The sequence below is a fragment of the Lissotriton vulgaris genome, chromosome 1_1 (genome assembly GCF_964263255.1).
Source record: "Lissotriton vulgaris chromosome 1_1, aLisVul1.2, whole genome shotgun sequence".
In the NCBI taxonomy this organism is placed as follows: domain Eukaryota; kingdom Metazoa; phylum Chordata; class Amphibia; order Caudata; family Salamandridae; genus Lissotriton; species Lissotriton vulgaris.
Window position 1 is genome coordinate 976,929,814 of NC_141685.1, and position 144,179 is coordinate 977,073,992.

Genomic DNA, 144,179 nt, shown 5'->3' on the forward strand with positions numbered 1-144,179 from the left:
TTTTCTTAATGGTGTCAGTTCTGGCCAGGCAAATGGTGCTTTCTGATAAAGATGGCAGGTGAAAGCTGTAGTGATTATAAATGCCACCATAGGTTGGTTTTTATTTTTGAGTGTAATGAATTGTGTTTATTCTATATAATGTTTCTTGGTCAAAATTGCCCTGTTGAAACTATAGTGCTTTTATGTGTCACTTTTGTGTGTGCTGAATTGTGTTTTATTCCATATTTTACACTTTGTATGTTTTCATGTGTTCTTAAAGTGGCTTTTCTTTTATGGATATTTGATTATCCACATAAAGATGTTTTTGACTGACTGACTGACATTATATTTGTGATGACAAATAATGCCTTCAATCATTCTAAAAGATGCAATGGAGCAGTGTCACTTGAAGGAATTTTGTGGCACCCGGGCAAAAGATATTTTAAGGGCCCCTGTTTGGAACTTTGAATTTTATGATTCATTTTCTAACAATTCAAATCCTGCATAATGCCATTCAAACTTTCAGAAATGTGGCCAATCAAAAACAGTTGAAAAATGACTTGCCAGTGGCTACAAACGTAATTTAGATGACATTGGGTGTAGAGGAAAAGACAGGCAGAAAGGAGGGAGTTGAAATAGACTGAGATACAGAACAAAGGAGGCTAGTTACATTTGAAAGAGGTGGGGCGTACAAGTTGAGTATGCCTTTTATGTAGGGAGTGAAGCAAGCAAGTTTGATTGACAAATATGTGTGTGAAAAAGATTGCCAAATGGTGCATTTTAAAGTAAATGTTAACAAAGAATTTAGGGAGAAAGCAAGAAGATTTATAAAGTAATTGTGAATGTGTAATCTTGAAAAATGTAAACACATTAACAACTGCCCCATATCTTACTGCATTAATATGTTCTGTATGGGACATGGAACAAATCACACACAGGTACCCTGCTTTATGAATATATTCATGAGATAAAATGTATTTTCTGAATACTTGAGCATCTGGAAAAACATAGGCGGAGGCCTAAAGGGGATTGCACACCTTCATATATGTATTGGTGCTCACAAACTATGTATTGTGAACCGCTATCCTCTAAACTATCAAATATAAAGTAGCACATTATAGTAGGGTTATGAGGGGGAAGCATTCCCTTGTATCTGTGTCTGCTCTCCTATTCTCATACCCTCAACTGGCAGAGTAGAAGCAGTCTCTCACAGACAGCTCCAACTAGGGGCGTAGCTTTAGGGAGGTGTTTGGAGTGTTCCACCCCCCCTAATGGAACTTATTTTGTGATAAATAGTCGGGTATAGTTGCTTTCAGTTGGGTATAATGAGGTGTCTGTTGGATTTCACGAAGAATTTTTACACAATTCTCTCTCCCTCTCTGTGTTCGGAAAGACTTAAACAATGATGGTTATTTTGCAAAATAATGTGTTTTTTCTCACTTAGTACTCCTACCCATCTGCATTCCTCTCCCTTTCCAATGCCCCTTATGTCCCTTTTGTGCACCCTCCTTTTCTTATTATGTGGCAGCGTGATTGTTGGGAAGGCTGATGCTCACAAACCCCCATTCTTACTGACCAAGTTAAGCTCCTTCAACTGTATGAATGCTTTCATTTACCTGCTGAAATATATTAGGGGAAACAGCATGAGTAATAATGATCACACAACTCCGTTTTTCCAACGTGTAGGCAAATTCCTGTTTGTACAGCTAGTGGAACTTAAATCTTAGCTTGTAATGCGCCTTTTAGGCTTTTTCCAATTTCCAACAGAATAAGTATAAATATGTATTTTGGAATGTTACTAAACTTACAATAAAACATGTAAAGTGTGAAGAGTTACGTAAAAAGATTGTTGAGTTATAAAATCAAAAACAAGCCATATTATTTCGAGACAAGGGCGTTACATTTCGAGCTCCCCGCCTTTTCCGTACACTGTGGTGTAAGAATACTTTTGTTAAGCATTATCGGGCAGATGGCCGAGACGTAAATCTGGTCCAACGCCAACCAACACAAATGCCACCTGAGGGCTGCCAGCAGAACCCATTCCAATCATCTTCAGGATTTTGGGGTCCGGGAATAAGATATATTTTTGGCCCACTATTCACAACAACTTTGTATATCAGTACACATTTTTTGCTAATTGAATCCCGGATGATGCCAAACTTTCAGAAGCAGGCTTTTGACAAAACAGTCGAAAAATGTCTTTCCAGGCCCACGGAAATCCTTAAGATCCCATTGGGCAAAGAGAAGAGGCTCAGCGATAAAGGTAAGCAGACTTGAGAGAGGCAGAGATATGGAAATAGACAGAGATGAGTTAGAGAGAAAGTTAAGTTTGCTAAGGGCCCCTCGGAAGGTGGGACCCTGGACAATTGCCCACTTTGCCCATGGCTTAAAATATCTTTGCTGGATCTCACTATACATCGCAGTGGTACCTAGTTCAAATTTGCATCAAACCCAGCAAGTAAAACACATGTGAGTGCACCAGTTGCAGTGATCTAGCGATGTGGAAAATACAAAATTTTGTATACCCCTCGTGAAGTCATTTCCTCATAACAGTAACCTTTATTAATTGTGTGGTGTGGAAAATATTAACCAACATAGTATAGAATGCACACACACATATACACGTGGGAATACTAATCTGCTTGCATGAAGAAATATAAGTAACTAATTAATGTTGTTGTCGTGATGTAAAATAATGCAAAGCTTCTAAATAAACAAAAAACAGCATAAATGTGCTTTTTGTGCATGTACTTGTGGCAGAACCCGAAGGATAAGTGAGTATAAATTGCATCTATGTGGCTTGTTTGCTAGGTAATAACTAACAGGGAAACCTTAGTATGGGGGAGGTAAACAGAAGGGTTACACTTCAGGAATTACCATTTATTTGTGTTTGTTTCTATGATAGTTCCCATTCTGGCTCGTAAGGCCTACCTAAAAATGGAGGCTTTCGACTACTGCGACAGTGAGAGAAAACAGCACACGCGCGGCGTAGGCCGAGATAAAATGTGAAGCTGCTGGTGCAGGAACTAAATGAGTGCAAGGACAATGTGCCCTGAAAGACCTGATGACGTTCAAAAGAATGAACGTTTGAGTTATTGAACATGAGATAAGTACATGGAGTTGCCAGTTGAGAATGTGCCTAGGCCAAAGACTTTCTTAAACAAAGGACTCTTTAAATTCGGCTGACACATCGGAAACTGAATGTTAAAAGTGATGAGGCGATGCTCATCCACCCCAAATTTGTCCAATCAGAATCTGAGTTTATATTGACAGTTACTTTTTAGATAGATAAAGTTAGTGAAATAGTGTATAAAAAACCCTGACTTTACTTAAAATTATGCTTTTTTCTTTTGATTTCCTCCTGAGACGCTGTCGGAATGCTGATTTTCCTGAGATGTAAGATTTTCTTGAATAAATGTTTGTTTCTTTGAATGAGAACTGAGCCTTAGATAAGGGTATTAGTTAGGGAAGTTAGGAGAAAATGAATTTTGGGAACTATCTGTCTTTTGCTAAATACTTGCGTTCTGAAACCTAAATAATAATGACTATTTCTGAATTTCTGAAATAAAATTGAACATAACAGTTTTGAAATAAAACTTTTCTCTTTAAAGTTACTTTGAAAAAGAAATTAATAAAGTGAATAAGATGTCAGACATGCTAAAGTTTGCTTTAATAAAAATTAGATAAATGGAGAATCAAGCTGGTCTTGTATTTTCCTACGCCTCATTTTTACTAGCAGATTCCCCGACCATGAAGGTGGTGTGTCTGAATAAAATGTCTTGTTAATGAACCATGGTAAACTCATTTAAACTGCTGGTATAAATAGTATAAATATTTAGTTTTGATTTAGACATTCCGCCATGATACAGCAGCTCTCCTTTGAATTTCACTGATCCATGAAGTAGGAAGTAAGTGTTTTGTGAGAAACTCGCAGTGTTATGGGCCCCACTGATGAGTAGATGTATGATTTGGTACTTCAGGGAAAGGTGATATGGTTTTAGGAAATATTTCCGGAGTAGCGCTGCATCAGTAATAAAACTTAGTAGCAGAGCATTGGTTGCTATAGAATTAGCTAGGATTATGTATAGAGGGCTATATAAGGATTTTATGTACAGAATTATGACTAACATCTGTTGAGTTCGTATTACATTATATGTAGTTCTGAAAAGGCTTCAGAGGATTGTGGAAAGCTGGTTACTCTGTCTGCAGGCAGAGGGAGTGTGGCAAGTGAAGTCACACGTCGCATAATCTGTTTCAAAAGGTAGTATTGTCGTATACTACAGTAGTATTTACGCATATCACAAGTGGTGTTGTCGCACATCACAAGTTTAAGGACCTTAGGTGCGAAAAGAAAAATGTATAGCAAGGGCAGTCTATGAAATAAAGTAGATTTGACACAGACCCCGATAGGTCCGTCAGATCAGGAATTAAGTGATTAGCTTAAAACTTTGAAATTAAAGGAGAATGAACACAAAGTATTAGATGTCGCTGGATTAAAGGTCGATATGGAAGAATTAATTATTGGAACAATTGGAACAGACAGATTAAAAGCCTATCAAGATGATGAACTGATGTTTATGTGTAAAAGTATTACTTGGAAAACAAAATCTATACATGATCAGTTGGAAGGATGTGCCAGTGAATTAAATGTAGATTTCACAAAATGTAAAATATTGCAGAAGACGTATAGAGTAGACTTTTCAGAAAAAGATATTGAAAATATGAATACAGCTGGAAGAATAACTCAAATAAAAGAATTAATTGTGCTGCTAAGAAAATGGGGAGATGTGAATAAGTGGAGAGTGAAATGGGCAAAGAAGACAGAAGAGAGGCCAGTGATAAATTTACATTAGTGTTTCCAGTCAGAGAAAAAGAAACAACAGTAAATGAATTTCCTATGAGAGAAATACCAGGAGGAGGATATGTGCATGTTCCTTGGAGTAGACAGGCCATTCTATCTTTTATGAATGATTTCCCCAGATTGAGAGAGAAACCAGTAGAATGGTAGATTTGTAAACGTTTAAAAATTATTATGGGTTGATCTGGATGGATTATTTGATATAGTTGTGCCAGCAGATTTGTGGACTGAGTGTAAAATATCTGTAGATTGGCCAAGAGAGGAATATCCACGAGACAAAGTAACAGGTGCTCCGTCACCTGAAGTAATGCCCAAGTACGAGCAAGTAATAGTATTTTTGAAGAATAAAATTCCACCAAAAGAAACTGATTGGGTTAAGATAGACAGAACTACACAAGAACTGAAAGAATCTGTACATGCATTTTATGAAAGGCTGTTGTGAGTATTTAAGCAATACAGTGGATATGAGGAACTGAGCGAAAAGGACATGAGTCATTTTGTATATAGATTTGTGTATGGGTTAAGACCAAAAATTGGAGACATGATTAGGAATAGTATGATAGGATGGCAATCGAGTACTGTAGATGATGTTTTTAGAAAAGCCAAATATTACAGTTAAGAGATTGATGCCAAGCAAAAAAAGTTAAAAGAGAAAGTCATGTGGGCACAAGTGAAAGTAGCTGACCACCAAGTAGCACAATTAGAGAAAAAAAATACAGAGAGTCAAGGAAATTTTAAAGGAAATTTCAACAAAACGAAATTGGTAGGGAATATAGAAGAGCGTAAGTAAAAGCTCCCTTGTCATAATTACGGCAGAATAGGGCATTGGAGAAAAGAGTGTAAGTATCCACCAAGAGTTAATCCCAAAAACACGTCATTGAATCCACAGGTGCAGCATCAGGTAATTCAACAGCAACCACAACAGCAGCAGATAGTTACACAGCAGTGTCAGGTGCCACAACCGCCACTTCCATACAGTGTGAATCAACAGAGATACAGTGCAGAGACAGGATTCAGCGGAGGCGAGCAGGTAAATAGATCACCTAGAGTGAATGTGAGTCCCCAGTATTGGTTACAAGAGGAAGGTGGGAGTGAGTCGGATGAAAGTTTCTGACGATGTCCGAGAGAGGGAGAAGAGTGTGTGCTTGGAGCCATTTTTGAGGTAGATCAGTCTGGTCCATTTGTAAACGGAAAGGTGAATGATGTAGAAATAACTTTCCTAGTGGACACTGGTGCTACCCGTTCTACTGTTAGATCAGTGGAAGTTCAAAATCTTACTCTCTCGGGAGAGCACATCCAAGTTGTAGGTGTAGCTAATAGACAGATTAAACCTCCTTAACACAACCAGTTGAAGTAGAAATTGGAAATTTCAAAGACATACATCGATTTGTGGTGTGTGATAGTAGTCCCGTAAATCTATTAGGACGAGACATTTTGTGTAAAATGAACTGTGCCATATACTGTTCAAGAGACGGCATAGAATTGCCAACTCCAGATGAAGATAGTTTGTATAAAATGACCATGCTCATGATTGAGGCAGAACAAAAAAAATTGTTTCCTGTGTTTGATCGAGAAAAGATACCTGATGAATTGAAAAGGGTAGTGAAAGAAAAGGTGTGGGTTTTCACAGAAGATATAGGGTTATTGAAATATGTAGATCCTGTAAAAGTCTCTATAAAAGAAGGTGTGATTTACCCGAACATTCCTCAATACAAAATGACAGCGGAAATAATTGAAGGAATAACTCTGGTGATAAACAAAATCATTGAGCAAGGCATACTGAGAGAGATAGAGAGTAGTCCTTGTAATTCACCGATAATGGGATTGAAAAAGACAAATGGAACATTTAGGATTGTACAGGACCTTAGAAAGGTTAATAAAATTATTGTCCCATGTTGTCCAATTGTTCCAAATCCAGGAGTGATTTTATATCAAAATCCCCATGATGCAGAATGGTACACTGTGACCGATCTGTGTGATGCGTTCTTTACAGTTCCATTGCACCCAGAAAGCCAACCATTTTTTGCATTTCGGTTCAAATATCGTATTCTGGCATGGTGCCAAATTCCTCAAGGGTACACTGAAAGTCCATCTATTTTTAATCAGTTGCTAAATAAATCACTAGAAAGTTTGAGTATGCCAGGAGAATCTGTATTGGTTCAGTACATTGATGATCTCCTAGTAGCATCGAAGACAAAAGATGCATGTGTAACAGATACCATTGCATTGCTGAATCATTTGGCAGAGGAGGGACATAAAGTGTCTCCATCTAAATTACAATTTTGTCAGAAATAAGTGCAATACTTAGGTTATAAGATTGTCAAAGGAATCAGACAAGTCACTGCAGAAAGAATCAAAATGATACAGGGAATGTAGCCACCAAAAACCCAAAGACAAGTAAGAATGTTCCTAGGAATGGTAGGCTACTGTAGACAGTGGATTAGCGGATTTTCACTGATAGCAAAACCATTACAGAGATTAACCAGAGCAGATATCAGAGACCCTATAGTTCTGACCAAACCTGAGATGGAAGCATTTGAACAGCTAAAAACAAGCTTGTGTGAAGCACCAGCTTTAGGGATACCTGACTATGAAAACAAGTTTGAACTGTACTGCAGTGAACGAGAAGCATGTGCACTGTCAGTACTAATTCAGAGACATGGAAAAATGAGAAAGCCAATTGCATATTTCTCAGCTGTTTTGGACCCAGTTGCAAAGGCCTTGCCAGGTTGTCTAAAAGCAGTAGCAGCTACAAGCGTAAGTCTAGAACAAAGTGAAGGAAAAGTGATGGGATTTCATGTGAGGGTGTATGTACCTCATTCTGTAGAGATTCTCCTCACTAGGGCAAAACACAGTCTCTGGCCAACAATAGGATGCCAAAATATGATAAAATAATTCTGGGAGCAGAAAATATAACAATCTCTAGATGTGTAAATGTCAACCATTCTACGCTATTGCCTGATACCATGGAAACTGAAGTAAAAAATGAGGTTGATCATAAATGCCTAGATGTTCTTGAATACTGTACCAAACCGAGACCAGATATCAGAGATGAGCCATTGCCTTAATCAGATTACGTAATGTTTGTTGATGGTTCATGCCTGAGAACAAATGAAGGTGTTCTGAGTGCAGCATATGCAGTTTGCACGGTGGCAGATGTATTGGAAGCACCTTGTCTGAAAGGAATTCGTTCTGCTCAAGTAGCAGGGTTGATTGCTTTGATTCGAGCATGTGAATTGGCAAAGGAGATTAAGGTTACCATAGTGACTGATAGTCAGTATGGATTCGGAGTTGTTCATGATTACGGACAGCTGTGGTCCCAAAGAGGTTATTTGACTTTTGCAGGATCCCCAATACATAATGATGAGTTTGTGGGAATGCTGATAGACGCAATTCAATTGCCTGACAAGATTGCTGTGGTGAAGTGTGCGGCTCACAAAAGGGGGGATGATTATATCACCCGAGGTAACAGGTATGTAGACTCAATTGCAAAATACTGTGCTAAAAATTCTGCATCCATCAATCGGGACAGGGAGAAAGAACATGTTTCGAGTTCTTTAATGCTAACCACAGTAGTTGAGACTTGGCAGGAAGTGAGGCAAATGAAGGAAGAAGCAGATGAGGAAGTGAAAAATGACTGGTTAAAAGCAGGATGCAGAAAAAGAGAGGAAGACGAAATCTGGGTTTACAAAGATGAAAGACCAGTAATGCCCGATAGCATGATTTCAAACATGACCCAAATGTATCATGGTCAAGCTCATGTTGGAAGAGATGCCATGGTTCGTCTATTTAGACAGACGTGGTACAATCCAAAGTTCAGGATGATTGCTGAAAGACTGTTCCAGAGATGCCTGGCATGTCTGCCATTATCCTCCTGGACCTCAACGCCGCCTTCGACACGGTTAACCACCGTGTCCTTCTAGCTCGCCTTGAAAGGATCGGAGTCACGGGCAAGGCCCTTAAGTGGCTCGAGTCTTTTCTCAGCGACAGAGTTTTTAAGGTTTTCTCAGAAACCAGCTGCTCCCTTCCAGTGCCATTACAGTGTGGGGTACCACAGGGTTCATCCCTTAGCCCCACACTGTTCAATGTGTACATGGCGCCTTTAGCAGAGGTAGTAGCCCCCTTTGGAATCCAGTTGGTAAGCTATGCTGATGACACTCAGCTAGTGGTCTCCTTAAATCAGGTGGAACCCCTTCCGAACAATCTTTGCAGCTGCCTGGAGGCGGTTGCGAAGTGGATGGATGCGTCCCATCTGAAGTTGAATGGGGGAAAACTGAGCTGATGCTACTAGGAAAAAAAGCCACTTTTAATAACTCAACCCGGTGGCCCTCCTGCATGGGGCTCGGGCCCACTCCAAAGTCCGAGATAAAAAGCCTCGGCTTCTAGCTTGATACGGAATTGTCTTTTAAAACCCAGGCTAGAAAGACAGTGGCTACCTGTTTTGGCCTACTGAAGACAATTCGTAAAATCCTTCCCCAGTTACCCGAAGCCGCCAAGAAAACCATAGTCCAGTCCCTTATTCTATCAAGGCTGGACTATGGGAATGCGCTCTATCTAGGAGCCCCCACCTCAGTCACTCGACAACTCCAGATTGCCCAGAACTCCGCAGCAAGGTTACTTACTGGAACCAGCCGCCGTGCATCAGCCACACCTTCATTAAGGACCCTGCATTGGCTTTCAATAAAGGAGCGGGTCCACTTCAAGACCCTCTGTTTGGTCCATAAAACTCTCTATGGGAAGGGCCCTCCTATTCTAAATGACATGGTCAGACCATATAAACCATCCAGGGATCTTCGTTCAAACCAGCAAAACCTTCTAATAATCCCCAGGACCAACAGGGCCCGAACAGGGGGCCGTCTCTTTTCGCGAAATGCGGCTAAGTTGTGGAATGCTCTTCCTTTACCACTCCGCCAAGAACCTAACCTGCTCACATTTCGCAAAAAGTTAAAAACAGTACTGTTCCCTAAGATCTAGATAAGTAGGTCCTCTGTACTTTAGGTTTCTGATGTCTTTTTTCCTCTGTTTCATATCAAGCGCTGGGATGCTTCCGAGTAGCCATGCGCTATAGAAAAACCTTTACAATTACAATTACAATGTCAGCAATTTAATCCAAACAGAAAAACAATTGTGAGTCTGGGAACTATAGGACGGGAGGGAGGGCCATTTACACGAATGCAGATGGATTTTATTAAACTTCCACCTTGTAACAGACTCAGATATGTTCTAGTGATCATTTGCTTGTTCTCCCGATGGATGGAGGCTTTCCCCACGAGGAGAAATGAAGGGCTAACTGTTGCAAAATTGCTTTTACGTGAAATAATCCCAAGGTTCAGATTTCCAGTGACGATCGAAACGGATCGTGGAACTCATTTCCAGAATGAACTTATGCAAATGATCTGTGAAGCACTGGACATTCGACAGAAACTGCATTGGGCTTATAGACCGGAGGCTTCAGGGGTAGTTGAACAAGTGAATGGAACAATAAAAAACAGGATTGCAAAAATGTGTTTGGTAACAGGACTGACGTGGCCAGACGCCTTACCACTTGTTCTGATGACATTGAGAAGTATCCCTGACAAAAAGACTGGATTGAGTCCACATGAGATTTTGATGGGCAGAGTGATGAGACAAGCATTTGTACCAGTTGATAAATTGTTGACAATTAATGATGACATCATACTGGATTACTGCAAAAACCTGTCTGACGTGGTGACTTCTGTGTTCCATCAGGTGGGAACTGAATCAAACACAAAAGAGAAAAGTCCAGCTCATGATCTAGTTCCTGGAGATTGGGTTTGGATAAAGGTACATCGCAGAGGAAACTGTTTGGTGCCTCGCTGGCAGAGACCACGACAGGTCATATTGGTCAGCACCACTGCAGTTAAATGTGCCAGAGTAAAAAGATGGGTGCATGCAAGCCATACCATCCGTGTGCATGAACCTGAGAATCCAAACGAAGAAGGTGAAAGTACAACTGATTCTGACTCGGAAGGTGAACTAGAAAGAAGTCCAGATACTGAAGATCGACAATAACGTCGACATCTGGAAGTATCAGATGCTAGCTCTGCGTCTGAAGGAGAAGGAGAAACTGTCGAAATACTGAATTCTGAAGATCAATCTGAAGATCGAGATTTGGTAAAGGCTGACACCAGTAAGGACACTAAGAAAGGTGGAGATAATACTCGTGAAGAAGAAAAAACTAACTGAGGAACAGTCTGAAAGCTCTGGAAACAGGAACGAAAATCCTGACACTGGAAAAGAGGAAATAACTCACGATAAGGATGAGATTCCAAGTACCAGCTATGAGATGTTCCTAACAGAGTGAAAGAACTGTCAGAAGAGAAAACTGATCTTGAAAAAGAAAAAGACATTGTAAAGTTTGTCATAAATAAAACTGTCGAAGAGACTGAAAGTGAAACTGATGACAGTGCAGATGAGACTCCATTGAGAAAAAGTTCAAGAAAAAGGGCTTGGAGAGAGGAACATAACAACACGGAGCCAAAGACAAAAATAATTTGTAAAGGAGATAATTGGCCAAAAGAGACTGATGGACTGAGATTTAAACTGGTTAACAAAGCAAGAAAACTAGAAGATCAAGTAAATGAAATATCCAGTCAATAGAAATTGTTCAAAGGCCAAAAAGGGTGAGAAGACCAAATCAAAAATACAAGTCACCTGAATGGTCTATATTGTTTTACCCCTGATTGAGGAAGTACACAGTAGCCAAGAGAACTTATGTTGCCCAAAGTCAATTGGGAAAAGTGAGTAAAAGAACTGAATCACAAAGAAAAGTGATAATTGATCAAAGGTATAAGGTAAAGACAAGACCTGAAGTTCTGATATAGGGGGAACATTGTAAGTGGAAGGCAAAAGCCTATAGGTGACAAAAGGTAGAAGAAAATTTGTTAGAAAAAAATCGCTGCGTAAAAAAAAAAAAAAAATGTCTAGTAATGATCATAAAACGAAATGTTCTAGTTTTAGAAAATGGTGTAGATCATGTTTGATATGTACAGGATTACTAATATTGTTATGAATAATATTAGCAATTGTCATTCCTTTCCAGAATAACTTAGTGGAATCAAAACATAATGTGAGTTCAAGTGAACAAAATGTGGAGTCAAAATCTAATAAGCAGCATGTATATAGACCAGAAATAAATCAGGATAGGTCCATTAGTGATTTTCTCAAGGTTATTTTTTGAATATGTTAAGACTATGGATGCCAGTGACTGCTATGTCTGTGTAAAATTACCTGCATCTGTTTCAGAAGGGGTGACGTATCACCATCTTCCACTTACATTTGGTGTCACGTGTAGTGTGATTGCAAGCCTGTTTTATCAAACAGGGAAGCTAGAATATCAATATTCAAATTCAGATGAAGTATTTGCTAAGTTACAAATTGATGGTGCTCTGAATAGAATGAAGCCTGGCAAAGTAATGGGAGAATTATTTTTGGAAATAGATGAATTGAGTCATGAGTACGCATTCAAAAATAATTTGACAGGTAAAATGAGAGTTGAGGAGAAAGTATTTCTTGATATTATTGAAGAGAGAAGAATTGCTTATAAACGCAGTGATAAGATAAAACATGAGAAATCCAAATATTGGACATTTGAAGATGAAAACATTGATGATAGAAATGTGAATGTGGCAATAAATATAGATACTCCATTGTTAGGGAAATTTTGTATAAGAAGAGACAATACTGTGTATGACAATTATTTTGTGGGAGCGAGTCAATGTAAAGACACCTATAGAATTTTAGGGGGTTGGGGATTTAAAGGGGGAAAAGATCCAGTTTTCCCTGGTATATATTTTATCTGTGGGAACAAAGCTTACTATAGATTACCAGACCATTGGTATGGGACTTGCTATGTGGGTCTGGTCTTTACAAAAATCTTTCATATAGATAGGGGGAGTAATGGAATACATGAGATAGGTAAACCTTTAAGTCGCAGAAAAAGAGAGAGTGTAATAGAAATAAAAGGTGATATTTTTGGAGCACTGATACCAGCAATGGGAATTTTGTTCAATGCAAACAGAATTCAAAGATTATCAACAATAGTAGATCGTTTGTCAAAAGACAGAGCAGGTGGATTCTTAATGATGAATACTGAAATAGTTGCTATGAGGGCTATGGTAATGCAAAATCGTCTTGCTCTTGATATAATTTTAGCAAAAGAAGGAGGAGTTTGTGGAATTTTAAAGGTACAACATTGTTGCACCTATATTCCAGTTAAAAGTCAAAATATTGAAAAAGTACATTATAAACATTACAGAGTTGCACAGATAAATTGAACCACTGGAGGTTGAGGGTGTTCTTAAACGACTTGGTAAAAGTCTTTCAGCAGTTATAAATTGGTTCCAAGAAATAGGTAGTTCTATTATAGGTAAGATACTAATTCCAGTCACAATAATAGTATTAGTGATCCTGATGACTGCCAAAAGAATGAAGGTTTGAGTTATTGAACGTGAGAAAAGTATATGGAGTTGCCAGTTGAGGATGTGCCTAGGCCAAAGACTTTCTGAAACAAAGGACTCTTTAAATTCGGCTGACACATCGGAAACTGAATGTCAAAGTGATGAGGTGATGCTCATCCACCCCAAATTTGTCCAATCAGATTCTGAGTTTATATTGACAGTTACTTTTTAGATAGATAAAGTTAGTGAAATAGTGTATAAAAAACCCTGACTTTACTTAAAATTATGCTTCTCTTCGATTTCCTCCTGAGATGCTGTCGGAATGCTGATTTTCCTGAGATGTAAGATTTTCTTGAATAAATGTTTCTTTCTTTGAATGAAAACTGAGCCTTAGATAAGGGTATTAGTTAGGGAAGTTAGGAGAAAATGAATTTTGGGAACTATCTGTCTTTTGCTAAATACTTGCGTTATGAAATCTAAATAATAATGTCTATTTCTGACTTTCTGAAATAAAATTAAACATAACAGTTTTGAAATAATACTTTTCTCTTTAAAATTACTTAGAATAAAGAAATTAATAAAGTGAATAAGATGTCAGACATGTTACAGTTTGCTTTCATAAAAATTAGATAAATGGAGAATTAAGCTGGTCTTGTATTTTCCTACGCCTAATTTTTACTAGCTGATTCGTAGACCATGAAGGTGGTGTGTCTGAATAAAATGTCTTGTTACTAAACCATGGTAAACTCATTTAAACTGCAGGTGTAAATAGTATAAATATTTAGTTTTGATTTAGACACTCCGCCATGATACAGCAGCTCTCCTTTGAATATCATTGATCCATGAAGTAGGATGTAAGTGTTTTGTGAGAAACTCGCAGTGTTATGGGCCCCACTGATGAGTAGATGTATGATTTGGTACTTCGGGGAAAGGCGATATGGTTTTAGGCAATATTTCCGGAGTAGCGCTGCATCAGTAGCAAATGCACAAGTTAGATTTTGCGACCTGTATACATCTGTGGCACATCTGAACCAACTCCAGTACCTTGCCAAAAATGGAATCGCCCTCAGTGCCCTGAAAAATATATGGAATCTTCTTCTGATCACAACAGATGGTGAATGAACCCAAATCGCCACTGTGCCTTCGTTGGCTCTGCCCGGGGAGGGAATATCCATTAGATACTAAAATCACTGCGGCACTGCAGCATTCCATCCTTTCGAAGATGTTTATCCAATAATCAGTTTCTAATCAGCCGGTGGTACACCATGAAAAACTATTTAGCTATATCTCTGAAATTATTAGGACAGCCGGAAAAGTGAGCACATACAGGCTGTTGTTGAAGAAACAGCACAGTGATTCCTGCTCAGTAAAGCTACCTGCATGAATGCGATCAAACGACAACAGTGCAAACTAGGAGTGTGTGAATCCACCCACATGCAGTTGCAAGGCGGAGACTGAAAATGCAGCATTTAAATACCATTCTACTAGATGTGATGTGAAGGGGAACCTGGTCGCCATCATGCTTTGGTCAGACCCCTATTTGCTACAATAGGAACCTCGCCTTCTTGGAATGGTTAGAGCACCGATACTTGTCTCCATGATTCCTCAACATCCATCTCCTGGCAGCTACAGGTTCCAAGCTGTCCTTTGTTTTATAAATATCCTATGAATATGCAAAACCCTTGAGATCTGTTCCCAGGTAAGTCCTTATAGATACCGATCATGGCACAGTGCGAGGAAACAAACAGCACACTAACTATGAACAGTGCATGCTACTGAAAACAAAAAAGGCTGGATGAGTACTAAGTTCAGCCCTTAACCTGCCAATATATTAATGTCTACAAATACTGGGAAAATGGAACATTTGGGTCTCTAAACAACTCTGTGACATGATGGTATTCATTTATTTTTTAAGTTTGCCCTCTCGGTTACTTTTTTATTATCAATTTTTTATTTTGGCTATAGTGATAAATGAGAGCAAAATATATATCTAGAAGTAGCAATTAATTCTGATTCCTTTGCCATTAACCTGAATATTTATTTGTGTATATATTTATTTATAAAGCTATCTATATAGCACAGCCCATAAACTTCACCAATTCAGAGCGGTACAAGGCAGCAAACACTCAAGAGAAAATGAATTAACACTAGCCACCTGTGCTCAAGGGAACTTTAGGGGAAAAGGAGGAGACCATGGCAGTAGTTCTGGCCCAAGACACTGCCAGGCCTACACAGGGAAGTTGCCACAGTATGCCACATCTAATGGTTCCACTCTTCTCATGAATCTTTTCATGCACTCCCTGAAAGAATGCCCTGGGAGGAGAGCTTAAATGAGTGAGTTCAGGAAAGGAAGTTGTTTACAATTTATGCCATGTGAAAAGTTGGTGTATCCAGGGAAGAAAAAAACGAACTGAGCCATTCTAAACAAACAGGGCCTACATGTAGAGGCAGGGATTGTTGGACTGAGTAGCCAAAATGCAAGCAAATGTGGACAGAAGACACCTAGGGATCAGGTCATGAGGAGAAATAAACAATGGCTTACAAATAAAGTAGGTGAAAATAATGTGAGGAATAAAACAAATGCAATCCCATCCACCACAAGCAATGTATTTATTTGATACAATGCAGGCAGAACTGCAATAATTCAAAATGTTACTCCAGGAAGTGGAACAATTTTCTTACAAACAAGTGGTGTCACAACAGTTCAGGTCCTAAGTGGAAGATTCACTGGTAAGGATCCCTAGCCCCAAACACGCTACCTAAGGGTATATGCTCCTGGTTTCTGCCTTCAGCTCCAGATGGCCTGTTGCCTCAGATGCTGGCAATATCTATATACCCTATGGTGAATGGATCGAGGTAAAGCCACCTGGGGTCAGTGCCAAAGAAAGGAAAAAAGTACCTGTATATTACCAAATGCTGCCCATAGGAGGGTGATATTCTCAGTAGACAGACACAAGCTGTGTGCACAAGAGCCACAATTAAAAAGAAATGTGTCTTGCCATCCATGAGACTCTACTGCCTGTCTTCTAAAACTGTCAACCATGAGAATCTCCTGTCCCACAGCCTTTGATACCACCATCCATCAGATTTTACTGTCCAGCAGTTGTTAATAACATTAACCTTGAGACTCTACTGTACTGAGGTCTATGATATGGTCAACCATAAGACTGTACTCTCCATGAGAATTTACTATCCCTGCAATTTATGCCATCAACCATGAGCTTTATTGTCCAGAGGCCTTTAATACCATCAACCATGAGACTCTACTGTAAAGCAACCTTTGATGGCATCAAGCATAAGTCTTTATTGTCCAGCAGCCTTCAATAGCACAAGCCATGAAACTCTGCTGCCCACTAGCCTTTGATACCATCATCTTCCTGCAGCTTTTGTTGACGTCAGCCATGAGACTCTACTCCATCAACTATGAGACTCCACTGTCCAGCAGCCTTTGATACCAAGAGTCTACTGTCCTATGGGTTTTGATAATGTCAACCATACAACTCTATTGTTCAAGTGAAACAGTCTAAGGTTGTGCAACATTGTACTGAACTGTAATCACTACTTTCTATCAAGCTGATTTCAGATTGTGTGTCTTCCCCGTGTGCCTGTATTTATCCTAGTCCCAATCCAACAGTCCAAGGGGCCTGGCCCTGCCTCCAGCAATGTTAAAGACACACATCCAACTCATAGCAGAAGTGGGTTTTAAGTTCATGAACAATGCAAATGATACACAGTTCATCCACCTGCTTAAAACCTTCAAGACCTCTATGACTGCATAGTGACTGATAAATTGGGTGAAAAGAAACTTTATCAAGTTCGATTCCACAAGACTGAGATTTTGCTCCTTGCCTGTATTACTTCTAGCAACGAACAACCATCCTATAGGAGGAAACTGTTTCCTTCTCCAGAGACACAAGCTGATGCTGCCCTAATCGGAGTACAGCAAGGCATATGTGCTTGGGATTTCCAGCATAACTATATAAAGTGCTTATTAAGACTGTAAAATGCTGCTGTCAGTACACGACTAGAAGCCCCACTCAAGTCTCACATTGTGTCGGGCCTGGAGCAATGGTATTGATTGCCTGTTGCAAAACTTGTTCAAAATACAAGATGTTACATACTGATGTGGGTGAATAAATGGAAAATTAAAGCTGAGAAATCCCATTGCATGAAAACAGCTCATGGGAAACCAAATTCAAGGAAAAACAATTTTAAGGAAATGCAAAAAAATCAAAGATTAAAAGAAATATCTTAAAGGAACGACAATTTTAAGGAAAATTCTAGATGACGTTAAACTTAGGTGGGGTCTAAGACCACTTTGGAGTTTTTAGGCTCAGGAATGGGTAAAGTTTAGAGTGATGAGGAGCTCCCAGGGGTCAGGAATAGTTGGTGTATGGGCTTAGAAAGGGGTGTTTAGGGTTCAGAGATGGGTGGAGTGTAGGGGAGCGGACCGGTTTTTAGTGTCCACTGATAATTGGTGTTTAGGTATGTTAGGTTTTTTTTAGGTTTCAGGGATGGGTGTAGTAAGGGTGTTGAGGGGATTTAGGGTTCATGCATGGATGGAGTTTAGGGCTGGTGAGAGTTTTCAAGGTTCAAGTATGGGTAGAGACTGGGGTGGTGAAGAGTTTTTAGGGTTCAGGATGGGGTGGAGTTTAGGATGGTGAGAGGTTTTAAGGATACAGGGATGGGTGGAGTTCAGATGTAAAAAGATGTGTTTAGGGTTCAGGGGTGAGTAGTTTATAGGGTGATGAGTTCTTATGGGTCATGAATGGCTGGAATTTAAGGGCATTAGAGGTTTTTAGGGTTCAGGGATAGGTGGAATTTAGGTGTTCAGGGAGGGGTGGAGTTTATGCTTAGAAAGGGGTTTTAGGGGTCAGATATGGATGAAGTTAGGAGCAGTGAATGATTTTATAGTTCAGGGATGGTGGATTTTTAGGGTAGAAAGGGCGTTTAGGCTTCAGGGATGAGTGTAGTATAGGTGTGGGGAGGATTTTGAGGGGCAGGGATTGATGGTGTTTACGGGTTGTGAGGGATCAGCTATGTTTGGTGTTTATGGGTGGTGATGAGGCAGAGAATGAAAAGCATCTGAACTAATTGTCTGACAAGTAAACAATATAAATATGAAATAATGTCTAGTGAATTAAGGCACTGCAATAAATATTTCAAGCAAAACTGTTTCTGAAAGTAAAGCCTGCAACCATTGTATTTGCCCTTAATAAGCATTCAAAAGCCAATTTTGACCAAAAATACGTTCTATGAATTGGCTTGTACAAAAGGGCAAATGCCATCCATTCTGAAACTTTTCTATCGAATATTTTAGATGAAACCGTTTCTCAGTAATGTTATTCCATTCCTGCCACATTAACAAGGCTCCTTTTGAGGGAGGGCATTTGTTGTAATCAGGTGCCCTCGTGTTGCCTCGTTTAATGGTTCATTAAGGCAGCTGCCTTTATTTGCCTTAAAGTACAACCAATACTAATTTTCAGGCATCTCACCTGTGGAGCAATTTACTTTTGAATCTTCGAATATTTTCTGTTGATTGCCATTCTGCTAGCAGTTGAAAACTAGGCTCTTTAAGGCTAAAATGCATAGAAGTCCTTCTGTCTCATAAATCAGGTGGCGCAGAGAGGCCGCATTTGGGTGTTATATCAGTTTATGAAATAAATTAACCTGCCACTTTAGAACCCAGTTAACTGTAATCTTTTTTACAGTTTACAGTTTTCATTGGATGATATGTTTATGCCGTTCAAAAAATCTGTATAAAGTGGATAGACAAACCAATTGGCAATTTCTTCTGGAACAGGCCGGGTGGGCTGATGCAATAGCTGCCAACCATATGTTATCAGTCCCGCTTTACATAAAAAAAAAACAACACACCCCTGCCTAAAAAACAAACTTAATTAAGGCGGTGTTGGAACACCATAATTTATGCACTCTTGCAACAGGACAAGGCGGAAGTGAACAATGAGTGTTAGCTTTGGAACATTTCCAAACAAAGGATTATCTGTGTATTTATTAGTTTATACAACGTGTTGACTTTATCTACTACACCGCCCCACGACCCCATCACCCCACAAGAGAGAACTATTTAAAGAGGAGGAAGAGGTCTGTGGGCAGGAGAAAGCAGACTGACAGCACGCACCCCCAGCAACAGGTAAGCCTATACTCTGGTAAACGACTGGCCACAGAGGAGGGTGTTCTAGTCATGCTTGAGAGGTGGTGTCGTCTTTGGTGCGCAGAGTACTAGAAAATAAAAAGCCTGATATCTCGTAGCTAGTTTGTGTCACCTGCAGCTATCCGAGGCACTGTTACAACACATGGGCACCCATACAATATACCTTTTTCTTGGTTGGTAGCGCTCACCACTTTTTAGGTCGAGCATTCAAGACCTCTTGGTATATACTTTAGCATATACTTATTATATACTTATATGTACTATGCGGGCTCTGGAGATCATCCCTATGACTTGTCTGCTTCCGCTTAGGGACTTTTTTTTCTGTTCAACTGCCTCTTTTTAACTGTTGTGATCCAGCTTTGTGGAACAAACTGGCCCCAGAACTTAGGAAGGAATGCAATTTGCTATCCTTCAGGAAAAAGTTAAAAACTGTACTGTTTAAGCAAGCATGGAGCAGCCTCTAGGCGCACTGCTGGGATCAAGTAAATGCCATACCTCACTACGTAATCTGGACAAACAGCGCTTAGAGACCCCGGTGGTTATAACGCGCTATATAAATTAAATAAATAAATAAATAAATTGAAAATGACCAGAAGAGATCAGTAAAATACCAGAATTACTTTCGGCTGAGAGACTTTCTCTGTTTAATATTTCTGGCAATCTCTTTAGCATTCTCTATATTCCAGCCCATAGAAATTGTCTTCCACGAGCACCCGTAGACAATAATACTTTTTTCAAATATTGTATTTTCAGTGATATGACCACTGAAGGCCCTGATTTTATATTAAAAGCAGAGATTTGGACCATACCATTTCCAGCTGAAAGGCAATATTTCTCTCCATGTTGTCCCATACCTGGCTTATCACACAGTTTGGTGCTTACTTTCCCTCCATGTTAAATAACAGTAGACTGTGCAGCTCATCCACTCCCTACTTACTCTACTCAGTCTGTCTGCCACCATCCAAACAGTGGACTGCACAATCTTGTTCTCTACTTCTAAGCAACTCTGAAATTACTCTTTTCCTATTGTTCACATCATACATACACTGGGGCTTATTTACAAGCCCTTGGCTCCAATGGTGCATCACTTTTGATGTAGGAAAGAGGGACGCGCTGGCGGGTGTAAGGGGCTTGTCAATAAGCCCTACTGTTTCTAAGGCTAATTCTTCGCCCCCTCTTTTCCTCTCCTTCTTGGAGTGCTTTGGTGTCTGTTCTTGCCCCTTTCTCTATCTGCACTTCTTTCCTTTCTGTCATTATCCGATCTTTCAACCTTTGTTACCATCTCAAAGCAGATAATGTTCTGCAGTTTACCTCATTTTCCTCTTTCGCAACTATTCTTCAAAATACAATTTTCTTCCATTTGCAATAAACTTCTGGATGGCCTTTCAAGGCACCATACATTAGCTGCCTAAGACCGAGATACTTTCCTATACCTCCTGTCTCTCCTTTCTCTCTTCTTGAATATTTCCTCTTTGACATTAGTCTCTCCCTGTGCAGAAGACTTAGTAAGTATTTACACTACTTTGTCCTTCTCCTTCAATCAAAATCAATCAGAGTACTTGTAAAGCACACTACTTACCCATGAGGGTCCCAAGGCGCTGAGGGGAGGGGGGATGGGGGGGGGGGTGCTGCTACTGCTCGAAGAGCCAGGTCTTGAGGAGTCTTCTGAAGGCGAGTAGGTCTTGGGTCTGCCGTATGTGGGTAAGGGGGGTGTTCCAGGTCTTGGCGGTGAGGTAGAAGGATCTGCCACTGGATGTCGTTCGTTGGATGCGGGGGACAGCGGCGAGGGCGAGGCTGGCGGAGCGGTTCTGGCGGGTGGGGGTGTGGAAGCTGAGTCTGCTGTTCAGGTAGGCTGGTCCGGTATTGTGGAGTGCTTTGTGTGTGTGATGAGGAGCTTGAAGGTGATCCTCTTGTCAACGGGGAGCCAGTGTAGGTCTCTCAGGTGGGGGGTGATGTGGCTGCGGCGGGGGACGTTGACGATCAGTCGGGCGGAGGCGTTTTGGATGCGTTGTAGTCGTCGTAGGTGTTTGGCTGGGATTCCTGTGTAGAGTGCGTTGCCGTAGTCCAGTCTGCTGCTGACGAGGGCCTGTGTCACCGTTCTTCTTGCTTCGGTCAGGATCTACTTGTAGATCCTGCGGAGCATGCGGAGGGTGTTGTAGCAGGAGGAGGAGATGGCGTTGACCTGCTTAGACATGGAGAGGGAGGAGTCGAGGATGAATCCTAGATTGCGTGCATGGTCGGTGGCTGTTGGTGCTGTTTCCAGTGTGGTCGGCCACCAGGAGTCATCCCAGACTGAGGGAGTGGGTCCGAGGATGAGGACCTCCATCTTGTCCGAGTTCAGCTTCAGACAGCTGTTCCTCATCCAATCGATGACAGCCTTCATTCCCTCGTGGAGGTTGGTTTTGGTGGTGTGCGGGTCCTTGGTGAGGGAGAGGATGAGCTGGGTGTCATCAGCATAGGAGATGATGTTGAGGTCGTGATGGTTGGCCACTTGTGCGAGGGGGGCCATGTAGATGTTGAACAGTGTTGGGCTGAGGGATGAGCCCTGGGGAACGCCACAGATGATGTCGGTGGCTTCGGATCGAAAGGGTGGGAGGCGGACCCTCTTGGTTCTGCCGGAGAGGAAGGAGGTCGTCTAGTCAAGAGCCTTCTCTTGGATTCCGGCTTCTAGGAGGCGTGTCTATAGAGTGCAATGGCAGACCGTGTCGAAGGCGGCTGACAGGTCCAGGAGGATGAGGGCTGATCCTCCATGTATTCCAACTTTTTCCCTCCATATTTTCACCTTCTGAACTTTACATTTTTCTCTGGGTTCATCTGTTGTTGACACTGCAGAGAACGATGCCCCTCATTCTCACTATGATTCTATGGCATCTTGACTATTGTTTTTCTCACTTCACTGCTCTTGAATGTCTGACATAATATCGACAGACAGAATATCGATATGCAAAAATATCGGAGCAAAAATATCGACAGCAAAAATATCGGAATCCTATCTTCATTAAGGTAAGTACAAAAATATCGAATAAATATTATCGAAGTACAAAAATATCAGAATCAAAAATATCGTTTTTTTAAATGTATTAATAATAATGTAAAAATAAATTTAAAATACATATAATTTTACAACTATTAAATAAAAATATTAAAACAAAATTAAAACTAATACATATACATTTAAAAGAAATAAAACACTTAATAATTTAAAGTAATTTTAATTTTTTTCATGTAATTTATTTGATTTAATGTAATTTTTTTTGTTTTTACCCTGTACGCCTGTACCCCAAAAACCCAAAACTGACCCTGAACCCTAAAAATATCCCTGTACCCCAAAAACCCAAAAATGACCCTGCAACCTAAAAATACCCCTTTACCCAAAAAACTGAAAACTGACCCTTATCCCTAAAAATACCCCTTTACCCAAAAACTGAAAACTGACCCTGAACCCCAAAAACACCCCTTTACCCAAAAACTGAAAACTGACCCTAAACCCTAAAAATACCCCTTTACCCAAAAACTGAAAACTGACCCTGAACCCTAAAAATACCCCTTTACCCATGAACTGAAAACTGACCCAGAACACTAAAAATACCCCTTTACCCAAAAACTGAAAACTGACCCAGAACCCTAAAAATACCCCTTTACCCAAAATCTGAAAACTGACCCTGAACCCTAAAAATACCCCTTTACCCAAAAACTGAAAACTGACCCTGAACCCTAAAAATACCCCTTTACCCATAAACTGAAAACTGGCCCTGAACCCTAAAAATACCCCTTTACCCAAAAACTGAAAACTGACCCAGAACCCTAAAAATACCCCTTAACCCAAAAACTGAAAACTGACCCTGAACCCTAAAAATACTCCTTTACCCAAAATTAATTAATATTATTTAATTACCAATTAATTATTAATTAACAATAACAATAAAGTAAATATATTAGCACATTTGCTGTAATTAATTTAATTTAATAATTAATATTATTTTCCCAATTAATTAATTAAGAATAACAATAAATTAAATATAAAAAAATTACTATAATTAATGTAATTAAATAAATAATATTAATTAATTACCAACTAATTAATAATTATAAATATGTGAAAAATTATATTAATTAATCAACTAATTAATAGAAATTAATTACCAATTAATTATTAATTAAAATATGTACAAACATATATCAATTAATTAATTATTATTAAATTACTTCCCACCCTATTCCCCTATAAACCCATAACCCGCTACAGAACATATTTATCAATTAATCAATTAATTAAAAATAATTAAAGATTATGACTCAATTAATTAATTAATAATTCCTACTAATTAATAATTAATTTAACATAATTAAATTACTTCCCACCCTATTCCCCTATAAACCCACAACCCGCTACAGTAGTAAAAGACAATATTTAATTAAATTACATTAAAAATAAATAATAAAACATAATAAATACAATATAATATACACTAAATTTATTTAAAAATTGATATTAGTAACATCAAAGTTATTAATTTCGATATTATTGACATCGATATTTACAACTTCGATATTACTGATATCATACCAATATCGATATTAAGACTGTCGATATTACTTACCTTCGATATTTTGTCCCATCGATATTTAAACTTCGATATTTTTGTATATCGATATTTAAAAATCGATATTTTGTCTGTGTACCACTGCTCTTTCCTTGTGTACACTTTTCGGTGTACTCCTGAATATCGAAACCACAATATCGATGGGACACAATATTGAGAACAGAATATTGAAAATAATATATCAATAGGTAACTAGGGGCTTGATCTAGAATTTGGTGGATGGGTTTACTCTTTCATAGACATGAGAAATGTCCTATCAGCAGTAATACAATTCCATTATATCCTACTTAACTTGTAATACAGTGGACGGGATATCCGTGTGACGGTGTAATCTATCCGCTAAACCCCGGATCAGGCATAAAGTTTAGATTTTCTATTTCTAACTACATATACATGTACCGATAGCGGTACATATATCTTCAAGGTACATAGATATGTCATTAGGAATAGTAAATCTATGCTCACCTTTTGCTATTTTGTCCCTCAATATTCTGTCCTCAATAATCTTGCACCACAATATTGTTGGTGTCGATATTCAGTAGTACAGCCACACACGATACCCCATGGATTTTTCTTTCCTACATTCTGCTTTATGGTTTAGGGTGGTTTTCCCCTTTCTTCCTTGTGCTCCCTCTCACTTGAAATCTTTTGTAGTTTGTGCTCCTAATCTGTGGAACTCCGTCCCTTTGTCTATTTACTACTCTCCCCGTGCATGTTTTTAGGTACTCCTTGACATTTCATCTCCTTCATAATCAAGGCTGGCTTAGTGCTGGGGGTGCCAGGTTCGACAGGCATTTTTGCCCCCGCCCGAACCTGCCTCTCCACGGATTTCCTCACTACCACTGTCCAACAAGGCCCCTCATCTCTCCATAGCTCCTGTCTCACATGCATTTCATTTGATTTATAGTGCTACTTATACCAGTGTAAAGAGTGTCAGAGCACATTAGATCACATACACACACATTATACAGAAATAATGTGAATCAGTGTATGGGAAATGTCACATGAGACAATGGGGATTACATTGAGTAGGAAACACGTCATCTGTCCCAGTAGGCAGTATGTTGTAAGAATATTTGATCTGGAAAAGCACAAATTAAGGATTTGAAATGTACCACAGTGTGGTTCACTTTACTAATAAAAATGCATTTCTACCCAAACAAGCCCTTTTTAGCAACATTAGTATAATAAAAAGGACGTTCTAACCTATACCATGCAGTTTACATGCATCTGAGTTGTTTGATGACATCTCGTAGGTCTCTGTGCTGTACCAGGACCGAAACTTATGAACAGCAGTAACAAAAGGATCTCTCTGACACATGGAGTAACCCACTCAGCAAGCCAAATAAAATACAGTTCTGTGATCTGCAGGGTACCCGTTCTTTTCTGCAGGCATCTTAACCCACAGCGCTACTTTATGGTTAACAAAAGTTGTCACTAGACAAAACCTCGATCTTTCCAGCATCTTTTAGTCTATCTCTTGCTGCCTCCCCTCATTCCACTATCTATCTATCTATCTATCTATCTATCTATCTATCTATCTATCTATCTATCTATCTATCTATCTATCTATCTATCTATCTATCTATCTATCTATCTATCTATCTATCGAATTTGTGAATGGTAAGTGATCTATCTAACTTCTTTATAACGTTAATTTGTACCGCTGTCTGTCACCAGTACAGTGCAGCTTGCTGTGTTATAAACTAATTTCACAACTAATCAGTAGTCCCCACTGCTATTGAAGGACTGGCTCTTATTGTGCTACAGTTAAGGTACAGATGGGTGTTTGTCCCATATTTATAGCACTGACTATTTCTCTACACTGGTGCACTGGGCGCAGGTACAGTACAAACCCCTGTAATACAGCTCCGTTACCCTAGCCTCAAACACTTCCTGCTTGCCCATTCAGTTCTTGAGCTGTTTAAATGCACAGCTCCCTGAACGGTGGTGGAGCCCGTCCTCTTCTACCAATGGTGCTCTGTAGTATACAGGGAATAGTGTGCGGAAGGCATTGCGACATGAAAGGGATAACTAGCTTAGGCAGTGTTGATGAGTGAAAATGCATGCGGAAAGCCCATTGACCAAGCTGACATAGCAGAAAATCCTGTGACACTTATTTTTGCCATTTTCAAGTCGCAACTATCCGCCAAGGTGCTTTGCTTATGGTCCCAGGCTGAGACATTTAGGCTGTGAGAGACATACATTTGAGGTTGCACTGAACTCCAACGTACCTGGGAGTAGCTGAAGGCCCTGGGAGGATGATTGATTGGTACCAATCGCAATTTGCTAATCGCAATTCGAGAATTATTTCAAGGGTGCAGGGGTGTCTCAAGGACACCCTGCTGCACCCCTGAAAATTACATGTGTGTGCATATGGTGCACATACATGCCCAATGGGCATGTATGTGCGTCATATGCCACCCTCACAAATGCACAATTGTGCATATTTATAAGAAATCGCAAATTACCACCAACTACAAGTTGGTGGCAATTTGTGATTTCTAAACCTGAATTCGCAATTTTGAAAAGCTTCATACATAGCATTTAACCCCTTCCATGCTCATGACGAGCTCAGCTCAGCTCGTCATGAGGCACGGTTGAGCTGTGCTTATGACGAGCTGAGCTCGTCATGAATAATGGAGCTTTCAAAAAGTCAGCACCGGAGGGGAAAACCCTTAGCAGCCAAGGTGTTAAGGAATCACAAAATTGCGATTCCTTAAATGCTTTAGTAAAATAAGGAATCGCAATTTTTTGCGATTCCTTATTTTGCTAATTTTTTATACATTTTAAAATCGGAAAAAAAGCCGTTTGCGATTCGCTAAGGACGAAATTCTGCGAATTTTGGCCTTAAAGAATCGCAAAAGGCTTGATACATATGGCCCTGAAACACCACAGGAGCAACAGGTACGGGAAAGGAACATGATGTTGTGTAAACCAACTTTTAATGTATAAAAAGAAGAGGGTCAGATGTCTTAGGGAAGTTCACAGATGGAGACGGAGTTGTGCAAATCTGCCTTCTCTCACAGCTGCTGCTCCCTTTTCATGCCGTTCCCAGGGAGGGAGAGATAGAGATTGGAAAGCGCTCCTTGGCGTTGTGAAAAGTAAAGTCCCGGGGGTGAAGGGCCTGACTCTACTGCTCTATCTTGATTTTCCAGAGTATTACTATTGCACCTTTAATTAACTGCATTGCAAATGTGCAAGACTGTGGGGCCTATTATGATTTCGGTCGGAAAGCCTCTGAGATCGTCGGTTTCAGTTCTGACCGCCTAATTACATCTAGGCGGTTGGAATTGAAGTTGGCTGGTCATTCCAGCTGGATCCAGACAGGCTCAAGCAGCCCATTGGCCAGTCGGAAACCGGCCTGTAATCCCAATGGATAAACACAACCTCCCATTTCCTTATGGGAGCTTGTGCTATGGCTGGTCTGTATTCCCCCAGAACTTTTTGTCTGTTCCCATTGCAGTACCTGTTTTCAAGGCACCACCATAGGAAAGGCCAAACCGTATTATGTGTTGTACTTTTAGAACTCGTACACGGCTGACGGTCCATGCACAGGTTTGCTGCAGCGGAGCTGGCGCAGCTGTGCCAAAGACTTAATCAGGCTCTAAGTGTCCTTATTGATTTGTAGCTGATTGATATTGCTTGAATTGGTTCCTAGCAGCCAATCCAACATAGACCCCCAGATCAGTGACTCATCCCTGTCCAATACTTGGAGCCCCAAACCTGTACTCAATTCCATTCCAGTTCTAGGACCCCCAATTTGAAGCTGCTTCCTTTCAATTACATAGGGCACTGGAAGTAGGCACCTTGCCATTCCTGATCTGGAACCCCAAGATCTGCCCGGACCAATTCCAGAAGTAGGACCTTCAGATCTATACACCACCCCATTCAAAAAAAGAGCCACGCACTCGCCTTGCTCCCATGAGTTTACCTGAAGACATGTCCTGCACCCTGTACCTATTCCTTGCCACAGTGACAGGATACTCATAGCCTCCGTGAACCCTGTCCTGTTTCAGCACTTTTACGATCAGATCTGTACTAAGTCCTAACCCAGCAAGACAGAAGAATTACTCCCTACAGGGTAGTTGTATTTTGTTTCACCAGCAAGTCACACTCACTCTCCAGATAAGTGAGGAGCAGGAACACACCATGGGACCTGAAGAGCTTCCATTTGATCACTCTTTCCTATTCTTCTTTTGCAGAAACAATGAAGTCTGCCATCTTCCTGGGTGTTGTCCTTCTTCTACTGCCTGCCTTCCTCGCTGCCTGTAATGAATGTTGCTCATTCAAAGACCTGGAGAACTTACAGAGCCTTATAAAATCCATGGGTAAGGCAGTGTGAAGCTCAACAAATCAGCGCATTAACTTCATTGAGTGAAGCCCATATTCCCATTCAATGCCCTCATTCAGCCCAACACCTATAAATCATTGTGCAACCCAGTCTTTTTTTAGTTAGATGCAACATTTATATGTTAGCCATTTTACAACACCTTCTTGCAATCAGGACATCCCCCAATGATGGGATTAGTTATATTTTATACCCAACCTTGTTTTCCAAGGAGAATATACTTCCCAGGACTTGTACACAACACCCTGCACTGTCTTCTTGCCCTCAAATTGCCTGCTCCTGACATTAGTAGACACTTTAAGCCCCATTGATTTGCATTTTTAAATTTGACTTTTTAGATGTGCGTGTGTAGGACGGTGTCCCTGCTAGCATTCCAAGTTTAAATAGTTTACTTTATTCCACTGGATAGGTATAGGAAGGGGATTCTTTGAAAAATAATAAGTGAAGGAGACCATGTTTTCCCTTATAAGTCTGCCAGTGTCACTGCTGCATTCTGTGGTTACCCAATGTAAAGTAAGGCTTCTTTTTCATCCCTGTCTTCATTTTAGCTCATGCCTCTTTCTTCCACCACCCTGCCCTACCTGGCTCTTTATCTCATTCTTGCAGGCTCTTTTCCATCCATTCTTACTCCATTTGTGTCCAATTTCCTATTTTCCTCCTTTCTCACTTTCCTTCCATTCTCTCTTTTGCTCTGAGTAAGTCTCAAGAATGAAAAATAGGTCCTGTTCCTCAAAACTAAGCCCCACTGCCCCCAATATGTAGCCACCGACACAAATTCATTTCCGGTTTGGGGGCATCTCTCTATCACTTGCACACCTCAATAGGGCCACACCTGCACAAGAATCCGAGAGGGAAAGTGAAAATTTGAGAGGAAAGAGATGCTTTAGTGGTTTCATGAGCACTTTGGCTTAGGACATATAAAATGCCAATTTAATTCCAGAGCAGTGGTACAGACGTTTCAGCAAAGCACACGAAGACTTTCACAATGAGTTTGTAGGATTTTGGTGCTGGAGGAGGCCGTGGAGGGTTAAATCTATGATTCCAGCCAGTATATGTGTACCAACAACCAGCAATTTTGAGATGTATCCCCAGAATGGGGAATAACCGCACTGACCCAGGAATACCAGCTCCTTGTCTAATGTTTTTTCTTCATTATGTGGAAAGTTTACTGACACTTCCCAGCTGCTCAGAGCAAGTTGAAAAGGTCAAGGGGAAAGGCAGGGGAGTCTAGGGAAGCATAGTCTGCTCATCTCATGCAGGTATTTGATAGGGTGGGGTCTCTATTTACTTCTCTCAAAAGAAAACGTATGTCCTAGAATCCCCAATTCTTGAGACCATTCTACAAATTCTCCCTTCTGAATCAATGGGTTGTCGCTAGTCAGAACACAAGATTCCACAGCCGCAAAGATGGGCAGGGAACACCAGGGAATCAAGAGTACATAAAATAACAAACAGCTCATAACACAAATCAATGTGTGTTTGGTTGGCTCTGCTTTGGACTACAAAGCAAGAAGGTGTCTTTTATCTATCATGTTAAACCAAAGGAACACAGAGCAGAGCATGTCATACACAGTGCTTTCCCATAAATCCATATCTTCAGGTAGGAAGAAAGGCATTTTGCTAAGGTGCACTCCCGTAACGTCTGTGCAGGAGAGAACCCAGGAGGACTTGGGTAGGGCAGTAAGAATAGCACAGTTCAATAAAAGATTGCAGTTGTTATTCCTACGGTAAGAGAAGGATGCAGAAAAGAGCGAACATAGGGGCTCATTTATGCGTCACTTTTTGTGACGCACCAGCAGTGTAAAAATACGGCTTGTTGCGCCATATTTACAAAGTGACGCATCTAGGTGGATGCGTCACTTTGTAAACCCCTCCGCTACATTATACCTGTGGCAGGTATAATGTATGCAGGGGGGTGTTCCCACGCAAGAAAGAGTCGTAGAAGTGACGCAGTGAAATCTACCAGATATCACTGCGCCACTTCTAGAACTCAAATGCGGCAAAATCGTATGCCTGCCTCACAGCAGGCGTAAGACTGATGCAGGCCCTTTCACATGGGGCTTGCCCCATGTGAAAGGACGCATTGCAGGAGTTGTGTCACTTTTGGGACACACTCCAGCAATGCGTCACTTTTGCGCTTACAGATACGTCAGAAATACTGACGTATCTGTAACTCCTTGCGACATGATGTGTCATTGTTAGACGGGGACCCGGAGGGTCGGCCGAGTACAGGGGGAGCGGCCTCAGGTGAGGGCCGTCTCCGGCGATCGTACAGACAAGTAACTTCCCCCCCACAGATGGACACCACACAAGGATGAGTTCAACACACTTTATATAAGAATCTTGAGGCAAGGTGATAAACGATACAGTGGGGGCAGGACACGAGGATCCTCCCAATTCTAGTCTCTGCAGGGGAAAGGGGTAGCGGGACAGTCTTAGTACCGGTCCGGTACAGGTGCAGCAAGAGGGAAGCTCACAATCCTCGAGCTTGGGGGTCCGCAAAGATGGGCCGCGGTAGCGCCAGCAGGCTAGGACGATGGTTCACAGCGAGGAGGGCCGCGGCAGCGCCAGCAGGCTAGGATAATTGTGCACAACGAGGAGGGCCGCGGCAGCGCCAGCAGGCTACGAAGATGGTGCACGACGAGAAAGGCCGCGGCAGCGCCAGCAGGCCAAGACGATGGTTCACGTTGAAGAGGGCCGCGGCAGCGCCAGCAGGCTTCGGAGATGGTTCACAAGAAAGGGCCGCGGCAGCGCCAGCAGGCTTCGGAGATGGTTCACAAGAAAGGGCCGCGCTAGCAGGCCTCCAAGGATGAGTTCCTCACGGGGTCTCTCGACTCCAAGCCTTCCTGCTCTGGAGCTGCCCCAGTTATAGGTCTGGTCTCCTTTGATGTCCGGACCCTCGCACTTGGAGGTCGGGAGGTTCGGGATGAGGGAGTCCAGACACTCAGCAGGGCGGTGGAGCCAGTGCCCGGGGAGGCCGGGGGCGATCGACACCTGGCGGAGGGGAGCCAGTGACACTCCTTCTCCCATTGACCTGCCAAGTGGTCTCTTCACCCCCTGGGCGGATGGTGGTGCCTCGATGTCGGGGCCTGGCCAGGCCCAGGGTTGGGGTCGAGCCGAGGCCACGCGGCCTTGTTATGTAGTGTCCAAAGATGGCCCCAGTCTTTGGAATTCACTCCCGTTTTCATTAAGACAATGTCATAACCACCTCCAATTCAGGAATTTTTTGAAAACTTTTCCGTTTAGTTCATTCTAACCATCACTTGCTGGTTCATAGGAGTTTCACTGTATTTTAATTTGCATTGCTTCCATCATCAGTTCATACCGGTTGTCTTTAGCGCGGAGATACCCCTTCGGGAGTTTATTCATAGCGCTATATAAACCCGCAAATAAATAAATAAATAAATGGCGGCTGGGCCGGGGCAGTGGTGCTGACGGGGGCCCGGGCCAGCCGATACTGGGGTGTTCGGGGGCTGGAGTTCCGTTGTGGACGGGTCGTGGGTTGCCCCAGCGGGTTGCCGGGATGGTTCTTGTCGGGGATACAGGGAGAGCAGGGGTCCGGTCCCCGTCATGCGGGGAGGGAGCGGGCCTTCCCCGAGGCCTGTCCAACATGCGTCCCCCCCAGCTGAAGGCAGGGAGAGTCACCCATCCTCTTGGGTACTCTCCTCGCCGAGGCGGAAGAAGCGTGACAGGCCGTCTGCGTTGGCGTGGTCCTGGCCTGGACGATGCTCCACAGTGAAATCCATCCCCTGCAGGGAGATGGACCATCACAACAGTTTTGGGTTCTCTCCCCGCATCTGCATCAGCCATTGCAGGGGTCGGTGATCTGTTTGCACCCGGAAGTGGGTACCGAAGAGATAGGGCCGGAGCTTCTTGAGGGCCCATACCACGGCGAAGGCCTCGCGCTCGATGGTGCTCCAGCGCTGTTCTCGGGCCAGCAGGCGTCGGCTGATGAAGGCCACTGGCTGATCGACTCCCTCGGTGTTGAGTTGAGAGAAGACGGCCCCAATGCCATGATCTGAGGCGTCCGTCTGCACTATGAACTCTCGGCTGTAGTCGGGGGCCTGGAGCACGGGGGCGGTGCACATGGCGGCCTTCAATTTCTCAAAGGCCGCTTGACAGTCCGGAGTCCAGTTGACTGTTTTGGGGTTTTTTTGGATGTGAGTTCTGTGAGGGGCCCCACAATGCTGCCATAGTCCTTTACAAACCGCCGGTAGTACCCGGTGAGCCCCAGGAAGGCTCAGACCTCGGTTTGGGGGACAGGTGGTTGCCAGCCCTGGATGGCAGCGATCTTGAGCTGGAGGGGGGCCACCAGACCGCTCCCCACTTGGTGTCCCAGGTAGGTCACGGACCCTTGGCCAATCTGGCATTTGCTGGCTTTGATGGTGAGCCCGGCCTGCCGGAGGGCACGCAGGACCTCCCGGAGGTGGTGGAGGTGGTCTGCCCAGTGGCGACTTTATACACCAATGTCGTCCAGATAGGCGGCGCTGAATTCTTCGAGGCCCGCCAGAACCTGGTTCACGAGTTTCTGGAAGGTAGCTGGGGCGTTTTTCATGCCGAATGGCATCACCTTGAAGTGGTAGTGGCCACCCGGGGTAGAGAAGGCGGATCACTCTTGGGCCCCGGGGGTGAGGCCGATCTGCCAGTACCCTGCTGTTAGATCGAAGATGCTCAGGTAGCGGGCGGCCCCTATGCGGTCAATCAGCTCATCCGCCCGGGGGATGGGGTGAGCGTCGGTTCTGGTAACGGCGTTCAGGCCCCGATAGTCCACACAGAACCGGAGCTCGGGGGCAACGCCCGGGGCGGCAGCCTTGGGGACCAGTACGACTGGGCTGGCCCAGGGGCTGTCAGACGGCTCGATCACTCCTAGAGCCAGCATTTTGGAGACTTCGTTCTGGATGCAGGCGCGCACTCGATCCGGCAGTCGGTACGCCCTGTGTCGAATAGGGGGGCTATCCCCGGTGTCCACGTCGTGAAGGCACCAGGGGGTGACCCCGGGGATGAGGGAAAACAGGTCTGCGAATTGTAGCAGGAGATCTCGACAGTCTTGGCGTTGCTCTGGGGATAAGGCATCGGAGACTCTGACCCCTTCCACTGAGCCGTCCTACTCGAGTGTCCTCAGCAGGTCAGGAAGGGGCTCGGAGTCTTCTTCCGTCCCACTATCGGTAGCCATCAGGAGGCTGAGTTCTGAGCGTACGAAGTGGGGTTTGAGTCTGTTGGCGTGGAGGACCCGTAGGGGGTTCCGGGGGGACTCCATGTCGATCAGGTAGGTGACGGGACCCTTGCGCTCTATCACCTTGAAGGGCCCTGTCCATTTGTCCTGTAGGGCGCAGGGTTCAACCAGGGACATCACCCAGACTTGTTGTCCCGGCTCGAACTCGATGGAGGAGGCATGCTGATCATACCATCTCTTCATGTCCTCCTGACTGGCTTCAAGGTTGGCCTTGGCGAGTTCCCTGAATCGCCGGGTCTGGTTGCGGAGGGTCAGGAGATACTTGTATACATCCGGAGGAGTCTTCTGGGGGGCCACCTCCCACCCTTCTTTGACCAGGCTGAGGGGACCCCGGATGGGGTGTCCATACAGGAGTTCGAATGGGCTGAAGCCCAGGGATTTCTGGGGGACTTCTCGGTAGGCTAACAAAAGGCACGGGAGCAGCACATCCCATTGGCGACGTAGGGGTTCTTCTAGGCCCATGATCATCCCCTTGAGGGTGCGGTTAAACCGCTCGACCAGTCCATTTCCTTGCGGGTGATAGGGGGTCGTGAATTTGTAGGTGACCTCTCACTGTTGCCAGAGAGACTTCATGTATTTAGAGATAAAGTTCGTGCCCCTGTCGCTGACGACTTCCCGGGGGAAGCCCACCCGAGAGAAGATCCCCATCAGGGCTCGGCCGACCACGGGCGCCGTCACGGTCCGAAGAGGGATGGCCTCGGGATAGCGGGTGGCGTGGTCCACCAGGACTAGGATGAACCGGTGCCCTTGTGCTGTTCGGGGGTCCAGGGGCCCCACAATGTCTATTCACACCCGTTCAAACGGGGTGGTGACGATGGGGAAAGGCTGCAAGGGTGCTTTGATCTTTCGGCCGCTCTTCCCGCTGGCCTGGCAGGTTGGGCAGGCCCGGTAGTGGTTGGATACATCATTCCGCATTTTGGGCCAGTAGAAGTGGGTCACCAGGCGGCTGTACGTTTTGTCTTGCCCCAGGTGTCCGGCAAGGGGCACATCGTGTGCTAGGTTCAAGAGGAAGTCTCTGAAGCGGAGGGGGACCACCAGCACCCGGCTGGCCCCCAGCTCAGCAATCCTTTGCTCACTGTAGAGCAGGTCATTGTCCCAATAAATCCAGTGGGCCCCTGAGGTGTCTCCTGCGCTCTGGGCGAGGGCTTGCTGCCGGAGTCCCTCGAGGGAAGGACATGTTCTCTGCTCCTGTCGGAATTGTTCCTGGGTGGGGCCACCCTCTTGACACCACTGGGCCAGTTCGGGAAGGTCCCGGAGCCGATCGAGTCCTTCTTCGCTGTGTTCCGGAGAACTGGCTTCCAGGGTGGCTCCCTCTTGGACGATCGGGGGAGGAGGCTCTGGCCATTCGGGTTCTTCGGGACTGGGGTTGGCGCGGGCGGCCATGGACCGGGTCGTTACGCAGACCCATTCAGGGAGGCCCAGCATCCCCAGGTGCTCTCTTCTCTCGACGGCTGACCAGGGAGAACTTTCAAGGTCGTTCCCCAGGAGGCAGTCCACGGGGGCATCATCGCGGACAGTCACTTTCAGCATTCCGGATACTCCTCCCCACTCGAAGGGGACGCAGGCCATCCGACATAGGCTTTCTGAGTTGTCGGCCGACCGTACGGGGCAAAGGATATTTGGCAAGATCTGTCCCGGGGTCACCAGATGGCAGCGGACTGCGGTCACACTGGCCCCGGTGTCGCAGAGGGCTTCAGCCCGGTGCCCATTAATGTTGACCCACTGGCTGTACTTCTGCGTGTTGGCGGGAAGGGGTGCCCGTGGGATCAGGTCTCTTTCCCCTAGGCAGACCAGGGACATGGCGGCTGGTTCCCACTCGGGCTGGTCTGGCTCGTACTCTTCAGTGTCTTCTTGGGTTTGCTCTTCTCCCAGGGCGGCGGCAGCGACCTGGCGGGGCATAGGGCTCTGGTTCTTTGGGCAGTTGGGATCATTGGCGTAGTGGCCGGGTCGCTGGCATCGGTGGCAGGTAACGTTGGCGCGGAAACCTGGTCGCATCGGGAGGCTCCCCCTGCCGGCCGGGGGCGGGGTGTTGCTGGCGGGAGCCACCTGGACGGTGTCTCTGCCCCGACCCTGGCCTCCTCCTCCCCCTCGGGGGCGATGGAGCCCTTGGGCGGCTCTGTTCTCTTTTCTCTGGGCCCGTTTCGGGGAACTCGGGTGCTTTCCCATCGGTCAGCCTCAACGGCGAGTTGCCGAGGTTCAGTCAGTTTACTGTCAAGGAGGTGCTGCCTGAGCTCGACGATTCAGAAAAGGGGGTGGTGATGAACAGAGTGTCTGAATTAAGCAGACCACTCTTACCCAGTCCAAAGATCAGGGCTTGATCCATCACCGTTATTTATCTCACTGCCCCATCCCAGCTCAGAACCTGGCTATATGCAAATTAGTCTGTCCCTGGCCCAGTGCATCATGGGAACAGGGCAGACCAAACTACCAAGCCAATTCTTCACCAGAAAGGAGACAAGCTACCGGGGACCGGTTTCTGGCATTTCAGCCTCTTCGGCCCGGCTTGCTTGAATCCTGATGGAGCAGTGAGAAAGGGACTCATGTCTGAGTATACCCTGCCACACCTATAGTGGCCAAAAACGATTCAGAAAAGGGGGTGGTGATGAACAGAGTGTCTGAATTAAGCAGACCACTCTTACCCAGTCCAAAGATCAGGGCTTGATCCATCACCGTTATTTATCTCACTGCCCCATCCCAGCTCAGAACCTGGCTATATGCAAATTAGTCTGTCCCTGGCCCAGTGCATCATGGGAACAGGGCAGACCAAACTACCAAGCCAATTCTTCACCAGAAAGGAGACAAGCTACCGGGGACCGGTTTCTGGCATTTCAGCCTCTTCGGCCCGGCTTGCTTGAATCCTGATGGAGCAGTGAGAAAGGGACTCATGTCTGAGTATACCCTGCCACACCTATAGTGGCCAAAAACGATTCAGAAAAGGGGGTGGTGATGAACAGAGTGTCTGAATTAAGCAGACCACTCTTACCCAGTCCAAAGATCAGGGCTTGATCCATCACCGTTATTTATCTCACTGCCCCATCCCAGCTCAGAACCTGGCTATATGCAAATTAGTCTGTCCCTGGCCCAGTGCATCATGGGAACAGGGCAGACCAAACTACCAAGCCAATTCTTCACCAGAAAGGAGACAAGCTACCGGGGACCGGTTTCTGGCATTTCAGCCTCTTCGGCCCGGCTTGCTTGAATCCTGATGGAGCAGTGAGAAAGGGACTCATGTCTGAGTATACCCTGCCACACCTATAGTGGCCAAAAACGATTCCGAAAAGGGGGTGGTGATGAACAGAGTGTCTGAATTAAGCAGACCACTCTTACCCAGTCCAAAGATCAGGGCTTGATCCATCACCGTTATTTATCTCACTGCCCCATCCCAGCTCAGAACCTGGCTATATGCAAATTAGTCTGTCCCTGGCCCAGTGCATCATGGGAACAGGGCAGACCAAACTACCAAGCCAATTCTTCACCAGAAAGGAGACAAGCTACCGGGGACCGGTTTCTGGCATTTCAGCCTCTTCGGCCCGGCTTGCTTGAATCCTGATGGAGCAGTGAGAAAGGGACTCATGTCTGAGTATACCCTGCCACACCTATAGTGGCCAAAAACGATTCAGAAAAGGGGGTGGTGATGAACAGAGTGTCTGAATTAAGCAGACCACTCTTACCCAGTCCAAAGATCAGGGCTTGATCCATCACCGTTATTTATCTCACTGCCCCATCCCAGCTCAGAACCTGGCTATATGCAAATTAGTCTGTCCCTGGCCCAGTGCATCATGGGAACAGGGCAGACCAAACTACCAAGCCAATTCTTCACCAGAAAGGAGACAAGCTACCGGGGACCGGTTTCTGGCATTTCAGCCTCTTCGGCCCGGCTTGCTTGAATCCTGATGGAGCAGTGAGAAAGGGACTCATGTCTGAGTATACCCTGCCACACCTATAGTGGCCAAAAACGATTCAGAAAAGGGGGTGGTGATGAACAGAGTGTCTGAATTAAGCAGACCACTCTTACCCAGTCCAAAGATCAGGGCTTGATCCATCACCGTTATTTATCTCACTGCCCCATCCCAGCTCAGAACCTGGCTATATGCAAATTAGTCTGTCCCTGGCCCAGTGCATCATGGGAACAGGGCAGACCAAACTACCAAGCCAATTCTTCACCAGAAAGGAGACAAGCTACCGGGGACCGGTTTCTGGCATTTCAGCCTCTTCGGCCCGGCTTGCTTGAATCCTGATGGAGCAGTGAGAAAGGGACTCATGTCTGAGTATACCCTGCCACACCTATAGTGGCCAAAAACGATTCAGAAAAGGGGGTGGTGATGAACAGAGTGTCTGAATTAAGCAGACCACTCTTACCCAGTCCAAAGATCAGGGCTTGATCCATCACCGTTATTTATCTCACTGCCCCATCCCAGCTCAGAACCTGGCTATATGCAAATTAGTCTGTCCCTGGCCCAGTGCATCATGGGAACAGGGCAGACCAAACTACCAAGCCAATTCTTCACCAGAAAGGAGACAAGCTACCGGGGACCGGTTTCTGGCATTTCAGCCTCTCCGGCCCGGCTTGCTTGAATCCTGATGGAGCAGTGAGAAAGGGACTCATGTCTGAGTATACCCTGCCACACCTATAGTGGCCAAAAACGATTCAGAAAAGGGGGTGGTGATGAACAGAGTGTCTGAATTAAGCAGACCACTCTTACCCAGTCCAAAGATCAGGGCTTGATCCATCACCGTTATTTATCTCACTGCCCCATCCCAGCTCAGAACCTGGCTATATGCAAATTAGTCTGTCCCTGGCCCAGTGCATCATGGGAACAGGGCAGACCAAACTACCAAGCCAATTCTTCACCAGAAAGGAGACAAGCTACCGGGGACCGGTTTCTGGCATTTCAGCCTCTTCGGCCCGGCTTGCTTGAATCCTGATGGAGCAGTGAGAAAGGGACTCATGTCTGAGTATACCCTGCCACACCTATAGTGGCCAAAAACGATTCAGAAAAGGGGGTGGGGATGAACAGAGTGTCTGAATTAAGCAGACCACTCTTACCCAGTCCAAAGATCAGGGCTTGATCCATCACCGTTATTTATCTCACTGCCCCATCCCAGCTCAGAACCTGGCTATATGCAAATTAGTCTGTCCCTGGCCCAGTGCATCATGGGAACAGGGCAGACCAAACTACCAAGCCAATTCTTCACCAGAAAGGAGACAAGCTACCGGGGACCGGTTTCTGGCATTTCAGCCTCTTCGGCCCGGCTTGCTTGAATCCTGATGGAGCAGTGAGAAAGGGACTCATGTCTGAGTATACCCTGCCACACCTATAGTGGCCAAAAACGATTCAGAAAAGGGGGTGGTGATGAACAGAGTGTCTGAATTAAGCAGACCACTCTTACCCAGTCCAAAGATCAGGGCTTGATCCATCACCGTTATTTATCTCACTGCCCCATCCCAGCTCAGAACCTGGCTATATGCAAATTAGTCTGTCCCTGGCCCAGTGCATCATGGGAACAGGGCAGACCAAACTACCAAGCCAATTCTTCACCAGAAAGGAGACAAGCTACCGGGGACCGGTTTCTGGCATTTCAGCCTCTTCGGCCCGGCTTGCTTGAATCCTGATGGAGCAGTGAGAAAGGGACTCATGTCTGAGTATACCCTGCCACACCTATAGTGGCCAAAAACGATTCAGAAAAGGGGGTGGTGATGAACAGAGTGTCTGAATTAAGCAGACCACTCTTACCCAGTCCAAAGATCAGGGCTTGATCCATCACCGTTGTTTATCTCACTGCCCCATCCCAGCTCAGAACCTGGCTATATGCAAATTAGTCTGTCCCTGGCCCAGTGCATCATGGGAACAGGGCAGACCAAACTACCAAGCCAATTCTTCACCAGAAAGGAGACAAGCTACCGGGGACCGGTTTCTGGCATTTCAGCCTCTTCGGCCCGGCTTGCTTGAATCCTGATGGAGCAGTGAGAAAGGGACTCATGTCTGAGTATACCCTGCCACACCTATAGTGGCCAAAAACGATTCAGAAAAGGGGGTGGTGATGAACAGAGTGTCTGAATTAAGCAGACCACTCTTACCCAGTCCAAAGATCAGGGCTTGATCCATCACCGTTATTTATCTCACTGCCCCATCCCAGCTCAGAACCTGGCTATATGCAAATTAGTCTGTCCCTGGCCCAGTGCATCATGGGAACAGGGCAGACCAAACTACCAAGCCAATTCTTCACCAGAAAGGAGACAAGCTACCGGGGACCGGTTTCTGGCATTTCAGCCTCTTCGGCCCGGCTTGCTTGAATCCTGATGGAGCAGTGAGAAAGGGACTCATGTCTGAGTATACCCTGCCACACCTATAGTGGCCAAAAACGATTCAGAAAAGGGGGTGGTGATGAACAGAGTGTCTGAATTAAGCAGACCACTCTTACCCAGTCCAAAGATCAGGGCTTGATCCATCACCGTTATTTATCTCCCTGCCCCCTGAGCTCGACGAAGCAGTTGTTAGAAAGGTGCTCCCATACAATAAGGTCAAAGAGTTGCTCGTAAGTGGTCACCTTGCTACCCTTGATCCACCCCTCGAAGGCTCGGCTAAAGAAGTTCACGTACTCCACCCAAGTCGTACCCGGGATCCGTTTGCAGTCGCGGAACCTCTGGCGGTACATCTCGGGCGTGAGTCCGTATCGAGTGAGGAGGGCGGCTTTCATGTGGTGGTAGGATGTCATCTGATGGTCCGGGAGTTGCGGCAGGGCGTCTCGCCCTTCGTTGACAAACCTCCCCCATAACCCGGCTCCCCAGTCGCTCCGGGGAATCCGGTGGGAGGTCATGGCTACTTCGTAGGCTTTGAACCATTGCTGGATATCATCGTTCCGGTAATATTCTCTGACGAGATCCTTGGGTATGTGGACCTTGGGGTCCATAGTGACAGGGGGGCTCGGGTGCCCGGGGACCCCGAGATCTTTGTTCTGCCTCCGAATCTCTAGTTCCTTCAAGTTGCGCTCATACTCGTAGGCTAGCTTTTTCTCTTCTAACTCTCTCTGCCTTTGTTTCTCTTCTCGCTCCTCTCAGAGCCGTAAGTGTTCCAAAGTTATTTTTTGTTCCGCCAATTTGAGTTCTCCATCTAAGCGAAGTCGAGCCAGTTCCAATTCGTGGAGCCTGCTCTTCTCTCGTTCTCGGGCCTCCTCTGGTGAGAGACCCGGTCTTCTTTCTTCTGTCGGCGCGGTGCTTGTTTCGGTTGTCTCGAGGCTTTGGTTTTGGGGTACGGCCGTACCCGTCTCTGCCCAAGATTCCAGGGCGTGTTTGAAGTCCTCTTTCGTGCTCAGTCCTGTGGTAGCAATGCCCAGTTCTATGCAGAATTGTTTTAGTTCTCTGTGGCTTTATTCTTCTAGTTTTTCCATGTGGAATTTTTCCGTTGTTCCGCTCTCTTTTGTTGTCATGGTGGTTGTGTGTCGTGGGGTGAGTTACTCTCTGTACGATTATGCGTTGGCTCGGATCGCGCCGCTGGCCACCAATGTTAGATGGGGACCCGGAGGGTCGGCCGAGTACAGGGGGAGAACCCTCCGGTGAGGGCCGTCTCCGGCGATCGTACAGACAAGTAACTCCCCCCCCACAGATGGACACCACACAAGGATGAGTTCAACACACTTTATATAAGAATCTTGAGGCAAGGTGATAAACGATACAGTGGGGGCAGGACACGAGGATCCTCCCAATTCTAGTCTCTGCAGGGGAAAGGGGTAGCGGGACAGTCTTAGTACCGGTCCAGTACAGGTGCAGCAAGAGGGAAGCTCACAATCCTCGAGCTTGGGGGTCCGCAAAGATGGGCCACGGTAGCGCCAGCAGGCTAGGACGATGGTTCACAGCGAGGAGGGCCGCGGCAGCGCCAGCAGGCTAGGATGATGGTTCACAACGAGGAGGACCGCGGCAGCGCCAGCAGGCTACGAAGATGGTGCACGACGAGAAAGGCTGCGGCAGCGCCAGCAGGCCAAGACGATGGTTCACGTTGAAGAGGGCCGCGGCAGCGCCAGCAGGCTTCGGAGATGGTTCACAAGAAAGGGCCGCGGCAGCGCCAGCAGTCTTCGGAGATGGTTCACAAGAAAGGGCCGCGGCAGCGCCAGCAGGCCTCCAAGGATGAGTTCCTCACGGTGTCTCTCGACTCCAAGATACAACTGCCTTCCTGCTCTGGAGCTGCCCCAGTTATAGGTCTGGTCTCCTTTGATGTCCGGACCCTCGCACTTGGAGGTCGGGAGGTCCGGGATGAGGGAGTCCAGACACCCAGCAGGGGGGTGGAGCCAGCGCCCGGGGAGGCCGGGGGCGATCGACACCTGGCGGAGGGGAGCCATTGACACTCCTTCTCCCATTGACCTGCCAAGTGGTCTCTTCACCCCCTGGGCGGATGGTGGTGCCTCGATGTCGGGGCCTGGCCAGGCCCAGGGTTGGGGTCGAGCCGAGGCCACGCGGCCTTGTTATGTGGTGTCCAAAGATGGCGACTGGGCCGGGGCAGTGGTGCTGACGGGGGCCCGGGCCAGCCGATACTGGGGTGTTCGGGGGCTGGAGTTCCGTTGTGGACGGGTCGTGGGTTGCCCCAGCGGGTTGCCGGGATGGTTCTTGTCGGGGATACAGGGAGAGCAGGGGTCCGGTCCCCGTCATGCGGGGAGGGAGCGGGCCTTCCCCGAGGCCTGTCCAACAGTCATACTGTAAATATGACGCATCAGGTATGTCGCAAGGAGTGCGCACTGAGAAGTGACGCATCGCTGTTTTCACGCAGCGATGCGTCACTTTTTATAAATGAGGCCCAAAGAGCCTGAGACACCCTGATAGCAGAAAGGCTCTTCTTGCAACAGCAGTCTGCAGAAACACATTCCAGAGGTCATAATAGGGGGAGGGGTGGGCTGCGCCTTCTGCAGCAACAGGACAGAGGGCAAAGTCGGAGACTATTTTCTTCAACACGTACATTATAAAAAAAAAAGTCTAAAACATCATACATGACTATACGTAATGGATCACTGACAGAACATCGACAGACAAAATATCGAGTGGACAAAATATCGAGGTCAAAATATCGACTGCAAAAATATCGACTTCCTATCTTCAAACAGGTAAGTACAAAAATATCGACTCCAAAATATCGAGTGTAAAAAATATAGACTGTCAAAGTATCGAATTCTTTAAATATCTTAAAAATACATTAAAAGTAATATAATAATAAATTAAATGAATTTAAAATATTTAAAATACTTACATAAACGTAAAATTGAGAAATAATTAATGTGACTTAAAAAAATATATATATTTTTAATACATACATATATATATAAATATTATTTACAAAACATGTACAATATTTTTACCGTAGGATAGCGAAAGGGTTACATTTACTGTAACGACTCCAGTGAGTGCAACAGTAGGGAAAGCATTGGATAGCGTAAGGGTAAAAATTACTATTCCCACTCCAGAGAGTGCAACAGTAGGGAAAGCGTTGGAAAGCGTAGGGTTAAAAAATACTATTCCCACCCCAGAGAGTGCAACAGTAGGAGAAGCGTTGGATAGCATAGGGGTAAAATTTACTATTCCCACTCCAGAGAGTGCAACAGTAGGTAAAGTGTTGCATAGCGTAGGTGTAAAAATTACTATTCCCACTCCAGAGAGTGCAACAGTAGGGGAAGCGTTGGATAGCGTAGGGGTTAAAATTACTATTCCAACTCACGTGAGTGCAACAGTAGGGAAAGAGTTGGATAACGTAGGGGTAAAAATTACTATTCCAACTCCAGAGAGTGCAACAGTAGGGAAAGCATTGGATAGCGTAGGGGTAAAAATTACAATTCTCTTTTTTTTAAACCGTTTTTATTAGCTTTTTTCCTCCAAAAACTGAACATTGAAGTCATCTCTACAGTAAAGTGCACATTGTTGTCCCCCCCGCACCCGCCGTCCTCCTCAGCAATTACCCATATTGAAGCATACAGTTCACGTACAAAAGTGACCACAAGATGGGCTGTCCAAAATATCATCAACATTACAATTATCATAAAATCTCTTCGTGTTCCAATATGCATCTCTCGTATTTACCCATTATAGTCCAGCATCCAATCCGTTATAGCTTCTCCATTTCCCCCATACTTTTTGGAACTTCCTAGGGCACCCCTTTGCCTTGTAAGTAACTCTTTCAGCCGCCATATACATATCTAGGCCTCTCCTGCATTCTTCCAGAGTTGGTATCTCCGGTGCCCCCCAATATTTTGCAATGTCCCTCTTGGCCACCTCTAAGGCCAGTACCAAGAAGGTCAGCAGAGGGCGTGGAAGATCCACATCGATTGTCATGCCCAATAGAGCCAACTTGGGGTCCGCCTGTAATTGACTCTCCAGGACAGCCGATAGTTCCGTAAAAACATCTGACCAGTACCCCTGTATTTTAGAGCACGACCATAGGACATGAAAGAAGTCCCCCCCTAGGGTCCTGGCATCGCAGGCATTTAGCATCGTCTATCTTCCCCATTTTCTGGAGCCTCACTCTATCAAAGTAGGTTCTATGTAATACGTTAAATTGGATAAGGCGAAGTCGAGATTTAACTGCCACCTCTCTGGGATGTGTTAAGACCAGTTCCCAATCAATGTCCTCCATGCCTCCCACTTCCGTCTCCCATTGTGTCGAAGCTTGGCCAGGTCCTCCAGCATGTTATTCGTGAGGGTCTTATAAGTTAGAGACACCGCCTTTTGTTGGATATGTTCCTGTAGGAGCCTGCGTTCAAGTGGGGCGGATTCTACCAGGTCTACGGTGTCGATGTTCTGGGCCCCCCATGCATGTTTCAATCTAGTGTATTTGTACCTCTGTGTGGGGTGTAGGCCGAATTCCGTGGTCAAAGCCGCAAACGTTTTCAGTTGCCCTTTGGCAATTACATCTCCTAGCGTAGAGATCCCTATGTCGTCCCACCTCCTATAACCCGTTAATTTGTGGAGCTCCATCAGCCACGTGCAGTGCCAGATTGGTGTTTGTTTTGATGGCTTTCTGTCCCACCCCATGTGTTTCGTGGATGCCCTCCAGGCAAGAAGGGTAATTTCGGTTGCCGGTAGAAGACATTTCCGGCCATGCCCCCCATATAAATAGGAAAGAATGTGTCTGGGTGCTAGGTTGTGGCGCTCTAGTGCATAAGAGGGATGGTCTGCCTGTGCATGTATCCATTCGTTGATCGGGACCAGGTGTTCTGCCCAGTAATATGCCTCCAGATTCGGGAGTGAAATCCCCCCACTATATTGGTGCCTCTGTAGGGTGGTCAGGGCCACCCTAGGTTGTTTACCCAGCCATATAAAGGCACGTAGGTCTGCATGTATCTTGGGGAAGACTTTTGGGGGGAGGGAATAGTACTCATTTTGGAAGGAGTACAAGTACTTGGGGAGAATAATCATCTTGTACATAGCCGCTCGGCCTAGGAGAGTGAGTGGGAGGAGCCTCCAGCATCCATATCAGCATTGGAGTTCACCATGATGTGCTCAATGTTACGTGTGTACGAAACATGTCTATCCAGGGTGAGGTACACCCCTAAATATTGAAAGCCCTCCGTTGTAGTGAGCAGCCTTCCTGGAAGGTCCCACCAAAAAATTACTATTCTCACTCCAGAGAGTGCAACAGTAGGGAAAACGTTGGATAGCGTAGGGGTAAAAATTACTATTCCAACTCCAGTGAGTGCAACAGTAGGGAAAGCGTTGGATAGCGTAGGGGTAAAATTACTATTCCAACTATAGTGAGTGCAATAGTAGGGCAAGTAAATACTTATTATTTAAATATAAATAATATAAATAGTAACACCAATTTCAAATTAATTAAAATATTTTACAATTGTGTAAAATATATTAAATAATCAATTTAAAATACAAATAAAATTATTTAAGAATAAAAAATTACCTACTAATAGTAATTATTTACCTATTAAAAATAAAATAATTAACAATTTAAAAGTATTTTTAAAAATTAACTCAATAAATTTTTTATTCAAAAATGTACTTAATTACAATTAAATTACTTCACAAGCTATTCCCCTAAAAACACACAACCAACTACAGAAATTAATTTAATAAAAGTAACATAATTATCAATTAATAAATTACAATAAATTACAAAATATATTTTAATTATTTACAAATTAATAATTAATTTACGATTAATTCTAAATAAATACCAATAATTAAAATAACATATTTAAATAATTATAATTAAATTACTTCCCACCCTAGTCCCCTATAAACCCACAACCTGCTACAGAAAATAAATTACTAAAATTAACATATTTATCAATCAATCAAATAAATGTAACTACCAATTATATTTTAATTAATTGGCAATCAATAATTAAATAACAATTAATTCTAAATAAATACCCAAAAATAAATTACATATTTAATTAATTATAATAAAATTAATTCCCACCCTATTCCCATATAAACCCACAACCCACTACATTAAAAAAAAATAATAACATTAACATATTTATCAATTAATCAATTAAAATGAATTACCAATTATATTTTAAATAATTGCACATTTTCAATTAATTAACAAATAATTCTAAATAAATACCTATAACTAAAATAAAATATTTAATTTATTATAATTAAATTACTTCCCACCCGATTTCCCTATAAACCCACAACCAGCTACAGAAAACAAATAACAAAAAATAAACTATTAATCAATTAATCAATTAAAATTAATTAGCAAATATATTTTAATTAATTACCAATTAATAATAATTTAACAACTAATTGTAACTAAATACCAATAAATAAAATAACATATTTAATAATTATAATTAAATTACTTCCCACCCTATTCCCCTATAAACCCACAACCCGCTACAGAATTATATTACCAAAAATTAAACATTAATATTAACTTACCTTAAATTCAATATTTTTGTTGTCTATATTCTGTCTAGTCGATATTATGTCCATTCTATATTTTTGATTCGATATTATTGCTATTCTAGTCGATATTCATTTTTTCTAGTCAATATTTTTGTAGTCTATATTATGTCTAGTCGATATTATGTCTATTCTATATTTTTGACTCGATATTATGTCTAGTCGAAATTAAAAACTTGATATTTTGACTAGTTACCATACGTAATACAATGGTGTATAAAATGATCTAAAACAAAGTGAAAACCTTTGCAGCCTACATGGAGAAAAGGGAGAGTGTACCCTGGGGCCGACCAAACATTCAGCGTCCACAACATTGAGCTAGCTACTCCTCCCCGACCCATCCACCCGCCCACCCCCCAACCAAACCCTTCTTCTTTTTCGCAGTGCGAGAAGCAGAAACATAAAAAATTGTATTTATATCATGTTATGTTTCTGCTTCTCGCACAGCGAGAAAGCAGTGGTGCGAAGCTCTTCCACCCACATGGGGGAGCCGCCCCGACAGGAAGCAAAAGAACCATTGTTCATCAAAATATCGCTTTTCACATATATTTCTTTTACCACACCTGTTTTCACTCAGGTACTCTTCCTGCTCTACCCTCAATTCACTCACGTATCCACCTTCATTATACTAACCAGCCCTCCCGATGCACTAACCCATCCACCATCAATACACTCATTAATATACCTTCACTGCACCCACAATTCTCACACTCACAGCACTCACCTATCTGTCCTCACTACACTCACTTATTCATTCACCGCAAATACCCATAGGCACTGGAACTAGTTGTGCTGGAGGGTGCTGCAGCACCCCCAAACATAACTATCTTGGAGCTCAGAAGGCGAATGAGCAAAAAAGATGCCTTTAACCTTTGTGTATATCTTGTCACATTTGCTTCATGTTCAAGGTCAAAGGTCAATTGTCAAGCTATGTCTTCTGGCAAATTGCTGCTTATTCAGAAACTGTTGTTTATTTGTATTCCTCTGACTGTAAAGAGAGAGGCCCTAGGTGACCTTCTTGCTGGGTTACAAGAAGTGAAATGAAAGATTGTAGGAAGGCAGTTCAGTTTTTTTTCAAACACACATCAACATTTAAATACCTGTATATGAACCATCCATCAATCAAATCAATCAAGGATTTGTAAAGCATGGCAAATCACATGTAAGGGTCTTAAGGCGCTGAACTATACATATATTTTAAAATATACCTCAGGAATTAGGTAAAAACAAGTGAAGTTCATTGTTTTATAATATTGGAGTATGATGGTAAAGATTTTGATAGGATCAAAATCAAGACACTTTGGGGTCGATTATGATGGTGGACGGACCTGAGTCCGTCCCCACCATAGAGATGGAGGGAACCTATGCATGGCCTGCGGAGTTCCCTCCTGTGCAATTAGGATGTGACCGCCACCCTGGCAGTCACATCCTCTATTTTTACCATTGCGGCGGGTGCGGCTTCAAGCTGCATCCGCCGCAATGGTAAAAATGCATACATTGCATTTGTATGCAGAAAGCGGCAGGCACCGTGCGGTGCCTGCTGATTTCGGCATACAAATGCAGGGGGTACCATAGTTACCCCACATATGCACCCCCCACCCCCCTTCAACCAGGGGGCCCGCAACGGGCCCCCGCAGTGAAGTTACACATGCTTTTCCACGGCGGAAAACCCGCTGCGGAAAAGCATTTTTCACAGCCAATACTAATATGGCTAACGGTGTCTGAGAGACACCGTCACCATATTAGAGCTTTTCCGCCGCGGTTGTAAGCCAACCGCGGCGGAAAAGCTGCGGACGGAAACCAGGACCCACCAGCCATCCTAATGTGGCGGTGGGTCTTTGGTGGGTCCGCAGAGGATTTTCCGCATCCTCTGGGCCGGCGGTGGCTTCCGCCGGCCGGGAGGATCCGGAAAATCCTCCATCGTAATAGGCCCCTTAATTTGGTGATGCACAAATAAAAAATATTTGCTGACAGACGATTTCCACGCATTATCTTTTGTGCGCTATATAGTTTTGTAAGTGAAACTAGGTCAATGCAAGTTTAGTGGCCTTTTCAATTGAAAATGTGCTGTCTACAAATGTCAGTGCACTACCACACCAGTGTTCTAAAATGCACCACCTAGCGCATACTGCACCCTCACCCCTCTCCTACTTAATGGGCATGGCACATTTGCTACACTTGTTTTTTGTGTGATGATTGGGTTTTTCACAATCTCTAAGACTCTATTGTTATAACATTAATGGCGGGGGCATGGCCAGGCTGCCGACCAAGATGGTCATGCAGCACTGAAGCTCTGCTGGACCTCCCCACAAAATGCTTTCTGTCTCTTGATAAACCGTTGCATAGGAACCCTGAACACGATCCTTACATCCCCTGCGCAACGGATAAGCCACAAAGCCGTGGATGGCCCCCAAGATCGTTGGTATCAGTCGGAAATGAGCAGGCATGGACTGGCCATAGCGGGCACCGGGCAATCCCCCGGTGCGCCGTAAGGGTGGGGGCTGGTTTTGAGCCCCTGTGGGCCGATTTTGTTACAGGGCCGATTTTGCAGAAAATCGGCCGAAAACCGGCCCTAGCACAGCGCTTGGCGGCACCTCCGTCCCCTTCGAGTGGGGAGGGGGGCGACCAAGCACTTTGCCAGGACCGATTTTGGTTCCCAGTCCGGCCCTGGAAATGATCCTTGATCCGGCGGGAGGGTGGAGCTGATGACAGCGATGAAGCGTGGCCTGGAGACCCGCCCGGACATCTCTGTACTGGAGAATGACCCCCTGGGCTGCGTTGGCAGAAGCTGCGGGGCTCCCACTCATAACGCTGGAGAGGTGAGAGCGGCGAAGAGTGAGCCCCCCCATACAGCTGCTGCCGCGCGCTCCCAATCCCCGTTCGGGTTGGAGTGTGCGCGAGATGCCAGTGTCGCTCCTTGAGGTCCTGCGGTGACAGGGACGGTGGGAGAGCCTGGGAGGCAGCCGCACGACTGTGAACACGAGCCTGCGGGGGGGGGGGGACGTGGCACTCTGAAACCTGTCTGCCCCATTTCTGCAAAGCAACACTAAGAGTTGCCAGCATTGCAGACTGTGAGTGAAAGGAGGTGCAATGGACTGACAGTGGGCTCCTGATGGCTTCTAATGGGGTGCGGTGATCTGCCGCCATTTTGTCGATGCCAGTGAGAGTGGCTGTTCCTCTTGCACAACAGAGTTGCCCCATTCTCATTGTTGCTCCACAAGTAACTTTGACAGAACTCCAATTCACATGGCACCACAGGGAAAACGCACAGGATAAGCAATATCTTAGTGTGGCATTGCCTCTGTTTGCTACTCCCCCACCTCTATTACACTGCTACCTTAAAGGAGTGCCTACTTCAAACGTGCTACTGCAGGGCGCACCACTGGTGCAGTCGCTCCGTCTTCAGCACTTAAGAGGGGGAATCGAGGCCCAGCTGTTCCGCCATTTGCGCTGCCATTACTTTCGGCTACTCCCTATTGCGCACATGCATGACGGCATGGGCCGGAAAGACCCTAAGCAAAGAATGTTAACATTTGGGAAACTTGCCGAGAAAGTACTGGAAACCAGCTCCAACATGGCAGAGGGTGGCCATTGGGCCAAGATACAGCTCCCACAGGCGACCCGGCTTTGAACCAGTCTCCCCTATTGTTAGAATTAAGAGCCGGATTCAGGGCCTTAGGATGGCAGGTTTGACGTGCTAGAAAAAAGCCTTGAAACCTTGGGGGTCAAAATCGAAGTCCATGGTAGAAGGTTGGACACTGTGGAAGGGAGGGTTTTTGATCTTGAAGACAAAGCTGCCCAATCCACCAAACGCTTGGAGCGCATGAAAAAAATCCTTAAGGGCGTAGCTATAAAGAACCAAGATTTAGAAGCGCGCAGTAGGCGCAACAATCTCTGCATTCTTGAAGTCCCCGAATCAACCGACACGGGCTGAATTGATCTTTTTGTTGAAACTCTGCCTCTTGACCTTTTTAGGAAAGATGCTTTCACATCAGGCTTTGTTGTAGAGCGGGCACATCGCTCCTTAGGCCTTCGTCCTAACCCTGGCTGACCTCCAAGACCCATTATAGCTCGCATAATGAACTTCTGGGACAGAGACACTACACTCCGCCCGCCAGAGAGTGGGGCAAGATCACCTGGCAGGGATCGTCAGTTGCATTGTACCAGGACTTCACAGCGATGGTGCAGGTGGCACGGCGTAAATACAATGGAGTGAAGACCCACTCTCCGGAACTTAAGCCTCAGATACGGTATGCTGTATCCTGCGCGCCTTCGTGTTGCTATCGAGGGACGATCCCATATTTTTGATAAGCCCACCGCTGTGCAGGAATTCTGTAGATCCTACAAGAACACTGGCAGCCAGCAGGAAGTTGCCGGGTCTGGCTCTTCCTCTCCCCACATCGGTTCTGTCGTCAGTTTTGAACTCTTCTCCTCGGAGTAATACTGCCAAAATGTTCAGCACTGCTGATTTTCAGTTCAGAGGGTTTTCATACATGTTGAGATAGAATAAGTATCACTTTCAAGTTAATGTTATACAATTCTGGGTGCTTTTGGGGCATTGCCTTCCCCTAGTGTGTTTATAACGTTGTCGGCTTTATTGATCGTAATGTATCATACCGTACATTTGCATCTACAACTCGGATGTTTACAGGATACATTTGGTTATTATTTGATGGGGATCGTTCCTTGCGTCTGGGTGCGCGAGGCTGGGTGGGGAGTGGTGGGAGGGGATTGTTTACAAATTTCTTTATCATAACTTGTTTATCAGAACGCTCACAGCTATGCTGAATTATCTTGCTATGAAGCCTATACTGTCTTTGCAGAGCGACTGCTCAAATGACAATGTTAATTAATCTGCCAAACCACTCTAGCCTGTCTTTGATTACCTTTAATGTCAGGGTCCTTAACAGCACCAGGAAAGGGAATCATGTACTACATTATTTGCAAAGACACCAAATAGATGTGCCATTTTTACAGAAAACTCACCTGCCTAAATCAAACGCCACCCATTTCGCATCTAGCTGCAGCCGGCACTGTTATTTTTCAAACTATAGTTCATATGCATGGGGTACAGCAATACTGATCCACAAGCAGCTCCCCTTTCACTTACACAAAGCTTACTGCGATGGAGAAGGCTGCCACACAATAGTGATAGGAAAGCTGATCAGTCATAATGTGACATTGGTATGCCTGTACGCCCCTAACATAGATTGCCCTGAATACTTCCATGACTTAAAATTCTCTAGTTCTACGCCTAGATACAGACTGCACACTCATGGGTAGGGATTTTAATCTGCTGCTCAATCCCATATTAGACTGTTCCTTCGCTTTACCAGACACTACGCCGTGCTCACGCTGTGCATTGATAGAAAAGTGTGACTCACTGAACCTGTTAGACATCTGGAAACAGTACAATCTGACAGCTGCTACTTACACGCACTACTCGGACCAATACGACACATGGACCAGGTTAGATTACTGGCTGAGCTCCCAGGGTCTGAACGCGTGGTACAAGACCACCACAACGCTTCCCAGAACATTCTCAGATCACTCCCCAGTGGTAATGAAAGTTTGTGTCCCCAGACCACAGGGTTACGAACACCAGTGAAGAATCCTATGTGAGGCCCTTAATGACGACGTGTTCCGTACCAAGGTTAGAGAAGCAATAGAAGACTACTTTGAATTTAATACCGGTTCGGTAGAGACTTGGGTGGTGCTTTGGGAGGCCTTTAAGGCCTACATAAGGGGAGTTAGCATTGCCAAACACGCCGGAGTGTTGAAAGACTTCAGAGCATCATTAGCCCACCTCGAGCAGCAATTTGAAGCATTAGACTGAGAAATGCTTTACTACCTGAGGCCAGACGGTTTTAGGAAACGTTTGTCTCTTCTTGCTGAATTTAGGGAGGCAGCAAATAGGGAACTTCATTTCCAGAGTAAATATATAACGGCTCGCCGCTACAGAGAGGGTAAATGACCAGGACGTACCTTATTGCGACTCCTGAGACCCCCTTATGGGAAATCTTATATTACAAAACTCAGATCCACGTCAGGACAACTCTTTACCGACATCACAGAGATCCGTGATGAATTTCTAGAATACTATGCCAAACTTTATGCATCTAAAGTCGCGCACAAATCCGCAGATCAGGAAGTCTACCTGGCGGAAATAGCCTTGGTATACCTGGAAAAGTTCATGCAAGACTTCCTGGTGGAACCCTTTTTGTCGGATGTGGTCATCAGCTCGATTGAGGCGCTGAATGCCTCCACCACACCGGGCCTCGATGGCTTCACTGGTGACTTTTAAAAATCCTTTAACGACCTATTGGCTCCCCGGTTGCTCGAGGTGTATAATGAGGCACTAGAACGGAAAGAGCTACCTCCATCCCTCAGAGAAGCAGTGATTGCTCTACTGCCCAAGCCCGGAGAGGACTCCTTGCTGTGCGGGTCTTACAGAATGCTTCCCTGTTAAACTTAGACTATAAAATCCTGGCAAAGATGATCGCTTTGAGGCTCTCTTCATTACTTGACAGAATAATTTCCCCTGCCCAGTCCGGGTTCGTGCCCCACAGGTCCACCTCCCTAAATTTAGGAACCGTGTTTGTCGTGTTGCACAGAATTAATCTGAATTTCCCCGCTGCAGCCGTCCTCCTGGATACGGAGAAAGCATTTGACTCCCTGGAGTGGTCCTTTTTAGGTCTCGCTGAGTCAGCACATGCTCTGTGAGTCATTTTGTCAGTGGGTTTTGGAAATGCTTCCAAAGGCTGTTGCCGGCCATCAGCTTTCGGTTCCGCGCACAAGCGCGCGTGCCTCACTTTGCCTCTGCAATTAACACTGCTGCACGCGCATCCCTCGCGTGCTGAGCACAGAGCGCATCATCGCAATGACTTTTGCTTTCACCGCGATTACTTTCACTTTCACGGCCTCGCAGCGCTACTTTTACAGCCGCGCGGCCACTGCTTGTTGCTTTTGTAAGGGCTGATTGTCTTCTCTTTGCCTCTGTGTGGTCTCATGCTCTTACTACCACTATTCCTTGTGCTGTGTGCTCCCTTAGTGCTCGTGCGCATCAGTGTTCTTTCTCGTGTGTTTTCCTTCTTTCATGGTTCCAAGTTCCACAGAAGGCAAGCATTGTATTCGCACCATCGTGTGCGGCCCACTAAAGAAACTACTTTCAACAGTTAGCTCTCACCTCGCTGCTTTCAAAACATTTGTATTTGGCAGCTCGGGGGCAGACAGAAATGCCAAGGAAAAATCTAAAACCTACTTTTCTGCAGGTGAGCAACGCAATCCTGCAAGCTCGCTTTCTTGTCTCAAGTGGGAAATGCTGTGAACCACTTTCAATTGAACGAAGTGAACAGTTGTTAAGGTCCAGAAATTGCAAAACTTACAAAAGCATGCACTATACGGCTAGTATTAGCATGCTGTCTGAGCAGCTAAACTCTCCTGGCTCCTTCTCTGTAAATATTTCTAACTGAAGTTTTCTGAAGTTTAAGAAGCATGCGATTACAAACTGCACTTTGCATATTTTCAAACAAATGCTTTGTGTACTACACTGGGGACTTCTGACCGTTTAATTTAAATAAATTGTAAATGCTACAGGTCGTTTTGGCGTGAGTAAAGGAAAGGATTCTAGGATAGGTTTGAACAGCAATTGTTTTTATGTTTGGAAAAAAAACGGTGGAATAATTAACTCTGTTATTTTTTTTTGCCTACCTTTTCCGGTCCAGTCATTCAGACACCTGTGTCATGAGCAGTAGAAGGAATGAAAGGTCGTTTGGTGCACTTAACAATAAATATTGAACTAGGATTTAGTGGAGAGGAATCAAGTCCAAATGCCCCCATTTGTATTGCTGGTGATATTCGACACAGGTCTGAGTGTTAATTAGCTTAAATGGAGAGTACCCAAACGCCTAAGAGTGGGGCGCATGCACATCAAAATTAAGCTACCAAAAAATTCTAACAACTAAATATTTAGGGGCACATGCATCAACCTATTTAGAAAGTGCAAACGGTGCGAATCAGTAAATTCGGCCGTTTGCACTTCCTAAATACGTTTTTGGGATGCATTATGCATTTTTGTGAAAATCACTATTTTAGCGATTTCCAAAAATGCGATTGCTTTTAAGGAATCGCAGTTTTGCGATTCCTTAAAAGCAATGCATCATTGTTTTGAAATTTGCGAATTTCAAAATAGGGAGTGCAAATTACCACGAGGTTGAACCTCGTGGTAGTTTGCGAAAATGTTTTAATATGCACAAAAGTGCATTTTTTAAAGTGTAATGTTACAGACACACATGTCCTCAGGACATGTGTTTGTGAAACATGCACTTAAAAATACATTACAGGGGTTCAGTGGGGGGTCCTTTGGACCCCCCCCTGCACCCATGTAATGCATGAACAAATTGCGACTCTAAAAAAGAAAATCGCAATTTGTTAAAGCCTTCCCATTGATCCCTATGGGCCTTTTGGCCCATAGGAATCAATAGGAATAGCGATTCTGCACTTTGGAAATCGCATAATATTTGCGATTCGGTAAAAATTGCGATTTTTACCGAACCACAAATATTTTGGGAAAATATACATGCATCCCATTTTGCGAATTCCAAATTGCGATTCCCTATTTTTCGCAATTTGGAATTCGCAAAAGGCCGGGATGATGCATGTGCCCCTTTGAGTATGGTTCGTTGCATTGTCAAAGCACGTCTCTTGTCAGTTAATTGTTGTGAACATGTGAATTGCATTTTTAAAAAGATTTTGCTGTTGATGACTTGAATGTATTTTTTACTTGTTCTGTCCAAAAAGTTTTGTTTCACTTTCGATGTTTTAACCCTGTAATAAGTTTAAGAGTGGCATGGCTGTGTATGAGCAACTCTTCCTCCTGAAAGTGAAACATGAGAGATTGGTTTTGCCCAGTTCACCTTATGCGAGTGCTTCATTTGCAGCATCAGACAAACAAGCATTGGCATAGCCAATAGGTCTCGCCTTTGGGACATTATAAGTGTTTATCCATGCAACACTTGATGTTGCTGCACCAAGGATATTGTGCTGGATAACTAAACACTTATAAGGTCCCAAAGGCGAGACCTATTGACTATGCCAATGCTTGTTTCTGTCTGTAATACGCAGGATGGGTATGCCAAGCGCTCCTATACAGCGGCACGACTGCTAGGATACACCTAAATGGCACTTTGTCCCGCTCATTTGCTCTTTTACAGTGCACCAGGCAGGGCTGCCCCCTATCACCGATACTATTTATACTGGCAATGGAAGCACTTGTCAGGCATTTCCAGGAGCGGCACCTGCTGAAAGGGCTCCAGTTTCACACGGGATCCCTCCTAGTATCTTTATACGCTGAAGACGTTATTCTGTATGTCCAGGACCCCCAGGTAAACCATAAACCCCTGATAAGGGAAATTATCCGATTTGTTCTATTCTCTGGCCTGGGGATTAACTGGCACAAGTTAGTGATATTTCCCATTATCATAGGCACTAAGGAATGGGACTGTGAGTTTTCGCCAGAGTGGTGTGAAGATTCAGCTAATTACCTAGGAATACATAGACACTTAGATACAGCACAAATAATTTGATTAAACTACGGCCAGGCTGTACACAAGCTTGAATCGCAGGTGGAAAAATGGCTGCGGCTCCCCTCTCGATTGCAGGTCGTGTGGCTTTGATAAAGATGATAGTTCTCCCCAAATTCTTGTATTTATTTATTAATATCCCTATACCACTTCTGAACAGTTTTTTTTTACATTGCGATCTCATCTCATCAGACTGACCTGGGGGGGCAAGAGGCCTAGGGTCCATTGGGAGGTTATGACCCTACCTTACAGCAGAGGTGGATTTGGTGTTCCAAATCTTCAGTTATATTATTTAGTTGCACAATGTAGCTATGCGCACTCCTAGTTCTACCCAGATGCCAGAATCCCGTACCTGCAGCCAGAAGCGGACTTAGTCCTGCCCGACACTCTCAATACTGTCCTGCCTCGGGGCATCCCCAAAGACCCGAGAGACATACAAACCATTTCTACCACTAGTTGGGCTTGAAAAAAAGTGATTAGAATTACGGGTGCCCCTAAGTTATATTCTCCAGGTCTACCGATCAATAATAACCATTGGATCCCAATCACAGGTAAGACATTAGTGCAGCGAACACTCTCCAAATACGACAAACGTAGAATTGGAGACGTGTTTACTGGAGGGCATGTTTCTCTGTCTCAGAGGAAGAGAAATTTAGTGAGGCATTGTTTATGGATAAATTCATCCTTAATCGTGTGCGTTCGACACTGAGGGAAATAATGCGATTCCCTCTGGAACCTGAACGATTCACCCCTCTCACCATGGTTATCGAGAGCACGGGGGAACACCTTACTTCCAGGCTGTACAGAGCATGTGCGGACATAATTCCCACTGACAATGCCAAAATACGGGAGACCTGGGAGGTCGATCTTGGACATCCTATTCTAGATGACCAATGGACAGAATACTGTATGCAGACAAAAGAAATCTCCCTGAACAGCCGTCATAAATTGATGCACTTCAAATTTCTGCGGAGAATCTACATAACCCCTGAGAAAACACATAAGATTGACCCGGATAAAGGGCGGGCCGTCTGTGGCAGGGCTGGGCCCCCCCCTGTCATCGCACCATGGGTAAGCGTAAAAACACTACTAATACCGAGGAGGGTGGCAAAAAGGCTAAAGTTCCAAGACATTCTGAGACAATTTTATCCTATCTTACATCTGCGGTCTGGGATTTGTCTATAGAAATAGCAACAGCTCAACAAGAATTGGGCTTGATATCCCCTCCACCTATCACTCAGACCAACACACCAGATTTCATCCCAGCCCCTGGTATACCATTAGAGCCTGAAGTGGTAGTTCTTAAACCCAACCCCTGTACTGCCAATATGATCCGCTCAGACCAAGTCTGCTCCCCAGTCCCATTGTCCCCTAGTCAGTCTCGGGGGCCGGGCCTGAGAACAAAGTAACCACCAAAAAGAGGAAGAAGACAGAGAGTGGTAACATTGCGGAACAACTGGACATGGACACTATCGGTGAGCATCTAGAAGCGTTATTTGTTGCCCGGATTGAACCCTTGCTAGTGGGCATAGCGAAAGACATTGTTGATACCATGAATACTAGCCTTGCCGGCCTTTTAAAGAAATGCGCCCTAATTGACAATATAGTTAAAAAACTTGATCCTGCCCAGGATTCTATAAAGATGGTCAAGAGTGGTATAGATACTATCACACATAACCCAGCAAGTTCACTGGTTCCACTATTGCCATGTGACGGAAGGTCTGTAGACACCACTAGGGAGTGGGCTCCTGGTTAACCTCCAAGTAGTCATCTTAGTACCCACCCAGCCTCTGGAGTCACTGATAGCCACCATGAGTCCAATTGCCAAGGAATTAGCACACGGACCAAGGTGTGCCGACTACATTTAGACCTGCCCCCGGTTGCCGCACCCCTTGTTGCGGCATTTATAGGGGTTCCCCCGCTAGTTATCGGGGAGTCAGAACCCACAGCGGAACTAATTCAAAAGGCCAGCCAATGGTGTGCTGATATTAGTAGTGGGGGCACAGACATTTCTAACAGGATCATAATGGCTAGAAGGGTGGGCTGGATTGGACACTGCCCCAAAACTGTGTAGGGTGACTGCGTCATAGTTAATTTTGATAGCCCAAATCTGGCGGACAGCCTGTTTTGGGAAGGCTCAGCGATCCAAGACAATGGGAACATGAGATCGGTTCCCCTGGGGTTTTTTTATCCGCCGCCTGGCAGACAACACTCACCTGCAGACTTATTTCTAAGCCAGCCGGCCACAGTTGGGGAAAGACTGGAGAGTAGTAAAGCACAGGTCAACACAGGACAGACCCCTTATCTCTGGTGTAGGCCCCGACCCAGTACTGTTTAACAGATTTTCCCCACTTGTCAATATAAAGGACTTTGACTGACAACCAGCCCCATTGTCTCCCCCCCGCAAATGGTTCCCCGCTGGACGAGGGCATAGCACTGTGCAAACTCATTTGTTGGAATGTTGCAGGCATTAGAGCCAAAAGGGCAGATACTGTGTGGGTTAATTTTGTTTGTAGCCATGATGTGATAGCCATACAAGAATCTTGGGACACCTCAGCAAGCTCTTGGCTGGACGGCTTTTCCAGCTTTTCCGTCCCAGCCACATCTAGTACCTCAGGAAGAGCTAAGGGGGGTCTTCTCTTGTTCTTTTCTTTACAGCTCACTGGGTCATTCAAGCAATTAGAGTCAGGTTCTTCGAACCTTTTAATCGTGGAATGGACGATTTCACCTGCCCGCACACTTCTTTTAATTAATTTTTACAATTCCCGGGATAGGGCTGTGGATAGTGACCACATTGCCGCCCTGGACACATTTTTAGGTAGACTCAGTCTAAATAATTACACTTCCTTTGAGCTCATCTTAATGGGCGATTTTAACACCCACTTATGTAATATTCCCTGTCGTACAGGAGAGTATGAGAGTTCCTTAGGCGCAGTGGCCCCCCATTTTGAACATACAAAGTCAGGAGAAGCCCTTGAAGAGCTATTAGCTAATTTTAATTTATATGAACCATTTTATACGGGGGGGAGATTATGTACTTACAAGGGCACGGAACTTGGGTATGTCATAGATTATATTTTTGCGTCCCCAGGGACGATTGCTAAGGTTAGGAAGTACAATGTTATCGCATATGCCTATAGTGACCACAACCCTTTGCTGTTGGAGTTAACTTGGGGAGATTCCCCGTGTAAACAGCCAGGCTCCTCTCAGACATGTACCACTGTGGTGCCTATAGACCAGGGCAGACGGCTCAAATTGGGAAAGGTGGTCCCAGAAAGTTTTACTGCGAACTTACTTCCCAAAATTGAGGGTCATATGGCGACCTGTTTGGACCCAAAGGCCCCCAACCGAGTAATTATAGACGCATTTGAGTCAGTATGCACACAAATCTCGAAGGCAGAGAATGGCTAAGCCCTTTAAATGGTTTGACGCCAACTGCTCGAGAATCCACAGGCGTCTGAAGCAAGCACTCACATCCATCCCGAGAGACAAAGCCCTCATTACCAACTTGAGGAGGGAATACAAAAAAACCTTAAACGGGAGGAAAAATGCTATTAAAATTGATGCTTGGAATAAGTTACTCTCAATAGACGTTCTGAGAGACAGTAAACAATTTTGGGACACAATCAATCAGTCATTTTTTGCAGACGCAGAAAAAGCAGTCACAGACTGCGTCATCCCTGATGAGAGGTGGCTTCTCCACTTTAAAGAAGTATATGGTGACAAGGATTGTGCCGCCCCCGTGGCCCAATGGTAGCCCTGGTCTCTGCCCCGTTAGAGTTCAATAAGGACAAAGGGAAGAAGGCCATTCTGGAGTCCTCAAAAAACAAGGCGCCGGGGCCCGACGGCATACCTGCAGACCTATATAGCCATTCCCCGACCCTTTGGTCACAGGTGTTAACTAATGTCTTTTGTGCTGCCAACGATAATGTATTTCCCGCCACTTGGGCTACCTCAATCATCGTGTCAATATTTAAAAAGAGGCAACGTGAGGCCCCAGCATGCTACAGACCCATTTCCCTTCTTTTTTTTTTTTTTGAAAACCTTTATTCAAAACAAAAAGGAGATACATGCGCAGGCCCACAACCATCATGGCTGGCCGCAAAGACATTCAGTGATAACAGGAGAGACTGAAGCCAATCAGTAAACAGGACATATCAAAGTATACCAGATGCGGTTGCGGGGCTCGCGAACAGGATGTGAGGTTTTCATTTTTAAGTTTTAGAGAAAGAGTAGGGGCTGCAACAACAAGGACATCGCACCTCACAGGATAGGAGCACAAAGGAGACGATTGGGACTTACCCCAATTACAGTCTGAGATAGGCTCTAACTAAATCGACTATGCAATCCAGGCAGCCACGGCGATAATACTGGACAGTAAACCACAGTTCAATAATTCACATGTCTAAAATCACCCCAGAGAGCCTAACCCCCAAGTTCAGAAATACAGAGGCTTGTCGAGAAGCCGAAAAAAGAAAAGGCAAAGGTGCAAGACCAAGTGACAGCCAACCCTACGAAAGAGGAAAGAACCCTCCCAAAGCCGGAAAAGAGTGATTGGGACCATAGAACAAAACAAACTAAAATAACAACCCCCCCCCCGCACCCGCCACCCTGCACCCCTGTAATGGCTACGGCCTAACCCACTAACAGCGTGCCTGTCGCCCCGGAACTGCCCCACAGAAGGGAAAATATAAGAAGAAATGGAGGAGGAGAAATTCAAACAAGCCCCCGGACACCTGATACCCCCCCGCCGGCGGTGTCCCCCCCATAGCACAATCATCATCTATAAAGCAAAAACAGTCAGCATTATCACGGGGAGGACAGTCACCAGGAAACCCCCCCCCCTCCCACCCCCGGCCCGGTCATGTATTCGGTGCAGTCCCGGCAAAAGGAAACAGAGCAACCCCAAGGAAATAGAAGTCAACCCTGTAAGCCTCACAAGAAGATCTATCACCAAAGTCATATCAGTTGTAAACACAGGGAGCGTCTCAGATGGTCCAAAGCAGTGGCGAGGAGCAGGGAAACCTCAAAATCAAAGTCAGCCCTGACCAGTGCGCATCCGATCCGGAGCACATCCCGACCAAGCCACATCCGACCAGAGGCAGTCAAAGCGTTCATGGCGGACCAAGGCAGTGAAGGTGGAGCAATGTCTGGTCTCAAAATGGCGGCCTCCGTTATGCAGACAGGCTGGAACAAAGGAAAATGGCGATCCCCTTCGACGGGACCCTGAGACTCGGCCATGAAGAACAGGACATCCAGCAACGACACACCCTCGAATAGGAGACGTAGAGGGAAGACTATGTACTGTAGCAAATGATGGAAAGGTGAGGCCGACTCTCAAAGGAGCAAAGTCGGGCTGCCGCTCGGGCCCCTGCAAATGGAGGGTCAAATCGCTCATCTGGATCGCAAATTTCTGTGTAGGCGCTGCTTTATCCATGGCCTGTCGCGAGCAGACATCGTCCAAATTCGCCGCCAGGGAGACACATGCGCCGGTGAATTGCGAGCGGAGCGCCCCAATCGCCGCCATTACGGATCTCAATGAATGTGCGCCATACATCCCCTCCATCCCGGGGTCCAGAGGATGGAGGGGGACGCAATCTCCAGCACACATTTAGCTATCGCTACTGCAAGGGCGCCCCGAACTGGCACACTCAGGACAGACACCGGCCGTGGGTGCAGCCCGCCAGCCCCCGGACCGGGAGACGAGGGTCAGGCACACAACCTACAGTTGCGGTGCAGGAGGATCGCAGCACGTCACAGTGTCTCTTCTCCGGCACCATCCATCAACGAGGACAAGAGTCATGAGCGGAAAGAATTATTCAGACCTGGAAGACCGGCCACAGTCGCGGTCCCACAGCCGATGTTGAGCAGGTCCCTCTCGGGTGCTTCAAAAAATCGAGGTCCCGGCGCCAAGAAATGAGACACGACAGAACTTTGTCGCTGAATAAGGTAGGAAATCCGGGAAAGCACCATTAGCATCAGGCAACCTTCATACATCCAGGCACAGGGCGTGGGTGGAGGATAAACGACAGGATAGACGAGTCGCCGGCGGAGGTCGGCGGAGCCGGGAGCCTATGCGGCCATCTTGGTTCGCGGCGTAGCTCCTCTCCCCCATTTCCCTTCTTGACTCCGCCATTAAGATCTTAGGCAGAGTCCTATTGTCTAAGCTAAGGGCGAATTTAGAGGTCTGCGGGGGTCTCTTGAATATACAATAGGGTTTCAGAGAGAAACGGGGCACCCTGGACCAATGCTCCAACTTGCACCTTTTAATTTCCAAATATACAGTAGGTATAGCCTTTTTCTGGCTTTTATGGACCTCTCCTCTGCTTTCGACTCGGTGAACAGGTCCAAGTTGTGGCCCACCTTATTGGAGATGGGTATTGATGTTTCACTAGTCAAATTAATGGCATCTTTGCACCAGGAGTTATTTGCTACAGTCCGGGTAACCAAGGAAGGCAGGTGCACGTCTAGTTTTAGATCAGAGAAAGGGGTGCACCAGGGATGTATCCTGGCCCCCCTTCTCTTTACCATTTATATTAATGGGTTGGGAAAACATCTAGAGGCGGGGGGGGGGGGCAGACGTCCCGCGTATAGGAGGAGCCAACGTACGGGCCCTCCTATACGCGGAGGACGCAGTCTTAATAGCGCTCACTGGTAACGGCCTTCAGACTCTGCTGGACCTCTTCGGGTCCTTCATGGAGAACCTAGACTTAAGAGTCAACGCAAAAAAATCCCACTCTATGGTAGTAGGACTACAGAGAAGTAAGTCTAAATCCAAAACCTTCATCTGTAAGGGGGAGGTGGTTTCAAGGGTCACAGTTTTTCCTTACTTGGGGGTCCTGTTCGACGAGAGGGGGTCATGGGTTCCCCAGACTAAGGCTAAGAGCTTATCCTTGGCCCGTTCCACGTTGCCCTGATGGGTTTCTCAAAAAGGTTAGGGGCTAGGCCAATGGAGGCCTTTTTGAAAGTCTACAACATAAATGTATCCCTATTGCAGCCTATGGATCTGCTATGTGGGGTTATGTTGCCCAAGATAAGATTCAAAGGGTAGAAAATGGACTCTTAACACATTTTCTCTCTGTGTCCCTAAATCCACCCCTATTTTTTCTATCCATGCGGAGGTGGGCTTGCCTTATATCACGGACAGATTGAAATTGGCCCCCCTAGTATTCTGGGCAAAAACTTGGCTCAACTCAGAACTCACTTTGAACCATGCAATTTTGTCGGAAGTTTTGAAGTATATAAAAAACACCTTTGCATATCTGGGAAGACCTGAACTTTTTTTGTCACCGTCCAGTATTAGAAGAGAGGACGTTAAATGGATCAAGTGTCATTTCTTGGAGAGGGCATGTTTGGACAGAGATGATAAGGAACTAGTGAAACCTTCAGTAAGATCACACCTAGTGTTAACCACCACCCCCTCTCTCGCACCGTACCTTAAAATTGTCACCAAACCTCTACACAGATTCCTACTGACAAAATTCAGGTTTAACTTGATTCACTTTTAATTAGGTTGTTACCATTCTTGGGCAAAACCAGAAGAGGCCCCTCCCTGTGATTGCGCTAAATTCTCCAACCAAGATACCATGCATTTTATGAAGTTCTGTGGGTTTTATGCTACCGCAAGGAAAAAATATTTAACACCTGTTTTGAGGGAGGCCGGCTTTATTTAAGTCAGGCCCGCACTTATCTACCTCCAGATGCTGGGCAACACTCGCATTATTTTTAGTGTGGCAAGTTTCCTAGCGGCAGCTTTTAGAATTAAGAACAACCATGTCCCACCAAATGCGTCACACTAATCATGGCATCGTTTTTATTGATTTAATTTGTGTAAATATGCAGTATAAATGTTTTCTTGGGCTCTGTACTGACTTTGTACATTAATGAGTTGTCCACTTCTAATCTTGTATGTATTTTATTGCCTTTTAGGATTTTTATAAATCGAATAAAGTGTATTTTGACTGACTGACTGACCCGAATAGACCCCATTGTTGCTTAAAGTGTGGGGCTCCACATGCTCTCACCTCACTTGGAACCATGGTAAAATTAAAACCTACTGGGCAGCAGTCTTTCAAACATTAGGGGAAATGGTGGAGAGGGAGATTGAACCCATTCCTGTCTTGCATTGGTTATGTGGTTAATTTCCCCAGGGGGGTTCGAAATTCATAGCCATTGAATTATTGTTCGCAAAGAGAGAGATAGCAATTAAGAGGGGACGTAAAACTGCTCCAACACTAAAGAGCTGGTTAAATAGCTTAGTGCATTGTAACACAAATAGTGATCTGTATGCTATCACTTTGCCAAGGTCGTCCTGCCCAAGGGACATCTGGGGCCCCCTAAAAGGTTACGCTACAGCACTACTCTCATAGTCCGCTTTACAACAGGAACAGGGGATTGTCCTGACTGGAGTGGGCTAACTGGGACATCCAAATTAATGCTAGTCGACACAACAATAAATGAAGACTTGAGGTATATTGATGTTATGTATGAACCAAAGTAATGTGGAATATGTGTTTAGACAGGTGGGATGGGCGGTCCAATAGGAACTATCCTTTCTAGTCTAATCTGTAACAGTTGTCTACTCTGTATGGCTCTGGTTTTTCCTTCTTTTTTCTATTCTAAAACCTGATATGTATTACACAATGATTATTCATGGATCTATTGTCATACATGCGAAACTGGTAAGTAAAGTAAAAAACTGTATATGTTTAACATTAATTGCAGCACCATCGCTCAGCAAATGGTACCACCACTTCACCCACCCACTCTCACTGCAACCACCCCTAAGCATAACTTCTCTCCTCCACCCACCCTCAATATCCGCACCTATCCACCCTCACTGCACTCATCAATCCATGTTTACTGAACTCAACCTATATTCCATCATTGGATACACCCTACACCATCACTGCACTCAAACCATACACCATCACAGGTCTTTCACTCCACAAGCTCAACCATCCACCATCTTTAAACTCACCCATTATACCTTATTACAAGCAGCCCTCCATTGTCACACCATCTCTCCTTGCTTACATTCACCCCTCATCATCACTTCACCATCCATTCCTTAGTCACACTTATCCTCGCTTACTGCCTTCACGCCTAACATTTGCTGCATATACTCCTGCACACCCAGCTCGTTGACCTCCACCGATTCAAATTTCCACCTTGTGCACACTCCCTAGTACTACACTCTTTCCTGCAGTCAGTTACATACGCTACACTGCCTCCTGCGCTCCGCCTACCATTAAATCCCACTTTACACACACTTCTTTCTTCCTGTGCTCTTCCTACCTTCACTTTCGAACCTCCATCCTAAACACTCACACTGTCCCTGCGGTCTCTACATTATACAGTCCTACATCACGCTCTCCTTCACTGTCCCTACAGCCCCTCGCTTCCAAGCAATACGCACTGTTGCTGCCCTCCTCCTGCACTCTTGCCACACTCTCACATCTGTACTATCCTGTGCAGTGATAAAAATGAGCATTTTGAGTCTCAGACCCTTTTCATGTTTTGAATTTCAGCTCCTGCCATTTTGAATGACATCAAAACTGACTGCATTGAAATCGGTGCCAGCGGCGCTCTGGCGACCTGTCCTTCAGGTGAGTAGTTACACTTGGCGTCAGAGGCAGTTACATGCATCACACCTGGGGTTGTGCCCAGGTGACCCTACATGTCAGTTGGTATATCCTATATTCATTTTATAAAATGGGGTAGACCCTGTGTCCCTCAGAACCTTGTTTGATGATGAATAATGGCATTCACTGCAGTGCCAAAGTAAAGATTCCTACCGGATGGTGGAAATTTCTATAAATCTTTAATGCATACATACTTGTGACTCCGAATGAGTACTGGATCCGAAATTCAATGAGCTGACCGCTTAAAGGCTTCCATACAATTCACTTTGCTTGCAATTGATTAAAGCATCTGTAGCTGTTTGCCGCTGTACCAGCTCCTACTCATAAATACCGTGTGGGAAGGTTGACTGATGTGAAATTGGCTGCCTACACTCCTGTTTTCATATTGTCAACACCGTCATCCGCTCCCCCCTCAACGTTTTACATTTGCCCATATAATGATTACAGTGGACACATTGTTTATCGGAAACAACTGCTGCAGGTTTATTTGCATACAACAAAAGTATGCAGTTGTGTGGGTTATCTTACGGGCGATCCAGGGCAGGCAGCCCCTCGCTGCCCCGCCCGCCTAATGAGCCAGCCGACACGGTGGGTCGATGCCCGGACAGTGCAGCACCTTTGTAGATCCCCTTCCGGATCACGTGATCATGTTTTATACTCCCGCCCCTTCAGGGTGGAGAGTGGTATGGCACACCCCCGGTTGGTCAGGCCCCCCAACCGCCCGAAGGACTAACAGGGCACCATCGCGGTTTCCCGGAACCTCCCTGTGGCTCCAGGTCTTTGGCTCTGGCACCCCTACTGTGCCAGGCAGCGGTACCCTTACGTACTAGTCTGCCGCAGAGGTACCTTTACTGTACCCGTCTGCCTCCAGATCGCCCTGTAACTTCGCCACAGCTCTGGAGTAGGCTGCTGTCCATGACAGAGCCCCCCACCTCCGAGTTCCCTACTTACATCCCGCAGCTTCCAGTGCCTCCTGCATATCAAGGAGAAACATATCCATCCTGACTTTGGACAAGTGCACACCATCTTTTTCATAATAACCTTCCACTCTTGCCTGTATCAGTGCATGCCTGATGAACCCCAAGCCATGTTGACACTCTTGCGTGAATGCTCTACCGCAGCTATGGACCTGGCCCCCCGCCACTCCCTACGTGGAACAATCTCTGACCACCATAGCTCGCATGACCCCAATCTATTGCTGATTGCTCCTAGCTCTGTTTGCATGGCCTGTATAAGTGCCCTCCTCCCCATGGTTACTAAGTCATTGCCACCCAAATGGATAATCAGGACATTTGGAGGGGGTCCTCCTAATGAGAGGTGTTGCTCTAGACTGCTTCCCGCGCTCCTCTATCTCATCCCGGGGAAGCCCATCCTTACAAACTGCGTCTGTGTGAAACCCCGGGTCCAATTCTTGTGTGTTGCCCACTGTGCCAACCTGGCAACGTATGAGTGTCCCAGCAGCCACACCTGACAACCTGATGAGTACAAAGGGACGCCATCTTGTCACAACTTGTTTAATTGTTTGAAAACACTGCACACATTAATTATTGCACCATTACTAATACTCAACGACACACATATTTACACTTCATAAGCTCTGTACATTTAGGGACGAATGTAACGCTGAAAACAATTTGATTGCCAGCGCCCCACGCTCTTAACGCCTTCTGGCCCCATGCCTGCCTTGAATGCAGCCGTGGCCGTGCCAATCCTAAACGAGTGGCTTGAAAACTTCCTACCTGAACCAGCGAGACCCGCCTGAGACAAGGCGGCAGCCATGATGCGGTCCAGCTGAAACCTAGTCAGGGGCGCCCGGTCTGCATGTATAAGGAAGTGCCCTGGGGTCGCCGGCCTTCTTATCAAGTACTCCCTTACCGTGGTGACAGGGCAATATCTGGGGTCCCCAAAAGCTTGTAGTACTACTGTCATACCCCGTCCTGCATGATCTGTTTTTGACCTACGAATACGTAGTACCAGTCTTTCTGTCACACAAACATCCTGGATGGACAGGGCCTCCCCTGATGTGTCTGTCTTGGATTTGGCAACAAGCTCACTCACCTTGAAGGCCCCAAAAAACGCTAGGCAGAATGCTGTCATGAAAAGCCTGGCCTCAAAGGGGGAGTTGGTGACCTGTGGTACCGCCTCTATCATGCCCTGCAAGGTGGGGGAAATCTATTGGTGCCCTGGCATCTGGGATCCTGACCTCCTCCCTGGCCCACCCCTTCAGTGCCGCCCTGACCTTGAACGAGCCAGTGGGGTCGTAGCCCCCGTTAAGCTTGGTGTCATGCCTCAGAGCAGCCAGGTGGCCGCACACCAATGAATAGCTCTTGCCGGTGTTCTTGGCCCAAACCACAAAGACCTGCACCTGTTCCTCCAGTGACATTGTCTCAGCTTTCACAGACTCTATGACTATCCAAAATGTTCGCAACTGTGAACCCATATTTTTTCCTGGTTGCTGGAGCCAGCGAGCGCTCACCTATCATCGTTCCCCCACCATAGTAGTCGCTATAGGGATGCCGGGAATGGTGTCATCTCCGCCCTCGCCCACGGCCAGGCCTCTCAGAAACGGAGCCACTGAAAGCGAGAGAGAGCGTCAGCTGCCACATTCCTCACGCCCTCAATGTGCCGTGCCCTAAACTCGATGTTGATGCGCAAGCCCACCCTGACCAATTCTCTCAACAAACTCAACACCAGGGGGCTCGTGGCTGTCAGACCATTTATTGCTTGCACTACGGCCATATTATCCGACCAGAACACCACCTTCCTGTTGCCCAATGTTTCTGGCCACAAATAGAGTGCGACTATAATGGGGAAGAGCTCTAGCACTGTGATGTTCGAGGTTATCTTCTTCTTCCGCCAGGCATTTGGCCACCTCATCGCACACCACTCCTCCCGAGGATAACCCCAAAGCCTTCCCTACCTGATGCATCAGAAAAAAGACAGAGTTTGGGACTACCAGCCCAAGGGGCCCTCCAAATGATAGTCCCATTAAATTGCTTCAAGACGTCCGCCCACATCTCCAGGTCGGCCTTTAACCCAGGGCCCAGTCTCACCAAATGATGCTTCTTGCCTATGTTGGCCGTGGTCTTTGCCAACCTGCGTGAAAATATCCTGCCTGCTGGTATGATTCGGGAAGCAAAGTTCAACTTGCCCGAGAGGCTCTGGATCACCTCCAAGGGCGCTTTATCCTTACCCAACAGCGCCTTAATGTCCTGCTGCAGATCCAAAACCTTGTCCGCAGGGAGCCTAGATTCACCCTGATGGTGTCCAGCTCGATGCCCAAAAAGGTCAGGACCTGCTCAGGACCCTCGGTCTTACCTGGGGCAAGGGGAACCCAGAGGTGCCCAACCACTGCCTCAAAGGCCTGCAGACCCTCTGCACACTCCTGCGTTCCTGCCTGTCCAAAGAACAGAAAATCATCTAAGTAATGTGCCACCTGCGTTATGCCCTGGGTAAGAGAAAGAGCCCATTGTAGGAATGAACTGAACGCCTCAAAGTAAGCACACAAGACTGCACACCCCATTGGCATACAGCGGTCAAAAAAGAACTCACCTCCCCATTTAAAACCTAGCAGATGCTGGCTGGAGGGGTGAACCGGCAGGAGGCGGAAGGCTGATTCGATATCCGCCTTGGCCAGCCACGCCCCCTTCCCAGCCCTTCTTACCATATCGATGGCCATGTCCAGTTAACAGTACGATACAGAATAAGCCCCTTCCTCCAGCCAGTGGTTAACCAAGTTGCCCTCGGGGTAGGACAGATGGTGAATCAGGCGATATGCACCTGGCTGCTTCTTTGGCACAACTCCCAGTGGTGACACCAGGAAATGATCCAGCGGGGATTTGGAAATGGGCCTGCCACCCTGCCCAGGGCCACCTCCTTTCTGATTTTTTCACTGACCACCCAGGCAGGTCCCTGGCTGACTTCAGATTCAAGGCCTCCCTGCAGCCCAAAGGACCTTTGTATGGTATCCTGAAACCATTGAGGAAACCTTCTGCTAACAGTAACCTGTCTTTGTCAATGGGATACAACCTAATTAGGGGATGAATGTTCTGAAGGATGATGGGGGAGGGGCCCTTGCTAATCCCAGCTGGCGGTGCAACACTGTTGGAAAGGGGGCCTTACTGTCAGTCAACGGTGTGGTAAGGCATGGATTGCTGCTATCTCTAGCGCGGGTCATCTGTTCTGCTCGCAGGGACGGCGGAGGGGGACCCCTGACTGGAAGTGCAAGAGATGGCTGAATACTGGGCGCCACACTTACTGCAGTTATGCGTGAATTCGCATGACCTACCCCAGGTGCAAACACACCCATTGAAAATCCTGCATGTTCCTGAATTGAATCGCTTGGCTCCTGCCTCTGGCCCCCACGAAAAGGCTGCTTGAATGGCCGTTTGGGAAACTGTTGCTCCCCTTTCTTACTATCTACCTCTCCCTGAGCCCTGTATGGCGTCTCCTTCCTTTCGTGAGTAAACCTACACATGTGTTCCACCCAGAGCTGCATCTCCTTCTGATCCCACCTCAGATCCAGGCATACGGCCATTCTCTTGCAGAAATCCTGGTCATATTAAAACCAACCCATTCCTCCTGACCACTTTCCCTCTTGCTGGATGGTGCTCGCATATTGCATCAAGGGCTCGCCTTGCTCGGGGAACTTTTATATCACTACTGCCGCTAGAATGTTGAAAGCCGATGTCCAATTCTCTAATGTTTTTTCTGGGCAACGCAGATATCGCACCTTTTTCTCATCTTCCTCCCCCCATCTTCCTTGTATCTACGCCTGCCGACCAATGCATCAGCAAGGTCAGGATATCTATATATCCGCGCCTCCATATCCCTTCCTTGGCTGCCAATGGCACCTGCCATGCCAGGGAGCAACGGCCCAAAGCCAGTGGTGCCTGCATGACCAGAGGCCAGGGTGCACCCCGCGACCTTGTTGTGTGTCTCCCCTTGGCGGGGGTTGGTACCGGGCGGGCAGAGCTGCGGTGCATCAGTTCCTGCACTAGTGACTTGTGAGTGACCGCTAGGAACCCCAGTGGTGCAGGTCTGGGGAAGCCCCCTAGGCTGGTTGTCAGCGGATACTGTGGCCGGCATGGCTAGCATGGCAGTTCCAGGAATCCCAGGCATAGCGGGCCCAGTGGCTGACCCAGCGGTGGCCCCCTTACTACCCTCTGCGCCAGTTGCATCTGTGGCAGTAGACTGACCTGCCCAAACTTGCAGCACCGTCGCCGCCCCCACCGCTGGTGGGGCCGCTGGCAACACCTGCGGCATTGCCCCCATAAAATCCAGTTGTTTCTGAAATACCGCCATGAGACCCAACATATCATCCATCGCCTTACCCATTTTAGCCAAGTCAGTCAGGCCTGTGGCCGAGTCCTGCACTACAACTGGTGTGTTCACTTGCTCAGGGTCACGCGTGGCAGTGGAAACCAGAGGTGCTTCGGCCGGAAAGTCCTTGCTGGTTTGCTTGGGATTCCGCTTGGACCTCAATGGCTCCTGGGTCGAGGGGCCCGCCGTGACGTCAGGTGGGGTGACGGCTACTACCCCCTAGTCTTCCTGTCTGGGCGCCTCAATGAATCCTTGCGCCCACGCCGGTCCCTCTGCTTTAGCTATGGCCATGAATTCCTCCCACAGCCCATCTTGGGGCGCGCCCTGCTGTGACTCGTCCACACAGGTTACTTGGGAGAACAATGGAAACGGGGTCCCCAGGTCGTCCATCCGAGAGGTGGCTTCTGCCCTTGCGGGTCCCTACGGGTAAAAAGGTATATGAATGCGTGAGCAACCCCAGTCCTGGGCTGCCCCAATGGCCGACCTGCCGAACACCTTGCTCCATTGCCTTCCACCCATCCACCCACACCGTCCTTACTTACTTCGTCAATTGCTTCCCAGCGCACGAGGAGCGGATGTGATTGTAACGGTCGCGACTACCAGCGGGCGATCGTCACCTACTATGTCGAGCGCCCGTTGCTGTACTGTACTCTTGACCCTGTGAGAAATTGTAGAATATTAAGTACCATGGCATGGTTACTGTATCCCCCATGTGCACCCCTCAAACCTGCATTCATATATAAATGGACATGACAAACATCATGCTCAATACTTAACTGTAATATGACAGTGGCCCCTCTACCGCAAGAACACGGCCCGAATGCTGCTAACGAACCCCGCGGGGCTGGATACAGTGTCACAGTTGGTCTGTGCAAGCGTCAAAATGCCTTTGCATTTAAACATGCGTATTTGTTCGCCCTTTGAAGACGCACCGAAAAGATGCACTCCCTGGTTGCCTGGGTAAGCTTGGCTATCAGCCCCCCACCTCCGGGTACGGGATTGTCGCACAGGCAAGGCCGTGCGCCACCTTTAATCACAAAACCGCCCTTCCGGACAGTGTCCCTGCATAATGCGCAATGCTGCCCTATGTGGTGAGGAGGCTCACGTCAAGGAGCCAGAGACCAGAGTTTGCAGCGGCAGCAGACTCACCAGAGCCTACTTGAAATGATTACACTTCAGCAAAGAAGGCTACTGCCTGAAGGCAGGTTGGCAGCTGGCTTAGGCCTCATGTTTATTACGGCTAGACAAAGTTTTCAACAGCACCTAGCACTGCTCGCACCACTTGAGTGTAAATTCAAAATACCAAGCACCAGACACAACCCCATAGTTTTTTTAAGCGGCCGCCTTAGCCCAAAGCACTGCCCTGGTGTGGGGATCTCCCTGACCTGTCCACCCCACCCCTCGAGCCTCCCCGGGTGCCCCCCCTGTGTCTACTTTTAAAACACTTCGAGGGTGCTTACCCCTCATTTGCTCCCCAAGAACTCACCGCTGCGACCCGAGTCGTGCGAAAACCGGAAGTCAGGCAACCTGGCCCGGGACATGGGCGGGGCCTGCTTCTGGCCAGAAGAGGCGCTGCTCATCACAGGGCTCCGATGCGGGGGAGGGAGCCCCGGTGCACTGCCAAGATGGGTGATGGGAGCCCACCCCGCCTCCACGCGTCACGGAATGTTGCGGGGCTCACATGCGGGAGAGTGAGCCCCGGTGATGACGGAGGCCCTGCGCTGCCAGTGGAGCAGGAACTAACCGCTGTGACCCGAGTCACGTGAAAAACCGGAAGTCAGGCAACCCGGCCCGGTACATGGGTGGGGCCTGCTTCTGGCCAGAAGAGGCGCTGCTCGTCGCGGGGCTCCCATGTGGGGGAGGGAGCCCCGGTGCGCTGCCAAGATGGAGGACGGGAGCCCACCCTGCCTCCACGCGCCACGAAACGTTGCGGGGCTCACCTGCGGGAGAGTGAGCCCCGATGATGAAGGAGGCCCTGCACTGCCAGAGGAGCAAGGCCCGGAGTGAGGGAACTGCCGCACACCACTCGGTGAGTGGGGCTGGGGGCCGGCCTCCCCCAAGTGGGACGGACCCCCGAGGGACCAGCGCCGTCCCCAAGTACCCCCGTCGACCGCACCCTGTAATATTTTGTCCGGCGAGCATAGGCCAGCCACTCCGCTCCTACTCATGGACAAGGGTGGGGAGCACCGCACACACTGAGACAAGCCGCACACGGGAAACGGCCCAAATGCGTCCGGGTGTGGGGGGGGAGGGGGGTGCCCTCCGGCTGATAGGCCGGGATGCCACGCCGAGTGAAACGGCTGATCGTGTGAAGAGCGAGGGGGGTGCCTGGATCTCCCAGTGCAGTCCCTGGACCACGTTCCCCATCCCCCCGCCCTGGGCCACTCCCCTGCCTCCCCGAGGGGCCCCGCCTGCACACGCTCTCAGGGCCCTTCCCTATCTGGCCACACCCTGCATCCCCCATAGCAACTCGTACCACGGGCCCCTGTACAACCTGGGCTTAACCCAGGGACGGGGCGGCGGGGGGGGAGAGAAGTGCAGCACTTACCCGGCTCTGAAACTGACCCGGACAGAGGGACGACGACGCAGCGAGGCAGGCAGGCAGCAGGATGACCAGAAAAGAGGTCGACCTGGAGGCGGCTGGGGCCTAAGTCCCCCAGCCCGCCCCCAGGCGTCCCCTCCCCTGGACGCACGTCACTGGTGCACCCGCCCACGGGGAGGGGCTGGTGAGGCCGCCGAGAGCCTCCCCCTCCTAGGGGACAGGGGGGGCTCCGACTAGTAGGCACTAGAGGGCTGCCCTGCTGATGTCCCACTGCGGGGGACGCTGGCAGCTGCAATCCTGAGGAAGACTAACCCTGGGCGGAGCTTGCATAGTGTTACTCTGAGGAATTTTACGGAGTTACTGGAAAACCTTGAAATTCCACAGAGTTCCGTGGCCTGGTGAAGTCACTTATTCCCCCCCGTACCCTGCACCCCCCTGCTAAACCCCTGGCTCCATCCCCCTACTAAATCCCCAAACCCCCAAACCCCCTCCCATGTACTAAATCCTGCTGGCTGAGAGACCTTCCTCCCAAATTGGTGTCCTGCTCCTGCTGCTGGCTCCACTTGTCTTCCGCTGCACCTGAACTGCGGTGCGCATGGCGTACTGCGTGAAGTCATGCATGACCCTATGAAATCCCATGATAGGACCAGGCATGCCTTCACGCAGTGCGCCATGCACACTGCAGTACTTCCTGTTAATTGAACTGGAACAGTGGAAGCCAAGTGGAGCCAACAGCAGGAGCACGACACCGATTTGGGAGGAAGGTAACTCTCCCAGCAGCACTGGTAAAGTTCGCTCCACTGCGATTGTGGAGTTTTGAAAAACTGAACAAGGTAAACGGAATGCGGAGTTCTAAAATTCTGCAAAATTCGCTGGCGGAGCCGAGTTAACCGCCCAGCCTTAAGGAAGACTCGCTGTGGCGCTTGTTCATTTGTGCATACTCTTGGGGCAAAACATCTATGCTTCTGATTTAGCTCATGTCCATAGACTCCTCACCCCAAAATCTAGAAAAATAAATTCCTACGGTTGTGGTTAGAACATGTGAAATTATCTAATAGGACAGACCTGCATTTATTCTTTTTATGTACACATGTTTGTAATTTGTGCGTCTTGTATATTTATTTGTAGCACCACCTTTTCACCATATGTCACATGAGTCACGAAAGTCACATTATCTATGTTGTCTATTCTTTAATTCATATATGTGACAACCATATACAAAAGTAGTAAACATTTCATATGATCAAATGAATCGGCCTTTTCTGGGTCTTTCGTTTGATGTCTAAAAATATTTATTCGACCATGTTCCAACGTGTATGAAAAAATATACTGTATCAATTATTGAACATTGTTTACTAAGCAATTGGTTTATCCATATTCATGGCCTGCCATCCTGGCACAGTGTCCAGGATCATATAGATTTCTTGTAGAATATTGGAGTATTTATCTGCCTTTTGAAAGACTGAATTATTTTATACTTATTGGTTCTAGGTTTGTGCCCTTAGAAGAAGCTAGAAAAACATTCTGGAATGCAGTGGAGGAAACCTGTGAAGAAGGCTAGCAGAAATTGTAGCAGAAAATATGAGCAGAAGAGGTTAGCATGGAAGACTACCTGAAAAGCTTAGCAGAAGAGGCTATCAGAGCACTTTAGCACACTGGATTACCCAGCATAGGCTAGCTGAGGAGACGCGCAGAAGAGGCTAGCACAGAAAACTAGCAGAAGAGGCCGTCAGAGAAATCTAGCAGAGAAGGGTAGCCGAGGTCTCTAGGGAGGAAGGAAAGCTAGTAGAGGAGGCATATACCGAAGACTGAGGAGAATAACAGAAGAGGATAATAGAGGATGCAAGGGCAAAATTCTAATGACACAAGCAGAGGAAGCTAGCAGCAGAGGCTAGCTGGAGAGGCTAGCAGAGATGTAAAGCAGAGGAGGCTAGAAGAGGGTGCTATCAGGGAAGAAGACTAGCAGACAAAGTACTAGAGGACTAAGAGAGGCACCTAGCAGAAGTGGCTGGCCCAGGACAAAAGCATTGGAGACTAGGAGAAGAAAGTTGAGATTCCTAGTAGAAGAAGCTCTCAGAGGAGGCCAGTAGTAGAGTTTAGCTGGGGCGGCTCGCAGGGAGACCAAGATGAAGAATCTATTAGCTGAGGAGGATAATAGAGGGTACTATCAAGGGTGGCAAAACATAGGTGACTAGCCCCCAATACAAATAGCCATTATCAGATTACCTAACTACAATTAGCACCATTCGCCATCACTTCTGAGCCTTTCACCTAGGGCGGCATTTACTTCTTGAGTCTCAGTCCTTCATGTGTGGGGGTTTTGGAGCAGTCTGGTAGAAGCCAGAAGTCCATCTCACTTGTTCTTTGACAATGAGTTGAGGGCTTCACCACTCCCCATATGTCTGAGCTTCATTTGCATTCTTTGTGGTCTGTGTGAAGGGAACTCATGATGGAGTGAATGGCCAAGAACCCAGGACTAACCTCTGCTCCACTAGAGGAAGTGGGACTGGGGTCCCTTTGTTTGTGCACTGTGGGAAATGTTTAAATCTCTCTGGCATATCTCCAGCCATCAAGTCACAGAGGTGAATGGCTGAGTATGTGTGTGTCATTCATACTGCTAACCTTTGGTAACAGAGGATTCGCATTGTCTTACTACTCCCCTGGCTCCACCCAACCGTAAACTTGATGGACTTTGTATTCCGGTGTCAATACTATGAGACCATTTTGATCTATCGGTGAAAGACTCTGTTCTAATTCTTACCACCAAGTACTGCAGATCTCAAGTTAGTGTGTTCGGTATCCTGTTTAAATTGCGAGAGTTCCTCAAGACCTTAGACGACAAGTTCTATGTTCCTACTTGTGGCAATCAAAGTAGGTTGTGTACTGAAAAAACACGAGGTTGAGGTATTGCCAGTTTAAGTGACTTTGTTAAGCAAGAAGATCCCATCTATCGCGCAGTCAGAAGCTTCCTAAAGTAACTGACTCTCCTTCAAACAATCACTCCACTCCAGGCGACATAGCACAGTTCTGTGCTCAGGCTGACACAAGTTGCCAGGTTTACAGGCTGACCACCTAGTTACCACACAGCTCTTATTTGACCTTGGAGGTGATAGACTTTCAAGGTCATTCTGAATTGTTCACTAATTGTCAAGTTGAGAGTTACTGTTTATGTTCTCTACTTACCATATAATGATCAATGCTAATTGTGCTCTGGCCACCAACTTTTCCCCACACAAATCTCTCAAGGTGGGAACTGGAGGAAGTTGCACAGGGAAGACATGTAGTAAAGTAGGAACCATAATCACTTTTACTGATTAGTGAGAAAGAATCCGCAGGTTATCCTTCCATTCTGACATGTAATAGTCTAAACCAACCAATTATAAATGTGCAGCATAAAACCCAATATGCAGTAACAGTATTTTGCTCAGCCAGCTGGTGATTCTTCTGCCCTCATCTGAAGGAAGGGCTGGCATCCTTTTGCTAAGTCTGTGAACCCGGGCGAGGACGTTCGGAATAGACGCATGCGTCACCTAATCTATTCAAAGGAATTAACCGCGCTAGAAGAGAGCTTCCTGGTTTTTCACTTTGAAGGATCGAAAGCCCAAGAACTATCCAAAGGTAATTAATCTACCTATGATACTATCGTCAAGGTTGTTTTTGGAGGCGGAAGGCCCTAACAGGCAATTAATTGAAATATAAGGAAATGCATCCATGGGACCTTGTGCGCTACACGCCAGAGGAAAGCGTTACCCAAGATTAAATCCTATAGAGTGACGTGAAGGCTTACGTCAAAATCAGGTCTTCCGTCCTCGCATGAGTACAAGCTGCCGTGCTGAATATATATCAGGGTGGAGCTAATTTTAAGGCCACACGCAGATCTATTATCTAGTCCTGAAGAAGACCCCATACAGAAAAGCACAATATCGCCATTAAATGTCAAGAGTATATGATCAGAGAGGAGGAGCTTCGCGCGCATCCGAGTTGGCCGCGTGAGCACAGGGCTCCCGAGACCCTCGCCGCCTCCCGCATATATCCTGAACGGTATCCTGATTATGAAGACGGGTCATTGGAGATGAAACTCAGCTGATAGATTAGCTGCTTTCAAAAATTGATTCGGACTTCGGGAACCGCTACTACGACAACCTGAACTTTTGAGGCCCACCCCATGGCGACGCCTGGGGCTCGAGTCGTTGAGAAGCCCTGGCAGTAGTTGAACAACAACGGCCCGCGGGGCTCTGCTCATTGCCTTGGAGTTAACTTTCGGTTTCGCTTTTGGGTCTTTGGCCTTATCCTATCTCAAGATCGATCTGGTTGTCCGAGGTCTAGCCGAACTCTGTGAATCCACTGTGTGCCAACGGTCGCGAGTGTCGGTGTGCTGAGCTGCTGGCGCCTGCTTTAGAAGACTCCGGTGGGTTGACCGCGAAGGACCATTTTCACCAGGTCTCACAGGCCCCTCTGGGGCACATTGCCCAACATGGCGGGCAGGCCGACAACGAGAAGCGAAAAACCAAGACGCCTCTTCGGGGGGGGAACCATTCAAACGAATGTCATGGATCGATATACCCATCCCAAGGGGTCCCCAGGTGGTACGAATAGGACCCTGGAAGAGGCAAAGGAAGACCCGGCTGCATCGATCGAGTTGACTCTACAGGATGTCATGGGCGCCATTGCTGGTATTAAGACTTCCATTGGCCAGCAATATGAGGCTCTCGCCCTTAAGCTCGACACCGTAGCCATTGACGTCAATTTGATTAGAGCGGACTTATCGAAGACTAATGAGAAGGTCAAATCCTTAGATCTGAAGACCTCCAGCCTCACGACCGACGTGTCCGACTTACAGACGGAGGTCGGCAATCTGCGATCCTCCAATGATCTCATGGCTCGTCGACTGGAGGATTTTGAAAATAGGGCCAGACGCAATAATGTACGTATTATTGGGGTCCCTGAAAAATCGGAAAATCCCGCTGCAGATCTCCTTGTGGAGGATCTCATCCTAAATTACCTCGCCCCCAAAGGCCTAAGTAAATTCTTTGCTGTGGAGCGTGCGCACCGAGTGCCGGGTGGGAAGCCGAAGCCGGGTGCCCCTCCGCGGCCGATTATCGCCAGAATTTTCAACTTTAGAGACAGATACTCTATCCTGCAGGCATCGCTGGTGGCCAGCCCCGTGAAGTTTGAAAACACAACGGTGAGCTTCTACCCGGACTTCACCCAGTTCATCCAGAGGCAGAGGATGGGGCTTCAGGGGGTGAAGCGACGGTTGAGAGACATGCACTTGAAATACGCGATGCTATTTCCAACCAGGCTCCGTGTCGAATATGAGGACCGGACGTTTTTCTTTGATCGTCCCGAGAGAGTGAGTGACTGGCTGGATACATTACCAATGCGGAGCGATCGAACGGAACACTCGGGTGGAGCAGAGAGTGGCGTGCCGGAGCAAGAATGACAATGGCAATGTGGTTCCTGATTTCCGAACAATTAACATACCATACAGCTCGGTTTGATGTCTTTCATACTTATGTGATTTATGGCGGCATACCTGAGGATGGTGGGGGGAGTGGGACTCTCTGGGTTTCTTTTTGTTGACTAGTTTAATGTTAGGTCGACAGGCACACTGCATGTTGGGGTGGCTTTTGAGTCTAACGTAGGGGTGCAGGGTGGGGGATATTGTAACGGGTCCATGTTGGAGGGGGAAGTTTGGGTGTGTTTTATTTTTTCTCAAGGCAACTATTGTTTTATTCTTGGATCTGGGTACTGTGTTCGCTATGGGGTGTATTCTGCATTCATTTCCGGGTTGGGGGGTAGTGGGTTGAAACTACTGTGTTGGAATGCCAATGGGTTGGGGGATAGGATAAAGCGGGGAGTAGTGTTGCAACTGCTGAGACGCCTCTCCCCTGATGTTGTGTTGTTGCAGGAGACGTACTTGATTGGAAACACTTGTCACGTCATGAATCGGTGAAGATATCGTCTCGCTGTACACTCTGGGTTCACCACTGGTTCTAGGGGCGCGGGCATCCTAGTCAAGAACTCTCTCCCCTTGAAAATAGACAACATGATCCTTGATGACAGGGGGCACTACGCTGCTCTCACAGGGAGGTGGGAGGGGAGAACTGTCTCGCTGATTTCTGTATATGTCCCGCCTGGTCTACAGACCTCGACTTTTGCTGATCTTGGCCGTGTGGTACTAGGGCTTCCAGATGGTATCCTGGTGATGGGTGGAGATTTCAACTCGGTTGTCTCCGGTTGTGTAGATCGCTACCCCCCCAGAGACCTCACTAGGTCACAGTCTTGGTTAAGTGGGTTTTTGGAGACACTGGGTTTGGTAGATTGTTGGAGGTTGATGCATCCGGGACAGGTACAATACACCTTCCACTCTGGGGCCCACGGTAGTCTCTCTAGACTTGACTATGTTTTGATGCCGGTGGTGCAGCCTCCTCTGTCAGGGAGATTAGGCATCTGGCCCGGGGTATATCAGATCACTCCCCACTGTGGCTCCAGATCGGCACTAGTATGGGTGTCGAGGAACGGATTGCCCCGATCAATCCCGGGTATCTTCGCAACCCCAAAACTCATGCTGAGTTGATTAAGTCCCCGGATCAGTACTTTGCTGAGAACGAGGGGTCTGTGTCCTCTTCTGTGTCACTGTGGGAGGCATTTAAGACGGTCATCTGAGGACAGGCATTATTGTTAATCGCTGGTGCCAAGAAAAGTAAAAATGAGGAGGTGGTCCGTTTAGAGACTGAAATAACTGAGCTACAAAGGGATTTGGAACTAGGTGTGACTCGTAACAAGCTTCATGCCCTTAGCTTCAAACAATTGGATTATAGGGCCCTGGTGACAGATGCCGCTAAAGTCATGAGTAGAGAGCAGCAGGGCAGACTGTATGATGTGGGAGATAAGGCAGGGAAACTGATTGCTTGGCTGGATAAAAAGGAGAGGGCGAGTCGTGTGGTTCCTGTGATTGAGAAACTTGATGGAGTGTGTGTGACTGACCTGACTGAGATTGTCGAGCGCTTCGCGGAACATTTCCGAATTGTGTATTCCCCAGTCTCCGATAGACCAGGGTAAGACTCCCACCTGTTGCTGCGTGACATTGCATTGCCTCGCCTGTAGGATTCAGATGGGGACCTAATGGACGCTGCATTCTCACCTGACGAGGTGGCACTCGTTATTCGCTCTGTGTGCTCGGGCAAAGCTATGGGCCCTAATGGTCTTCCCATCGAACTCTACAAGTTGCGTCCTGACAAAATGGCGTCGTATCTCCGTGATATGTTTCTAGAGTCGCGAGACATTGGCTCCCTTCCTCGTGATCAGCGTCTTGCTACCATCGTGGTGATTCACAAGGAGGGGAAGTCGCGGGATCGCTGTGCGTCCTACAGGCCCATTTCGCTCTTAAACGCCGAACCAAAGATTCTCGCTAAGTTGCTGGCAAACTGCTTGATAAAAGTAATTAGTGACTTGATTCACCCGGGTCAGTCCGGTTTCATCCCACACCGCAATACAGCACTTAACCTGAGGCCCTTGCACAGTGTTCTCGCGAGGGCGGTGTCGCTGCGTGAGCCGGCCATTTTGGCTTCCTTGGATGCTACGATGACCTTTGATACGGTGGAGTGGCCGTACCTCTGGGCCGCTCTTGCGAAATTTGGTTTCGGTCCTGGTTTCATTGGCTGTGTGAAACTTTTGTATGAGGAGCCTTTGGCGCAGGTGGTAGTGAATGGTCGAGTGTCCAAGCCTTTTGTTCTTGGGAGGGGTACGTGGCAGGGTTGTCCATTGTCCCCACTTCTTTTCGCCTTTGCCCTTGAGCCTCTGGCTGCCTGGCTGTGATGGGAGCCTTCGATGAAGGGTATTCAGTGGACCCCGGAATTCGAGGATCGCATATCGCTCTATGCGGACGACATTTTGTTGTACCTCACGTCCCCTCGTAAGTCGTTGAATGTACTGTTGTATGTGATCACCTCGTTTGGAAGGAACTCCGGCCTTGTGATCAATTGGACCAAGTCCTGTGTGTATGTGCTTTCGGGTGATACCCCCCCTTTACCGCGCGGATGTCCCATCCAGGTGTCGCAGACGGGATTTAAGTAATTGGGGATTTTCATAACTTTAGATCCTGTGGCTCGTTACGATCGTAATCTGCTCCCTTCTCTTCAGAGGTTAAAATCTGACGTTGCGGGCTGGCTCAGGCTACTGCTTTCACCACTTGGGAGCGCAGCTCTTTTTAAAATGATTTCCTTACCGCGATTTCTATACGTGCTCCAGAATACGTTTGATGTTGTCCCGGCGAGTTATTTTCGGGAGGTGGAGAGTCTGCAGAGACGATTGATCTGGGATGGACGCTCGCGTATTGCCCTCGCCAAGCTCACACTTCCCTGGTATGATGGAGGTATAGCACTTCCGGATATCAGGCGATATTATTGGGTCTCTCAGTTGGGAGCGATTAAGCATGGAATGTATGGACGAGCCTCTAACCCTGCATTCGAGATGGATAAGTACTTGTTACCGGGTGGGAACTATAACAGGGCCCTTTATTCCAAAGCAGCGGGAAGGGAACTCTCGGGACCCACCAAGATAGCGATACGAGTGTGGCATGATGTGAATGCGGCAACGGGATGGAGGGATCGACTGACCCGTGCGACTCCGCTTTACTCGTCTGAAAGACTGGGTTGCTTTTGGAAGACGATGTTGTGTTTATATCTAGGACCCTAAATAAATATTCCCGATTTATGCCCTTGTGAGGTTATAATCAATAATATCCTGATAAAGGCATAAGAATCAGATCCATATTCAGTAATAGCCCATGCAGTCCAAAGCACAGCACGGCTACTCCCATCGACTCCTAGAAAGCACAACGCGTTCTTTAAACAAACCAAGCCTCCAGCAGCCCAGGAAAATCCCCCCTGCTTTTGTTTTGATTTGAACAAGAACTCCTGAAGTCCAGAAAGAACTGTTAGTTCTTAGTGACGTCTTATGTCCAACCTTACGTCAAACCCGGCACCTTCCAGGTATAAAATACCAACAGATGCCTTAAGCAAACACACGGTGGTTTGGAGCAGAGCGGCCATCTACTTGCCCGAGAGCCCAGCTGATGCAAGAGCCCACGGAAGCCGCCCCTCCCATTTGACGCACTGAGAGAGACGCTGTCTTTTTCTCCAGACGAGAAAATCCAGCTCCAGTGTTTCCAGCCTACTCTTGCGGGTGGCTGGGATATCGAGTCCTGAGGAAAGAGATACCAGACCTCCCACATTCTATTACCAAGGTACGGAACTGACTAAACCCTTAAGAGAATTCTTCATGCAGATTCTTGGCAAAACTATCTTAACCAACTTAACTTAAACTGCTACTTACTCATCCCTTCCCATGTATTAGGCTTAGGTCAGGTACACTGGGGTAGGCTTAGTTAGAAGCACCAGTTGAGAACGTTAGTCAATGTATTTGTGTATGTATATATTTTATCCATTTTAAAGTATCATATGGCTAAGAAACCATATCAATGCTTTTACAGTATTATTTCATAATACTACTTTTACTGTACGCACTTTACTTTACTTTAAGTATTGCAATTGTGGCAATTCATTTCTCTTGCATGAGGAAGAAGACTGCTCAATAAATAACACCTTTTATTCAAAAAACGCCTGTCTCTCTATTTCCCTGCATTCTGGTGAAACTAAGTATGCACTGCTGACTGAGTTAAATAGCTGTCTATTGTTTTCACACGACTCTAGAGATACACTCTTATTCTGAGGGAGCAAAGTTGTCATGTTTATGCGGTTGTCGGAAACTGAATCCCTTCTTGTCTGAGCCAGGGAAGTTCATCCCTCCCTATTCATTCAAGGAAGTTTCCAGTGACCTCTGAGCTAGCTCGCGCAAACCTAAATTAAGTTTAACATAGTCAGTAGAGACCTAGATGACCTCAGTCCTACGTCTACACTGCTGTTTATGTTATTCCAATGCGCTGAGCCTATTGGGAAAATAGGAACTACACTACATGGCGCCCAACGTTTGGTAAGGCGATAATCTAACGCAAGACACTAGAGTAACTCAGTCGTGCTTTTTCACACAGAACCCCTTTTTCCCGTAAAAACTCCAAAAGACGTCTGGAGTGGGTGAAAGGTTAATATCCGCCGGAACTCAGTAGGGTGAGAATCCTATGTATAGTTTTTGGTTTAGTCAACGTTGAAGGACACAGTGTTCCAAAATATTGTGCACCTAATCTTTGTTTCCTTGAAACTCGATCTGCAACAAAAAACTTTCAGTCAGTAAAATGTCAGAAAGTGACGAAGAGAGGGAGCAAGCTAGACTAGCAGCTCAACTCATAGCGGACGGCACACTTCTGCAAAACACCGACCCGGATGCAATAATCATTCCGGTCAATATAAGAAGAACTATAACTCTTAAACTTATAGAAAACGGACTGACATCACAAGGTGGTACAGTCATATTCGTAGTGGGGGCACATGAATATCGGCAGACAGAGGTATTCTATTCATGGATAAATTTTCCAGCAGCACACGCTACGACAAAAGACTTACACTATTACAAAATAGAGGAACCTCTGGGAGAATACACTCTTTTCGAGGAGATCGAAATCCCACTAAATTATCAAGAGCACCTGCTCTGGTTTAATGGCGCCCTAAAACATAATAATCACATCACCAGGCTCGGTCCACTAGGAAGACCAGGAGCAACGTGGCTGGTTCTAGCCAGCTACACACCACATCCAGACATTGATAAAATGTCAATTCCTGAACTTTTAGCTCAGCTAAAACTCTTAATTTAAATACATAGACAATTGGTCCAATATGTCATGCGGACTGCAACAGTCCAACTGACAATTAATATTCCACAGCTGACCCCTCACCAGGGGAACACAAACAAGATCACACCACAGAACATACAATCATGTCTTGGTAAAGTACCCATAAAACGGGAACAAATTCCATTCCGGTTAGCACAAAAAAATTACTCAAATAGAGGCAGTATTTTCAGATACTACCCCAACTGAGAAACACAGAATTCTGACTATCTGTCTCCCAATGGGGATCGCACCGCATGTGGAAGACTGTGACACTTGGGGCACAGTCTTTGCTTCGATCTACACAAAAACACATGGTGTCCCGTCTATGGCGATCATACCAGATGTATTAAGACAGATTCAAAATTAATATGGTCCAGAACCTACTTTAACCCTGGGTATGAAATTACTGAAAGACTACAAGCAGGTCTCGGCTATATTATTAGCCAACATAAAAGGTGAAGCAGCATCTGTGGCGATCCGCCAGAAATTGAAGGAAACAGATATAGCAGACCCACCATTTGAACTCGCCAGAATCATAGAAAAATCCTATGAAGAGCTAGGAAGAGATAGTTTGGGTGGGAAACTGGTAAAACCCCAACTAACTGAAAATCCTAAAAAAACATTTATTAAAAATAATTTAAAAACTCCAAAAAAGAATTGGGATGGTAATAGACAATCCACTCCCAGGGAAAAAACATTTCCAGTCCAGAGGAAGGTCTCCTCAGCGTAGAGAAAGATCTCCAGGCCGAGAAGACAAGTCTCCCCAAAGGGTGCCCTCTGAAAAAAGATACAACCTTAGAGATAGGGATAAAATAAGAAAACCAGACAGATATCAAGATGTTGATACACGTCCCTCTCGATCCTTCTCACTCAATCTTTCTCGATCTTCCTCACAGAAATCGGAAAGAAGAGGACGGTCAGAACACAGAGAAGAGCACGTCAAGTCCAAAGACAAGGAACCTGCTCATCAAAGTAAAAAATTATAATTTCCCAGAAAGAAGGTAGCAAGTATTAAAATTAAACATGCCGAGAATTCTGAGGACACAACTGAAAAACGGAGAGTGGGCACAGACAATGCTAGACAGCCCAGCAGAAGTGACCATAGCTCGCAAGATCCTGATGAATCTTCTGGAGACAGTGGACACGAATGAGTACATTCAGGTGGAAACTGCAGACACACAAGTTAGTGTGCCCCATAAACTATATGAAATAACATTACGTATAGAGGGAGATAAAACTAGGAAAATAAAAGGTCTCTTTTGGAGAAACTTTGAAAAGGCTATGACATTCTGTTAGCTGAGAAAGACTGGCCACCAGAGTTTGTCAGGGAGTGCCCTCATGGCGAAGAAATGATTATGCCTTCCTTCTCGAATCATATCCTGAATAATAAAAAATACACATTGGCAAGAAAATGGGCAGTGGCTCAAGCTCCTGCCTTATATAAAAATCATGTAGGATGGGATGAGGATTCTCCTCACCACAAAATCCAGTTAAAAAATCAGCCCACTGCACAAAGGCTGTACCCAGTTAAACATGAAGCTAAAAAGCAAGTCAGGGAGATCTTAGATCAACTTGAATATCAAGGGGTGATCGAAACATGCACCTCTCAAATGAACAATCCTTTGTTTCCTGTCTCCAAGCCAGACGATTCATATTGTCTAGTTTTAGACTACAGACACCTTAACGCCTGTTGTAAAACATTTGCAGTACAAAACTCACATAGTGCAGCACTAATGAATAACATTGTGCGCAAAAAATATAAAACGACATTAGATGTCTCTAATGGATTCTTCTGTCAAAACATTGCACCTGAAAGCAGGTATTTGACCGCTTTCTCAATAATTGGATCGCAAAAAAATTTTGCCGACTCCCACAGGGATTCAAGAATAGCCCAGGATTATTCTCGGCGAGGGTAACAGAGTTACTACAGATATATGATGATGAAGCATTATCATATGTTGATGACATCTATCTCACAGATGATGACCTGGATACTCACTTAAAAAGGGTGAACACCATAATACTTGGGTTCGCGCCAGAGGGTTACAAATTCAACTTTAAAAAGTCACAAATTGCCCATCTAACTGTCCTATTTTTGGGATATGAATTATCAAGTGAAGGCAAAAGCCTGGCAGACAATTACTTAGAGAAATGTGCTGTACTCCAAGCACCAAAAACGCTGAAGAATTTACAATCAATACTAGGTTTCCTGAAATTCGGAAGAACATAGATTCTAAATTATGCAGAGTGGGTTAAACCTCTCTATGAATTAGTAAGACCAAATTTCAAACAAATCAATTGGACTCAGAAACACACAGAGATTTTGAGATCATTGCAAACAGACATGTTAGCTAAAACAAAATTACAAACTTGCGAAAACATATGCAATCTTGTAATCCGAGTCATCCTAGGAAGGTACGGATTCACATACCTGACCTCTAATGAGGGAGAAACGGTACCTATAGCTTACAAATCACATTTGTACACTCAAGCTGAAATGAAATTCAGCTCTGCAGAAAAAATTCTGACTGCCGTTCAAACTGCTGTAGCAAAAGAAAGAGCCCTAGCCCAAGGCAGAAGAATAGCTGTTTTCTCATCAGAACCAGCCCTTGAGGCATTAACAAGTCCACGTAATCTGGTTAAAGTGGTCATAGATCCAAAATGGATAGAATGGTAAAATTCCTTTGCTACAGAAGACGTGAAATACTATTTTGACCCAAAACTGAAAAAACTAGATGATCTAGTATATGAACGAGAATATCCTCTGCCAGCTGAAATTCTGCCTCTAGAACAATACACCTGCGTAATATATATGGACAGATTCGCACAACACTACGAGGTAGAGAAGAAATCCTACGATGCAGCGTGCGCGATTGTTAAAGGTCGCTGGCGCTCTGGTAAATTCAAACCAATGATTACCAAAACTGAATCACTCAGGAAATGTTCAGCTCAGCGAGCTGAAATAAGAACTTTAAAGATGGCGCTCGAAAATGCCGATCGCGAATTCCCCACACTAATAGTGTGTGATTTGTATTTCTGCGTCAAATCATACAACAGTGACATGCAGACATGGATCAAAAACGGTTACAAAGATGACATAGGTGCCGCAATAAAGCATAAAACTCTTTGGGAACAAGTAGTTCTTTTAAAGAAAGAACTACGAAAGACTCACGTGATACACGCACTGAGTCATCGACGTGATGGCGTTCACGTTGCAGGGAATTCATTGGCTAACACAGCCACAGCAGAAGTGGTTCAACCGGCTTCCGTAGCCACAGAAAAGCGTTCAGAAAAACAAATAGATGGAGAAACCATGTTGGCAGTAAAAGCCTAATTAAAAGGCGATTATGCAGCATTACCTCTCAACTATCCACTCAGTAATACATACATAATTGATGCAAACTCTGTTCCGTTTGCTCGAATCCCTGGAGTGGGGTATAGAGTAATTCCAAACACAAAGCGGAGAATCTTCTTACTATAAGAAGCACATATGGGGTTGGGTCTGAGGCACCAAGAGATCCTGAAATCTCTAATGGAAGTATAATCGGAGTACTGGTGGCCGGGAATGAGCGTAGATATCTACTATTTTGCAAAAAATTACAAGGACTGCAACAGAGATCACAGTTGTGAACCTGACCAGCCTGTAGCCCAGATACCACTATTAGATTGCATGAGGCTATCTATAGCTCAGAAATCCAGTCGGAGAAATGCGTCCCATAATTAATAAAAGACTTAAAACACTTAAAAATGTGGCCCCAGCACTCGGCTGACGCCAGAACTGTTATAAAAGATTTTCGAGTCTTTATCGGCACATACGCAATTGGCATGCTACATTCTGATCAGGGTCCTGCGTTTAGCTCTCGAGCTTACAAAGAGGCCATGAACAGCATGGGCATCGCATTGCGGTACTCTTCTCCCTTCCATCCTGAGGGAAATGCGGTTGTGGAAAGAAAAAACCGGGACATAAAGCAATCTATAACGGCGAGGGTATTAGGTTCGGGTGATGGGTGGGTCAAACATTTAACAAGTGTCCAACGTAGTCTTAATAATCTGCCAAGAAACTCTCTAAAAGGTCTCACTCCATACGAACTATTGTTCGGAACTAGAATGCCTATTTAGGATCTTGATAGTCATACTTCAGTGGTAGAAGAAAAATCCTATGATATCAAAGATCGTTTGGCTGTTTTACAGGACTTAAATGAAACAAGAAAAAACCTGAGTAACATAAAGTTGAAACAACAGCCGACAGCCACTGAAGAAAAACCACCTGTCCCAGCAAGACCTGTCTGGATTCCAAAGCTTGGGGATCTGGTCAGAGAAAAGATCGAGGTAAAAAAGGAATTTGGGCCTTCTTACAGGAAAGCAGTACCTGTCTTAGCTATCAGCGAAACAAGATCAGTTGTACTACTGCCCCTTGCTGGTAAAAAGGAGAACAGAGTTGTTTCCATCGACCTGGTAAAACCACAATCATGTGGCCAATAATAAGTAGTAGGCCAAGTGGACTCCCAAGAAATAGCAGAATACTGAAATTTGCTACAATCCAAGAGGCTCATACTGAGAGACTAATCACATTTGATAAAACTGCAGTGAGTAACAAAGGACTATGCAATAATGCCATGGAACTAGTGCCTCTTGAAACCCAAATTGCAACAGTTCATCAAGAAACACCAGTCTACAATGATGTAGCCCCTGACTATGCTAATGAAACAAAGAAAAATGCAAAAGCAAATGAAAACCCGGAAAAAATTCCAACAATTGACAGAACTGCATCCGTCTACTTCATTAATTTCAACAACTTCTTTGAAGATCCAAGCGAGCATGAAGAAACGCCTCCAACAAAAACTTTCAAAGACAAAGTAATTGAACTTTCTCACCAACTAAAAGAAACATATCTGATTTCACCATGGATTGAATTTTGGATTGTGTTAGGTGTACTTACTCTCCTGCTTTGGCTCATCATGTTTCTATGTTTGGGAAAATTCATTGATGGAAAATATAGTACAATGGACACAGCAAGTCAGAATATCCACTTGGTCCTAAAGCCTCACACATCCTCCCACATCGAGAAAAGAGAACTGACATCAGTAAATATCTCAGCCAATCCAATACCCGGTGGGGTAGCATGGGACGAACTGATTATGACACTTTTGGCCCGGTTGAACTCTTGAAATATCCACATCAGTTCAAGGTTTCATTAAGTGACTTTGTGACTCCAAGTACATTCTCTGATGATTGGAACTTTGAAAACATTAATAATATGATGTCAGATTTAGTAATGTCAGCAAAATTTACAGAACATGATTACTTCCAAGGTTCAAGTAGAGAAGATTTTCAGACAAAGAACAGTCAAACATTTAGGATTGCATGCAGAGTGCCACAAGAAGAACCCTCAGGCACCAACGAGACAGTCGGTTGCCATTTGTCTTCATTGGGTTCTTATTAGAAATGGTGATTGAAATGTTAAAAGAAGTGTGGACTACTCTCCGAAACTGGAAAAGATTATTTTATTAGGGGGTAGCTCTAACTTTATTAAAATCTAGGTGAAAAGTCGAACTGAATGGTGGTTATGTTAATTTGAATCACCCAGTCCTATATAACAAAAGAAAAATAGGTCGACATGTTTCTGCTATTGGGAGCCTAAGCTCGGCTCAGCGTTCATCAGGACCATATACAGCTAACTCAAGTGGGTGAGGCACGCTACGGCATCTGCATGCAATACTAAATGTTTGACTGTTCTTTGTCTGAAAATCTTCTCTACTTGAACCTTGTAAGTAATCATGTTCTGTTCCTTGCTGTTGTGGGCGTTGTTGTCCAGTCGTTCCTTGAATGCAGTTTTCTTGGTGGCGTGGATCAGTTGGTGGTGTTTTTGGGTGGCGAGCTTGAGGGCAGTCATGTTGTTCGGTGTTGGGTCTCTGCGCAAGGCTTTCTCGCGGGCTCGGCAGTTCTTCTTGGAGCTCTTGAGTTCTTCGGTGAACCATGGGGCTTTCTTGCTGCCGGGTCTGCTAGGCGGGGTCTTCAGAGGGGCGAGGTCGTCTGCGCAGTTGCTGATCCACTTCGCGAGGTTGGTGGCCGCCTGGCTTGGGTTCGCTGCGCTGGTGGGAGGGTTTGTGCTCAGGGAAGTCGCGAGCTGGTCGGCTGTGATCTTGTTCCAGCTTCTGCGTGCAACCTGTTGCTGGTAGTGGTGGATCGTGGTCCTTCTGAAGCTGAAGTGGACGCAGCTGTGGTCCGTCCAGTGGAGTCCGGTGGCGTGGCTGAAGGCGATGTCCTTGCTGGATGAGAAGACGGGGTCGAGTGTGTGTCCGGCGTAGTGAGTGGGGGTGGTCACCAGTTGCTTGAGACCGAGGTTGGCGAGGTTGTCCTGCAGGGTGGTGGTGTTGCGGTCGTTGTTGTTCTCCAGGTGGAAGTTGAGGTCCCCGAGGAGGATGTAATCAGCGGGGGGGAGGGCGTGCGGGCTGATGAAATCGGCGATGTCTTCGCTGAATTGTGTGCGTGGTCCCGGGGGTCTGTACATGAGGGTGCCTCTGAGGGTGGTCTTGGGGTTGATGTGGATCTGGAAGTGCAGGTGTTCGACTGGTGCGTGGGTGTCGTCGGTGTTGGTCGTGATGCGGATGGAGTTCCTGTGGATGATGGCGATGCCTCCTCCTGTCTGGTTGACGCGGTCCCTGCGGATGATCTTGTAGCCGTCTGGGAAGGCGATTGCGATGGCGGGCGCTGAGGAGGCCTTCATCCAGGTTTCCGTGAGGAAGGCGACATCTGGGGCTGTGGTGTCGAGCAGGTTCCAGAGCTCGACGGCGTGTCCGTGGACAAAGTATCATATGGCTAAGAAACCATATCAATGCTTTTACAGTATTATTTCATAATACTACTTTTACTGTAAGCACTTTACTTTACTTTAAGTATTGCAATTGTGGCAATTCATTTCTCTTGCATGAGGTAGAAGACTGCTCAATAAATAACTCCTTTTATTGAAAACACCTGTCTCTCTATTTCTCTGCATTCTGGTGAAACTAAGTATGCACTCCTGACTGAGTGAAATAGCTGTCTATTGTTTTCACACAACTCTAGAGATAAACTCTTATTCTGAGGGAGCAAAGTTGTGATGTTTATGCGGTTGTCGGAAACTGAATCTCTTCTTGTCTGAGCCAGGAAAGTTCCTCCCTCCCTATTCATTCAAGGAAGTTTCCAGTGACCTCTGAGCTAGCTGGCGCAAATCTAAATTAAGTTTAACATAGTCAGTAGAGACCTAGATGACCTCAGTCCTACGTCTACACTGCTGTTTATGTTATTCCAATGCTCAGAGCCTATTGGGAAAATAGGAACTACACTACAATGAAAGGATTTGAAAAGTTGGATATGATTAGTATTAGTAGGGTGAATGATCTGTGGGTCAAGGGTAAAATCAAGACCTTCGAGGCACTGAAGGTAGAGTATGAGCTGAGTGATAGGGAATTCATCCGTTATGCAGCGATTACCCACGCATTGAGTTCGGTTTTTCCTGAGGGTACTGACATCCCCGAATACTCCCCACTAGAAGATCGGGTGCTTGACGGCTACGTGCCCGACAGCACTATTTCTTTGATATATAAGAAATTGATTAATAATCAAACGGATCTGTTGGTGCGGCTCAGGGAGGTTTAGAACAGCGACGGTTTAAAGTTGGATGACGAGGACTGGCAGTCGGCGCTATCCTCGCCTAAGGAGGTTGCGATTCTGGCCCGTCTCCGACTCGTTCAACTTAAAAATTCTACATCGGATATATGTCAATGGCCCGCGCTTGATTCATATGGGTTATTCAGTGGATGGGTTATGTAAGCGTGGTTGTGGACTGGTCGGAACCTTCCTCCATATAATTTGGGAGTGTCCGGAAGAGAAGATATGGAGTGTTCCACAGTCGTCACTCTCGCATCCATCTGTGACCAATTGTCGGTTAAGAACTGCAACTTAGAGTTGGTTTCCTCCATGAAAGGTCGGAGAGCACGTATCTCCTCCCACAGCAGCTCCATGGATACAGCTGAAGTAGAGCCTGACGGTGATGGAGGGTCTTTTTTGAGGCGTTTCGACGTAGCTTTCCCTGGGGCCTGAACAGGACGTTCGGTGTTGGACTGCGACCTTTGGACGGCAAGTGCTTGAGACGCTTCCAGATGCGCCAATGCAGAAAAGACTTTGGAATTTTTGATGAAAACACGTCGTGGAGTTTTGGAAACACGACCAGTTGCGCCTCTCTCCATATGATGAAAGCCACCAGCAGAAAGAAAGCAATAGAGAGACTAGAACCTGAAATATTCCATGCCTGAGAGAGTCAATAGGGGAATGGAGGAGGGTTAATCAACAAAAGCGTGTAAGAGCAAAGAGGTCCGAAGGAAACTTCTTCATAACCACTTAGGAGCTGCAGAGGTTCACATGAAGACATATAGCAGTATCCACTTGCGTAAGTCAGGAAGCCTTTATGCTAGGAGCAGAGCGCAAAATGTCCATAACATGAGAAGCAAAATGCTAGCGTGTGTTTAAAGAAAAAAGAAGGAATTCAGCAGGGAAATTCCAGCTTCGTGGTAAATGAGGGCCGCCTGGAAAATGTGCGCAGTCAAAAGGAGGCGCTGGTATCATGAAGAAAGGGGAGCCTTGTGATGAAAACAGTCAGGGAAGACAAAATGGCCACCGAAATCGCGATATTCACGAATATTGCTCATGCAGGATAAGGCAGGCAGGGTAAAAGCATCAGCAAGTTGAAAAATGAAGAAATAAGCTCACTATGAGCAGTTGCAGGAGTCTGGAGCAGCAAATGGAGGCAGCATTGTCCAAGGTAATTAGCGCTGAAAGGAGGTCTGTCAGTGTGTCACAAGGATGGTGTCATCAGTGATGTCATGAGTGATGTCACTGACCATGTCATGATTGATGTAATATGTGACGTTATCTGCAGTGCATTGCAGGCGCGCAAGTTATAGTGAGTCCAACTAACTATAACGTGGGAATTTCAATGGTTTTATGTCAGTAAAATTTCCAGCTAACTATAACTGGTGTGAAACCTCTGTTTTTTTCAGTGAATTTAATAGATTTTTTAAATGCTAATTCCTAACTATAACTGGTCTGAAACATATGGTTTTTTCAGAGCATTTCATGAGTTTTTTAAATGCTAATTCCTAACTATAACTGGTGTCAAACCTTTGGTTTTTTCTTTGAATTTCAAAGGTTTTTTAAATGCTAATTCCTAACTATATATAAAGCCCCAAACCTAGGTTTTTTTCAGTGAATTTCCCAAAAATGTTTAATAGCAAATGTCTATAGCTATGAAATGTAATATTTTTGAAAACTGAATCCTATATTATATATTTATGTAAAACAATTATTTTTATGTATATTTTAAAAAAAAAAATTTTTTTTTTGCCCTGGAGCGCTCCCGGTGCGCGCCCCGGTGAGCGCCCCGGAAAGCGCAGTCTTTTTAAGCACCCCGGTGCGAGTACCGGGGAGCGTCCCGTTAGCGCCAATGCCGTGGCCGAAAACATGATGTGACGTACCGCGTAGCCGCGTTCGCGTGATACGCACTGCGTAAACGCACCCGGAAGCACTCGAGCGCATACGATCGCGATACGTAAGCATTCGGCGCACTTACGCGATGCGCCCCGGGGCACGTAGCGTAAGCGCGTCGGGTCATGTGACCTGAAAATAACACTTTTCATTGGTTCATAACAGTTTTGGTTTTATAATGATGAAACCCCTGGTCTTGTGACCTGAAAATAACACTTTTCATTGGTTCAGGACATTTTTTTTCCAAATAATGAAAGCCCCCACCTTTTTTCCTTATTCTGACTTTGACTTTGACTGAGGAAGACCTGCTTTGATATCTTTGAGGTATATTTTGTACTTTGAAATGGCTACAGTAGCAGCATCAGCTGGAGCATCTGCACCACCACCACCACCACCAAGAGGACCAGCACAACATTACATTGGTGGTCAAGAAGAAGAGGAGGAGGAGGAGGAAGAGGAGGAGGGGAGGAGGGGAGGAGGAGGAGGTGGCTGGCAGAAGACAATACCCCATACCAACCCAAGCCACACATTGTATGGGAGTTTTTTTCCAACCCTGAGGGAAAGAAAAAAGTGAATGCAGCAAAGGTGACTTGCCTTATCTGTGACATGGAACTTTCAAGGGGTAACCCTAATAAAAAATATTAATTTGGGAATAATACCATGATTAGGCACATGCAGCGCAAGCATCCGAACAACTATGCTGCTGCAGAGATGAGAGAACTGGACAGCAACCCTCCCCAATCTACAACCAGCACCTCCAAATGAGAACAACCCACTCCATCGGGACCAGAGACAAGGGAGACAATCCCTTGCATCCAACCATTGTTTGGAGAATTCAGGATTACGTGTATTTATTGTGGTAAGACCATCTCCTATGGTGAGCAGAGCATAAAACTCATCCTCCTTGCTGGTGACAACCACAATTGCCCCAAAAAACCCTTATTTTTTCCTGATTTTTTTTTGCTCCAGTTGAGCCATTTTCAATTCCCTGTTTTTTGTTTCTCCCCATAAAAATAACAAAAAAAAATTACAAAATAGTTCATAAAAGCCAAAAAAAGTACAAAATGTTCAAAAAAACATTTAAAAAATATAAAACAACAAAAAGAAGAAAAAAAACAGTTCTTTTTAGAACTACCTCCAATTTATAAAAAAAGGCTTCATTTTTGGAAAAGTCTGTCATTCTTTTTTCCCCATGGTACGCTCCCTGGTCCGCTCCCCGGTCCGCATACCGGGCACTCCCCTCGCGCAAACCCCCCCCAAATTTTTTTTTTATTGCCTGCGGGGCCCTTTTATAGCCCCCACATCAAACCTAGGGGGTCAGGGGGGGTCTACTCTGCCCCCTTATGGTCATTTCCCCCTTTGATTTTTCCACCTCTTATGTCTCGATTTTACCGAGACCCAAGATGGCGGCCGCTCCGGACTGTTTCGAATGTTTACAGACACCCGAGAGCCAATCAGCTTTCCGTGCGCAAGTCGCGTGGCGCGCCCGGAGCGCTCCCCGGTGCGCGTACCGGGGCACGGCTATAGATATATATATTTTTTTTACCTAAATTACTCAAAATTCGCTGGAGCACATATCTTGAGACATAGCAAAGGCACATCGGGCTACCAGTTCCTACAATTTTGCCAAGTTTGGTGGAAATCCATTCAGCCGTTCGGGCTAAAAGTGAGGTCGACCACCCTATGGAAATTAACATGGGGAAAACACGTTTTGGGACCCCCCTTTTATCTCGGCTCCCGCTTAACAAATCCCCCCCAAACTTCCAGGGAAGGACCGGAGCGCCGCGAGGCAAATTTGAGGAAATTTTCAGGCAGATACGTCAACCGGCGCCAAAGTTATTCAAAATAGAATGTTGAGATTTTGCATTGAAAAAAATCCTAACTATAACTACCTACTGGCGACCGCCAGTAGGTAATCTATACTACTATTATAAAGAGAGAACTGTGTCCTTTGAGCCAGGTAAACTCGAAAAGTACACCACCAATCCAAATATCCAAGACATCTTTGAAAACCTCAGGGCGAGCAGAAGGACATAGGCTATTAAAAATAAAAAATATATGTCATTTAACATTTTTTTAAATAAAAATAAAGTAGTCCCTTGCAAGTAGCGCTGGATGCGACGTCTGCGTGATGACATCATTTGAGCTCCCTGGCAAAACTTTCTGAAATGGCGGCGAATCGTGCTGCGGGGGGGGGGGGCAAGGCTGTACAGCTCTGCGGATCGTGCCCACGTGCTTGCTGACATCATTTGCGCTCCCTGACAACACTTCCTGAAATGGCGGCGAATCGTGCTGCCCAGGGTGTCCGAGGCTGTGCATCTCTGCGGTTCGTGCCCATTGACGGAAGATCGCGACCTGCTGGGAGGACTGCCGCGGCCCTGCTTGCTGCTGGGCGAAGTGGCGGCCTGTGCGGGCAGGGTGCTGGAGTGGGACCGGACAATCCCTTAGAGCGCGGACGGGGCGAGTCCTGGAGTGACTGGCGCTGCTTCATGCGCGGTGAGCGGGAGGTAGCAAACGGTGAATTACAGGAGGAAAAGTGCCTGGAGCGGGACCGGTGGCTGAGGTAAGGCTCAGGCTCTCCGGGACACGGGCGAAGGGGGGCCGGGGCGGGAGGGGGAGGGGGCGGGAGGTTGGCCCTGAACAACAGCGGCTGAGGTAAGCCTCAGGCCCCGGGACACGGACAATGTCGTGGCGGGCGGGGGCCTGGGCGGGAGTGCACGCAAGCCTGAAATGCTGCCCTCAGCCCCCTTCTGCCCCAGGCAACGCTGGGGCGGGCTGCTAGTATATATATATATATATATATATATATATTCTGCTCGGCTTCAGAAATCGTATCTTCCAAAGAACCGCACTCGTGGAACCAAATGATTTAGCAGTGCTCACACCATAAGTTTATTCACAGATGTTAACAGACGCGTTTCAGCATTACGCCTTCCTCAGTGTCAATTACATTGTGGAGACTCGCCTGGGATATAGCGGCAAAACAATCATAAACATGGTAGACGGACTACCTCAGTTTTAGGGTCGCGCCATCTTGGAACATGTCAATACAGTTCACAGTTAGGTGCATATTACCCCATGTTTGGAAACAGATTCAATCTTGCCGTGGATCGGCATGGTACCCCGTGTATGCACATCCGGGGAGAATGTGGGGTGCTCTAGAATAAAGCCCCAAGCCAACGTTTCCAAAGTCCATCACGCCATGTATTGGCAAGTCCTATATTCCAGTCTACTCCAGTGCACAATATATACAGTGTCCCAGTTCGCCCTTCACCCATCATAGGATCAGTTTATAAAAACCAAACTTCAAACTTCTGCAATGTAATAGTCTCTTGTACATGAGTTCATGGGAAAAATGCCAGATTTAGTGTTGGTTCTCTCATTAGTTATTTTCCCAGATGCACCGCCAATTCCTCCCCATGATTCAGCCCCCTTGGTACTTTGGTCATAAGGTCTATTATGTACCTTGATTCAAGGCGTCTCAGTGTTTTTAACCTGTCACCTCCTCTTGGGTTTTCAGGTACAAAGTCTAAGCCAAAGTACTGTAATTTGGTCCTGTCCCGTTGGTGCACCAGATCAAAATGTCTCGCAACTGGGTATGCAGGGTCAGCTTTTTCTATTGCCCTTTGATGTTCAAGTACCCTGATTTTAAGTTGGTGGATCGTACTTCCAATATATTTTAACCCACAAGGACAGATTAGGCAATAGACTGCAAAGTTCGTACTGCAGGTTAGAAATTTCTTGATAGGTTTGGTGATACCTGCTCCTGGGATGTCATATTTCCGCACTCTCTTGCATCCCGTGCAGGCCTTACATTTCCCACAGGGGAAAAACCCTCCCAGCTCTGCAATTTTGCCTGTTCTTGGAGTTGCGTTCTTGAAATGGCTTCTCACCAAAGAGTCTCTTAATGACCTTGCCTTACGGTACGTGATCAGGGGCTTAGTTGGGATATCGTCTTTCAATATGGGATCAGTTCCTAGAATATGCCAGTTTTTTTGCAAGATCTTCCTTAATCCCATAGAGTCACTGGTGTATGGTGTGATTAGGCGAAATTTCCCTTCATTTTTAGATTGTTCATTGGGTGCTTTTGGCTTTAAGAGATCTTCCCTTTTGATTTTCCTCACTTTTTTCAAGGTTTTATCCAGAGACACTGGATCATATTCTCTTCTGCTGAACCTTTCTATGCAACCTGCTGCAGCTGTTTCAAAGTCCTTCTCTCTGCTGCTGTTTCTTTTCATCCTGAGCAGTTCCCCATACGGGATGCTTTGTATCAGCCTCTTTGGATGGTTGCTATCGGCTCGCAGAATGGAATTGCCTGCCGTCGCTTTGCGATACAGTGATGTGTGCAACCTGTTGTTATCTATTTCCACCCTCAGGTCCAAGTAGTCAGCTGTTGTCGAGCTTATTGTTCCTGAGAAGTGTAGGTTGCAATTGTTGTCATTCAGGATTCTTATATATTGTTGTGCCCCCTCCATCGTCCCTTGCCACACGATGAAGAGGTCATCAATATACCTGAACCACTGTATCACTCTCTCTGTTCCCTGTCCCTCAGTCTGAAGGACCATGGGCACCCGCTCCTCCCACCAGCCAACGAACAAGTTCGCATAGCTGGGAGCAAAGCAGGTGCAGGATTGAATCTGTTTCCAAACATGGGGTAATATGCACCTAACTGTGAACTGTATTGACATGTTCCAAGATGGCGCGACCCTAAAACTGAGGTAGTCCGTCTACCATGTTTATGATTGTTTTGCCGCTATATCCCAGGCGAGTCTCCACAATGTAATTGACACTGAGGAAGGCGTAATGCTGAAACGCGTCTGTTAACATCTGTGAATAAACTTATGGTGTGAGCACTGCTAAATCATTTGGTTCCACGAGTGCGGTTCTTTGGAAGATACGATTTCTGAAGCCGAGCAGAGTGTTAATGCGGGTACCCATTACCGCAAGCCGCACCCGCCCGCGAGTGCCCTGACTTTCCAGTGGGACAGGGAGCGTGATATATATATATATATATATATATATATATATATATATATATATATATATATATATATATATATATATATATATATATATATATATACTCACTGAAAAAACCATAGGTTATAGACCATATATAGTTAGGAATTTGCATTTACAAAACCTTATTTTACTCGCATAAAACCATTGAAATTTCATATATAGTTAGATGCGCTAACTATATATCGCGCACCCGCAATCCACTGCTGATGATGTCACATATTACATCATTCATGACATGGTTAGTGACATCACTGATGACATCACTGATGACATCTCAAATGACATCACTGATGACATCACTGATGACATCTCAAATGACATCACTGATGACAACATCCAGTGACTGTATGTTTCTGTAAAGTTAAAATGTGACTTACATAATGAAGAATGAGTGGATGTATAAGTGTCTGGAAAAAGGATTTAGTAGGTGCATAACTGACTGTATGAGAGAATGATTAAATGTGTCTTAATGAGTGCATGGGTTAGTGACTAAACTATCTTAATTTGTGCATCATTATATCTGTTGTTCTACAAACTGCTGCATGTGTTGATCAGTATCTATATGAATAACTGTATGGGTTATTGATTGGTTGTCCAAGTATTTGTATGGGACACTGAGTGAGTGTGTATGGGTAGCTGGGAGGTGTGTGACTCTGTACATAGATGTGTGAGTAGTTGATTCACTATATGTATGGGTTCAAAACTGCATGTGGAAACAGCTGTATGGGCGGATGACTGTGTGCATTAGTGTATTAGTGAGTGAATGAATATCTCAGTGCTACATGTCAAAGTAAGTACATATGTAAAACACAGTACATGTGAGAGTTGACATATATAAATAAGTGTGCATAAGAGCCAGTGAATGTGTGAGTGGCTGTGTGGATCATTGTGAACTTGTATCAGGGATTGTATAACAGAGTAAATATGTGTTAGTATATGTTTGAATAAATAAGGTGTGTATAACTGTATAGTTGAGGAAATGGAAGTCTGATTGATTGTTTGCATGACTGACTAGGTGTGTGAGTAACTCCATGGATGAGTGACAGTCTGTGACTGTCTGTTTACACTGATTGTATCTAAGGTTATATTAGAGTCTGAAGAGGTTCATGGTATTATCACATGAATGATATCATCAGTGATGTGATCAGTAATGTCAAATGAGATGTTATCAGTGATGTCATCAGTGATGTCATTTGAGATGTCATCAGTGATGTCATCAGTGATGTCACTAACCATGTCATGAATGATGTAATATGTGACATCATCAGCAGTGGATTGCGGGTGCGCGATATATAGTTAGCGCATCTAACTATATATGGAATTTCAATGGTTTTATGCGAGTAAAATAAGGTTTTGTAAATGCAAATTCCTAACTATATATGGTCTATAACCTATGGTTTTTTCAGTGAATTTTCAAGGTTTTGTAAATGCAAATTCCTAACTATATATGGACTATAACCTATGTTTTTTTCTGTGAATTTCAATGGTTTTTTAATAGCAAATATCAAAAGCTGTCAAATGTCAAGTACGTGATAGGTAAAAACGTTTTCGTGTTTATGCACGCTGATGTGCTTTGAACGCTGCCCCCCCCCTCCCCTCTTTTCTCTTAGTAATACTCTCTCTTTGCAGATAGTGAAGGGTAGTTAACGCAGACCTTTACCCCCGTTGTAATCCGTCGTACCTGCTTGTCTCTCCATTTCATTGATTGTTATCCAAGCATTTCTGTTTTAGAATTGGTTCTCTTTGGATCATTCTCTATTTACAAACAAGCACAAAGTCGCAATACTCTGTTTAGTCTTTGCAGATATTGAAAAATCGTGTAAAAAAATAAAAGTAATCGAGCAAAATCAGTAGACCACTAATTGGATCTCTTTTTGACCTCGCTAAAATGCAAACATTAGGAACACCCCTTCATGAGAAATACGAAAATAGTGAGATGAACTAAGCTCCACACCATGATGGCTGCAAGACAGATCGACTCCGCCACCCACCCCGCCCAAAATAACAACAAACCCTATGCAAATATTATAAATAGATACAACACACCAGCAAAATAAAAGGGTAAAACATTTTATTAAATAACTATTTACATAACTATTTTATACTTTTTGTTGCCCGATCCGGCTAGCTCAATCGATCGAGCATGAAACTCATGCACTGATAGCAAGCGTTGCTGCTAATGCTATGCAGACAAAAACTGGTTTTCAGTTTGTACATTCTTTAAGATTTTTCCATCCAAGGCTGGTTGAGAGTTTGTAGAACGATGGCTTCAGATTTTCTACATACGGTGTGGTGGCGCGGACTGGGAGGGGGCGCTTCGCTCCTGCCCCCTCCCCAAGTAAGATTTTCATACGTGAGTGTTCGTTCATGCTTTTGGTCCCTGAGTTGCTTCGATGTCACTGCCTTATACAAATGGCATAAGTCCTGGATGTTGAGTGCCATACTTCAGAGTTCTAAGCAGCGCTTGTAACACTGTCTAAACCTTATTTGCACCTGCTGCAGCTTCACTATTCAAAGTAAGTGGGGTCCGTTTGTGGACCTGACTGCATTAGAAAACAATGTGATACGGTGCCTCCCTAAACGGCTTCACGGAGGCCCCCGAGGGGCGGTGAAATGGCGCGGACTGGGAGGGGGCGCTTGGCTCCTGCCCCCTCCCCAAGTCGTGTTGCCCTGGTGTGGCCTGAGATCGCCCCCGACATAGGCGGCCGGCTCCCGGGGTCCGGCGGATTTTTTTGCCTTTTGATGATCCTTCCATTCTGGACCTTGTCCCACAATCCGTTTAACCTGAAGACACGCTGTAGTGGGGCGCCCCTTTACCGTTTTAGTTGCCATTTCTCCCGCTTTTGCTACTCTGTGCCTCTTCCGCCATTCAGCTGTTTACCGCCCGCTCTTGCGACTACAGCGTCTCGCTCACCATGTAGTTGAGTTGCTCCCGCTCTTGCGATTTAACAGAACTTTTTGGACTGCTGAAAACGGTTGTACTCCGACCGCTGGTTGGTGGAGATATTTTGACTATATTCTGGACCTGCGTTGTCGCATAATGCGTAATATGACGCGCCGCGTTAGCGCACCCGGAAGTGCTCCGGTGCGCAAGGCGCAGCTTCCCGGAAACGATCCAGAGCGCGCCGCGCAGCGCGTAACGTAAGCATAACAGGTCATGTGACTTGTTAATAAAACTTTTCATTGGTTCATTTTACTTTTGTTTTCCTAATGATGTAAGACTAGGTCATGTGACCTAAAAATAACACTTTTCATTGGATTAAAACATTTTTTTTCCCAAACGATGAAAGCCCCACCTTGTTTCTGGATGTTTCATACTGAAGCTGGCGTCACCATGAGAGCACCACCATCTCGTAGCTCCGTCGTGGCCATTCCGCAAGCAATCATGGCAGCCGCTCCCCACCGGAAGCCTGCGGGAGTCGAGATCCCCAAGACTTTTGTACAATCTTCAAGGCTGAGGGGACGCTTTCGAGAATAGGACCCAAGCCCTGGCAGACAAGCGTCCGAGTTCCAAGGTGTCCCAGGGCCATTTTACTGGACCAGGCCCAAATCCGAAGAGCCGGCCGCCATTTTAAGAGTCCTGTGGCAGCCGCCTATCGCTGCACCGCAAGAGTGGGAGCAACTCAACTACATGGTGAGCGAGACGCTGTAGCCGTAAGAGCGGGCGGTAAACAGCTGAATGGCGGAAAAGGCACAGTGTAGCAAAAGCGGGCGGAATGGCAACTGAAACGATAAAGGGGTGCCCCACTACAGCAGACGAGCCTCCGCCATGTGCTTCAAAACTGCATACGTATCTCGTGATATCAAGGTTGGGCAACCAGTACACAACAAGCAGTTACGAGTCCCATTTACACCGGAGCCATTTTGGGCGCGGCCGGGCAGGTCCAAGATCTACTGAAACATAACAAATGAGGCTGACGTCTCTGAAGCAGTTGACGCACAGCAGGACATAGCAAATAAACATGAAGTCTCTAAAGCTGTTAACTCACTGCAGGACAAAACAAGTGAACCTGAAACCTCTGGAATAATTGTCGCTCAAAAGAACAACACACAAAACTCTGTAGAGCCTGAAGAAAGAAAAACAGAAGGGCACTGTAGTTTCAGACACACTTAACACTAATGACTAAACAAAGATATCGTCTGTTTATGAAACAGTTTTCATGTTCACAGAATTGACAAAGAAGTGTGCAGACACCAATGCTATTAAGAAACACATGGAAATCCCTAACGCATCAGCATTCTCGGAAAAGGTTGACACAGATAACATCTTAAGGAACAAAGAAAGACAAAATAAGGATGAGGAAGTTATCACTTTAGTTTTTTCATCAGCTAGCGACAGCAAAAAACACATTGTAATGGAGATTAGAGAGGCTACGGATGGATAAATAAATTATCAAAAGAAATAGCGACTCCCCCCTTTAGCAGATTAGCTAAATCTTTGCGTAATTTGGACATTAAAGTTATATTATTGTTGTTGTTGTTGTTATGGTTATAGTTCTGGTTAATTTCAGCAAGAAACACATTGTAATGGAGAATAGAGAGGCTACGGATGGGTGAATAAATTATCAAAAGAAATGGCGGCTCCCCCCTTTAGCAGATTAGCTAAATGTTTGCGTAATTTGGGCATAAAAGTTATATTATTGTTGTTGTTGTTGTTATCGTTATAGTTCTGGTTAATTTCCATTCAGACTGTCCTACACAGCACCACTCTAGGTAAACACTACTTTATGTAAAACCTGCACTTAGTTGGTCACCATGGGGTTTAAAAAAGGGATGGTTCTTCACCCGGGTGCCGTCCACAACTCAGCACGTTGTGCTGCCTTGGGACTATTCGCACAAAAGACAGCTTCGGACCATTGTTGTTTATTTTTATCAAAAAATGTTTAAATATATTTACAGTTTTTGTTGCGTTCGTTATATTTAAAAGTTAATAAAGTTTTATAATCCTACTTTTTTGGAGTACTATATATTATTAAAAAATCGGGTGAATGGGGCCTTGAATCGGGTTATTGTCATGTGTGTGCTTTGCAAGTGTACTGCTACAGGATCCGACATTTCAAACTCAAATGCACGTTCTTTTTCTTACCTTTCCAAAGCATGGAGCGCAATAGCAGGCAGAGAAAGGGTGATCCTGGCAAGTTGCTGGCATCCCCCCCCCCCGCCCGCTCCTGAAAGAGGGCACACACACACCGCCGCCCGAGTACTTCACAGATCTTTAAAAGACCATGCGCTTGTTCATGAGGCTTAAATGGTTTATCACCCCTTCTAGAACCCCTGCATCGACCCTCTGATGTTTCCTGGAAGAATTAGCACGTAACACAATACCAAGCCCTGTCAGCTGAAACCCCCGAGGAATCGTGGAGCATATTATCAAGGGGGTTTATTTCCGCTTTTTTGGCTTTAAAAGCCAAGAAAGCGGAGATAAAATTATCTCCCTATTACCAAGCTGTCGCTAACTCCAGTTAGTGACAGCTAAAAGGAGATAGCGACCATCTTGGGCCCCGCTTTGCATGTCAGTGATATCTATCACTAATGACATGCAAAGTGGGCGTGCCAAGATGTTAGCGACTGGAAACAGTCCCTAACATCGCTATCTCCAATTACCAAATTTTGGAGATATTCGCGCTAAGTGCGAATATCTCCAAAAGCTAACACCTGCCCTGAGCAGTTTTTAGCCATGTTATCCAATGGGAGGTGGATAACATGGCTAAGAGCATTTGCTGGATAATGCATGAATATCGCTGACTTTTCAGCGATATTCATGCATTGCGGCCGTTTTTTATCGCTTAGGAGATAAACCTTGATAATAGCAAGGTTTATCTGCGATAAAAATCGCCGATGTGCGGCAATAATTTTTGTCTCTAAACAAGTTAGAGACAAAAATTATCGCTAGTTGTTGGTAATATGCCCCCGGGTTTTTGCTTGCAGAAATCGGGAGGCGGGAGACTAGCACTGAAATCAGTAGTCTCACGCCTGAATCGGGAGGGTTGGCATGTCTGGATTCTCTACAGCTGGGGCCATAAACTACATCCGCAGGGCTAGGTGATAGCCTGGGACCGGCCTGGCATCTAAAATGGCTGCCGTGCACGACAAAATTGTGGCATTGGAAAAAAGGCAAGATGGCGCAGACAATGTTTATCAATAAGGATTCATTTATAACAAAATATTTTATCGCACTGACAAATTGGCGGTCAACGCTTCCTGATTTCCATCGAATCGAACGTTAACAGACGTCACGCAGCAAAAAAAAAAAAGCTCACGCACAGCCGCTGGAAGACATGTATCAACATATATGAGCCTCCTCAGCCACCCTCAGAATACATAAGGGATTAGGATACGTCTCCCGCACCCCCTTATACCTAGTAATTTAATTAAAACGAAGCACAAAATGGCGAATTCCCGTTTCGCTACCAGTTTGCGGCCCAGTTCGCGGCCCGGGAAGCGCTTCTACCGTGAAAAATAAATTTTTTTTTATTTTCCCCACGGGACCCTTTAATAACCCCAACAACATTCCTAGGGGGTCAAGAGGGGTATACCTTGCCCCCTTTCATTAAATTCCCCCTTCGTTTTTCACCTCTTCTTCTCTCTCGATCCTACCGAGAGATAAGATGGCGGCCGCTCCGGACTGTTTAGAATGTTGACAGACACCGGGGAGCCAATCAGCTTCGCATCGCAAAGTTCCGTTTCGCGAAAAGTAAGCGGACCGGAGCGCAGCCCGGAGCGCTGTTACAGATATATATCTTGTTTTCAACGTTAATTTCTCAAAATCCACTGGAGCACATATATTGAGACCTAGCAAAGGCACATCGGGCTAACAGTCCCTACAATTTTGCCAAGTTTCGTGCAAATCCATTCAGCCGTTCGAGCTAAAAGTGAGGCCAAAGGCCCCATGGAAATTAACATGGGAAAAACGCGTTTTGGGACCCCCCTTTTTTCTCGCCCCCCCCTTGACGAAACCCCCCCAAATTTTCAGGGGCTGCTCAGAAACAAAATGTGCCATTTTCCTGAAAATTTCAGCCGGTTCCGTCCACAAACGCCAAAGTTATTAGACATAGAATTTTCAAAAGTTCCATAGACAAATAATTCTAACTATATATACCTACTGGCGACACGCCAGTAGGTAATATATATATATATATATATATATATGTATATATATATATATATATATATATATATATATATATATATATATATGTGTGTGTGTGTGTGTGTGTGTGTGTTTAAATTGATCACACAATCTTCAAATCATTTACTATAAAATCATATTGTGAAAATAGAACATATGAGTTTTTCTTTTTGGTTTGGATTTAAGTTAACATTGATTGTTGGTCTCATCTTAAAAGAGAGATAGAATTGATTGAAATATCCCATACTTCGTTTAAGCAAACTGGTGGCATAACCACTGTTCCCTTAAAGTCTGTGAACCCAGCAAGACCTATGTTAGTTAATCTTTCCCAATCCTCCAGGCTAAGATGCCTTAAGATTGGAAAGGCAAATATTAATGTGCCAACTGCACAAATACATGCATTACTAGAGACAACAGGGTCTTAATCCCCATATTATTTCATCAGCCCCTCCATGCTTGTAAGCAATGGACTTGCCATATTTTTATTAATCCCTGGAGCACACCTACCACTGAGGGTAAATACATTTATTTAGATATATAAAACATATCTTTAAAAGATTCTTCCAGCACATTAATACAGTCTTATAACTTAAAAGAAATTAATAAGAACAAAATAAAATGGGGCCTGCTTAACAGCGCTTACAGCAACGTGTCAGTTTAGAAATTAGCACTCCCAGAAAATGCAGATGGAATTAACTACATATTATTCTGCACAATGGTCCAATTTTTCTAAAAGACTATAAGCATGCTGAACGAATTTGGCCAATTTTATGTTTAAAACAGTGTTCTCTAAGGACAGAGCAGCAATAATGGCGTGTCTACAAGTCCGAACTCCCAGCCTGTTCCATTCCGGCCTAAGTAGGCGTCTGCGTTGGAGGATAAAACAAGGGCATATACAAAGCACGTGCAAAAAAGTTTCGTTTGCTGACCCACACCCTCTGCACGTGTGATCAGCCCTTTTTTGACGCCATACAGGGAGATTTTGAAGGAAGCGCCAGTCTCCCAGTCTTAGGGCGATCAGACATCGCTTTAGATGATAGGAGAATGTTGTTGAAAGGTAATTTGCCAGGGATAGTCATTTATAGCAGTTGATTACTGCCCAAGCATGGCTTCGTTTCACAAGGAGAGCTTTGTCCATGATCAGGGATTTCAGTCTTGTAGCTTTTTTGATTGTATTTTTGAAGTCAGTCTGGCTTGGGTTAAGGGCCCACAGATCCGCAGCAGACATTTGTTGTATGTAGTCATTTAGGAGGCGGCCGAATGTTCCCCCTGGATTGCTCATACTGATTTCGTTCCAGACCAAGAATTCCAGAGTACCAGCTTCTGCTTGTCTTAGTTTGTGGATCAGGTTAAGATATGAGCCAACATTAGAGGATTCATAGTTAATTAAGCCCAACTCTAATCTGACCTGTGCTGGCGAGGAGGAACTCGGCAAATGATGCAATTTCTTATAGAGTTTAGTTGTCAGTTTATTTAAGGAATTATTCATTTATCCCTTGAAGATCTCTATGCCATACGAAAGTGTGGGCCCGATCTTTGCTCTGAGCACTTCCAATAGGGGCAAAACCGTGGGGCCTGAGAGTCTCCTCAAGAGCTTAGCCAAGGATATCATTAGCGCTGTAGCCTTGGCTGCAATCACAGTGCTCTGTTTGGTGAAACTGCCCCTGGAGTCCAAATGGACCCCTAAGTATTTGTATGATTTGCCGGTAGAGATGGTTTCTTTGTTTATTGTCCAGCCTCCACCGCTGTAGCATTTTTTGCCAAACGGAACAACCATAGTTTTTTTCATGTTAATTTCTAACTGGTTGTTAACCGTGTATTGCGTTAAGGCGTCCAGGAGTCTCTGTAGCCCCACTCTAGTGAGACTGAACAGTGCCAAGTCATGGGCATATAAGAGATTGCATAATGCCGTGCCTCCTACTTTTGGTGGATGGCTAATTACTTTCTCTAGAGAGCTTGATAGGTCCACAATGAATAGATTGAAGAGAAGGGGAGCCAGCACGCATCCCTGTTTGACACCACGAAAGGTCCAGATTTTCCGGGAGAGATGCGTGCCAGACCCTAACTTCACTCGAACCCATGTGTTGGAGTACAGCAAGATGATGGAATTCAGGATATTATCTGGGATTCCCCTCTGCTTCAGTTTTTGCCGCAGAGCAGCCCTAGGAACCCTATAAAATGCTGCCTTGAAATCGACAAAGCAGCAAAAAATCATCCTGCAATTTGTATAGGCTTTGTCAATGATGGTGGAGATTGCCAATAAGTTTGTCATTGTTCCTGATTTGGCAACGAACCCTGTCTGATTTAAAGGAATCAGATTTTTGTCCTTTGCCCATTGTCTGAGATCCTCCAAAATGAGGCCTGCAAAGTGCTTTGCCTCTATGTCCAACAAGGCAATTAATCTGTAGTTGTTCGGGTTGCCTCGTGCTCCGGCTTTAAAGATGGGGTGGATAATTGCACCCCTCCACGAGTCCGGAATGATTTTGTGGCTCAGGGTGTAGTTAAAGAGATTTGATAGCACCTTGGACCAGAAAGGGGCGTCGGATTTGAATAGCCTCTGCGGCAGGCCATTCGGGCCTGGTGCTCCGTCTTGTCTCCCTTTCGTCAGTGCTTTGGCTACTCTTTCTACAGACAATTCCTCGAATGAGGAGGGCCCCTGCGTTTGATTGGGTAAAAGGTTCGATGTTATGCCCGTGTCAATGTCAGAGGCCCATGTTAATCCAGAGCGGTCGGGGTTATCTTGTGCCTGGAAATGCTCTGTTAAGTACGAGATCCAGTCTGCTTCCTGGATGTTCGCTGATCCAAAGGATGTTGTATTTTGACCGATGTTGTTGACAAGTGAGCAAAATGTCTTTGAGTTCTGTTGTTTGCTTTCCCATACCAGTTTAACCCAGAATCGAGATTCCTGGTCCTTTCTCTCTTGGGTAACTGCCTTCCTGAATGCCTTTTGGGCTTGACGGTATATATCAAAGAAGCTGCTGTTCCCTGGGAATTTTAAAAGCAACCTCAGTGCATTGTTTCTTGTTCTTTTTAATGTTTTTATCATGAGGAGTGCTGTTGGTCCTACTGGTGGTGTGCGATTTGGGCCCTGCCTTATCGCTGGGTAAGTTCTGATCAAATGTGCGCATAACTGCGACCATATTGCTGTTGGGGAGGCCATTTGGTCTAGCGCACACATGATAAAATCCTTGCTTGTTTTCAGAATACATTGACAGTTGGACTCACTCCATTTCAGGCGTTTTAAGTTATCGGAATATATTCCTTTGTATGTAGATGGTGCCTTTTTATGGAGAGCTAAATTTGTAGCAAAAGAAACGACCAATGGCCTATGGTCGCTTTCGAGCCTTGGAAGGACGGAGAAGCTAACCAAATTGGACAGAAATTCCGAATTACAAATAGTAAAGTCCAGATAGGATTTTGTTCTTCCATTTGACCAAGTCCAGTTTGGGAGGGAATCACTTGCTGATCTTCCATTCACCACCAAATACCCAGCGTTGTAAAGTCTCAATACGGTGACCTCACCTAATATATTGAAAGCTTGCGTGGGGGTTTGGATTGAGGGACAGCCTCAATTATGCTGGTCTGGTTGGGTCCTTCTGAGTCTGCTATATTCCCCTGGAAAAGGTTAGTGTTGAAGTCCCCTGTGATGATGCGGTCCGAGTTGGGATATTCTGTGGCCATATCGTTCATTGTTTCACAGAATCTGGCCAGGTGGTCTTTTTTTGTGCGGGTGTTGGGATTAATATACACATTTATAAGTAAGAGCAATCACTGTCTGCTCCGTAGATTGATTTTAACCCCCAGTAGCCAGTCTTCTTTCAGGTTAAGTTGACTGAATTCACCTTTTAGATTGTTGGATATGTATGTAGAGAGCCCGCCTTTAGGGTGGCCGAAGCGGCTGTCCCTCAATGCCTGTTTCCAATATTCAATGAATCCTTCAACGGGGCGGCCCTCAAGTTCCCATGTTTCCTGCAGGGCGATTGCCACATGTTCCCCCAGGAAAGACATAGTGTCTTCATTTGCAAATTTTTGGTGTAGGCCGCTGATGTTCCATGAGCACAGTGAGAAAAGTGGCTCCCCCTTGCTGCTGACCACACTGTGCTGTTGTATCCCTGGCAGAGGGATGGATTTTAATAAATTATATGTTTTTGCTGGTGGACCTATCACAGATGGTCAGTTTCTGCTTTTTATGGCCAATACTGCTGGCAGCCATCCTTAGGCATAGTCAGGTTCATTGTTTCTCACCACTGTTTCAGGGCGTTTAAGTTCTGTGTCCGGCCCTGAGGCATTTTTTAGAACAGAGAACGGCCTCCCATGCTCTGTATTTTTGGTGAAGGCCGACTTGTTGGGTGTAGTTGCTCCTGATAGCAACGTGATTGGATACCCTGGTGTTGAAAAGGGGTGCACTCTAATCCCCCAATTCCGCAGTGTAGCCTTGTGTTCGAGAAAGGCTCCAGCCCAACCTGCCTGCATGAAAGTTACAACAGTGACTTCAGAGGGTTGGTTTCCTCGTGGGGGAAGAAATTCAATTGATTCGATGGTGTTCGTGTCCAGACCCACTAGCCCCGGTATGCCTTCCGCTAATTTCAGCAAGTTTGATCTGTTAAGAATATTGTGCCGCCCCTTAGATTTGTACTCACTGAGGGTAATAAACTCTATATAAATGTGACAGTCCCTTGAGTCCATCTAGCCAGAAGTGAAAGGACCCATAGAACGGTGACAGTAACTTGACCCGTCCTGTTCCATGAGGGACAGTCACTGTATATGTTGTTATGCGTGTGTCATTGTACATTGAACTAAGCTTCCTGTTACAAGAAAATATATTTATATAAGTGCAAAAAACACCACAAGATACATGTGTATTTGAGACACTGTACAAATTGCTGCTTCGATGTACGATTAGGTGCCTATATAGAGGTTTGTACCTACTACTAAAATGTTACTGATCGTCATGTGTATGTATACGTTTGTATACGTTAATTTCTGTTAAAAAAGAAAATAATTTTAAAAAGTTGCATACTTCACCACAAGATAAATGTGCACGTCAGACCATGTGAAAATTGCTTCTTCTATGTAGATATGGGTATTTGTATGAAGGGGTTTACTCCTGCCACTAAAGCTTTACCAAGTGTCAAATGTATATGTATGTATAAGTTAGTTTCAGGTTTGTTACAAAAAATACTCCCTCACCTTTGTCGCATCCTATCCCACCTCCCTCTGTCTCAAACCCAAACCTTTCTGGATATTTTGAACTCCCAAACATCCTTCTCATTCTTACTCCTCCTTTTTAGCCAATTCACCAAACTAACATGCACACACGGGACACGGCCACTACTTACAAAAACAACTTACTACTTCCCCTCTTCAAATCGATTCCTATCATTCTATCATTTATCTAAACTGTACTAAACACTAAAGGAATCAAGAGAACACAACTAACACAGCTAATCCACACAAAAAGAAAGCACTTATTACTAATCTATTAACTATTAAACTCTAATCCAGGGCTCCAGAGTAGCGCGTTACTAACCGCGAAGCGCTTCAATGCCTCGTCAGGGGTATTAAGCACTATATAAAAACAATTTACGATTACGATTCCCAAGACAAAGAAGTTCTGGAAGTGAAAGGGTCTACATACTTTGACCCCTCTAATCTGAGAGGTGAAATGTTTTGTTTAATTGTTTTATCCTCTGAGCACTGACAGACGTAAAAGTGTCAGGATCTCCCATAAGCCCATCCACTGTGAGATGGAGGCGCTATACACCGTACGGTCCTTTGAGTTTTTCCCATATTACTTGTGAAATGTTCTATCTCTCTGTTTTTATCCAGCCATATGTATGAAATGAAAAAAGTTACTTTTTCATTGAACCACCCTTAAGTTGTTCAGCTGTCTGGCCTTACTTTCCAGCATTTTAAAACATTGACTACGTTGATGTTGCCTTATCTAATCGCATTGTCTCTTCTCACTGCAGGTTACACTCCTTATGCATGTTCCTGTGGGATGGCCTGTGGTTCCTGGGACATTAGAGACAAACAGACCTGTCACTGCCAGTGCGCTAAAATTGACTGGACAAATGCTCACTGCTGCAAGATTGTTGAAAGTAATCCAAACAATCGCTAACTTTCTCAGTCTAGGATGCCTACACTTTATCACCCCAATACTGTTAGCTGAGTAGAATGGAGAAAAATAATCCAACAGCAGTCATTTGTGTTCTGTTTTTAACTACTGAGGAAAGGAATTGTGCTGCTTTTCCTTCCAAAGTATATTTGTTCCTCATGCTCTTCATTCCAAATACTCCACTCTTGGTAAATTGTTTGATTAAAAGAAAAAGTCTTGTTCCTTTCATTTTACTACCCTGGTTCAGATTAAACGCCTAGACTGTAGAAATAAATCTCACCCCCTGAATCTTCCGCCTTTATTCGGTCATTGAGCGGTGTACACCTCCGCTTATCTACAAATGCGGACCTCAAGTATCGGGCACTAAAAAGGAAAAGCTTTCTCATCTAGCTTATACAGTCTCAATGGCAGTCACAAAATTATATTTAAGCTTCATCCTACTTATGCAGACTCAATGCTTGTCAATGATGTGTGGTAGGCAAAATTGCACACAAAAATAAGTTACTAAATGTGTAAGGACAATTTAGTTTTTAGTGGGATTTCCTTTTCCAGAATTCCATTCGTCTGAATAAAGACAGTCACCTTGATTATCAATGAATTATTGTGATTTGGGGACAGAATGTGTGCTTGTCATTGTATGTGGGGTGGAATGTCCATTCTCAAGGCGGTGCCATTTAGAGCTTCAGAACTTTTGTTACTCTTCAGTTCTCAGCCTGATGTTCTGTTACAAACTATGGTTTTTCATTGTATTTTGTTTTCGCTTTTTCGTTATTTTATCACTTACTACTGTATTTTCTTTCGCTGCTTTTACCTCTGTTCATTTTATGAAAATCTCAATAAAATGTACTTGAAGACATTATGGTTCTAACTAGAGCTTTATTTGAAGGACTCTCTCAGTACACATCCATGTTGCCCCATTGTAGATTTTTGTTTTCAACAGTTGCAACAAACTCCAGAACCACATATGACTAAGGATGCCCCTGGCCGCCCTACGTTGTTATTTACATGCCTGTGTGCTACAATCAGTTGCGTAGGAAGCGGGGTGCAGTGGGTGCGGGCCACCCCGGGTGTCATCACTGAAGGGGTAACAAAATGGCACTGAGGGGGGGGGTGACAAAAATATGTGTAACTATCTTTTTTTCCTTATTTTAATCATTTCAATGTGGGAGGGGGGGTGACAAGAAATTTTACGCACCGGGTACCACCTGACCTTCCTACCCCACTGGCTACAATTTAAATAAATATTCATAGAGGTACAATCATATCCCTAGTACCTGTAGTGTGCTTAAAGAAACTAAGAACTTGAGATCTTTTTTTTGTCAACAAAAGTTATGGGTGGGTGAATAAGAGCTGTGTAACAGATCGATATAGTGATAGTGTTGCTTTGGTATTGGAAAAGGGATTGCAAATAGAAGTTTGCTGGGTGACTGTGAAGGACAATAATGAGTTAAAGAAAGCACTGAAGTTAGTAGTTGAATGTATCAGTCCTATTCTCTTATGAGACTTCATCAGGATTCCCTGCATGGGGTTGCTCAAATTCAGAATCCAGTAGGTTCTTGCTTTGCGTCAGGTGGGCCACGGACAAATGTCTCACTTTACAATGTCAGCATCTTGTGAAGTACAGTAGACACAGCTTCCCAAATGAAGGTGAACACTCTCAGAGGTTCAAAGTATCCAGATAAGGTTTAGTGACAGCATCACTGCTACAAAATGCAAGTGTTAAAGCTCTCTCTCATTGTGCACAAACAACAGCTTTATATGCATCTAAAGAAAGCCCTTTAGCACTCCCCAACCTTCTTGTGTGTCTCACTCTATTTCCAGGCTATAGGAAGCTGGCTCTTTAAATAATATTCCAAACAGAGGTTTAATGTGTAGAGAGTCCAGGTATCCCTTATGTGTGGACAGGGGTTTGCTTTAACATTCCGAAGGTGCTTTTTTGTGGTTGTCTGGACGAGCAGCCTTAGGCTTATCAAGGAGAATTAGACAATTGCTTAATACACATGGCCAATAAATGATATAGCACACTCAATAAGGAGATCTACACCAATGTAGAAGAGTAGCATTTATTTTAAATAATTTTAGGCACCAAGAACTTTGTTATTGGGTAAGTACTTTTTAAAATAGCAGTTTTGAAGAAAACAGTTAAATATATTTGTATTGTCTATAATGCTGTATTGTTATCCTATGGGGAAAACAAATATATAGCATAAGGACACTGAGCAGTGATTTAAAGGACTAATATTTTGGCGTTAAGGTAAATATGGAGCTAGGTCCAAGGCAGCACCAACCTGTCACCTCAGGAGGTATTGGGGCCTCCAGGTGCAAAGGTGCTTTTCGGCATCAGGTACCTCATTGGTTTCAGTGGGGAACTGTCATGGGATAAAGAGGCTGAATGTAGGGACTGGGGGCAAGTCCAAGTGAGCAACCAGGGGGTAGTTACCCTAGACATTTGAAGGTAGAGCAGTTGCAGGAAGAGTTGTCTTTGGTGCAGTTGTTAGGGACAGCAGGCATGCCAATGGGGTTGGCACCAAGTCAGTTGCTGCCTCTCAGTTCCTGCTTTTTGCAGCTCATCGGTGTCCTTCTATTCAGCTTGGTAGAATCTGCTTTCCTAGTACCTGGTAGTAAATATAGGGGATTAAGGGGAGTGAAGTGTGGTATCCAATGGGCTACTTAGCATTGGGGTCACTATACCCCCTATCTGACCACTTCCTGTGGGAAGTGGGTATAACCCTGTCCCCAAATTCCTAATTCTGCCGTCACTAAGATAGCAGAATTTTCCTAAAGAAGGCACATCAGTCAGCTCACCTTAGGGGTGTGACTAGCCTGGTAGTGCACGACGCCTCCCTGCATATCTAATTCCCCACTTGTCCTGGTGCCAAATGGGCCCAAGGCAGGGGAATTGCCATTTCCCCTGTATGAGAAAACTATAATCACATATCAATGGTGGTAGAAGCTTTTGCAGCCTCCTGCCTTTATATGTGACTACAGAGCCATCCTGCTTGAAGGAGGTGCCAGCACCTCCGGCCAGATCAGGCATTGTTTCTGCCCTTAGAGAACGTAGGCTCTCACCTGTAGGGGTTTATAAACCTATCTGTGGTGGCAGGCTGGTCTATACCAGTAAGCCAGCACATTAGAGGCTCTAGGTGCATGTAATAATAAATCCACCATTTGAATCAGTGTGGGTTTATTAATACAAGGTGTTTGATACCAAAGGCCATAGATTTTAGTGAAGCCATCCTGTAGCTGGGGAACTCGTTTTTACCAGTGTCCAGCACATGTATTCAAGATGGATTCCCTGTTCACTTCTGATATTTAAGAATTGGCTTAGACCTCGCAGGGGCATATCTGCTCATGCAGATATGTCCACACATGTAGTATAGTGCACCCTGTCTTCGGTCTGTAAGGCCTGGTGTAGGGATGGCTTACCTATACTGCATGCAGTGCCTGTAGGCCTGGCACACAGGTATGTGTGCCGTGTGCTTTCACTTTTATCTGCACGAAGACACGCAGTGTGCAATGGCAGTCTGTATAAGTTAGGTGAGGTGTCTCTTAGGATGGCACAATACATTCTACAGCCCTTAGGGACCGTCTTTGGCTTCCTTGCCCTATGTACCAAGGGTACCACTTACTAGGGACTTACAGGGGGTGCTAAAGGTATTGCTGATTGGGGAAACGATTGTATAGTTTAGAGAAAGCAATCTGGAACTGGGGACCTGGATAGCAGTAACCAAGTGCATTTTTGTCAAAATTGCATCAATTTCCAGGTAAAAAGTGGGGGTGACCATGTCAAGAAGGGTCTCTTTCCTACACAGGCTATATGGTTGAGACACTGAAACAATCATTAGGAAATGCAATAAATCTGCAAAAGTTGCAGAAGTTTATTCTAAAAGTCTATTCTTTTAAAGTTATATTTATGTCCTAGAGATATTGCCGACCCCAAAGAATATACGTTCCAGCTAACTCTGTTTTGTTGTCAGAAATATAGCCCTGAGTTGAGGAGGGTGATTGTATTTCCAGCCTTACAGAGGTTTGACCATGTACAGCTGACAATGGATCTTGTGACCTTTGTAGTATCAGCTAAACCAAGAATGCGTTTTATTGAGCAAGCTCCGGGCAGGGGTACATCAAACGAATTTACTGTTATAATAGATGGCCCTCAGAATAGATATATAAACTACAGGAACATAGAAAATATTAAGCATCACATTTTGCAATACACACATGCTGGAGTCTATATTCTCCTTCCATCCAGGCTAGGAGAGAATAAATACTAAGCTGCATAAAATAAGTACAGAGTGGAGCCAATATAAGTCATGTAAGATTGTAGTTTATATGTGAGTTTAAAGGAAAATACTAAATGGCTCATTTAGAGTATGGAAGGAACAGGAAATCCTCCAATAGCTATTGGAATATTTAAATACAGAATAGAATCCACCAGCTCAATTTTCCCCACAATAATATTCCTCTGGGGGAAGAAATTGAGCGAGTGCATGGTACTCCCTATTTAGGTTTTGCACCAGACAATTTGAGCATTTTCGGTTCCCTCCAAATTCTAAATGAGGCCCAATTGATTAGTACATAAAGTTAATCTGTGACAAAGATTTACAGGCAGAGGTTGAAAGATTTGTACTTGTGGCCAATTATTACATGTAGAAGTAGGATAACTAGTTAAACAGTTTGCCAATATTGATAAGTAGCAAAAGACCGAGGCGATCTTGCAATTGATGGCGGTGCCTCAGATTGCATTGGAGAAGGTGACATTGGATATTGTTGATCCCAAAAATATTTTAGGAAAGACTGGGTGACTTGGTCCAAAAGATGTTGTAGAAAGGAGTTGGACACAGCACTCCAGTGGCGCCACCATCAGGGGAGACAACAAGCTCCAGACGGGTGCGGCACTGCTCATTGGACCTTTCTGCTCTCAAAAGGGCAATGATTCTTTTGCAGCGTGGGACGCGCGCTGGCGCCCCCATCCATGGCCGGCCGAGGCTGGGGCTCCCTGTTGGCCCTTCGTCTTGCCATTGTGCCATCAAGGTGTAGTGTAGTTCCTATATTCCCAATAGGCTGTGCGCATTGGAATAATATATTCAGCAGTGTAGACGTAAAACTGAGGTCGACTAGGTCTCTACTGACTATATTAGACTTAAGGTTTGCCAGCTAGCTCAGAGGTCACTAGAAACTTTCTCGAATAAACTAGGAGGAGTTTAACCTCTCTGGATAGACAAGAAGGGATTAGCTTCTCACAACCATATAACATGACAACTTTGCTCCCTCAGAATAAGAGTGTAGCTCTAGAGTCGTGTGAAAACAATAGACAGCTATTTCACTCAGTCAATTGTGCGTACTTAGTTTCACCAGAGTGCAGAGAAAAGAGAGACAGGGGGTTTCAATAAAAGGTGAAATTTATTGAGCAGTCTTCTTTCTCATGCAAGAGAAATTAATTGCCATAATTGCAATACTTAATATAAAGTAAAGTGGGTACAGTAAAAAGAGTTTTATGAAATAATACTGTAAAAGCTTTTATATGGTTTCTTAGCCATAAGATACTTTAAAATGGATAAAATATATACATACATATATACATTGACTAACCGTACTCAACTGGTGCTTCTAACTATGCCTACCCCGGTGTACCTGACCTAAGCCTAATACGTGGGAAGGAGTAAGTAGGTAGCAGTTTAAGTTGAGTTGGTTTTGCCAAGAATCTGACTCAAGAATTCTCTTTAAGGGTTTAGTCAGCTCCGTACCTGGGTAATAGAATGCAGGAGGTCTCGTATCTCTCTTTCAGGACTCGATATCCCTGCAGCCCGCAAAGGCGGCTGAGAACACCGGAGCTGGATTTCTCGGCAGGAGAAAAGACAGCATCTCTCTCAGTGAGTCAAAAAGGAGGGGCAGCGTCCGTGGGCTCTCGCATCAGCTGGGCTCTCGGGCAAGTAGATAGCTGCTCGGCTCCAAAACCACCACCGTGTGTTTGCTTAAGGCAACATTGGTATATTTATACCTGAAAGGTGCCGAGTTTGACGTAAGGTTTGGACATTAGACGTCAATAAAGATGTCACTAAGAACTGACTGTTCCTTTAGTGTTCGCAGGAGTTCAATGACAAATCAAAACAAAAGCAAATGGGGATTTCCCAGGTTGCTGGAGGTTTGGTGTGTCGAAAGAACTCATTGTGCTCTCTAGGAATCTAAGGAAGTAGCTTTGCCGTGCTTTGGACTGCAAGGGCTATTTACTAAATATGGATCTGATTCTTATGCCATTATAGGGATATTATTGATTATAGCCGTACAAGGGCATAAAATAGCAATATTGATTTAGGTTCCTAGATAAAAACACAATACCCACTCCACGATCTAATGTCCATCATTACTAAAACTAAGCAATAGTAAACATTTAAAGGTGCATGTGTATTCCAACCCACCCCAAAATACATTTTTTGCATTCGAAATGGTGTATGTGAAATACACGAAAATGATTATTGGTACTGTACGCTTTTCAAGCAGTGTAATCATTCAGTTAAGCATGCTTATATATATTAGCTGAACGATTTGCGAAAATTACACATGAAATGGCTCTTAATACAGAAAAGAAAGTCGAGACCATTCCATCACATATAAACACAGTTGCTGTAAATGTGCTAGAGGCTGAGGTAATATATTGTCTCTAGAGTTCCTAAAAATAGGAGCTCTGTTTTTTAAGAATAGTTCTACTTTAAGCAGAGTACATGTGCCAGAAAATATAAATATTTTGGAAGTTTGAAAAAAATAATTTCGCTTTCAGGGGAGAAAATAGTTCCAAATGTTTTCAGTAGCTTTTGTTTATCAAAGCTGAAGGCCGAATTCAGAGTTCAGGGTAACACGCTGTGTGCTCGTTGCTTAAAAAGTTATTCTTTCTGTGCAGGGGAGAGCATAATTTCAGACAGACTCGCAAAAAATTGGTCTACGACATCAGGTGAAAGTTCGACCAAGTTTGAAAGTGCCGCAACAGTGCAGTCGTGAGAATGATTGCTATCATCGATGTCAGGATCAGCAATGCTCACAGAAGGTCGTACCTGGGTGATGCTGCTCTCATCTCGTACTTCACTGCCACCTAATCATAGTGGTGAAGTCTCAACGAATGCCGTCATCAGAATGGGTAGCCGCTGGGGACAACACGATGAATGAGCCTTTACAGGACTTAGCAAAGTATCTATATCCAATGGTACTGCTGATGGTAGTGTAAGACAGACGTCCAACAAGCATTCTTCTCCGCATAGCATACATCGAAGCACAGGTAGGATGCAATTTTGCCAGATAGGTCTGAATGAAAGAAACCAGGTCATATTCAGATCTCTTAGCCGGGCTAATCCAAGGACTTTAGTTATGCGGTCCCGATAGCGTATAGCTAGGATCGTTTCTTCCATCGTTGCTGGAGTCTTGTCTGCGGCTTGGCTTGCCATATCGGAGCAGAAGGGTCAAAAATAAAATTCCTGCTACGAGTCCCAAAAGTAGTGGTAGGCCGCCAAAGACAGAATGGACAAAATTGGCAAAAATGCCCAGAACTGCTTTGAAGAGTGTTAACAGTCCCGTAAAAATTGTCTTAAATATATGTGGGATACCACTGGCATCAGACATATTTAGGATTTGGCTTAGCATTTCTACGAAATGCACGGGGAAATTTGTTGATGAAAGGGTATGTATCTCTGCCGTTGTCCTTGCAACCAGAAGATCATACATTTCTTTTGATGACGTTAAAGGCACGGTTGTCTGTAAAAGAACAGACTTCATTCTGCTTAAAGTATTAATTCGAATAGAAGAGATATTCAAAGAAGGCCAAATCGTCGCCTCCGTATCTGGAGTGCTGTTTAGATACAATACTTGCATACAGCAAGAGACCATGGAACTAACGCTTACGAGATAGGCTTTCCCTGGCACCATGCCACAACAGCTGTGGTCCATTATTAGAATATAGCTCCCGTTAGAAAGCCGTCTAAAGAATGGCTCTATTTGTGTTGCAGGTGTGCCGTGCTGGTGACATGAAAGGTTATTTGAAGTCCCCTCACAGGCTCCATGCAAATTAATACCTTGGCACAGAAGTATACCGCTTAGTGATTGTTTACAATTGTTACCACTAAGAAATACATTCTGTTTATTTTCACTATAGCATATGTGTGTGTAAGGCAATTTCCATGATGACTTAATGTACCCTTTACCCAACCTTTCATACTGGCCCGCTGGTATATACTCTTGGCAGTATTTAAATTGGAAAGTTGTTATAGGAATTGTAATTATTCTGTGTATTATCCATTCAATGACAGGTCTTTCTGACATTGTCAATGGTAATCTCTCAAGTTTTTCAATGCTCAAAGTCGTATAGTCTGCTCCTTTTTGTGCCAAACTGATTTGTTTATCAGTAAGGTTAAAGATAGAGAATAATGAAGTTGTGTTTATCAAACGCCATGGCATGTAGCCTGAACGCAGATTTTGCAACGTCCAGCTGAGCTGTACAATAGAACGTAATTGGGACTGACCGTATTGTAACATTAGTAAGTCCAGATCTAATATATCGATAGCAGATGATACAATACTGTCCAGTGAATATATTCTGGAGGACAGAGTCATTAACCCATTGTTCACAACAGAAAGTGATTTTTCCAAATTAATACGATCAATTTCTCGTATTTTTTCTGCTGTCTCAATTTGAGTTCATTTCCAAGCTTCGTTGTACACAGCGTATATACCGACCGCTATGAAACGTTTTTGACGCTGTTTGCGTGGTCCCATTATGAAATCACGCAAGTCAGCACCGTCTTTAAGTAAAGTCAAGTGTTGCTTAATTTCAGCCAGTGTGGATTTCTGTAGCCACTCAAGGCATAGTTTCCCTACACTGTATGTTGTTACTATCCCTGGATGTTGTCTCTGGGAGTATCTAGGGTCTGGTCTGGTCATTTTGAACCCCTGTTTTTTGTTCAGGAATCTATCTTGACAGTTATTTGAGTCTGTTGGCCAGATTAATCACTTCTTCCAATCAGGATGTGTTCTGTTTTGGTGTAAAATATGGGATTCTGTAGTGGCATTAATATCAGGTATTGGCTTTGGAATAGACGGTTTGTTTAAGTCTTTTATCTTATCTAGGCCAAGACAAGTAGTCTGTTGAATGGTGTCATTCAAGAATATTATTTGTTCTGGGATCATGCAGGCTCTAAATAATGCTTCTAAACCTTGGACCTGCCAATTCTTTGTACCCCAGATGGTTTTCGTTTCAATGTTGTCTTTCCAGAATTCAAAACCAAATGTAATCATTTTTTCCATAACATGTTTCAGAATAAATCAATTTATTATTTGTCAACATTGTTTTAATCCCTGTCTTATTTAACAGTTTAAAATAAAACGTTTCTGCATCACTTGTGTTAAACCCTGAGAAGTATGGGAATTTCTCATAAAATGTTTTCAAACTGCTTTTAGGTGGAGTTGTACAATGTTCCCATTGATTATATTTAAAAACATTTCTAGGTTGAGCAGATTTATGTAAATAGTGATGTGCAGAGTGATTGTAACATTTGTTCATAATTCGACGAACCCTGTAAGTAATCATGTTCTGTAAATTTTGCTGACATAACTAAATCTGACATCATATTATTTATGCTTTCAAAGTCCCAATCATCAGAGAATGTACTTGGTTTTACAAAGTCACTTAATGAAACCTTGAACTGATGTGGATATTTCAAGAGTTCAACAGGGCCATAGATTTCGTAATCCGTTTTGTCCCAAGCTACCCCACCGGGTATTGAATGGATTTGACATTCACTGATGATAGTTCTCTTTTCTCGATGTGAGATGAGTTGTGTGGCTTTAGGACCAAGTTGATGTTCTGACTTGCTGTGTCCATTGTCCTGTATTTTCCCTAAATGAATTTTCTCAAACAAAGTACCATGATGAGCCAAAGCAGGAGGAAAAGTACACCTAACACAATCCAAAATTCAATCCACGGAGAATTCAGATAGGTTTCTTTGAGTTGAGGAAAGAGTTCAGTTAATTTGTCTTTGAAAGTTTTTGTTGTTGGCGTTTCTTCAGGTTCACTTGGATCTTCAGAAAAGTTATCGAAATTGATGAAGTAGTCAGATGCAGTTCTGTCAATTGTTGGAATTGCTTCCGAATTTTCCTTTGCTTTTTCATTTTTTCTTTCATTAGCATAGTCTGAGGCTACATCGTTGTAGACAGGTGTTTCTTGACGAACTGTTTCAATTTGGGTTTCAAGAGGCACAAGTTCCATGGCATTGTTGCATAGTCCTTTTTTATTCACTGCAGGTTTATCAAATGTGATTAGTCTCTCAGTTTGAACCTCTTGGATTGTAGCAAATTTTGGTATTCTGCTATTTCTTGGGAGTCCACTGGGCCTACTACTTATTATTGGCCACATGATTGTGGTTTTACCAGGTCGATGGATACAACTCGGTTCTCCTTTTTACCAACAACTGATCTTGTTCGGCTGACAGCTAAGACAGGTACTGCTTTTCTGTAAGAAGGCCCAAATTCCTTCTTCACTGCGATCTTCTCTCTGACCAGATCCCCAATCTTTGGAATCCAGACAACAGGCCTTGCTGGGACAGGTGGTTTATCTTCAGTGGCTGTTGGCTGCTGTTTTAACTTTATGTTGCTCAGGGCTTTTCTTGTTTCATTTAAGTCCTGTAAAACAGCCAAATGATCTTTGATATCAAAGCATTTTCTTTCTACCACTGAAGTCTGACTATCTAAGTCCTGAATATGCATTTTAGTACCGAACAATAGTTTGGACCGACTGAAAACTTTTAGAGAATTTCTTGGCAGATTATTAAGACTACGTTGGACACTTGTTAAATGTTGGACCCACCCATCACCCAAACCTAATACCGTCTCCGTTATAGATTGCTTTATGTCCCGGTTTTTTCTTTCCACAATCCCATTTCCCTCAGGATTGAAGGGACAAGAGTACCGCAATGCAATGCCCATGCTGGTCATGGCCTCCTTATAAGCTCGAGAGCTAAAAGCAGGACCCTGGTCAGAATGTAGCATGCATATGTGCCGATAAAGACTCGCAAATCTTTTATAACAGTTCTGGCGTCAGCCGAGCGCTGGGGCCACATCCAAATGAATCTCGTGCAGGAATCCACTGCGACCATGATATATTTATAGTTACCATCCCTTTGTAAGGGACCACAGTGGTCCAGGTAAACACAAGCTAAAGGTCTATCTGAAATTAGAAGGGGCGTTTGTGCTGGTCGTTTCACTGTTAATACTTTCCTTCTTTGGCATATTTCGCATTCTAGAACATATTTCTTAGTTTGTATTCTCATGCGCAGCCACCAATATCTCTGTTTTAATAATGATATTGTGGCGGAAACACCAGCATGTGCAGAAGCGAGCCCTTCGTGTGCCGCTGTAATTAGTCCTAACCTGTGTTCCATGTTTGGAATTGCCCTATCACCCACTCCAGGGATTCGAGCAAATGGAACATTATTCTCATCAGTTATGTATGAGTACTTTACTGGAAAGCCTTTCGGGAGTGTTTTTCTGTCCTGTTTCACTGACGCACTGACAGCTTGCATTATATCGCTGTCTATTTTTGTTTTTGACCGGGTGATAGCAGCTACGGAAGCCGTTTGCACAGCTGCCTTCGCGGCTTCATCAGCCAATGAATTCCCCGCAACGTGAACGCCATCACGTTGATGACGCAGTGTATGTATCATGTGAGTCTTTTGTAGTTCTTTCTGTGAAAGAACTTCTTGTTCCCAAAGCGTTTTATGTTTGATTGTGCCACCTTTTGCATCTTTGAAACCATTTTGAACCCAGTTCTGCAAGTATTTATTATAAGACTGAACGCAGTAATATGAATCGCACACTATTAGTGTGGGGAATTCGCGATCAGTATTTTCAAGCGCCATCTTAAAAGCTGGTAGTTCAGCTCGCTGAGCTGTACAATCTCCTAGAGATTGCGTTTTAGTGACCAGTGCTCTAAATTTTCCTTTGTGCCAACGACCTTTAACAATCGCGCACGCAGCACTGTAAGCTGGTTTACCCCTAACTGCGGGTTGTGCTGATCCGTCTGTATATATTATACAGCCGTAGTGTTCTAGAGGCAGGATTTCGGTTGACAGAGGACATTCATATTCACATTATAGAAATTCTTGTTTTTTTAAATTAGGATCAAATTCGTATACTACGTCTGTTGCAGCAAGAGAATTAACCCATTGGATCCATCTCGGATGTAGTGCTTTAGCATTTGGAATGCTTGCTTTTGTTACCGCTTCTAGTGCTGGTAACAGTGTAACGATTATTATTCATTTACCTTGTGCTAGGGCTCTTTCTTTTGCTACAGAAGTCTGAACCGCAGTTAGAATTTTGTCAGTTGAACTGAATTCCATTTCAGCTTTTGTGTACAAATGTGATTTGTAAGCTATTGGTACCGTTTCTCCCTCATTAGAGGTCAGGTAAGTGAATCTGCATCTTCCTGGGATGACTCGGATTACAAGGTTGCGTGTGTTGTCGCGAGTTTGTAATTTTGTTTTAGCTAACATGTCTGTTTGCAATGATCTCAAAATTTCTGTGTGTTTCTGAGTCCAATTGATTGGTTTAAAATCGGGTTTATTAATTCATAGAGAGGTTTAACCCTCTCTGCATAATTTAGAATGTAAGTTCTTCCGAAATTCAGGAAACCTAGTATTGATTGTAAGTTCTTCAGCGTTTTTGGTGCTTGGAGTACAGCGCACTTCTCTAAGAAGTTGTCTGCTAGGCTTTTGCCTTCACTTGATATTTTCTATCCTAAAAACAGGACAGTTAGGTGGGCAATTCGTGACTTTTTAAAGTTGAATTTGTAACCCTCTGCTGGGAACCCAAGTATTATGGTGTTCACTCTTTTCAAGTGAGTATCCTGGTCATCATCTGTGAGGTAGATGTCATCGACATAAGATAATGCCTCATCATCATATATTTGTAGTAACTCTGTTACCCATGCTGAGAATAATCCTGGGCTATTTTTGAATCCCTGTGGGAGTCGACAGAAATTTTTCTGTGACCCCATTATTGAGAAAGCGGTTAAATACCTGCTTTCAGGTGCAATGTTTTGACAAAAGAATCCATTAGAGATGTCTAATGTTGTTTTGTATTTTTTGCGAACAATGTTATTCATTAGTGCTGCACAGTGTGAGTTTTGTACTGCAAATGTCTTGCAACATGAGTTAATGTGTCTGTAGTCCAAGACTAGACAATATGAATCGTCTGGTTGGGAGACAGGAAACAAAGGATTGTTCATTTGAGAGGAGCATATTTCGATCACCCCTTGGTATTCAAGTTGATCTAAGATCTCCCTGACTTGCTTTTTAGCTTCTTGCTTAATTGGGTACTGACTTTGTGCAGTGGGTTGACATTTCAACTGGATTTTGTGAGGAGGGGAGTCCTCATCCCATCCTACATGATTTTTATGTAATGCAGGCTCTTGAGCTACTGCCCATTTTCTTGCATATATGTATTTTCTATGAATTGAAATATGATTTGAGAAGGCAGGCATAATCATTTCTTCGCCATGAGGGCACTTCCTGACAAACTCTGGTGGCCAGTCTTTCTCAGCTAATAGGATGTCATAGCCTTTTGAAAGGTTATCCCAAAACAGACCCCTTACTTTCCTAGTCTTATCTCCCTCTATACGCAATGTTATTTCGTATATTTTATGAGGTTCGCTAACTCTGGTATCTGCAGTTTCCACCTGAATGTATTCATTCGTGTCCACTGTCTCCAGATGATTCATCAGGATCTTGTGGGCTATTGTCACTTCTGCTGCGCTGTCTAGCATTGTCTGGGCCCACTCTCTGTTTTTTAGCTGTGTCCTCAGTATCCTCGGCATGTTTGATTATTTTAATACTGGCTACCTTCTTTCTTGGAAATTGTAATTTTTTACTTTGAGCAGGTTCCTTGTCTTTGGACTTGACGTGCTCTTCCCTGTGTTCTGACCGTCCTCTTCTTTCCGATTTCTGCGAGGAAGTCTGAAAAGATCGAGAGGGACGTGTATCAATATCTTGATATCTATCAGGCTTTTTCAAATTATCCCTATTTCTAAGGTTGTATCTTTTCTCAGAGGGCTCCCTCTGGGGAGACTTATGTCCTTGGTCCGGAGATCTTTCTCTCCGCCGAGGAGACCTTCCTCTGGACTGGAATCTTTTTTCTTTGGGAGTGGATTGTTTATTTCCATCCCAGCTCTTTTTTGGAGTGTTTAGATTATTTTTAATAAATATCTTTTCAGGATTTTCAGTTAGTTGGGGTTTTACCGGTTTCCCACTCAAACTATCGCTACCTAGTTCTTCATAGGATTTTTCTATGATTCTGGTAAGTTCAATTGGTTGGGCTGTTATATCTGTTTCTTTCAATTTCTGGCGGATCGCCACAGATGCTGCTTCTCCTTTTATGTTGGCTAATAATATAGCCGAGACCTGCTTGAAGTCTTTCAGTAATTTCATACTCAGAGTTAAAGCAGGTTCTGGACCGTATTCATTTTGAATCTGTCTTAGTACATATGGTATTACCGCCAGGGACGGAAAACCATGTGTTTTTGTGTAAATGGAAGCAAAGACTGTGCCCCACGTGTCACAATCCTCCACATGTGGTGCGACCCCCATTGGAAGGCAGATAGTCAGAATTCTGTGTTTCTCACTAGGGGTAGTATCAGGAAATACTGTCTCTATTTGAGTTATCTTTTGTGCTAGCCAGAATGGAATTTGTTCCCGTTTTGCGGGTGTTTTACCAAGACATGATTGTATGTTCTGTGGTGTTATTTTGTTTGTGTTTCCCTGATGGGGGGTTAGCTGTGGAATGTTAATAGCTGGTTGGGCTGTTGAAGTCCGCATTACATATTGGACTAATTGTCTATGTATTTTAATTAGTACTTTTAGCTGGGCTAAAAGTTCCCGGTCTGACATGGTTGTGGTGTGTAGCTGGCTAGAACCGGCCACGTTGCTCCTGGTCTACCTAGTGGACCGAGCCTGGTGATGTGATCATTATGTTTTAGGGCGCCTTTAAACCAGAGCAGGTGCTCTTGGTAATTTAGTGGGATTTCAACGTCCTCGAAAGGATGTATTCATCTGGAGGTTCCTCTATTTTGTAATAGTGGAATTCGTGTGTTACAATGTTTGCTGCTGGAAAGTTTATCCATGAATAGAATACCTCTGTCTGCCGATATTCATGGGCCTCTACCACGAATATGACTGTACCACCTCGTGATGTCAGTCCGTTTTCTATAGGAGACTCTTGTCCTCCTCTAGGAGTCGAGCTGCTATTCTAGCTGCCTCCCTCTCGTCTTCACTTTCCCCCATTTTACTGGCAGAAAGGTTTTTTGTTGCAGATCAAGTTTCAAGGAAACAAAGATTAGGTGCACAGTATTTTGGAACACTGTATCCTTCAACGTTGACTAAACCAAAAACTATACATAGGAATCTCTTCCTACTGAGTTCAGGCGGATTTTAACCTCTTACCCACTCCAGACGTCTTTTGGAGTATTTACGGGAAAAAGGGTCTGTGTGAAAAAGCACGACTGAGTTACTCTAACGTCTTGCGTTAGTTTTATCACCTTACCAAACGTTGGGCGCCATGTAGTGTAGTTCCTATATTCCCTATAGGCTCTGCGCATTGGAATAATATATTCAGCAGTGTAGACGTAGGACTGGGGTTGACTAGGTCTCTACTGACTATATTAGACTTAAGGTTTGCCAGCTATCTCAGAGGTCACTAGAAACTTTCTCGAATAAACGAGGAGGAGTTTAACCTCCCTGGATAGACAAGAAGGGATTAGCTTCTGACAACCATATAACATGACAACTTTGCTCCCTCAGAATAAGAGTGTATCTCTAGAGTCTTGTGAAAACAATAGACAGCTACTTCACTCAGTCAATTGTGCGTACTTAGTTTCACCAGAGTGCAGAGAAAAGAGAGACAAGCATTTTCAATAAAAGGTGTAATTTATTGAGCAGTCTTCTTTCTCATGCAAGAGAAATGAATTGCCATAATTGCAATACTTAATATAAAGTAAAGTGCGTACAGTAAAAAAGAGTATTATGAAATAATACTGTAAAAGCATTGATATGGTTTCTTAGCCATAAGATACTTTAAAATGGATAAAATATATACATACATATATACATTGACTAACCGTACTCAACTGGTGCTTCTAACTATGCCTACCCCGGTGTACCTGACCTAAGCCTAATACGTGGGAAGGAGTAAGTAAGTAGCAGTTTAAGTTAACTTGGTTTTGCCAAGAATCTGACTCAAGAATTCTCTTTCAGGGTTTAGTCAGCTCCGTACCTGGGTAATAGAATGCAGGAGGTCTGGTCTCTCTCTTTCAGGACTCGATATCCCAGCAGCCCGCGAAGACGGCTGAAAACACCGGACTTGGATTTCTCGGCAGGAGAAAAGACAGCGTCTCTCTCAGTGCGTCAAAAAGGAGGGGCAGCGTCCGTGGGCTCTCGCATCAACTGGGCTTTCGGCAAGTAGATAGCTGCTCGGCTCCAAAACCACCACCGTGTGTTTGCTTAAGGCAACGTTGGTATATTTATACCTGAAAGGTGCCGAGTTTGACGTAAGGTTTGGACATAATACGTCAATAAAGATGTCACTAAGAACTGACTGTTCCTTTAGTGTTCGCAGGAGTTCAATGACAAATCAAAACAAAAGCAAATGGGGATTTCCCAGGTTGCTGGAGGTTTGGTGTGTCAAAAGAACTCGTTGTGCTCTCTAGGAATCTAAGGCAGTAGCTTTGCCGTGCTTTGGACTGCAAGGGCTATTTACTAAATATGGATCTGATTCTTATGCCATTATAGGGATATTATTGATTATAGCCGTACAAGGGCATAAAATAGCAATATTGATTTAGGTTCCTAGATAAAAACACAATAAAGGTAGGCTTCATATCTTGTACTTTTATGGTCTATCAATCTTTCTAAACCAACTGTGGGCAAGAAAAAACGTCCCCAGTCTCCCTCTTCTGATTCCAAGGGCACTGCCTTATCTCCTTTAATTACCTCCCATGTATTGAGTACAATGGAAGCAATTTTGGGGGACCTTGAATTGGTTGAAACACGGATTGATGCTGTCCAAAAGTTGATCAATGTTCCATCATGTTCTGTTCCCCAATCCCAATTGGAGGAAAGCATTGTCCCACCAGTTATCATCGTGACTGCCCAGCAGCAGGTTACCAATGTACATCCTTGTGTAGCGCAAATCAATGTTGATGACTTCATATCCATTCACCCCTCAGCCCTTCCTTAAATGCATCCAAATCGCCCCCCAAGACGCACACATAATGATAGAAAGGTTAAAAAAAGACTCAACTGTGATCCCACCTCAGCCATTCACAGCATGTGCCAGCTTTACCTAGCTAGTATGGAATGATTGAGCAAAGATTTTAAACCTTTCATTCTGTTACATCTGAAGTCGTTTAATGACAAGGTACGTGCTTTGTATGATCTTTATGGGAAGCACTTACAGCCACCAAACCATCAGCCAGCATCATTTTGGTACAGCCCTTTACCTGCCGTTCCGGCTCCCATCATCCCTACATCAGTTAGCACTTCACTCTACCAGCGGATACCCAACCTCCCATTCCGGCAGCCAACCCAATTCAATCGCACAACTTTTTGGGCCTCAGTTCGAATGAAGCAACGCTGCAAGCAAATCCCAGGGGCCATGTGCTAGAATATTCTTGCCATCGGAATGCCTACATCTACCTCCTGACTGCACCCCCTGTTATCGTTTTGAGGGCGTACCTGCTGCCTGCAATACTAAACTAAAAGACTGGCCCTCTCTTAAACAAAGAGCAGCCCTTTGGATAATGTCTAAATCGGAGTGGGGCTCTGGTCTGTATGATGACATCATCATGGTCCGCAGGTTTGAATGGATTGATTAGTTATTCTCTTCAGGCGTCCATGGCTGGCAGACTCTGTTTTGCAACACCTGAGCCCTGCCCTCCCTGACAATGCCAAAGTTCGTGCCATTCCTCTTGGTTATTTTTACTGTCTAACTCAGCCCTATGGACCACCAGGAAGGCCGGCTGGGGTAGGCCACCGCGCCACCCAAGACTGCTCCTGATTCTATGGTACTTGCCAACCGGTTCGCCCCGCTTTCCAGCCTTTCGAATAACTGACTTTATGACAGCCCTTGTGACAGCTTTCTCCCTTTGAGTTCGAAGCCAGTCTGCTCGCTGGACATGTCCCATGAATAACAATGTCGGTCCACAAGCCCCTAATATCTCCACCTCTCTCCAGAGAACCTGGTCTAGTGGATTCCGATTTCTAACATTCAATATTGCTGGTAATACAAATAAACTGGACAATGGGGATTGGCTGGAAATCATTAACCAGTTCGATGTGGTGTGTTGTGAAGAAGCTTGGCTCACAAACAGTTTTTATGTTCATGGAAATCATTCTTTCTGTGCACCCGCTATACCATCAAGTTCAGGATGCTCTAAGGGTGGGCTAGGAGTGTTTATATCTTTGAAATTAAAAATATCCAAAATTGATGTCATAAAGTTTACCCCATCGGTTCCAGATCCTGGCCTTGAGACTTCCTAGATTTCCTACTTTGATTTTAATACATTTTTATTTTAACTTTTTTGCTAATTATCCAGTGGAAATATTATGAGAACTGTATGGCCGTTTATCAAATTTTATTGGCCGCTGCCCGGAGAGGGTAACCATAATTTGGTATGATATTTTAACTTTGTGAAATGCCATTTAACAGGGGACAGTGTTTGCGGTTTCAAAACACTTGCAGTTTACCACCTACTTCAAGTAGCTGGCAAGGCACACGCAAATGGGAAGGGGTCCCCATGGGGAGCCCTTCACCTTTGTGAGTGTGTGCGAAAATATTTTTTAAGAGCAACCAGTGGTCTACTGCTCTTAAAAAATGAAACAGAAACGTTTAATTTTTCTTTTTTTAAATGCATCCCGTTTTTCATTAAGGAAAACAGGCTGCATAAAAAAAATGCTTTATTACAAAAGCAGTCACAGACATGGTGGTCTGCTGACCCCAGCAGGTCACCATCCCTGTGAGTGCTAGCCAGTCCTAATGGGGTCACAAATAGCACCTGCCTCATGAATAGTATTGAGGCAGGCAATTTACGGCCCCAATACAAATCGCTAACAGTGTCTGAGACACTGTTGTGAATTGCATTTTGTGAGTTGCAAAGCGATGTAATTTGCGAGTTGCAAAATGTAAGGGACATACATCTGGTCCTTACTCTTTAATGTGGAGTTTGTTAAGAGCCACAATACTCCATCCCCGGGGTTACAGGCAGAGGCAGTGGTTCAGTTATTGATTTCATCTTGGTCTCCTCCTTTTTTCAGCTCCTTTTGTGTCGGATTCTTTAATCCTGTCATCCACACCGAGTGATCACAATCCAGTATCTTTATGCGCTTCATAGACAAACCATACAGCAAAAAGAAGGGGATACGTTTTAAATGGAAAATGCAAATCTATAACACTTCACGAACGCTGTAAAAGGAACACGTGGCGATGTGTTTTGTTGTCTCTCTGACACAGCTGAGCCTCAGATGCTACTGGGTAATTTCAGTTCCTTGTGTTCATTTATGTCGACCTCGCTGACAACCAACAAGGCTGTCTCCAAGCCCCCCTCTCCTCGGTGGTTTGACCACGCCTGCACGGCCGCTTTGAAAACCCGAAAATGTTAACTAACTCCGCACGTAGAAATACAGAGGAGATTTAGGGGCAGATGTATCAAAATAACTATTTGCGATTCGCAAATAGCGATTTTTTGAGAATCGCCATTTGAGAATTGCAAAATGGTATGTATATAAAAATTCGCTATTTTTTAGAGATTTCTTAAAATTCCTTAATTGCGATTAGCAAATTGCTAATCGTAATTAAGGAATAATTTCCCATTCATTTCTATGGGCCAGGAGGCCAATAGGAAGGAATGGGAAGTTATTTGCAATTTGCGATTCGCAATTTGCTAATTGCAAATTGAGAATAATTTCAAGGGTGCAAGGGTGTCTTAAAGAAACCCTGCTGCACCTCTGAAATTTACATGTGTGCGCATATGGCGTACATACATGCCCTAAGGGCATGTATGAGCGCCACATGGCACCTTTACAAATGCCAAAACGTGCATTTGTAAAAGAATTCGTAAATTACCACCAACTGCAAGTTGGTGGTAATTTGCGATTTCTTAGTGTAAATTCACAAAACTTAATTGCTTCTTACATAGCATTTAAGGAATCGCAATTTGCGATTCCTTAAATGCTTACGCAATATTAAGGAATCGCAAAATTTGTGATTCCTTAATATTGCGGTGCGTTTTAGTTGATACATTCCATTTTCCGATTTTTTTGTCTCAAACGCTGCTTTTTACCGATTCGCAGCATTTGCGACAAAAAAAATAATTTGATACATCTGCCCCTAGGCTCGCTAGAAGGGCCCACAAATTAACACTGGAAAACAGAAGACCTGAAATCAGAGAGAACGGAGAAGGCATGGGATGTTCTACTCAAAGCATACTCACTGAGTGACGGACGTAAAGCCTTTCTGGGACGTGATTAACCATCAATTTTTTTTACAGATGAAAACGTTCCAAAAATGTCTGCCACGTCTCCTCATAAAACTGGTTGGCCCATTTCTCCTGCATTTTTGGGGGCTCACCCTTGCTGCTACCCGATTATGCTCCATTCGTTCCTTTCCCTTCCCTTCCTGCCAGAATCATTTACCAGAAGCCCTTCTTCCTTCCCCATAGATGTGAGTGACATTCTGTCCAGAATTTCAAAGTGCTCCCTCTATAAGGACCTTGGGCTCAATGGGGTTCCAATTGATGTTTCTCATCATAAAATACCTTTTAGGGCCCCTGTGCTAACAAATGTATTTCGCACCCTATTTTATACTGACATCCCCAGCTCTTGGAAAAAAAAATCAATCATTGTCCCAATTTTTAAAAAGGGTGACAGAGGAGATCCAGCTTCTTATCAACTCATCTCTCTGTTGGACTCCCCCATCAAGATCTAAGGTGCGGTAATCCTAGAGAAATTGGAGGCCTGGGAGGAAGGTAGGGGTTTCCTCTCCAAAGTCTAGTATGGCTTTCAACCAGGCGTCAGTACGGTCAAACAAACCTTAAACCTGCTCCTGATTTCGGGGAAATACACTAAGGCCAAGAAAGGTTCAATGCATCTTGCCTTCATGGACCTGTCCAATGTGTTCGACCTCATGGACAGTGCCCGGCTATTGGAACTCATGAGCCAGGCTGGGTTGGTTAGGCCAGCCTGGTTGAATTGTTCAAGTGTTTCCATTGGGACACCATAGCCCAGGTACGTTTTAGCCACGAAGGGTAGTGCACATTCACCTTCAAGGTTCTCAATGGAGTTAGACAAGTGTGCATTTTAGCCCCTTTTCTATTCCTTTTCTTTATTAATTCACCTAGGAGAGCGGATTGGACCTTCCCTACTTTAATGTATGCTGACAACGTTGTGCTGCTGTCGTGCACAGCAAATGGGCTCCATCTTCTGGTGAATTTATTCAACAATTTTGTGATACACTTGAAACTCAGGGTCAATAAAAAAAAAACATTTGTTATGATATTTGGCCCTAGAACACACGTTCCCGTAGCTTTAGCCTGGAAGAGGCAGTTATTACAAAAGCGCCTGACTTCAATTACCTGGGAATGTTGCTGGACACTAATTTTAACTGGGCCAAACTCGTTGAACAGAGAGGGCATAAAATGCGTTGTGCAATTGAGGCCTTCTTCAGCTTTGCTAGGAAACTGAAGCAAAAACCAGTGACAGACCTCCTATCCTTCCATAAAGCAAAATGCATCACAGTGGGCATTTATGGGGCAGGAGTTTGGGGGTATGCAAACTGCGATCACTTACAAACAGTGGGAAGCAAGCTACTTTCCAGCCTACTGGCAGTTCCCAAGTGTCCACCTCCATTATTACCCTTACTGAGGTAGAACTACAGCAGTAGAGGCAGCTACTGGACAGGTGTGGTGTGGTAGAGGTGGTACAGGAGGTTAATTAAGAAACTGTGGTTCCACGCTCAGACGGGAACAGGGAGCCTCTGTATGTTCTTCACCAGGGTGTTTAATGCAGCCTGGTTGAGAACATGCAAAGTGCGCATGAACTGTTTGCAGGGGTGGCTCCTCCACGTAGGCGGAGGAGCGTCGCCCCACTGCTTTCTTGCAGTACGAGAAGCAGTAATATAAAATAGTATAACTTTCATTTTATGTTACTGCTTCTCGCACTGCGAGAAAGCAGAAGGGTTTGGTTGGGGGCGGGTGGTCCTGCAACAGGGTAGGGGAGGAGTGGCTAGCCCAATGTTGCGGGCCGTGACTGTTTGGTCGGCCCTCTGGGGCCGACCAAACCAGTCATGCGTACTCTGCCATTTTCTCCATGTAGGCAGCCTACATGTAGAAAATGACCTCCCCATAGACGCCTGTGTGGTTGGGGTACCGGCCAATCACAATGCTGCAATTGCAGCATTGTGATTGGCTTAGGGGAGGGAGTCTGTCTGCTTCCTTTGAGGAGAAGAGACACGCAGGACGACGTGATGAGGGGCCGGATCGGGCCAACAAAGTTAAGTTAACTTAATTTTTTTAAATTTCAAATTACACCCCCTCCTATCCCCCTGTGTGACTCCTTCCCTGCGCGATCCCCCCCTACCCGCCAGCGCCCCCCCTTCCCCCACTGCACACAGGCCACTGACTGCATGCAATAGGAAAAATAAAATGATAATAATGATACATTATTGTCATTTTATTTTTATTTTTAGCACAGTGGAGCAACGCTCCTCCACTTTAGCTGAGTTGCCTCCACTGACCCACAGTATGTTTCTGATACGATTAAACTGGGACCTCTTTTAGGGGCCGATTATGATTGCGGTTTTTCCGCATCCTCCGGGCCGGTGGAAGCCGCCGCCGGCCCAGAGGATGAGGAAAAACCGCTGCGGAGCCTCCAAAGACCCACCGCCATATTAGGATGGCTGGTGGGTCTTGAATTCTGTTCACCGCTTTTCCGCCGCTGTCGCATTACGACCGCCCCGTAAAAGCCCTAATATGGTGGCGGTGTCTGACAGACACCGCCAGCCATATTAGGATGGTGTGAAAGACATGCTTTTCCGCGGCGGCTTTTTTGCCGTGGAAAAGCATACGGACTTTCACTTCAGGAGCCATTGCGGGCCCCCTGGGTGAAGGGGGGGTTCACATGGGGGGTACCTATGGTACCCCCCTGCATTTGCATGCACAAAGCAGCAGGCACTGCGCGGTGCCTGGCGCTTTTTGCATGCAAATGTGATGCATGCATTTTTAGCCTTGCGCACGTGCAGCTTGAAGCTGCACCCACCGCAATGTTAGAGATAGAGGATGTGACCGCCACCATATGTATGTATATATATATATATATATTTATACATTCATATATTACTTACAGGCGGTCGCAAGTAGGTAGTTATAGTTAGAACCTAGTTTCCAAAGGAAAAGCATTTTTTGATTTGCTAACAACTTTGGTGTCGTTTCACAAATCTTCGCAAAATTCTTGGAAAAATGTCTATCCAGGTCAGCTTCTATCCTGAAAGTTTGGGGGTGATTTGTCAAGCGAGGGCTGAGAAAAAAGGGGGTCCCAAAACGCGTTTTCCCCGTGTTAATTTCCGTAGCAAATTGTGGGACGGGCTACAGCCCGAATTGCTGAACGGAATTACCCCAAATTTGGCAAAAAGGTAGTAACCAGAAAGCATCCTTTTTTTAAATGGTGTAAATCCGTTTAGTTTTTGCTGAGAAATTAAAAAAATAAAAGTTTTGATATCTAGGGCAGCGGTGGAGTCGCGACCCCTCCTGACCGTGAGCTTCATTCTAATTAGCTGCCAGAACCACAAGGTTCATACTAATTAGCTGCCAACACTCCAAACCAGGAAGTGTTGGCAGCCATCTTGTGACTCGGTAGAAGTGAGTCACCAGAAAACAGAGAAAAAAAGATATAAAACAAGAGAAGGGGGCACCCTGACCCCCTAGGCCTGCTCAGGGGGTCCCAGAAGGACCCCCTGAGCAGGAAGGAGCATTTTCTTTTACAATTTTGGCATAGTTTTATTTTAATGAGACCCCCGGGTAGGCTAGGTCACGGAGTCAATTCTTAAAAAATAATAGTGGGGGCCCGCTGGGGCTCTGCAGCCCCGGGGACCACCACCTCCCCGGGGCTTCACTCATGTTGGGAGTGGGGCCGCACGGCCCTCGTCCTGGAGCCTGTGATGGACCTGGGGACCGCCACCTCCAGGGCCGGCTCCTGCAGTGTCCTGGGGTGCCCATCTCTGGGACACTGCTGTTTGCTTTGGCTCGTAGACTTTCTGTCTCAAGGCCATCCTCTCTACATACAGGGAATCAGATCTCTCTTCCAAAATCCAAAGCCTTTTGCTTTTCCACATGGGGAGCTGCATGTCAGCAGCTCCCCATGTGGAAAAGCAATGCCGGCTTCTGCAGGAGGCGGGGAGCCGGTAGGGACCGTGGGGGCATTAGGGCTCCCCCCTACGTCCCCGACGGTGAGGCCATGCCCCGAGGGATGGGGTCCCTGGGGCTACAAGTGGCCCAGGAAGGGGGCCATGCGGCCCTCCTCCCCGAGTAAAATAGTAAAAAAATAAAGGCTGACCCCGGGGGATGGGGTCCCCAGGGCCAACAGAGGCCTCAGGAGGGGGGTCACACAGCCCCCCTCCTTAAATAAAATACATAAATGGCAATGCCCCAGGACTTTTGACTGTATGAATGGTTACAATGGGGACTTGGATGGATTGAGTGCGTATGGGAGATTCATGCATAACCTTATTAATGACGTAGCACAAATGAAGGCAGTATTTTGTGACATAGAGACACAACCATCTAACCTGTAACTTTATTTTTAATAATGAACACGTGGGCATACTTCGGGGGATGGCGTCCCGAGGCGAATGTAAATTAGTGAAAGTGGATGGGTTTTTTTTTAGTCGCAGTCCTGCCAAGTATCACACATCATGTGTGACACTAACGCATTTCAGTGTGGTGTTGCGTATCACCGCACTGAAATGCTTTGTCGCACATTTTTAATGCCACTGAAACTGGCTACCGCGCTGGTGCTAGCAAGCCAGCTCCGCTGCTCCAGACTTGCGACCAGCAGCTCTGGCAGTGTGGCACGCCGGCTCATAAACAGTTAAGTTCTTGCGCTCCTCAGCTCTGACTGAGTGAGCCACTGAGAGTGCTGGCGCGGCATTGCTACAATGTTGCGTTTTTGGCCTCAGCCGCCTGCCAGCCTGGCTGCGTTTGTTAAATCCCGGGCCGCTGCGCACCAGGCTGTTTTACAGCCCACCCTCTGCCGATCAAACCGATTAAAAGACTTCCTGCAGGAAGTGAGGTCACCAGAGATTGAAGAATCGGCGTGGGACTTGTACTGTGCACTCGCTGTGGCGCTGCAGCAGTGTGCTGCCTCAGATGCTGGGGGCTGGCAGCGCATACATGAATAATTATACACCACTCAGTCGGCCACAGCAGCGGTCTTTCAGGCAGCCCGAGGCATTTGTCGCACATTACTGTCAGTCAGTGACAGCACAATGGCCCGCCGGCCCGCTGCGCTGCATGATGACTGGCATGATCGGCGCAGGGAGTCTGCCAGCAGTGGTGCAGCTCATCATGTGTGCCAGTGGGGCCGTGACCCCGTCACCAGGGTGACCCGGTGCAGCTCACCGCCACGGCCGCCGGACAACCGTGTAGTCAGGCTTGACTGAGAAGACCCGCGTTGTCCCAGTAAGTTTTTACTGTCAGTTTTAATTACTCAAGTTTCTGCCACTGCTGGGCAGGCGCTGCTGACATGGCCGGGTAGTTGGAGCTAGAGTACTTTGCAGCTCCTGTGAAGCAAAGTGGGCATGGTTTTGTTTTCTTTATGGGGCACCACGGAGAAGTCAGACGAGGGCATATCTTTAACTTGGCTCTCGTGTTCCTGACCTCCCCTGCCCCCCAGACAACACAATGACTGATGTAACCGGTCGCCCTTCAAATCACACTCAGGGAGCTGAGAGGCCTCTCTGTACCACGTCGTCATCAGCGAAAACAGAGCCCCATGGCAGCTCTGGGAACAGCTGCCATCCTGGGACCGTAATAATTAGGGGGTCATTAAAAAAATAATCATGTCCCAAAGAGAAGCGCTGTGCATTCGTTAGAGGTATATGTTATGTTCTTTGCCTAAATATTTACCTCTAATGACTTTATTATCCAAATTGAGTTATATTCTAACTTGGTCTTTAATGAGTGTCACTGCGTTAAATTGGTAACTACTTCTGCAGCCATCAAGAATGTTAACACATTTTGAGTCTGTAAAGGAGACAAAATATTGGTAAATTAAGCTATTGTCAAAAGCGTTCCTAATTTGCACTGCAGTCAATAGGTTATAAGAAGGGCTGGTTCCAAGAAGACTTTATGAAAAAATGAAAATTGTCTGAAAAAAGCTATTGAGAGCTGTCTTTAATTTATTAAAAAGTGTCAAACATAAGCCAGTGAAATGTTACTCATGAATACACTGAAAGCCAATAAATGTCACACATGGGAAAACAGAAAACCTTGCTTCTATGCCCATATCATCCAGACACCTGAGCACCTGTTGCATGCTTATCTAGGATCCTGATCGATACTGTGACCTTATGCCCCTATTCGGCTATAAATCCATTTATTCCCTATATTGGCATAACCGTTCAAGTGCGATATTCAGAAACTCATCTCTGGCCTCACACGAACAGAGCCACATTCCAGAATAGTTTTCTCTGCCACTTCCTTTGCAACCAATTAGTGCAATGACAGAGCAGAAGTCACTATCTGAGATTCCTAGATTAACACTCCGAGTTCTTCAACAAGATAAAAACTCAGCAAACCTGGAAATCCCCGCTTGCTGTGTTATGATTAGTAATAGAACTCTAATGAGCAACTGATAGCGATCAATTCCTAGTGACATCTTTAATTGACGTCTTATGTCCAGCAAACTTACGTCAAACATGGCACCTTTCAGGTATAAATATTACCAACGTTGCCTTAAGCAAATGCTGTGTTGCTGCTGACGTTGTTAGCTGTGGTTCGCTGAAGCTAGCACCCTGTTGCCCGTCGCCTGAAGCTGCTGTCTCGTTGCTGTTGGTGAAGCTGATGCTGCCAGCTATCTCGCTGCTGCTGAAGAAGCTGCCATGCTGATGATACCATAGCTGCTATCGCTACTGCTATCGCTGCTAACTAGCGAACGATGGTGTGGTGAACTTAGGAGCTGAACAGCCGTCCCCTGCAAAGAGCCCAGCAGATGCAAGCTGCCCGCGGACGCTGTCCCCTCTCCTTCTCCTCCTTGACGCGCTGAAGAAGAGACGCTGCCTTTCTCCTGCCGAGAAATCCAGCTCCAGCGTTTCTGGTCTACCTTTGCGGGTGACTGGGATACCGAGTTTCCCTGAAGCAGATACCAGACCTCCATCATTCTATTCAGAGGTATGGTGTTGACTAAACCCTTAGTGAGAATTCTTGAAGCAAACCTTGGCAAAACCAACTTAACTTAAAGCTACTTACTTACTCCCCTCCCAAGTATTAGACTTAGGTCAGGTACACTGGGGTAGGCGTAGTTAGAAGCACCAGTTGAGTATTTTAGCCTAATGTATATATGAATGTATATATGTTTTATTACTTTTAAACCATTGTATAGCTAAGAAACCATATCAATGCTTTTACAGTATTATTTCGCAATACTTATCTTACTGTACATACTTTTTATAATAACAAGTCTTGCAATTGTGGCAATACATTTCTCTTGTATGAGAAGAAAGACTGTTCAATAAATGTTAACCCTTTATTGACAAACGCCCGTCTCTCTATTCTCTACATATTGTGAAAGTAATCTGCACTAACCTGACTGAGTAAAATAACTGTCTATTGTTTCACACGACCCTAGAGATTGACTCTTGATCTGAGGAGCAAAGTTGTCATGTTACACGGTTGTTGGAAAACTGAATCCCTTCTTGTCTGTGCCAGGGAAGCTGATCACTTCCTATTTCAGTCAAGAAAGTTTCCAGTGACCTCTGAGCTCGTTGGTAACAAACCCAATTAAGTTTAGCATAGTCAGTAGAGGCCTGGAAGATCCGCACTTCTACGTCAATACTACTGTTTATGTTATTCCAATGCGCAGGGCCTAGTGGGAAACTAGGAACTACACTACATGGCGCCCAACCTTTGGTAAGGCGATAAACTAACGCAAGACGTTAGAGTAACTTAGTCGTGCATATTTCACACAGACCCCTTTCTCCCGTAAATACTCCAATAGACACCTGGAGTGGGTGAAAGGTTAAAATCTGCCCGAACTCAGTAGGAGGAGATTCCTATGTAAAGCTCTGGTTTATTCAACGTTGAAGGATACAGTGTTCCAAAATATTGTGCACCTAATCTTTGTCTCCTTGGAGACCTACTCTGCAAAACCTGCATTTATATAATGCCAGGAGAAAACGGAACCACTGGGGCCGCAGCAGATGTGACTCAGCAGGGTCCCGAACAGACTGACCCGGGTGCAATTATCATCCCGGTCCACTTAAGAAAATCTATAACTTTAAAACTTATAGAAAATGGACTGACACCACAAGGTGGTACGGTAATTTTCGTGATAGAGGCTCACGAATATCGGCAGACAGAGGTATTCTATTCATGGATAAACTTTCCAGCGGCAAACGCTACAACAAAAGAGTTTCACTATTACAAAATAGAGGAACCTCCGGAAGAGTACGCTCCTTTCGAGGAGACTGAAATCCCACTAAAATTCCAAGAGCACCTGCTCTGGTTTAATGGCGCCCTAAAACACAATGATCATATTACCAGGCTCGGTCCACTAGGTAGACCAGGAGCAACGTGGCTGGTTCTAGCCAGCTACACACCACATCCAGACATTGCAAAAATGTCTAGGGAAGAGCTGTTAGTACAGCTAAAAACACTTATAAAAATACATAGGCTATTAGTCCAATATGTAATGCGGACTGCAACAGTCCAACCAGCTGTTAATGTACCACAGCTAACCCCTCATCAGGGGAACACTAATAAAATTACACCACAGAACATACAGTCATGTCTTGGTAAAACACCCGTAAAACGGGAACAAATTCCTTTCTGGTTAGCACAGAAAATCACTCAAATAGAGGCAGTATTTCCTGATACTACCCCTATTGAGAAACACAGAATCTTGACCATCTGCCTTCCTATGGGAATCGCACCACACGTGGAGGACTGTGACACTTGGGGTACAGTCTTTGCTTCCATTTACACAAAAACACACGGTGTTCCGTCTATGGCGGTAATACCGGATGTGCTAAAACAGATTCAAAATGAATACGGTCCAGAGCCCGCTTTAACTCTTGGTATGAAATTACTGAAAGACTTCAAGCAGGTCTCGGCTATATTATTAGCCAATATAAAAGGAGAAGCAGCATCTGTGGCGATTCGCCAGAAGTTGAAGGAAACAGATAAAAAAGATCAGCCAGTTGAGCTTGCCAAAATCATAGAAAAATGCTATGAAGAATTAGGTAGAGACAGCTTGGGTGGGAAACCAGTAAAGCCCCAACTGCTCGAAAATCCTGAAAAATTATTTATAAAAAATAATTTAAACACTCCTAAAAAGAGCTGGGATGGAAATAAACAATCCACTCCCAAGGAAAAAGTTTTCCAGTCCAGAGGAAGGTCTCCTCGACGGAGGGAAAGAACTCCGACTCGAGAACACCAGTCTCCCCAGAGGGAGCCCTCTGAGAAAAGATATAACCTTAGAAATAGGGATAATTTGAAAAAACCTGATAGATATCAAAGTATTGATACACGTCCCTCTCGATCTTTTTCGCAGAAATCGGAAAGAAGAGGACGGTCAGACCCAGGAGAGGACACCAAGTCCAAAGACAAGGAACCTGCTCAGAGTAAAAAATCTCAATTTCCAAAAAAGAAGGTAGCCAGTATTAGAGTAATCAACCACGCCGAGAATACTGAGGACACAGTTGAAAAACGGGGAGTGGGCATTGACAATGTTGGACAGTGCGGCAGAAATCTGTATAGCGCGGCAGATCTTGATGAGTCATCTGGAGACAGTGGACACGAATGAATACATTCAGGTTGAAACTGCCGACACCAGACTTAGCGAGCCCCATAAAATATACGAAATAACATTGCGTATAGAGGGTGATAAGACTAGGAAAATAAGAGGTCTATTTTGGGATAAGCTCTCAAAAGGCTATGATATTCTGTTAGCTGAAAAAGATTGGACCCCAGAGTTTGTCAGGGAGTGCCCTCATGGCGAAGAAGTGATTATGCCTGCCTTCTGGAATCACATTCCGATTCACAAAAAATATACATATGCAAGGAAATGGGCAGTAGCCCAGGCACCGGCATTATATAAAAACCATGTAGGATGGGATGAGGACTCACCTCCCCACAAAATCCAGTTAAAAAGTGAACCAACTGCCCAACGGCAGTATCCCATTAAGCAAGAAGCTAAAAAACAAGTCAGGGAGATCTTAGATCAACTTGAATACCAGGGGGTGATTGAAACATGCACCTTTCAAATGAACAATCCTTTGTTTCCTGTCTCCAAGCCAGACAATTCATATCGTCTAGTTTTGGACTACAGACATCTTAATGCATGTTGCAAAACATTTGCAGTACAAAACTCGCATAGTGCAGCCCTAATGAATAACATAGTTAGGAAAAAATATAAAACGACATTAGACATATCTAATGGTTTCTTTTGTCAAAGCATTGCACCAGAAAGCAGATATTTGACCGCTTTCTCAGCATTTGGGTCGCAGAAAAAATTCTGTCGACTCCCACAGGGGTTCAAGAACAGCCCAGGACTATTCTCAGCTAGGGTAACAGAGTTACTACAAATATATGATGATGAGGCATTATCTTACGTAGATGATATCTATCTCACAGACGACGACTTGGATACTCACTTGAAAAGAGTGAACACCATTATACTTGGGTTTGCAGCAGAGGGTTACAAATTCAACTTTAAAAAGTCTCGAATTGCCCATCTGATAGTACTATTTTTAGGGTACGAATTATCAAGTGAAGGAAAAAGCCTAGCAGACAACTTCTTAGAGAAGTGCGCTGTACTCCAAGCTCCAAAAGTGCTGAAGAATTTACAATCCATACTAGGTTTTCTGAATTTTGGAATAACATACATTCTAAATTACGCAGAGAGGGTTAAACCTCTCTACGAACTAATTAAACCTGATTTTAAACAAATCAATTGGACTCAAAAACACACAGAAATTTTGAGATCACTGCAAACAGACATGTTAGCAAAAACAAAATTAGATACACGTGACAACACACGCAATCTTGTAATCCGAGTCATCCCAGGAATATGCGGATTCACGTACCTAACCTCTAATGAGGGAGAAAAGGTACCAATTTCAATTAAATCTCACTTGTACACACAAGCAGAAAAAGCATTCAGTCTCACAGAAAGAACTGTGAAAGCAGTGCAAATCGCATTATCAAATGAACGAGAACTAGCACACGGCAAAAGGATTAATATCCTCACAGCAGAATCCACCTTCGAGGCGCTATTCAGCCCAGTAAACCTGCCTACAGTGTCACTGGATCCGAAATGGATACAGTGTGTAGATTCTCTAGGAGCGGAAGATGTGAAATACTATTTCGCCCCACAATTCGAAGAACTGAATGATTTAGAGTATGAAGAAGAATATCCTCTGCCAATCGAACTTCTGCCTCTCCCACAATACGCCTGTATAATCTATACAGATAGATTTGTACAGCATTTCAACGTAGAGAGCAAATCCTACGATGCAGCCTGTGCGATTGTTAAAGGTCGTTGGCTGTGCGGTAAATTCGGACCGAAAGTAACAAAAACTGAATCATTGAGAAACTGTTCGGCTCGAAGAGCGGAAATCAGATGTTTAAAGATGGCGCTCGAAAATGCAGAACGTGAATTCCCGACACTTATCGTGTGCGATTCTCATTTTTGC

The 144,179-nt window shown here is 45.1% G+C and overlaps 1 protein-coding gene across 1 annotated transcript; it reads left to right on the forward strand.

Moving 5' to 3' along the window:
- Positions 1-19,231: 19,231 nt before the first annotated feature.
- LOC147748328 (resistin-like) lies at positions 19,232-113,049 on the forward strand. Its single transcript, XM_086936409.1, has 4 exons — positions 19,232-19,411; positions 28,242-28,367; positions 65,636-65,713; positions 112,048-113,049. Exons 2-4 carry the CDS (start codon positions 28,247-28,249, stop codon positions 112,194-112,196), a joined length of 348 nt encoding a protein of 115 aa, XP_086792535.1. The 5' UTR covers positions 19,232-19,411; positions 28,242-28,246; the 3' UTR covers positions 112,197-113,049.
- Positions 113,050-144,179: the final 31,130 nt, after the last annotated feature.

Excerpts from the sequence above, each read along its gene's own strand:
- LOC147748328 (XM_086936409.1), top strand. The coding sequence starts at position 28,247 with ATGAAGTCTGCCATCTTCCTGGGTGTTGTCCTTCTTCTACTGCCTGCC. Across the intron at positions 28,368-65,635 it reads GAGCCTTATAAAATCCATGG|CTCCTGCCATTTTGAATGAC; the intron begins GTAAGGCAGTGT and ends TTTGAATTTCAG. Across the intron at positions 65,714-112,047 it reads TCTGGCGACCTGTCCTTCAG|GTTACACTCCTTATGCATGT; the intron begins GTGAGTAGTTAC and ends TTCTCACTGCAG.